Raw genomic sequence first — 144,179 nt, forward strand, 5'->3', positions numbered from 1 at the left:
TTGTTACATTGGCATTGTTGCTACATTGGCATTGTTGCTACATTGGCATTGTTGCTACATTGTTGGCTACATTGTTGCTACATTGGCATTGTTGTTACATTGGCATTGTTGCTGCATTGGCATTGTTGTTACATTGGCATTGTTGCTGCATTGGCATTGTTGATACATTGGCATTGTTGCTACATTGGCATTGTTGCTGCATTGGCATTGTTGCTACATTGGTATTGTTGCTACATTGTTGGCTACATTGGCATTGTTGCTACATTGGCATTGTTGTTACATTGGCGTTGTTGCTGCATTGGCATTGTTGTTACATTGGCATTGTTGCTGCATTGGCATTGTTTGATACATTGGCATTGTTGTTACATTGGCATTGTTGCTGCATTGGCATTGTTGTTACATTGGCATTGTTGCTGCATTGGCATTGTTGTTACATTGGCATTGTTGCTGCATTGGCATTGTTGTTACATTGGCATTGTTGCTACATTGGCATTGTTGCTACATTGGCATTGTTGCTACATTGTTGGCTACATTGTTGCTACATTGGCATTGTTGTTACATTGGCATTGTTGCTGCATTGGCATTGTTGTTACATTGGCATTGTTGCTGCATTGGCATTGTTGATACATTGGCATTGTTGCTACATTGGCATTGTTGCTGCATTGGCATTGTTGCTACATTGGTATTGTTGCTACATTGTTGGCTACATTGGCATTGTTGCTACATTGGCATTGTTGTTACATTGGCGTTGTTGCTGCATTGGCATTGTTGTTACATTGGCATTGTTGCTACATTGGCATTGTTGCTGCATTGGCATTGTTGCTACATTGGCATTGTTGCTGCATTGGCATTGTTGTTACATTGGCATTGTTACTGCATTGGCATTATTACATTGGCATTGTTGTTACATTGCCATTGTTGCTACATTGGCATTGTTGCTACATTGGCATTGTTGCTACATTGTTGGCTACATTGGCATTGTTGCTACATTGGCATTGTTGCTGCATTGGCATTGTTGTTACATTGGCATTGTTGCTGCATTAGCATTGTTGTTACATTGGCATTGTTGCTACATTGGCATTGTTGCTACATTGGCATTGTTGCTACATTGTTGGCTACATTGGCATTGTTGCTACATTGGCATTGTTGTTACATTGGCATTGTTGCTGCATTGGCATTGTTGTTACATTGGCATTGTTGCTGCATTGGCATTGTTGATACATTGGCATTGTTGCTACATTGGCATTGTTGCTGCATTGGCATTGTTGCTACATTGGCATTGTTGCTACATTGTTGGCTACATTGGCATTGTTGCTACATTGGCATTGTTGTTACATTGGCGTTGTTGCTGCATTGGCATTGTTGTTACATTGGCATTGTTGCTACATTGGCATTGTTGCTGCATTGGCATTGTTGCTACATTGGCATTGTTGCTGCATTGGCATTGTTGTTACATTGGCATTGTTACTGCATTGGCATTGTTGTTACATTGGCATTGTTGTTACATTGGCATTGTTGCTACATTGGCATTGTTGCTACATTGGCATTGTTGCTACATTGTTGGCTACATTGGCATTGTTGCTACATTGGCATTGTTGCTGCATTGGCATTGTTGTTACATTGGCATTGTTGCTGCATTAGCATTGTTGTTACATTGGCATTGTTGCTACATTGGCATTGTTGCTGCATTGGCATTGTTGCTACATTGGCATTGTTGCTACATTGTTAGCTACATTGGCATTGTTGCTACATTGGCATTGTTGCTACATTGGCATTGTTGCTACATCGTTGCTACATTGTTGCTACATTGGCACTCGTGCACCGCCCGTGCTTCTGGTGTGCTACACTTGGGCTATGCCCCCCATCCCCAAACCTTCACAAACACTTTGCCTTTAGAGGCTGACCCCTTTGCCTGATGATGACCGCTTTGTGTCGCAATCGAAACGTCGTGGTTTAATTTATATTTAACCTTTATTTTTATTTTCTTTACCTACGTGACTTTACCGAAAGAGCCAGAGTGTGTGGATCCTTTGCAGTCACGACAACTTCCAATCTAGAATGAGTGCGCTTCGCTTGCAATCCGGCTTGATCTCCCTGGGCGCTGCGGTTTCAACAATGCCCACGACGTAACGCACTTTTGTCTCTCGCTCCAAAAGATCATTGTTGCTCTCCAGCAACGTTTCACGCGGCAAGCCGCTTCGTAGAGCTGCCGTCTGTGGCCAGTTCGCCGCTCTAAAAGAAGCTCATCGTTCAATGGGCCTTACCTGCTGAGATAAAAAAAAATTGGTTTTCATTTATTTTTATTTTATTGATTTTTTTACCTACGTGACTTTACCGAAAAAAACAAAGAGTAAGATCAAAATGGTTTAGTTTTTTTTTGTTTATATTTTTTTATTCATTTTTTTAACCTTTCCTATACTTTGCACTCCTATTGTGGTGTTCTTGTATTGTTTGCTGTTGTGACGTCTGACATGGCCTTCTTACCGGTGGAGAAATGTTAACGGCCTCACCTGGCATACAGGAGGTCGTGGATTCCATGCCGACTCTGACGCCTGCTGTATATTTGGAGCTTGCGTGTTCTCCACGTGGTCGCGTGGATTTTTCTCCAGGTCCTCCGATTGTTCCCTACACATTTAAAAACGTGGCTTTTTAGAGTATTTGGCTGCTATACATTTCCACGTGATAAGCCACTTGGTTGAGCTATCATTTGTGGCCAGGTCACTTCTGAACGAGAGCTATACAGCTCAGTGGGCCTTACCTGGGAAAATAAAAAAAATAGTTAATAGTACCGGACATCTGTGAAAAACAGCTTCATAGCTCATCGGATTCCTCCAATATAAATACATCTTCTCATTCTGGATAAATGGGTGTGCCATTTAATCGATCGGCTGGTTGTGTGTGGTGGGGTCAAGTTGCGGTTACTCCCACCATCTTCCAAGACGTCGTGGACAGCGCCGCTCACCCTCTGTAGAACTCCTTCCAAGACGTCGTGGACAGTGGTCACCCTCTGTAGAACTCCTTCCAAGACGTTGTTGACAGCGGTCACCCTCTGTAGAACTCCTTCCAAGACGTTGTTGACAGCGGTCACCCTCTGTAGAACTCCTTCCAAGACGTCGTGGACAGCGCTCACCCTCTGTAGAACTCCTTCCACGACGTCGTGGACAGTGGTCACTCTCTGTAGAACTCCTTCCAAGACGTCATGGACAGCGCCGCTCACCCTCTGTAGAACTCCTTCCAAGACGTCGTGGACAGCGGTCACCCTCTGTAGAACTCCTTCTGCCTGCAGTGTGGCATGAGTCAGCAATTGCAGCTCTGCGCCGTCACTTCTATTGTCCACTTATCTCATTGCATTGCTTCTAGGCGGTCGCTCTCATTCCCAGTCCGCGTATAGCAGCGTCAATGCCAGTCACCCGATTGGTCACCCACCCATTCAAGCCAACAATTTTGACCGATCTTTAAATGGGCCCACCCTTGTCAGATCACAGACACTAAGCAGGGTTTAGCCGGTGCAATACTTGCATGGGAGACTGCCGGGGACTACCAGGCTTGGCCTACGAGGTGGTCAGGAGATGGCAGCGTAGCCATGGATTCTTGAATCTATCAGTGTGGAGCTTTTGAGTGCTCCCCCCCCCCCCCCACCTTTTATGTAAATGCTGTTTAATGTTTACAATAATATTGTGTTCATGTCACATGTTTGGTGCCCTCGTTTTCACGCTTCTACATTCTTGTTTTTGTGGCATGGAGACTCCCATCAGCCGTAATCATTCCACTTTCCGGACGGAGGCCTCCCCGCGCAATCGCCACATCTCTCGCGATCCTGCAGATCTATAATGATCCAGACTTAGCGCCTGTGCACGCGGGGCACAATTCATCGCTCCATCTCCTCGGTTGGCGCCGCCTCGGTCGAGTATCTTCCGTTGGATGCCACTCCGGTCCGTTTTTTCCTTGACCATCGTCCCCATCGTCCCTCTCCTGCCCAAGGTGGCTTCTCTCGACAGTTTGAACGACGTCACGAAACACCCGTGTGTATTATCTGACCCTCGTGTTGTCCGTGCAGTACGTGTGTTGAACTTCTTTGGCACCACCGTGCGTAGCCACGAACCCTGTGTACATTATCTGACCCTCGTGTTGTCTGTACATACGTACGTACGTGCGTGTGTGTGTACGTGTTGAACTTCTTTGGCACCACCGTGCGTAGCCACGAACCCTGTGTGCATTATCTGTCCCTCGTGTTGTACGTGCGTGCGTGTGTACGTGTTGAACTACTTTCGCACCACCGTGCGTAGCCACGAACCCTGTGTACATTATCTGTCCCTCGTGTTGTCTGTGCGTGTGTGTGTACGTGCGTGCGTGCTTGTGTATGTGCGTAGCCAACCGTGCTAATCGAAGGTGCGGGCGGATGGACGACGAAAACGTTGTTCCTTTCACCATCTCTCAGTGTAATCCCAAGGGAGCATCTCGCCGTACTTCTTTGTGAGCGCCTCTGCGTTTGCATCCCGCATCTTTGTGACTGTTGACGATGCCGGTATTGTTGTGGCGTCTTCGATGTGTTCATTTGTGACAGGCGAGCGAGATCTCAAGAAAAGCTGCGTCGACAAGAAAGGTCAAACGAGGGAGGATAATCTCTGCGTTACCTCCCAGCAAGCGTCCTGCAATAGAGTGGGGCAACATCTTTGACTGGTTTGAGGATCCAGATGTCTACGCTTTTGAACCTGAGGATTAATAAATAATAAGTGTTTTTTTGAGCGACGTTGTTTTAACGTTGTTTTAACGTTGTTTTAACGTTGTTTTAACGTTGTGTTTTAACGCTATGTTTTGCGTTCAATGTTCTTGGTGAAATGGTGGCCAGGGTGGAGACTTTTAGCCACCGCGGTTAAAATATTTTGGGTGTTCAGTTTTAAGTAAGTGTTTTTGTTTTGATTTAAAGCTTTCGTGACTGCAGGGATTCATATTCTTGGTTCTTTCGGTAAAGTCACCACGTAGAAGGGAAACAATAAAATAATAAAAATATAAAACAATAAAATTATCACGGCGTTTTGACCGCAACACAAGCAATCATCGTCAGGTGTGAAAACCACAGCAAGAAAATTTGAAAAAAGTGGCGTTTTTTTACGTTAGCACCACGGAGAGCGATTTGGCAGTTTGTTTGGATGGACTCGTCTGAATAACTGCCAAATCGCTCTCCGTTGTGCGGAAACATGACTGATGACTCATCCATCTGAACAACCGCCAAATCGCTCTCCGTGGTGCTGACGTTAAGGAAAAACCGCCACTTTTTTCAAATTTTCTTGCTGTGGGTTTCACACCTGACAATGATTGCTTTGTGTTGCAGTCGAAACGTCGTGAGAATTTTATTGTTTTATATTTTTATTATTTTATTGTTTCCCTTCTACATGGTGGTGACTTTACCGAAAGAACCAAGAATAATAAAAGTGTCTTTCACCAATTTTCAGAGAGGAGGGGGGGACACTTTCGCCGATAAGTTTGAGTTGGGCGGCCACACATTTGAAACCACAGCTGGGGTTGACAGCATCATGATGATGATGGGGGGGGTGTTTTCACATTTGTGTATTGTCGGGGGTGGGGCGCACGTCAGAGGGCCGCGCTAAAGGCCCATCAGTGGCCGCTAGTGGCCTGCGGGCCTTGCAATGAAGAGCGAACTCTGTGTAGGTCGACGTTTGAAGGCTACGCCAGTCAAGTGGTGAAACAACAAGCTGGGTCATTCGGAATAGGCAACACATGGTTCACGTCAGTAGCAATGAACTGGCCATAAACTGTTTAATAAACACGCTTGACAGAACAGGAGCAGTATTACATCACTGGCGGGTGTGGACTTTCGTGGTATTATATACGTTGCGATTGTAAAGTAAATGTTAATTTTGTTCTGTTCGTTGCTGTAATATCGGTTCATCGAGTGCCGTCTCGTAAGGGCGACGTCAAGTGTACGCTCGAAATTAAAGCGCTTAAAATCTGCGAGTAATTCCGTGCCCTTTTTTTGCTTGTTCGACGTAAGGAAATACATTGGGAAAGGTCGCGAGTTCGTGAAACCCCGTCGCGAGTGTCAACTCGGCCCTTCGCAACTTTTGGAGTTGTTGACATCACCGGTTTCGATGAGGTCGGAGCTGCACGTGGCTGAGCTCCGGAAAATCGATCCCTTAGGTCGCCTTCAGCCTCGAGTGAAGGACCGGGGGGGGCGGTGCGTGAACAAACATTTTAAATTTCGATTTAAAGCTTTCGTGACTGCAAGGATTCATCTTCTTTGGTTCATTCGGTAAAGTCACGGAGAATGAGCGCCCTCCAGACAGTCTCGTCCCTTCACCCGATGAAGGCCACTTGTGTTGTGGCCGAAACGTCGTGAGAATATTATTGTGTTATTTTATTTTATCAATTTATTATTTTATTCTCATTCTACGTGACTTTACCGAAAGCAAAGAAGATGAAACATTTTAAACTCGACGCGACGACCTGACCCCCCCCTTCTTAAACGGGCGCGAAAAAAAAGCGGCGTTTAGAGTCGAGGTGACGTTCGCGAACATCGTGGTACAAGGGGCGCGCGCTGTGACCGCGATACTGAGAAACGTTTATTTTTTTTATTTTACCGGGTACACATGTATATAACAAAAATAGAGAAGTGATAACTCAACGCGTGGAACACTTACAGCAGCAGCTAAATGCTCACGAAAAATAAACATGCCGTAGAGACGTTGTTTCTAAATGCGGAGCGGGGGAAAACACCGGAGCACATGAGAAAACTCGCACTGCCATGGGGAGACGCGCAAACTCCAAATATACAGGAGCAGCAGCAGGAGGCCGTGTCAGGGTCTGGAGTGAACCCACAACCTCCTGCGTACCAGGAGGTCGTGGGTTCATCTCCTAGCCACCGTGACTAGCAGTCTCTGCCTACCCCGCAAGGGTGAGAGCACGGTGGTACGGCATTACGGTACGGGATTGCTCTGCTGCTTGTGCGGTACATCATGTGGACCGTACGATGTGTTGTTGTTCCGTGACGAGTGTCACGGTGGTGTCATTCCTCACCAGCGCAAGTGATCAATCAAGCTAAGGTTCTTAATTTATAATAATTAAACTACGCCCTTGATAATCAAACGACGCTATTGTCCTCAAGGGCGGATTAAAAACAGAACTGAAACATCAACATCAGCAGCAGGACGTGAGGTGGGTGTGGTGGTAGTGGTGGGTGTGGTGATAGTGGTGGTAGTGGTGGGTGTGGTGGTAGTGGTGGTAGTGGTGATAGTGGTGGTAGTGGTGGTAGTAGTGGTAATAGTGATGGTAGTGGTAGTAGTGGTAGTAGTAGTGGTAGTAGTTGTGATAGTGGTAGTAGTGGTGGTAGTGGTGGGTGTGGTGGTAATAGTGGTAGTAGTGGTGGTAGTGGTAGTAGTGGTTGTAGTGGTGGGTGTGGTGGTAGTGGTGGGTGTGGTGGTAGTGGTGGGTGTGGTGGTAGTGGTAGGTGTGGTGGTAGTGGTGGTAGTGGTGATAGTGATGGTAGTAGTAGTGGTAGTAGTGGTGGTAGTGGTAGTAGTAGTGGTGAGTGTAGTGGTAGTAGTGGTAGTAGTGGTGGTAGTAGTAGTGGTGAGTGTAGTTGTAGTGGTAGTAGTGGTGGTAGTAGTAGTGGTGAGTGTAATAGTAGTGGTAGTGGTAGTAGTGGTGATAGTGGTAGTAGTGGTGATAGTGGTGGTAGTGGTAGTAGTAGTGGTGAGTGTAGTTGTAGTGGTAGTAGTGGTAGTTGCAGTGGTAGTAGTGAGTGTAGTAGTAGTGGTGATAGTGGTAGTAGTGGATGTTCTCAGTCTGAGTCGCCAGCGTACAAGTCCGCCAGCTTGTGGAAGTCCGACAGATTGTGGAAGAAGTTCGGCCCCCACGTGTCCAGGACCCCGTGGCTGTGGTCGGCGTCCCACGGTGAGGAGCCGCTCAGTGAGGAGCTCAGTGAGGAGCTCAGTGAGCTCAGTGAGCTAAGTGAGCCGGCCTCGGAGCCGGAGCCCTCGTACGCGAAGACGGCCAGCGAGTCGTACGGAGGTGACATCTCATCGGCATCGGCCGCACGCAAACTCTGCAGGTGCAGCGGTGGTGGTTCAAGTAAGTGGTGTGTGATGGTGGTGATGGTGGTGATGTTCAAGTGAGTGGTGTGTGATGGTGATGGTGTTCAAGTGAGTGGTGTGTGATGGTGGTGATGGTGGTGATGTTCAAGTGAGTGGTGTGTGATGGTGATGGTGTTCAAGTGAGTGGTGTGTGATGGTGGTGATGGTGGTGATGTTCAAGTGAGTGGTGTGTGATGGTGTTCAAGTGAGTGTTGTGATGGTGGTGATGGTGATGGTTCAAGTGAGTGGTGTGTGATGGTGGTTCAAGTGAATGGTGTGTGATGGTGGTGATGGTGTTCAAGTGAGTGGTGTGTGATGGTGGTGATGGTGGTGATGATGTTCAAGTGAGTGGTGTGTGACGGTGGTGATGGTGTTCAAGTGAGTGGTGTGTAATGGTGGTGATGGTGTTCAAGTGAGTGGTGTGTGATGGTGATGATGTTCAAGTGAGTGTTGTGATGGTGATGTTCCAAGTGAGTGGTGTGATGATGGTGATGGTGTTCAACCCCCTACCTCCTCGCGGTGCCGGACGGGCAACTCTGTCGTGGACAGTGCTGTGGGGGGAGGGCTAATTCCGATTGGTTCATCCCCTCATGGCGTCTGTGACCACCACAGGGGCTAAACGGGGGCTCTGGATGGGTAGAGGGGCTGGTAACCCCTCCACCTTCAAAAAATTACCGCGAAACTACGACTTAAACTTAAATATGTGTAGAGGTGTTAACTACGCGCTGTTGCGTAACCTGCATTTCCACCAGGGCAGTGCAGCATTACCCCTGGGTACAACGGTTGGGGTCAGTCGAGGTGAAACGGATCGTAGCCAGGGTTTAGTACGAACCAATCAGACGGTTCTACGTGGGAATGTATGATTGGTTCTACCTGGCCACGAAGGAGTATAAGACGGGTGACCCAACGGACCTCAGGGAGTTCTCTCCCTGCACGAAGACAGAAGACTAGGCTGAAGCCTAGCTAGGACCCTGGACCAGCCTCCCAGCCCTTCTAAGAGCTAAGGCTCGGCATACCCAGTGGTCAGGACCCACCGGGCCAGCGGTGGGTCAGATAGCCTCCCCTAGGTCCTAGCCGGAGGACTAGGATAGCGGTAGACGTGTGAGTCCCGCCAAGTCCGGAGGTTGTACCTCCTTAGGTATCAAGGAGGTTAGCGGTAGACGTGTGAGTCCCGCCAAGTCCGGAGGCTGTACCTCCTTAGGTATAAAGGAGGTTAGCAGTAGACGTGTGAGTCCCGCCAAGTCCGGAGGCTGTACCTCCCTAGGGTATCGGGTGAGGGGACCGAATATCCCTCTGTGTGTGTTAAGCATTGTATAAGGAAATAATACAATAAACAGAGTGTGCCTCCTTAAGAAGTCTGCTCGTCCTTACAACACTACAACTGGTGTCAGGAGTGGTTGGAAATGGAAACCAGAAGTTCAGCCCACGCGCGGAGCCAGAACGAAGATAACGCTGTCTCACCTGCAAGCACCGCCAGCTCCACTGAAAATGCTGCCGCGTTGACGGCCGCCCAGCCACCGGTTGAGCAGCCGGTCGCTCCCCCTGCCATGGGGGACGGACTCAGGGCAGCACACGGCCGTCTCGCTCAACTCCTACATGCCGCGGCCTCCATTCTCGAGGAGATCAACTTGGAGGTCGCGGGCAGGCCGAGTCAACCGCCGGCAGACGTTCCAGCTATCGGCCGGGGCGGACATTTTGATTTTCCCGCCGGAGAACCACGTGATCCCGCCGGAAGCGGAAGCCAGGGGCATCCTGGGAACGCGGGGGGCCAATGAAAACCCGCAACGTCATCAGCACGCGACGCTGCGAATTCAAGTTCCTCAGCGGACGCCGCGTCATCACTGTACCGACATGGTACAGTAGACTCTATCGGCCGGGAAATCGCCGATCTCCGGCTCGAGACGGTGCAAGCTGAGGGGGAGATGACGTCCGCCCTCCAACAACGCCTGCCCATCTTCCGGGAATTCACATCTGAAGGGGGCGACTGGGCGGTGTTCCAGCGTCGCTTCCTGAGCCACCAAGAGATGGTGGGCTGGTCGGACGCACAGGCGCTCCGAGCGCTACCGGCCACTCTGGACGACGACGCTCTCGCCTCGCTCCTCACCATCCCCAGGCACAAAAGGGCGACTCTTCAATCGGCCCTCCGACGGATGTCCGACGTCTACGGGCCTCCATCCGACGTCCACAGCCGATTTTACGACAGGCGACGCCGCCCTAAAGAGTCTCCGTTGGCATTCCGGACCGCTCTACTGGCGATGGCAAGAGCGGGTTACCCTCGCATGGACGACGAGGCCATCGACGCCATCATTCTCCAGAAGATGCTGGAGCTGGCGCGCGAGCTGCGCATCGTCATCCAAGCGGTGGATGACGACAGTATGTGCTCGCTACGAGCCGCTCGGTGCATCCACGCACATCTGCTGCTCCACACGGAATTGACCATCGCCGCCTTGGCTTCGACGTCGGAGCCTACCAGCAGGGACGCCGAGTTCTCCCCCGACCGGGCCTTCATGGCGACCAGGTCAACGGGCTGTGCGATCGTCCGACCACGCTGGTCGTCGCAACGACCAGCAGCGGGGACGGCCTTCTCCACGCGGCGACGTGACGTGCTTCAACTGTGGCCGACGAGGCCACATCTTTTCTGACTGCCGTGCGCCTCGACAACGCCACTCCGCATCCCGGGGCCAGAACTACAGGACGTCCACGGCATCGCGGCAAAACCAGGCAAGTCGCGACGCCTCTCACGCTCGGCCCTCATTCACACCATACACACCGCAACGCACAATAAAAAGGGCTCGCGATTCGGCGTGTGATGGGGGGTATTCTGGTGTTTGTTCGCGGCCACTCGGACCTGGGCAGTGGTCTGAGTTGGCCCATAGGGTAGTCGCGGCGACGGCAGGTTGGTCCGTGGTTGTCGGATCAATCGAGGGTGTGGAATTTCACGTGTTAGTCGATACTGGCGCGTCAGCTATGATCATTTCGGATTTGATTTACAATATACTGCCCGTACGATGCCGCCCCTTGAAACGGGTTTCTATCCCGTGTTTCGCCGCTAATGGCAGTTCGCTGGGCATTATCGGGCAAATTCGGGCGCAAATTTCGATTGGAGACATTAAATTGGCAGGGCCTATTTTGGTCTCTTCTTCCCTTGCCGTGTTTGTTAGGCACTGATTTTCTCGCGAAAATGCCTATTAAGATTCTTGTAGATCAAGGCTGCATCGAACTCCCGTCGGGTCGGCGGATGGCGTTCTTGTCCACACCCTCACATCCGCGCATGGCTAGTGCCTCGGTGCAGGCGTTTGTTGCGAGCACAGTCCGCATTCCGCCAGGGACACAAATGCTCGTGCCCTTGCAACTTAAAAAACCGCTAGCCCCGGAGGCCTCGGCACATGGCATTTTGCTGGGGCCTTCAAACGCAGCTGCTAAGGGGTTAGATTTGGTGGCTGCACAGACCCTCGTAGCAGCCGACAGGGAGCCGTTCTTGCAGGTTTTGAATGTCGGATTGTCCACAACCGTCATTCCGCAAGGACCCCGGTGCCATTGGGGACCGGAGTCGTGGGACACGTGCATGACACGCCGCAGATCCCACCTCCTTCCGAATCGGATGAGAGATGGTTGGACGCGCTTTGCACAGACACGGGTAATCTGTCTCATTCGCAGCGAATTAAATTGCGCGCTCTTCTGCGAGAATGCCCGATGTCTTTAATAAATCTAAATTTGATATTGGCTGTACCAAGCTGCTGCGTCACCACATTGATACTGGTGATGCTGCCCCGATTCGACAAAACCCGTTTCGGCTTAGCCCGGCGGAGAAACAGCATGTTAAATCGGCTGTGGATGACATGCTGGAGGCCGATATAATTTCTCCCTCCACTAGTCCCTGGGGTGCTCCAATAGTGCTGGTCAAAAAGCATGATGGCAGTCTCCGTTTTTGCGTTGATTTTCGGCGCCTAAATAAAATCTCGGTAGCGGACGCCTACCCTCTCCCTCGTATGGACGAGTCATTGGATGCCTTGGCAGGGGCGCACTATTTCTCCACCTTGGACCTTCTGTCGGGGTTTTGGCAACTCCCCCTCGACGAAGCGTCAAAACCTAAGACTGCTTTTCGGACACCACAGGGGCTTTTCGAGTTTAATAGATTGCCCATGGGTCTCGTCTCGGCCCCAGGACGTTCCAGAGGCTCATGGAGCTGGTCCTCGCTGGGCTCCAGTGGGACTCATGTCTCATTTATCTTGACGTCATCGTCTTTAGCCGCACGTTCGGCGAACACATCGAACGGTTGCGTGCTGTCTTCTTGAAAATGCGGGCCGCTAACTTGAAATCCAAGCCGCAGAAGTGTCATCTTCTGCGTGAGTCTGTGCGCTACCTGGGCCACATAGTTAGCCGCTTGGGCATCTCTACCGACCCTGAAAAAAACAAATGTGTTCGACATTGGCCGACCCCTACATCTGCGGGCAATGTTCATAGTTTTATTGGTTTTGCGTCGTACTACCGCCGGTTTGTTGCTGGCTTCGCGACGATTGCCAAGCCGCTCCACGCCCTTACGTCAAAAGGGGTGGCGTTTCATTGGGGGGACACAGAACAGGCCGCGTTCGACTCCTTGCGGAACGCGCTCGTGGCGGCACCGTCCCTTGCGTACCCCGATTTTTCCGTGCCATTCGTGTTGGACACCGACACTAGCAATACGGGGATTGGGGGTGTTCTGTCCCAAAAAGTTGATGGCATTGAAAGGGTTGTTGCCTATGGTAGCAGAGTCTTGTCTCTTGCTGAACAAAGATACTGTGTGACCAGACGTGAGCTGCTGGCCATTGTTTTTTTGATTCAACAATACAGGCCGTACCTGTATGGTCAGCATTTTACCGTGCGATTTGATCATTCGGCTTTACAGTACGCTCTGCGGGTTGACCAACCGTCCGGGCTGCTTTCTCGGTGGCTCGATGTCCTTCAGGAGTACGATTTCAATGTCACTTACCGTAGGGGTGCACAACACACAAATGCCGATGCGTTGTCTCGCCTCCCGCTGGCTCAAAAATGTGCATGTTTTTTGGGCTCGGGCCGTTGTAAGCCGCCACTGCCTGCGCAGGTCACGCCTCTCACAACGGTGTCAGCCACGCTTCCCGCCGCCTCAGCGCCGATATCGGATCATGCAGATCCAATGGCCAGTGACGATTTGCTGGGGCTAACTTTGGCCGAATGGAGTCGGCACCAGAGTGATGACATGTCGTTACTGAGGTTGCGTCGCCACGCGAATAATGCGGCTCCAAGACAGGGCAAATTTAATTCATTCGTCATGAAGCACGGCTTGTTGATGCATTGGGATGCTGACTCGTGTCAACATAAAATCGTCGTGCCGTCCGCCTTGCGATGCAAAGCCGTATGGGCGGCGCATGAGCGTTTATTGCATCTGGGTGTTCATAAGACCATTGGGTTGTTGCGGTTGCAACTTTTCTGGCCGAGCATGCTGCGCGACATCACTGACATTTTGCTGGGATGCACCCATTGCGCGCAACGTAAACCGCCGGCTAAACCGGCATGTCCACCCCTGCAACCCATTTCGGTCTCTCGTATAAATGAGTTGGTGGCTCTCGATATTTTGGGCCCTTTTCCTACTACGCCACGGGGTAATAAGTACCTTCTGGTTGGGGTAGAGTATTTTATGCGGTGGCCTATGGCCTGGGCCCTCCCCAACCAGTCGGCGGCGGCCGTTGTGGACGCCTTTGTTCAGGGCTACGTCCTGGACAAGGGCGCATCAGAACGGTTGCTGACCGATCAGGGAAGAAATTTTTCGGGAGCCTTGCTGAATGATGTGTGCCGCCTGTTGGACACTAAGAAAGTGCGCACTTCGCCCTACCATCCCCAGACCGACGGCATGGTGGAGCGCCTTCATAGAACTCTCACCGCTATGTTATGCCATCAGGTCGATGAATCCCACCTCGATTGGGACTTGCAGGTTCCGGGGGTCCTCGCCGCATACCGTATGGCACCTCACGCGGCGACGGGATTTTCCCCGTTCTTTCTAATGTATGGCAGGGATGCCTTTCCTCCCGCCGACGTTCGGCTGGAAATCGAACAGCCACCGCAAAAGTCAAAGCTCGTTGACCACTTGCGATTCAGCCTCCGTAAGTTGGCCGAGGCACGGGAGGCCGCCATTGAAAATTCTGCTTCCCGCCAATGGGCGAATTTGCGACTGCGTGACCCTCGGACGTACACGCATCCGTGGGCACCGGGAGACAGGGCATGGCTCCACTGCCCCCAGGTGCCGGTGTCCACGTCGGCCAAACTCCTCAGACCATGGCGAGGCCCGGTTGAGGTAGTGGAAGTCCTGCGTCCCCAATGTGTTAAAATTCGCTGGGGACGGCGTCGCTGGTGCGTTCACCCCTCTCGGTTGAAACCCTTCGTCACGCCACGCGTCCCTCCACAACACACACGACACGGGGGCCGAGTGTGCGACGCGTTCGACGAGGCAGATGTTGCCCCATTGGTGCCTAATCCACAGCGCAGGCGTGTCATTCCTCCTGCATATGACGCGGGAGTGACGGCTCCAGGCAGGCCACGTTCAACCTCAATGGACCGTGGAGCAGCAGGTGTCCGTGTGGAGATGCCTAAAGGCCCACCGGATGCTCTTGCTCATCCTCCTCCTTCCCTTGTGCCGCCGACAAAGCCTGCCATCCCCTACGATGGTCCCGCGAAACACACGCGCGCGAAATCTCGCCGGTTGTTATCATGTTCTTTGGCATGTCTAGTGCCTTGTACATACGTTATGTTGTTAAGGGGGGTATTTATAGGGGTTTTATTGTTCTTGTTCTTGTTGTTCGTGAGGCACACTCACAATTCTTCTACCATTGGTAATTTCGGAGTTTCCCATTGTTGCAGCCAGGACGGCTGGAGCTTCCGAAGGAGGGGGTGATGTAGAGGTGTTAACTACGCGCTGTTGCGTAACCTGCATTGCCACCAGGGCAGTGCAGCATTACCCCTGGGTACAACGGTTGGGGTCAGTCAAGGTGAAACGGATCGTAGCCAGGGTTTAGTACGAACCAATCAGACGGTTCCATGTGGGAATGTATGATTGGTTCTACCTGGCCACGAAGGAGTATAAGACGGGTGACCCAACGGACCTCGGGGAGTTCTTTCCCTGCACGAAGACTGGGCTGAAGCCTAGCTAGGACCCTGGACCAGCCTCCCAGCCCTTCTAAGGGCTAAGGCTCGGCATACCCAGTGGTCAGGACCCACCGGGCCAGCGGTGGGTCAGATAGCCTCCCCTAGGTCCTAGCCGGAGGACTAGGATAGCGGTAGACGTGTGAGTCCCGCCAAGTCCGGAGGTTGTACCTCCTTAGGTATCAAGGAGGTTAGCGGTAGACGTGTGAGTCCCGCCAAGTCCGGAGGCTGTACCTCCTTAGGTATCAAGGAGGTTAGCGGTAGAAGTGTGAGTCCCGCCAAGTCCGGAGGCTGTACCTCCCTAGGGTATCGGGTGAGGGGACCGAATATCCCTCTGTATGTGTTAAGCATTGTATAAGGAAATAATACAATAAACAGAGTGTGCTCCTAAAGAAGTCTGCTCATCCTTACAACACTACATATGTAACAAATAAGCTTGTGCCGGAGGCCCCGGGGGGACAGGCGTCTATGACGTTTCCTGGCCAAACCCCAATTGGCGGAGCCAGGAGATTGAATCTCAAACCTCGGGGCTCCTCCAGAAACAACGAAAAGCCACTACGGATGGCCACGTGGAATATTTGAATGCTCACTGCGGAGGAGAGGCTACCACTCCTCTGTCGGGAGCTGGACCGGTACCGCCTGGATCTCTGTGGCATTTAGGAGGTCCGGTGTACCGGTTCTGGCTCCTGCCACCATGAGGGGTGGACAGTTCTCTACTCGGGGCAGGAGACTGCCAAACAGGGTGTGGCTCTTATTTTGAACAAAAAAATGAAGGGGGCGTGGGAGCGTGGCGGTGAGGTGTGGGAAGCTGTAAACCCCAGGCTACTTTGGGCTCGCCTTCCCATCAATCGGAGGCGAGGATTGGTGGTCGTGGTTACTTATGCCCCCACCGAAGACGAACATCCGTGGAGGGATGCAGGCAAAGCCGATGAGTCAGATGCCTTCTATGGCCTCCTGTCACAGGTGCTGGCCAAAGTGGCCCCTCGGGATAGAGTCATCTTGTTGGGTGACTTCAATGCCCGAGTTGGTCATGATGGTGTCACCTGGCCTGGAGTGATTGGAGGGCATGGGCCGGGTCAGCTTAATAACAACGGTAGGAGGCTGCTAGATTTTTGTGCAGCCCATGGACTTGTAATTACCAACACGCTGTTCCAGCATCGGCGCATCCACACAACATCATGGATGCATGCCGGGTCCAAGCAAGAACATCTGCTGGACTACATAGTGCCGGACCAGCGGATGCGAGCCCATGTCCTTGACACCAGGAACTACCGTGGAGCTGATCTGCCCTCTGACCATCGACTTGTCATCTGTAAGATGCGCCGCCCATTCTTCCGCTCCGGTGGTGGGTGTACATCCAGGACCCCATTCCAACCAAAAGTGGCCTGGTCTCGGTTATCTGATGAAAGTTGCAAGTGAGAATTTCATCATTGCCTGCGGCTGGGGTTGGCATCGTCCCGCACTCCTCCTGATGTCGAGGGTAAATAGGCGAGGTTTAGAACTGTGACTCATGTGGCTGCAATGTCTGCTTTGGGTACGTGGTCAGGACCTCCCCAGAGACCCTGGCTGACAGAGGAGGTGTTCAGGATGGTTGAGAAAAAACGACAGGCCCACTGTCATCGGCTACAGAATCCCACGTCAGAGAATGAGGCTTACGCAACCTTCACTTGGAGGTTCGGAGAGCCGTGAGGCGCTGCAAGGATGAGTGGTGGTCGCGGGTTGCTGAGGAGATGGAGTCTGCCTCAGTGGCCCGCGATCACAAATCTCTATTTAACTCCATCAAAAAAGTAACCTGCAGTGCCACACCTCTTACCATCATTACGGGAAAAAACGGTGATCCAATCTCTGACCCCCAGGAACAGGTTTGCAGATTTGCTGAGCATTTCTGTGAGGTCCTGGGGGAGGGAAAATCCCTCAGCCAGGAAAACATCGTGGCACAAAGTGAGGATGACCCTGCTGAGGCTGCGGTGCCTCAAATATTGGAAGTCACCCCCTGTGAGTGGCTGGCTGAAGTGCCATCTGTTCAGGAAGTACTGAGGGCGATCCGGAGTCTGAGACCAGGAAAGGCAACGGGCAAAGATGATCTCTCAAGCGAAATGCTGAGGGAAGGTGGAGTTTGTGCACAGACTGCCCTATATGACATCAAAACAACAGTCTGGACCACTGGATGGGTTCCGCAGGATTGGAAGGATGCCCTGGTGGTCCCCCTCTTTAAGAAGGGGGACCGCACAGACTGTAACAACTACAGGGGCATCTCACTCCTCAGTGTGCTGGGAAAGGTCCTGGCAAGGATTATTCAACATCGCCTTGCCAGGTACGCTGAGGAGAGGCTTGCGGAGCCCCAATGCGGTTTCAGGAAAGGGCGGTCCTGCACAGATGCCATATTCTCTGTCCGTCTGCTACAGCAGAGGTGTAGGGAATTCCAGCAAGACCTACATCTCTGCTTTATTGACCTGGTCAAGGCCTATGATACCATCAATAGGCCTGGGCTCTGGGTTGTTCTTCGTGCTTTTGGAGTACCTGACCCTCTGCTCACAATCATTAAGGACGTTCATGATGGTGAGCGGGCCCGGGTAAAACTACGTGGCCGGGAGTCCGAGCCTTTCCCTGTACACCTTGGGGTGCGACAGGGATGTCCTCTGGCTCCCACATTATTTAACATCTATTTCGACCACGTAGTTCGTGAAGCCTTCAATAGCTGTACTGGGGGAATCTCCATATGGTACAGATATAATGGGAGGCTGATCGATGCCCGGGTGCGGTCAAGGGATGGCTCCCTATTGCTCAACCACGTTATGTATGCTGATGATTTGGTAATAGCTGCTCATTCAGAGGAGGAGTTGGAGACGCTGCTGCTGAGACTAGAGCGTGCCACTAAGAGATGGGGCCTTACCATCAGCCCCACCAAAACTAAGCACCTGCCTGGGTATTTTGTACCATCAGACACTCCACCCCCACAACTCCCAATCGGTGACGGGGCAGTTGTGGAGAGAGTGGAGAGTTTCCCATACCTGGGAAGTGTGCTTATGACCGGCTCCAGTTTAACAGCAGAGGTCTCACTCCGAATCAGTCGAGCAGCTATCTATTCATCGGTTGCGTAACGCTGTGTGGACGCTACCTGGTCTGTCGCTCCGCACTAAGCTTCAGGTCTTCTCGGCCACGGTCATTCCCTCCCTTCTCTACGCTTGCGAAACGTGGACCCCCCTAATGGGACATCTTCGCCGGTTAGAAACATTTAGGCTGGCCTGCCTACGATCCATCCTGGGTTTAACCAGACTGGATTGTGTGAGGAGCTCACAAATCCTTGAAAGATCTGGGCAAGGTCCCATCGGTGAGCTCCTCCGGCGGGCAAGGCTGCGATGGCTGGGTCATGTAGCCCGCATGCCCAGCCACCGCATGCCGAAACAGCTTTTGTTCGGCCGGATCGAGGGGGCTAAACGGGCGCGGCACAGGCTAGAGAAGAGATGGAGTGATGTGGTACAGAAGGACGTGAAGCTGAGTGGACTTGCCGATGACTGGTACCAGCGGTGTCAAGATCGGCCTCTGTGGAGGAGGCTCGTGAAGGACGCTACTGGGCAGTTGGAGGTAGTCGCCCTCCAACAACAACGGAGGGCAGAGGAGCGACGCTCACAACAACGAGCGGAGCGCCGGGTGGCTAAAGCACAGCAGGTTGGCACAGTAGGAGGCACAGGTGGTGCATCAGCCAGTCATCTCAGTCAGTCGACCCGTGGCACCTGGGTCTGCCCCGTGACCTCCTGCCAGCGGGCGTTCGACACTCCACGTGGCCTCAAGGTGCTCATGTTCTGGCACAAGCGTCGTGGTGATGTCACCGCCACTTAGTGGCGAATGGCGGTTGTTGTTGTTGTGTGATGGTGGTGGTGGTGGTTCAAGTGAGTGTTGTGTGATGGTGATGGTGGTGATGATGTTCAAGTGAGTGGTGTGTGATGATGTTCAAGTGAGCGGTGTGTGATGGTGGTGATGTTGTTCAAGTGAGTGTTGTTGTGATGGTGGCGGTGGCACCGACCTTGCCGATGAAGGCTGCCATGTCTCTGGACAGCACGGTCTCTTCCAGGCGGAGTGATCCGGGACAATCGCCGCACGGCGGTGACAGCGGTGACGGCGGTGACGGCGGTGGTTCAAAGCGCAGCAACGTCGCATCGTAGTCCTGCAGTGCAGACACCGCAGCCTCACCACAGTCTCACCACAGCCTCACCACAGTCTCACCACGGCCTCACCACAGCCTCACCGCAGTCTCACCACAGTCTCACCACAGCCTCACCACAGTCTCACTGCAGCCTCACCACAGCCTCACCACAGCCTCATCACAATCTCAGCGCACGCCATCTCATTACACCGCATCGTCCGTGTCACTGTGGGTGGTGTCACTGTGTCACAGTTGTGCGGCAATATCTTTTCATCGGTTGCGTAACGCTGTGTGGAAGCTACCTGGTCTGTCGCTCCGCACTAAGCCTCAGGTCTTCTCGGCCACGGTCATTCCCTTCCTTCTCTACGCTTGCGAAACGTGGACCCCCCTAATGGAACATCTTCGCCGGTTAGAAACATTTAGGCTAGCCTGCCTACGATCCATCCTGGGTTTAACCAGGCTGGTTTGTGTGAGGAGCTCAAAAATCCTTGAAATGCGATGGCTGGGTCATGTAGCCCGCATGCCCAGCCACCGCATGCCGAAACAGCTTTTGTTCGGCCGGATCGAGGGGGTTAAACGGGTGCGGCACGGGCTAGAGAAGGGATGGAGTGATGTGGTACAGGAGGACGTGGAGATGAGTGGACTTGCCGATGACTGGTACCAGCGGTGTCAAGATTGGCCTCTGTGGAGGCTTGTGAAGGACGCTGCTACTGGGCAGTTGGAGGCATTCGCCCTCCAACAACAACGGAGGGCGGAGGAGCGACACTCACAACAATGAGCGGAGCGCTGGGTGGCTAAAGCATAGCAAGTTGGCACAGTCAGTCGACCCGTGGCACCTGGGTCTGCCCCGTGACATCCTGCCCACTGGCGTTCGACACTTCACGCGGCCTCAGGGTGCACATAGCCTGGCACAAGCGTCGTGGTGATGTCACCGCCACTTAGTGGTGAATGGCGGTTGTTGTTGTTGGTGTCACTGTGGGTGGTGTCACTGTGGGTGATGTCACTGTGGGTGGTGTCACTGTGGGTGGTGTCACTGTGGGTGATGTCACTGTGGGTGGTGTCACTGTGGGTGATGTCACTGTGGGTGGTGTCACCGTGGGTGGTGTCACCGTGGGTGGTGTCACCGTGGGTGGTATCACTGTGGGTGATGTCACTGTGGGTGGTGTCACTGTGGGTGGTGTCACTGTGGGTGGTGTCACTGTGGGTGATGTCACTGTGGGTGGTGTCACCGTGGGTGGTGTCACCGTGGGTGGTATCACTGTGGGTGGTGTCACTGTGGGTGGTGTCACTGTGGGTAGTGTCACTGTGGGTGGTGTCACAGTGGGTGATGTCACTGTGGGTGATGTCACCACCTCACCCGATCCTCCTCCCCCCCACCCTGCTCCGTGTAGTCGGTGGCCGCATTTACGAGCGGCTCCGCGAGGCTCCACCTGCCCACTTTGTCTCCATGGCGACGCCGTTTCAACGCCAACGCCAAGAGAAGGGAGCCTAGAACGCCTGTGCGGGGGTCACGGGGTCACGAGGTCGGAGCGGGGGTCGTGGGTCAGGATGAGGTGTGGGGGCAGGGCGGGGTCACGGGGTCGGAGCGGGGTCGTGGGTCAAGATGAGGTGCCGGGGTCACGGGGTCGGAGCGGGGGTGGTGGGTCAGGATGAGGTGCGGGAGGAGGGCGGATGAGGAGAGGGAGGAGGGGGAGGGAGGAGAAGGAGGAGTGAGTGAGTGAGGAGTGAGTGAGTGAAGGAGAAGGAGGAGTGAGTGAGTGAGGAGTGAGTGAGGGAGGAGGAGGAGGAGGAGAAGGAGGAGTGAGTGAGTGAGGAGTGAGTGAGTGAAGGAGAAGGAGGAGTGAGTGAGTGAGTGAGGAGTGAGTGAGGGAGGAGGAGGAGGAGAAGGAGTGAGTGAGTAGTAGGAGTGAGTGAGGAGCTGACCCAGTAAGATCACCAACACGACGATGGCCGAGACGGCGCTGGCGGCTCCGCTGGCGGCGCTGGCGTGGAGGCAGCGGCCGCGGCGGTCGCACGCGGCGCAGAGCGCCACCTGCAGCTGCCGCACGGCGCTCAGTGGCGGCGTGCCCGAGTCCCCGACGAGCAGCGCCACCCAGTGAAGCCCCTCCGCCAACGACGACTTGGCCAGCAGCTGCGAGCTGTTGCCTGCGCCGCCGCCGCCGCCGGGGGGACGCAGCACGTGGACAGACGCGGGGCCGTCGGAGGTGCCGGGGGGAGGGGCGAGGAAGTAAACAACAACAACATTATTCTTGGTTCTATTCGGTAAAGTCACCACGTAGGTAAAAAATAAAACAACAAAAATCACGACGTTTTGGCCACAACACAAGTGGCCTTCATCAGGTGAAGGGACCGCACTCCAACGCTGTCCTCATGACAGCACGGTCCCTTCACCTGATGAAGGCCACTTGTGTTGTGGCCGAATCCTCGTGATTTTTGTTCTTTTAATTTTACCTACGTGACTTTACCGAATAGAACCAAAGAGCATGGATCTTTGCAGTCACAAAAGCTTCAAATCTAGAAACAATATTCTTGGTTCTTTCGGTAAAGTCACCACGTAGAAAGGGAAACAATAAAATAATTAAAAAATAAAATGATGAAATTCTCACGACGTTTCGACTGCAGCACAAGCAATCATCAAGTGTGGAAACCACAGCAAGAAAAACCACAGCAAGAAAATTTCGAATGTTCTCGCTGTGTTTTTCACACCTGACGATGATTGCTTGTGTTGCAGTCGAAACGTCGTGATAATTTTATTGTTTTATATTTTTATTATTTTATTGTTTCCCTTCTACGTGGTGGTGACTTTACCGAGAGAAGCAAGAATTTGAATCCCTGCAGTCAGGAAAGATTTAAATCAAAACAACAATGGCAAGCGTCACAGAAATTAGTTTGTCAATGTAAATGACGACAATGACAACGACGACGACGATGATTTAAATTTTGATTTAAAGCTTTCGTGACTGCAAGGATTCATCTTCTTTGGTTCTTTCGGTAAAGTCACGTAGAATGAGAATAAAATAATAAAATAACACAATGAAATTCTCACGACGTTTCGGCCATAACGCAAGCGGCCGTCTTCAGGTGAAAGGTACAGAACTGTCGGGACGACAGAGCTTCAATGAACGATGTTAAGATTCGTAGCGACTTTTAAGCTGGTTGGGAGAATTGAGGCACCTTGACAAAGGTGTTTACATATCAAATAGCTGAGGGATTAGCTTGTGACTGGTCACAGGAATGGCTATGTTAAAGTCAAAACCTACACATCCACAGAGGCAACTAGTAATATAGCATTGAAATAGCTAAGGGATTAGCTTGTGACTGGTCACAGAAATAGATGTTAAAGTAAAGGCCTACACATCCACAGAGCTTCTATGAACGCTGTTGAGATTCATAGCGACTTTAAGTTGGTTGGGAGAGGTGAGGCACCTTGACAAAGGGGTTAGCTTGTGCAAATAGCTGAGGGATTAGCTTGTGACTGGTCACAGGAATGGCTATGTTAAAGTCAAAACCTACACTACCAAAGAGGCAACTAGTAATTTAGCATTGAAATAGCTAAGTGATTATCTTGTGACTGGTCACAGAAATAGATGTTAAAGTCAAAGCCTACACATCCAGAGAGGCACCTCGTACATGGACGCAAAAGGGGGCTGCAACAAATCAACTGTCATACAGTAAACCGATGCGAAAAACCTAATTCTAAATGACATCAATATAATAAATGTACTGAATATATTCTTCAATAAGCTGAGCTATTAACATTAACTGGGTATACACTACACTATATAATGAATACCATATAGTAAACCAATAAAAAAAATATATAAACTACCTCAATGATATATCACAATGTTATATGGTGAAAAAACGGGTGGATTCTTACCTTCCACTTCAGCACCACGGACAGCTACGAGCCCCGTTCTTCCATAAGGTCGGGCGTAGAGTGGCAGTCTGGATGGCGTCAGTTTCGAATTTTTCCATGAATACGTTGGCTACAACCGGAGATAGGGGGGAGCCCATTGGGGTGCCCTCAGTTTGTTTGTAGAAAGTTCCATTCCAGGTGAAGTATGTGTTGGTTAAGCAATGTCTCACCAGGGGGGGTACATCAGTGTGCAGTCCTTGATGAACCAGGTCTTCAATGATAGCAATGGTGTCAGGTACCGGAACTTTGGTGAACAAGGACACCACATCAAAACTGACAAGCAGGTCGTCTGGGGACAGGGAAATGCCTTTGATAATCGATACCAAGTGAGTGGAATTTAGTACCGCAGAGGTGTTTTTTCCAGTGAAAGGTCGTAGTATATCAGAAAGAAAACGTGCCAGTTTATAGGTGGGGGAGTTGATAGTAGAGACGATGGGACGAAGGGGTGTATCTTTCGATTTAAAGCTTTCGTGACTGCAAGGATTCATCTTCTTTGGTTCTTTCGGTAAAGTCACGTAGAATGAGAATAAAATAATAAATTGATCAAATAAAATAACACAATAATATTCTCACGAAGTTTCGGCCACAACACAAGCGGCCTTCATCAGGTGAAGGGACGAGACTGTCTGGAGGACAGCGCTGGAGTGAAAAAAGCCACGCTCAGATCGTGACCTTTAAGCTGTGTGAGAAGAAACAAAGCGCCTTGACAAAAGAATTAGCATAGAATTTAGCATTGAAATGGCTGAGTGATTAGCTTGTGACTGGTCACAGAAATGGCTATGTTAAAGTTAAAGCATACACATCCGCAGAGACACCCCTTGACAAAGGAATTAGCATAGAATTTAGCATTGAAATAGCTAAGTTAAAGCATACACATCCGCAGAGGCACCCCTTGACAAAGGAATTAGCATAGAATTTAGCATTGAAATAGCTGAGTGATTAGCTTGTAAGAGGTCACAGAAATAGCTATGTTAAAGTCAGAGCATACACATTCACAGAGGCACCTAGTACAAATCAAACAGGAGAATTTAGCATTTAAATAACTAGGCGAATTTAACATTGAAATAACTGAGTGATTAGCTTGTGACTGGTCACAGAAATGGCTATGTTGAAGTCAAGGCCTACACATCTGAGCTATTCACAGTAACTGGGTATACACTACAATATATAATGAATACTACATAGTGAACCAATAAAAAACTAAAATATAAATTACCTCAATGTTATCAATAAACTCTATATATTCTCCAATCAGCTAAGCTACCAACAAAAAGTCGTTATATATCACAATGCTATATGGCGAAAAAAATGGGTGGATTCTTACCCTCAACTTTAGCAACACGGATAGCTACGGGCCCCGTTCAGACGGACGAGTTCATCCATGGTCGGAACAGAGGAGGGGGAGAGAGACAGCTGCGAGGCGCTGTTATACTCCATGTTGTAAACCATACCATTAACCGTGGTGTGAGAGGTATTAAAAGTCAATGTCAGCGAAAGAGCTGCGGTCTGTAGGTCATCGTAAAATACAATTAATTAAGAATGGAAATGGTTTAAAACATCTTTCCAATGGTTACTAAGCCAGAATCCATCTTCTCGGTTGAAATTGTCTCTGTGCTTGTATATGTGAATGGCCTCATCAACGAATCTCTCATGGTAGCCGGTTGGTTTGCAAAGAACCTCCGTCTTGGAGCAGTCAATGTCATGTGAGCCCACTGAATTATAACAATGATCTGTCACGGCAGAGGAGTTCGTTCTACCGTGTTTCAAGTCTGCTTTATGTTCGCGGATGCGGTCCGAGATATGTTGTTTGGTTTCTCCAATGTAGCTACTACCACAGAGGCACTTTAGTTTGTAAACGCCCGGGTACTGTATGTCTGGAACAGCATCTTTTACAGATGGAACTAGATCACGGATTTTATGTAATGTGTTGAATCGGACCTGGATCTTGTGTTTATTCAGGATTTTGGAGATCTTTTTAGTGACCCCTGCAATGTAGGGTAAGGTGATGGTTTTGAGTGCCTCCACAAGAGGATCCTTCTTCATGACTGGAGTGATGGCTTTGCGGATTGTGTAGTCGGAGTAACCATTAGCCCTGAGAGCCTGGTGTACGTGCTTGAGTTCACTGGTAATGTGTTCCTGGTCGGAAATGCATTGGGCTCTATGGTATAGAGTCTTGATGATGGAGTTCTTCTGGGATGGATGGTGGTGGCAATCCGGTTTCAAGTAAGCATCTGTATGGGTAGCTTTCCTGTAGACAGAGTGGCTCATTGAACCATCATGTCTCCTTTTAATTAAGACATCCAAAAAGGGTAGTTTGCCATTTTTTTCGACCTCCATGGTAAATCTGATGGCTGGGTGTATGGAATTGATGTGGTCGCGGAATTGGTCTAGAGCAGGCTGGCCATGTGGCCAGATGACAAAGGTGCCATCCACGTACCTCTTCCATAAGGTCGGGCGTAGAGTGGCAGTCTAGATGGCGTCAGTTTCAAATTTTTCCATGAATACGTTGGCTACAACCGGAGATAGGGGGGACCACATCAATTCCATACACCCAGCCATCAGATTTACCATGGAGGTCGAAAAAGATGGCAAACCACCCTTTTTGGATGTCTTATTTAAAAGGAGACATGATGGTTCAATGAGCCACTCTGTCTACAGGAAAGCTACCCATACAGATGCTTACTTGAAACCGGATTGCCACCACCATCCATCCCAGAAGAACTCCCTCATCAAGACTCTATACCATAGAGCCCAATGCATTTCCGACCAGGAACACATTACCAGTGAACTCAAGCACGTACACCAGGCTCTCAGGGCTAATGGTTACTCCGACTACACAATCCGCAAAGCCATCACTCCAGTCATGAAGAAGGATCCTCTTGTGGAGTCACTCAAAACCATCACCTTACCCTACATTGCAGAGGTCACTAAAAAGATCTCCAAAATCCTGAATAAACACAAGATCCAGGTCCGATTCAACACAGTACATAAAATCCGTGATCTAGTTCCATCTGTAAAAGATGCTGTTCCAGACATACAGTACCCGGGCGTTTACAAACTAAAGTGCCTCTGTGGTAGTAGCTACATTGGAGAAACCAAACAACATATCTCGGACCGCATCCGCGAACATAAAGCAGACTTGAAACACGGTAGAACGAACTCCTCTGCCATGACAGATCATTGTTATAATTCAGTGGGCTCACATGACATTGACTGCTCCAAGACGGAGGTTCTTTGCAAACCAACCGGCTACCATGAGAGATTCGTTGATGAGGCCATTCACATATGCAAGCACAGAGACAATTTCAACCGAGAAGATGGATTCTGGCTTAGAAACCATTGGAAAGATGTTTTAAACCATTTCCGTTCTTAATTAATTGTATTTTACGATGACCTTCAGACCGCAGCTCTTTCGCTGACATTGACTCTTAATACCTCTCACACCACGGTTAATGGTATGGTTTACAACATGGAGTATAACAGCGCCTCGCAGCTGTCTCTCTCCCCCTCCTCTGTTCCGACCATAGATGAACTCGTCCGTCTGAACGGGGCCCGTAGCTATCCGTGTTGCTAAAGTTGAGGGTAAGAATCCACCCATTTTTTCGCCATATAGCATTGTGATATATAACGACTTATTGTTGGGAGCTTAGCTGATTGGAGAATATATAGAGTTTATTGATAACATTGAGGTAATATATATTTTAGTTTTTTTTATTGGTTCACTATATATTATTCATTATATATTGTAGTGTATACCCAGTTACTGTGAATAGCTCAGATGTGTAGGCCTTGACTTCAACATAGCCATTTCTGTGACCAGTCACAAGCTAATCACTCAGTTATTTCAATGCTAAATTCGCCTAGTTATTTCAATGCTAAATTCTCCTGTTTGATTTGTACTAGGTGCCTCTGTGAATGTGTATGCTCTGACTTTAACATAGCTATTTCTGTGACCAGTTACAAGCTAATCACTCAGCTATTTCAATGCTAAATTCTATGCTAATTCCTTTGTCAAGGGGTGCCTCTGCGGATGTGTATGCTTTAACTTAGCTATTTCAATGCTAAATTCTATGCTAATTCCTTTGTCAAGAGGTGCCTCTGCGGATGTGTATGCTTTAACTTTAACATAGCCATTTCTGTGACCAGTCACAAGCTAATCACTCAGCCATTTCAATGCTAAATTCTATGCTAATTCTTTTGTCAAGGTGCTTTGTTTCGTCTCACACAGCTTAAAGGTTGCGATCTGAGCGTGGCTTTTTTCACTCCAGCGCTGTCCTCCAGACAGTCTCGTCCCTTCACCTGATGAAGGCCGCTTGTGTTGTGGCCGAAACGTCGTGAGAATATTATTGTGTTATTTTATTTTATCAATTTATTATTTTATTCTCATTCTACGTGACTTTACCGAAAGAACCAAAGAAGAAGGGGTGTATCTTCTTTGTGTATCTTTGGGAGGCCATATAATCTTGGTGGTCTGGCAGCAGAGGGTTTCAATGAGAACTGTTTGGTCTGATCAATTAATGCTGTTGACTTTAACATAGCCATTTCCGTGACCAGTCACAAGCTACACACACGTACACACACACACGCACAAGCTAATCCCTCAGCTATTTGATATGTAAACCCCTTTGTCAAGGTGCCTCACTTCTCCCAACCAGCTTAAAGTCGCTACGAATCTTAACAGCGTTCATTGAAGCTCTGTGGATGTGTAGGCCTTTACTTTAACATCTATTTCTGTGACCAGTCACAAGCTAATCCCTTAGCTATTTCAATGCTAAATTACTAGTTGCTTCTGTGGATGTGTAGGTTTTGACTTTAACATAGCCATTCCTGTGACCAGTCACAAGCTAATCCCTCAGCTATTTAATATGTAAACACCTTTGTCAAGGTGCCTCACTTCTCCCAACCAGCTTAAAGTCGCTACAAATCTTAACATCGTTCATTGAAGCTCTGTCGTCCCGACAGGTCTGTACCTTTCACCTGTGGCCGAAATGTCATGAGAATTTTATTGTGTTATTTTATTATTTTATTCTCATTCTACGTGAACTTACCGAAAGAACAAAAGAAGACGACAATGATGACGACGTTGATGATGACGACGATGACGACAATGATGACAATGATGATGACGACGATGACGACGACGTTCATAATGACGATGATGACGGCGATGACGACGACAACAATGACGACGATGACGACGTCGATAATGACAATGACGATGACGTTGATGATGACGACGATGACGACAATGATGATGACAATGACGACGACGGCGAGCGCCATCTCCCGAGCGGTGCGTTCCTCCCCACCCCCGGCCGCGCTCACCGTCGACCTGGCGGAGCGTCCAGTCGTCGTCGCCGCCGCCACCGGGCGCCAGCCGGAAGCGGAAGGGGCGGCCGTTGGGGTCCTCGTCGGCGTCCGAGGCGACGACGGCGACGCCGGTGCGGGGGCACGCGGCGGCCCCACGCGGCCAGACGGCGGCCGTGGGGGCGTTGTCGTTGACGTCGCTCAGCAGCAACTCCAGCGTGGCGGTACCGCTCGCGACGGGGGAGCCTGCTCACACACACGCACACATACACACGTACACACACACGTACACACACACACACACACGTACACACACGTACACACACACATGTACACACACAACAACAACCGCCATTCGCCACTAAGTGGCGGTGACGTCACCACGACGCTTGTGCCAGGCTATGTGCACCCTGAGGCCACGTGAAGTGTCGAACGCCCGCTGGCAGGAGGTCACGGGGCAGACCCAGGTGCCACGGGTCGACTGACTGAGATGACTGGCTGATGCACCACCTGTGCCCCCTACTGTGCCAACCTGCTGTGCTTTAGCCACCCGGCGCTCCGCTCGTTGTTCTGAGCGTCGCTCCTCCGTCCTCCGTTGTTGTTGGAGGGCGACTGCCTCCAACTGCCCAGTAGCATCCTTCACGAGCCTCCTCCACAGAGGCCGATCTTGACACCGCTGGTACCAGTCATCGGCAAGTCCACTCAGCTCCACGTCCTCCTGTACCACATCACTCCATCTCTTCTCTAGCCCGTGCCGCGCCCGCTTAGCCCCCTCAATCCGGCCAAACAAAAGCTGTTTCGGCATGCGGTGGCTGGGCATGCGGGCTACATGACCCAGCCATCGCAGCCTTGCCTGCCGGAGCTCACCGATGGGACCCTGCCCAGATCTTTCAAGGATTTGTGAGCTCCTCACACAATCCAGTCTGGTTAAACCCAGGATGGATCGTAGGCAGGCCAGCCTAAATGTTTCTAACCGGCGAAGATGTTCCATTAGGGGGGTCCACGTTTCGCAAGCGTAGAGAAGGGAGGGAATGACCGTGGCCGAGAAGACCTGAAGCTTAGTGCGGAGCGACAGACCAGGTAGCTTCCACACAGCGTTACGCAACCGATGAAAAGATATTGCCACTCGACTGATTCGGAGTGAGACCTCTGCTGTTAAACTGGAGCCAGTCATAAGCACACTGCCCAGGTATGGGAAACTCTCCACTCTCTCCACAACTGCCCCATCACCGATTGGGAGTTGTGGGGGTGGAGTGTCCGATGGTACAAAATACCCAGGCAGGTGCTTAGTTTTGGTGGGGCTGATGGTAAGGCCCCACCTCTTATTGGCACGCTCCAGTCTCAGCAGCAGCGTCTCCAACTCCTCCTCTGACTGAGCAGCTATTACCAAATCATCAGCATACATAACGTGGTTGAGCAATAGGGAGCCATCCCTTGACCGCACCCGGGCATCGATTAGCCTCCCATTATATCTGTACCATATGGAGATTCCCCCGGTACAGCTATTGAAGGCTTCACGAACTACGTGGTCAAAATAGATGTTAAACAATGTGGGAGCCAGAGGACATCCCTGTCGCACCCCAAGGTGTACAGGGAATGGCTCTGACTCCCGGCCACGTAGTTTTCCCCGGGCCCGCTCACCATCATGAAGGTCCTTAATGATCGTGAGCAGAGGGTCAGGTACTCCAAAAGCACGAAGAACGACCCAGAGCCCAGGCCTACTGATGGTATCATAGGCCTTGACCAGGTCAATAAAGCAGAGATGTAGGTCTTGTTGGAATTCCCTACACCTCTGCTGTAGCAGACGGACAGAAAATATGGCATCTGTGCAGGACCGCCCTTTCCTGAAACCGCATTGGGGCTCCGCAAGCCTCTCCTCAGCGTGCCTGGCAAGGCGATGCTGAATAATCCTTGCCAGGACCTTTCCCGGCACACTGAGGAGTGAGATGCCCCTGTAGTTGTTACAGTCTGTGCGGTCCCCCTTCTTAAAAAGGGGGACCACCAGGGCATCCTTCCAATCCTGCGGAACCCGTCCAGTGGTCCAGACTGTTGTTATGATGTCATATAGGGCAGTCTGTGCACAAACGCCACCCTCCCTCAGCATTTCGCTTGGGAGATCATCTCTGCCCGCTGCCTTTCCTGGTCTCAGACTCCGGATCGCCTTCAATACTTCCTCAGCAGATGGTACCTCAGCCAGCCACTCACAGGGGGTGACTTCTTCCAATATTTGAGGCACCGCAGCCTCAGCAGGGTCATCCTCACTTTGTGCCACGATGTTTTCCTGGCTGAGGGATTTTCCCTCCCCCAGGACCTCACAGAAATGCTCAGCAAATCTGCGAACCTGTTCCTGGGGGTCGGAGATTGGATCACCGTTTTTTCCCCTAATGATGGCAATAGGTGTGGCGCTGCAGGTTACTTTTTTGATGGAGTTAAATAGAGATTTGTGATCACGGGCCACTGAGGCAGACTCCATCTCCTCAGCAACCCGCGACCACCACCCATCCTTGCAGCGCCTCACGGCTCTCCGAACCTCCGAGCGAAGGCTGTGGTAAGCCTCCTCATTCTCTAACGTGGGATTCTGTAGCCGATGACAGTGGGCCTGTCGCTTTTTCTCAACCATCCTGAACACCTCCTCTGTCAGCCAGGGTCTCTGGGGAGGTCTGGACCGCGTACCCAAAGCAGCCATTGCAGCTGCATGAGTCACAGTCCTAAACCTCGCCCATTTACCCTCGACATCAGGAGGAGTCGGGGACGATGCCAATCCCAGCCGCAAGCGATGATGAAATTCTCGCTTGCAACTTTCATCAGATAACTGAGACCAGGCCACTTTATGTTGGAATGGGGTCCTGGGTGTACACCCACCACCGGAGTGGAAGAATGGCAGGCGCATCTTACAGATGACTAGTCGATGGTCAGAGGGCAGATCAGCTCCACGGTAGGTCCTGGTGTCAAGGACATGGGCTCGCATTCGCTGGTCCGTCACTATGTAGTCCAGCAGATGTTCTTGCTTGGACCCGGCATGCATCCATGATGTTGTGTGGATGCGCCGATGCCGGAACAGCGTGTTGGTAATTACAAGCCCATGGGCTGCACAAAAATCTAGCAGCCTCCTACCGTTGTTATTGAGCTGATCTGGCCCATGCCCTCCAATCACTCCAGACCAGGTGCCAGTATCATGACCAACTCGGGCATTGAAGTCACCCAACATGATGACTCTATCCCGAGGGGCCACTTTAGCCAGCACCTGTGACAGGAGGTCATAGAAGGCATCTGACTCATCGGCTTTGCCTGCATCCCTCCACGGATGTTCATCTTCGGTGGGGGCATAAGTAACCACGACCACCATTCCTCGCCTCCGGTTGATGGGAAGGCGAGCCCAAAGTAGCCTGGGGCTTACAGCTTCCCACACCTCACCGCCACGCTCCCACGCCCCCTTCATTCTTTTGTTCAAAAGAAGACCCACACCCTGTTGTTTGGCAGTCTGCTGCCCCGAGTAGAGCACTGTCCACCCCTCATGGTGGCAGGAGCCAGAGCCGGTCCACCGGACCTCCTGAATGCCGCATAGATCCAGGCGGTACCGGTCCAGCTCCCGAGAGAGGAGTGGCAGCCTCTCCTCTGCAGTGAGCGTTCGAACATTCCACGTGGCCACCCGTAGTGGCTTTTCGTTGTTTCTGGAGTAGCCCCGAGGGTAGGCATTCAATCTCCTGGCTCCGCCAATTGGGGTTTGGCCAGGAGACGTCATAGACGCCTGGCCACTGTGGTGGACACATATGCCATGAGGGGAGGAGCCAATCAAAATTGGATCTCCCCCCACAGCGCTGTCCACGACAGAGTTGCCCGTCCGGCACCGCGAGGAGGTAGGGGGTTGTTTTGCGTGTGTACACACACACACACACACGTACACACACACACACACATGTACACACACACATATACACACACACGCACACGTACACACACACGTACACACACACAAGTACACACACACACACGTACACACACGTACACACACGCACGCACACAAACACACGTACACACACACGTACACGCGGCCACACGGCGGCCGTGGGGGCGTTGTCGTTGACATCGCTCAGCATCAACTCCAGCGTGGCGGTGCCGCTCGCGACGGGAGAGCCTGCTCCACCGTCGCGACGTGCGCACGCACGCACACACACACACGTACACACACGCACGCACACACACACACACGTACGCACACACGTACACACACACGTACACACACACACGCACGCACACACACACGTACACACACACACGTACACACACGTACACACACGCACGCACACACACACATGTACACACACACGCGCACACACGTACACATACGTATACACACACACGCACGTACACACACGTACACACACGTACACACACACACGTACGTACACACACACGCACGTACACACACACACACGCACACACAACACACGTACACATGCACACACCACACACGTACGTACACACACACGCACGCACACACAGGCACACACGTACACACGCCACACACGTACGTACACACATACGCACGCACACACACGTACACACACACGTACACACATAAAATGTAGTGAAGGTGGGTCACTAGGGGGCGTAGCGTTGGTTACAGAGAGGGGAATTGTGGGTGCAGTAGCCCTCTCTGCCAGCAGGGCATGCAATGTCATGGAACGGGACCTAGGGGGCGTAGTGCTGGTGGCTGTCAGAGGACGTAGCAGCCCGGCTGGCTTGCAGGGCACGTGATAGGCCAAAGGTGACAGATGGGACACGTGGGGCACGGCCCAGACACCTTCTGGTAGGTTTCAGAAGGGGGCGTGGCCGAGGGCGTGCCCAGGCCACGCCGGGGGCCATAAAAGGGAGGTCCCGAGGCCAGGTCGGGGCCGTCTGCTGGAGTGGAGTCCTCGCTGCCGCGCCTTCCCCTGGATCCTCGCTCTTCACGCTCGGCATTGTGGGTCAGGCAGCATGCCGAGCGTCCTGACCCATCTGCAGTGATCCCATGTGTGAACAGAGTGTCTCCTACTACCAGCGTCTCAGAAGTGAACCTCTACACACGTACACACACACGTACACACAAACACACGCAGCGACGGCGAGCGTGGCTGTGAGCGTGGGCGTGGCCGCGGGCCCCGCTCCCCTGTAACCCCGCACCGTCGTCAGTCGCCAGGAACGTGGCTGTGTAGACGTTGCGCTGCACGAGAGGCGACTCGCGGTCGAGCTCCGCCGCCGTGCTCACCGCGCCGTCGGCCGCGTCAATGTCAAGCCAGTCGCCCAGCACCCGCAGCTTGCGGTAGCTGCACGCACGCACAAAGATCCCCCAGGTAGCCTCGACGGACTGTCGCGGCGAGTGCTGTTAGTGGCGAGTAGGCAGACACCTACACACAGACGAAGATTCCCCACCGTGTAGCCTCAACAGGATGTAGGGGCAAGTGCTGTTAGCGAGTATAGTGTAGTGTATAGTGTAGTGTATAGTAGTGTAGTGTATAGTAGTGTATAGTGTATAGTAGTGTATAGTGTCGTGTATAGTAGTGTAGTGTATAGTGTAGTGTGAAGTGTAGTGTGTAGTGTATAGTATTGTATAGTGTTGTCTAGTGTCACGCCATCAACAGACTGTGGTAACTTACCTGCAGTAGCAGACATACATCAGCAGGGGGTGGTATGTGGGCTGCTAGGGTTCCCCAGACCCCAAGAGGGGGTGGGCTGGGGGAATATTCCAGGATCCCCCAGAACATTCTGGAAGGGAGGCGTGGCCAGGGGCGGAGAGACCCTGGAGGGTTATAAAAGCCGGACCCTTGAACGGGTTCGGCAGTCGTCCCCAAGCCGAAGACTGAAGACCGCCGGGCTTAGAGTAGGACCCTGGGAACCCCCAGACCCGACGTCCTTGTGAGGGCAGGGACTTAGTGGGACAGTGGTCGGACCCTGGGAACCCCCAGACCCTACGTCCTTGTAAGGGCCGGGACTTAGTAGGACAGTGGTCGGACCCTGGGTACCCCCAGACCCAACGTCCTTGTGAGGGCAGGGACTTAGTGGGACAGTGGTCGGACCCTGGGTACCCCCAGACCCGACGTCCTTGTGAGGGCAGGGACTTAGTGGGACAGTGGTCGGACCCTGGGTACCCCCAGACCCGACGTCCTTGTGAGGGCAGGGACTTAGTGGGACAGTGGTCGGACCCTGGGTACCCCCAGACCCGACGTCCTTGTGAGGGCAGGGACTTAGTGGGACAGTGGTCGGACCCTGGGTACCCCCAGACCCGACGTCCTTGTGAGGGCAGGGACTTAGTGGGACCGTGGTCGGACCCTAGGTACCCCCAGACCCGCTGTCCTTTTTAGGTTGTTGTGGTTGTTGTTGTTGTGGTTGTTGGGGTTGTTTTGCTTGTTGTTTTGGTTGTTGTGGTTGTTGTTGTGGTTGTTGTGGTTGTTGTTGTGGTTGTTGTTTTGGTTGTTATCCGCTTGGCGGGGAGTTGTCCTCACCGCAGGCTCTGCTTCTGTGCGGTGTCCGGGTCCCGTGCCACCAGGGTGGTGATGGCACTGCCCAGGGCGAGGCCTTCGGCCAGCATCACCTGCTGTAGCCGCGGCTCAAACAGCGGAGCCTCGTTCTCATCCTCAACACTCACCTGCCGGGGAGAGACACGGCGCACGGGGAGACAAGCTGTGGGGGGGAGAGACACGGCGCACGGGGAGAGACACGGGGAAAAACATAGAGATAGGTACGGGGAGAGACACGGGGAAAAACATGGAGATAGGTACGGGGAGAGACACGGGGAAAAACATGGAGATAGGTACGGGGAGAGACACGGGGAGAGATGCGGGGAGAGATGCGGGGAGAGACGCGCACGGGGAGAGACACGGGGAAAAACATGGAGATAGGAACGGGGAGAGACACGGGGAAAAACATGGAGATAGGTACGGGGAGAGACGCGGGGAAAAACATGGAGATAGGTACGGGGAGAGACACGGGGAAAAACATGGAGATAGGCACGGGGAGAGACACAGGGAAAAACATGGAGATAGGTACGGGGAGAGACACGGGGAAAAACATGGAGATAGGCACGGGGAGAGACACAGGGAAAACATGGAGATAGGTACGGGGAGAGACACGGGGAGAGATGCGGGGAGAGATGCGGGGAGAGATGCGGGGAGAGACGCGCACGGGGAGAGACACAGGGAAAACATGGAGATAGGTACGGGGAGAGACACAGGTAAAAACATGGAGATAGGTACGGGGAGAGACATGGGTAAAAACATGGAGATAGGTACGAGGAAATACGCGGGTAAAAACATGGAGATAGGTACGGGGAGAGACACGGGGAGAGATGCGGGGAGAGATGCGGGGAGAGATGCGGGGAGAGACACGGGGAGAGGTCGGGGGTGGCGGCTTTTCCGCAGGAATCTTTGTTCGTGGCGGGAGAATCCCAGCAGCTGTGAAGCTCTTGAGCAGCTCGCAGGTGTCCAGAGCCGGGTGCGGGTGGCACGGGAAGACCGTGGGGGGGCCGTGCGTGGGCCATGTGGGGGCCGTGGGGGTCACTCACCGTGACGGTGGCGGTACTCTCTGGAGGGGGCCGCATGGTTTTCACGAGCGGCTCCTCGTTATCCACGAAGACGATGAGTTGGTATGACGATGACGTCTCAAAGTCTAAGGGCTGCGGCGTACACGCACACACACACGTACACACACACACGTACACACGCACACGTACACACACACGTACACACGTACACACGTACACACACACGTACACACGTACACACGTACACACACGTACACACGTACACACACACACGTACACACACACGTACACACACGTACACACACATGTACACACGCACACGTACACACACACGTACACACGCACACGTACACACACACGTACACACACACACGTACGTACACACGTACACACACACGTACACACGCACGTACACACGCACACGTACACACACACGTACACACACGTACACACGCGCACGTACACACACACGTACAAATGTACACACACGTACACACACACGTACACACACGTACACACGTACACACGTACACACGCACACACACACGTACACACACGCACACACGTACACACACGGACACACGTACACACGCACGTACACACGGACACACGTTCACACACACGCACGCACACGTACAAAAGGCAAAGATCCCCCGTATAGCCTTAGCAGACCGTTTGGCCAAGTGTTGTTAGCGAGCACCTATGAAGACTGGAATGGCACACGTGGGGGTGGGGAGCCAGCACCACGCCCGTCCGCCTTTGTCTCCCCAGTGCTCGCGACGTTGACGTTCGGACCCCGTGCCCCCCCCCTCACCCCCCACTGGACGTCTGTGAAAAAATACCTCCCTAGCTGCCTCCATCTTCTCCCTCCCCATCCTCCCCTCCCTCCCCTCCTTCCCCTTCCTTCCCTCCCCCACTTCCTTCCATCCCCCTCTCCCCTCCCCATCCTCCCCTCCCTCCCCCACCTCCTTCCATCCCCCCCTCCCCTCCCCTCCTTGCATCCCTCCCCTCCCTCCCTCCCCACCCTCGCCATCCTCCCTCCCCTCCCCATCCTCCCCTCCCTCCCCCACCTCCTTCCATCCCCCCCTCCCCTCCCCTCCCTCCCTTCCCTCCCTCCCTCCCCCCCTCCATCCCTCCCCTCCTTCCATCCCTCCCCTCCCTCCCTCCCTCCCCTCCTTTCCCCCCCTCCCCTTCCATCCCTCCCCTCCCTCCCCTCCCTCCCCTCCCCTCCCTCCTTTGACCCCCTCCCCTCCCTCCCACGCATTACCTTGACAACGACGATCCTGCCATTGTTGGTGCCGGGGTCGGTCTCCACGACAAACAGGTCGCCGGGGTCTCCCGCCCCCCACTCCCCCCCCCCTGCCCCCCCCCCGCGGAGGGAATAGCGGACACGCCAAGCCGCCGTGCCGGCCTCGTCCGAGTCGATCACTGAGAGGGGCGGCATCGTCACCGGCACCCCCACGGCGTTCTCACGGACCGTGCCGAACCACTACGGCGATGAAGATGCCGAGAGAAGGGGGCGGACAGGGGGGGTGACGTTGTTGTTGTATACCGCCTATGGTGCAGTGTTGAGTCTATGGTGCAGTGTTGAGTCTATGGTGCAGTGTTGAGTCTATGGTGTAGTGTTGAGTCTATGGAGCAGTGTTGAGTCTATGGTGCAGTGTTGAGTCTATGGTGCAGTGTTGAGTCTATGGTGCAATGTTGAGTCTATGGTGCAGTGTTGAGTCTATGGTGCAGTGTTGAGTCTATGGGCAGTGTTGAGTCTATGGTGTAGTGTTGAGTCTATGGGGCAGTGTTGAGTCTAAGGGCAGTGTTGAGTCTATGGGCAGTGTTGAGTCTATGGTGCAGTGTTGAGTCTATTGTGCATTGTTGAGTCTAAGGGCAGTGTTGAGTCTATGGTGCAGTGTTGAGTCTATGGTGCAGTGTTTAGTCTATGGAGCAGTGCTGAGTCTATGGTGCAGTGTTGAGTCTATGGAGCAGTGTTGAGTCTATGGTGCAGTGTTGAGTCTATGGTGCAGTGTTGAGTCTATGGGCAGTGTTGAGTCTATGGTGCAGTGTTGAGTCTATTGTGCAGTGTTGAGTCTAAGCGCAGTGTTGAGTCTATGGTGCAGTGTTGAGTCTATGGTGCAGTGTTGAGTCTATGGCGCAGTGTTGAGTCTATGGTGCAGTGTTGAGTCTATGGTGCAGTGTTGAGTCTATGGCGCAGTGTTGAGTCTATGGTGCAGTGTTGAGTCTATGGGCAGTGTTGAGTCTATGGTGCAGTGTTGAGTCTATGGTGCAGTGTGGAGTCTATGGTGCAGTGTTGAGTCTATGGTGCAGTGTTGAGTCTATGGTGCAGTGCTGAGTCTATGTTGCAGTGTTGAGTCTATGGTGCAGTGTTGAGTCTATGTTGCAGTGTTGAGTCTATGGTGCAGTGTTGAGTCTTTGGTGCAGTGTTGAGTCTATGGTGCAGTGTTGAGTCTATATTGCAGTGTTGAGTCTATGGTGCAGTGTTGAGTCTATGGGCAGTGTTGAGTCTATGGTGCAGTGTTGAGTCTATTGTGCAGTGTGGAGTCTATGGTGCAGTGTTGAGTCTATGGTGCAGTGTTGAGTCTATGGTGCAGTGCTGAGTCTATGTTGCAGTGTTGAGTCTATGGGCAGTGTTGAGTCTATGGTGCAGTGTTGAGTCTATCGTGCAGTGTTGAGTCTAAGGGCAGTGTTGAGTCTATGGTGCAGTGCTGAGTCTATGGTGCAGTGGTGAGTCTATGGTGCAGTGTTGAGTCTATGGCGCAGTGTTGAGTCTATGGTGCAGTGTTGAGTCTATGGTGCAGTGTTGAGTCTATGGTGCAGTGTTGAGTCTATGGTGCAGTGTTGAGTCTATATTGCAGTGTTGAGTCTATGGTGCAGTGTTGAGTCTATGGGCAGTGTTGAGTCTATGGTGCAGTGTTGAGTCTATGGTGCAGTGTTGAGTCTATGGTGCAGTGTTGAGTCTATGGTGCAGTGTTGAGTCTATGGTGCAGTGTTGAGTCTATGGTGCAGTGTTGAGTCTATATTGCAGTGTTGAGTCTATGGTGCAGTGTTGAGTCTATGGGCAGTGTTGAGTCTATGGTGCAGTGTTGAGTCTATGGTGCAGTGTGGAGTCTATGGTGCAGTGTTGAGTCTATGGTGCAGTGTTGAGTCTATGGTGCAGTGCTGAGTCTATGTTGCAGTGTTGAGTCTATGGTGCAGTGTTGAGTCTATGTTGCAGTGTTGAGTCTATGGTGCAGTGTTGAGTCTTTGGTGCAGTGTTGAGTCTATGGTGCAGTGTTGAGTCTATATTGCAGTGTTGAGTCTATGGTGCAGTGTTGAGTCTATGGGCAGTGTTGAGTCTATGGTGCAGTGTTGAGTCTATGGTGCAGTGTGGAGTCTATGGTGCAGTGTTGAGTCTATGGTGCAGTGTTGAGTCTATGGTGCAGTGCTGAGTCTATGTTGCAGTGTTGAGTCTATGGGCAGTGTTGAGTCTATGGTGCAGTGTTGAGTCTATCGTGCAGTGTTGAGTCTAAGGGCAGTGTTGAGTCTATGGTGCAGTGCTGAGTCTATGGTGCAGTGGTGAGTCTATGGTGCAGTGTTGAGTCTATGGTACAGTGTTTGGTCTATGGTGCAGTGTTGAGTCTATGGTGCAGTGTTGAGTCTATGGTGCAGTGTTGAGTCTATAGTGCAGTGTTGAGTCTAAGGGCAATGTTGAGTCTATGGTGCAGTGTTGAGTCTATGGTGCAGTGTTGAGTCTATGGAGCAGTGCTGAGTCTATGGTGCAGTGTTGAGTCTATGGAGCAGTGTTGAGTCTATGGTGCAGTGTTGAGTCTATGGTGCAGTGTTGAGTCTATGGGCAGTGTTGAGTCTATGGTGCAGTGTTGAGTCTTTGGTGCAGTGTTGAGTCTATGGTGCAGTGTTGAGTCTATGGTACAGTATTTGGTCTATGGCGCAGTGTTGAGTCTATGGTGCAGTGTTGAGTCTATGGTGCAGTGTTGAGTCTATAGTGCAGTGTTGAGTCTATCGTGCAGTGTTGAGTCTAAGGGCAGTGTTGAGTCTATGGTGCAGTGCTGAGTCTATGGTGCAGTGGTGAGTCTATGGTGCAGTGTTGAGTCTATGGTACAGTGTTTGGTCTATGGTGCAGTGTTGAGTCTATGGTGCAGTGTTGAGTCTATGGTGCAGTGTTGAGTCTATAGTGCAGTGTTGAGTCTAAGGGCAATGTTGAGTCTATGGTGCAGTGTTGAGTCTATGGTGCAGTGTTGAGTCTATGGAGCAGTGCTGAGTCTATGGTGCAGTGTTGAGTCTATGGAGCAGTGTTGAGTCTATGGTGCAGTGTTGAGTCTATGGTGCAGTGTTGAGTCTATGGGCAGTGTTGAGTCTATGGTGCAGTGTTGAGTCTTTGGTGCAGTGTTGAGTCTATGGTGCAGTGTTGAGTCTATGGTACAGTATTTGGTCTATGGCGCAGTGTTGAGTCTATGGTGCAGTGTTGAGTCTATAGTGCAGTGTTGAGTCTATGGGCAGTGTTGAGTCTATGATGCAGTGTTGAGTCTATGGTGCAGTGTTGGGTCTATGGTGCAGTGTTGAGTCTATGGTGCAGTGTTGAGTCTATGGTGCAGTGCTGAGTCTATGGTGCAGTGTTGATTCTATGGGCAGTGTTGAGTCTATGGTGCAGTGTTGAGTCTATCGTGCAGTGTTGAGTCTAAGGGCAGTGTTGAGTCTATGGTGCAGTGTTGAGTCTATGGTGCAGTGTTGAGTCTATGGTGCAGTGTTGGGTCTATGGTACAGTGTTTGGTCTATCGTGCAGTGTTGAGTCTATGGTGGAGTGTTGAGTCTATGGTGCAGTGTTGAGTCTATGGTGCAGTGCTGAGTCTATAGTGCAGTGTTGAGTCTAAGGGCAATGTTGAGTCTATGGTGCAGTGTTGAGTCTATGGTGCAGTGTTGAGTCTATGGAGCAGTGCTGAGTCTATGGTGCAGTGTTGAGTCTATGGAGCAGTGTTGAGTCTATGGTGCAGTGTTGAGTCTATGGTGCAGTGTTGAGTCTATGGTGCAGTGTTGGGTCTATGGTGCAGTGTTGAGTCTATGGTGCAGTGTTGAGTCTATGGTGCAGTGCTGAGTCTATGGTGCAGTGTTGAGTCTATGGGCAGTGTTGAGTCTATGGTGCAGTGTTGAGTCTATCGTGCAGTGTTGAGTCTAAGGGCAGTGTTGAGTCTATGGTGCAGTGTTGAGTCTATAGTGCAGTGTTGAGTCTATGGTACAGTATTTGGTCTATGGCGTAGTGTTGAGTCTATGGTGCAGTGTTGAGTCTATGGTGGAGTGTTGAGTCTATGGTGCAGTGTTGAGTCTATGGTGCAGTGCTGAGTCTATAGTGCAGTGTTGAGTCTAAGGGCAATGTTGAGTCTATGGTGCAGTGTTGAGTCTATGGTGCAGTGTTGAGTCTATGGAGCAGTGCTGAGTCTATGGTGCAGTGTTGAGTCTATGGAGCAGTGTTGAGTTTATGGTGCAGTGTTGAGTCTATGGTGCAGTGTTGAGTCTATGGGCAGTGTTGAGTCTATGGTGCAGTGTTGAGTCTATTGTGCAGTGTTGAGTCTATGGTGCAGTGTTGAGTCTATGGTGCAGTGTTGAGTCTATGGTGCAGTGTTGAGTCTATGGTGCAGTGTTGAGTCTATGGTGCAGTGTTGAGTCTTTGGTGCAGTGTTGAGTCTATGGTGCAGTGTTGAGTCTATAGTGCAGTGTTGAGTCTATGGTACAGTATTTGGTCTATGGCGCAGTGTTGAGTCTATGGTGCAGTGTTGAGTCTATGGTGCAGTGTTGAGTCTATAGTGCAGTGTTGAGTCTATGGTGCAGTGTTGAGTCTATGGGCAGTGTTGAGTCTATGATGCAGTGTTGAGTCTATGGTGCAGTGTTGGGTCTATGGTGCAGTGTTGAGTCTATGGTGCAGTGTTGAGTCTATGGTGCAGTGCTGAGTCTATGGTGCAGTGTTGAGTCTATGGGCAGTGTTGAGTCTATGGTGCAGTGTTGAGTCTATCGTGCAGTGTTGAGTCTAAGGGCAGTGTTGAGTCTATGGTGCAGTGTTGAGTCTATGGTGCAGTGTTGAGTCTATGGTGCAGTGTTGGGTCTATGGTACAGTGTTTGGTCTATCGTGCAGTGTTGAGTCTATGGTGGAGTGTTGAGTCTATGGTGCAGTGTTGAGTCTATGGTGCAGTGCTGAGTCTATAGTGCAGTGTTGAGTCTAAGGGCAATGTTGAGTCTATGGTGCAGTGTTGAGTCTATGGTGCAGTGTTGAGTCTATGGAGCAGTGCTGAGTCTATGGTGCAGTGTTGAGTCTATGGAGCAGTGTTGAGTCTATGGTGCAGTGTTGAGTCTATGGTGCAGTGTTGAGTCTATGGTGCAGTGTTGGGTCTATGGTGCAGTGTTGAGTCTATGGTGCAGTGTTGAGTCTATGGTGCAGTGCTGAGTCTATGGTGCAGTGTTGAGTCTATGGGCAGTGTTGAGTCTATGGTGCAGTGTTGAGTCTATCGTGCAGTGTTGAGTCTAAGGGCAGTGTTGAGTCTATGGTGCAGTGTTGAGTCTATAGTGCAGTGTTGAGTCTATGGTACAGTATTTGGTCTATGGCGTAGTGTTGAGTCTATGGTGCAGTGTTGAGTCTATGGTGCAGTGCTGAGTCTATAGTGCAGTGTTGAGTCTAAGGGCAATGTTGAGTCTATGGTGCAGTGTTGAGTCTATGGTGCAGTGTTGAGTCTATGGAGCAGTGCTGAGTCTATGGTGCAGTGTTGAGTCTATGGAGCAGTGTTGAGTCTATGGTGCAGTGTTGAGTCTATGGTGCAGTGTTGAGTCTATGGGCAGTGTTGAGTCTATGGTGCAGTGTTGAGTCTATTGTGCAGTGTTGAGTCTATGGTGCAGTGTTGAGTCTATGGTGCAGTGTTGAGTCTATGGTGCAGTGTTGAGTCTATGGTGCAGTGTTGAGTCTATGGTGCAGTGTTGAGTCTTTGGTGCAGTGTTGAGTCTATGGTGCAGTGTTGAGTCTATAGTGCAGTGTTGAGTCTATGGTACAGTATTTGGTCTATGGCGCAGTGTTGAGTCTATGGTGCAGTGTTGAGTCTATGGTGCAGTGTTGAGTCTATAGTGCAGTGTTGAGTCTATGGTGCAGTGTTGAGTCTATGGGCAGTGTTGAGTCTATGATGCAGTGTTGAGTCTATGGTGCAGTGTTGGGTCTATGGTGCAGTGTTGAGTCTATGGTGCAGTGTTGAGTCTATGGTGCAGTGCTGAGTCTATGGTGCAGTGTTGAGTCTATGGGCAGTGTTGAGTCTATGGTGCAGTGTTGAGTCTATCGTGCAGTGTTGAGTCTAAGGGCAGTGTTGAGTCTATGGTGCAGTGTTGAGTCTATAGTGCAGTGTTGAGTCTATGGTACAGTATTTGGTCTATGGCGTAGTGTTGAGTCTATGGTGCAGTGTTGAGTCTATGGTGGAGTGTTGAGTCTATGGTGCAGTGTTGAGTCTATGGTGCAGTGCTGAGTCTATAGTGCAGTGTTGAGTCTATGGTGCAGTGTTGGGTCTATGGTACAGTGTTTGGTCTATCGTGCAGTGTTGAGTCTATGGTGGAGTGTTGAGTCTATGGTGCAGTGTTGAGTCTATGGTGCAGTGCTGAGTCTATAGTGCAGTGTTGAGTCTAAGGGCAATGTTGAGTCTATGGTGCAGTGTTGAGTCTATGGTGCAGTGTTGAGTCTATGGAGCAGTGCTGAGTCTATGGTGCAGTGTTGAGTCTATGGAGCAGTGTTGAGTCTATGGTGCAGTGTTGAGTCTATGGTGCAGTGTTGAGTCTATGGTGCAGTGTTGGGTCTATGGTGCAGTGTTGAGTCTATGGTGCAGTGTTGAGTCTATGGTGCAGTGCTGAGTCTATGGTGCAGTGTTGAGTCTATGGGCAGTGTTGAGTCTATGGTGCAGTGTTGAGTCTATCGTGCAGTGTTGAGTCTAAGGGCAGTGTTGAGTCTATGGTGCAGTGTTGAGTCTATAGTGCAGTGTTGAGTCTATGGTACAGTATTTGGTCTATGGCGTAGTGTTGAGTCTATGGTGCAGTGTTGAGTCTATGGTGCAGTGCTGAGTCTATAGTGCAGTGTTGAGTCTAAGGGCAATGTTGAGTCTATGGTGCAGTGTTGAGTCTATGGTGCAGTGTTGAGTCTATGGAGCAGTGCTGAGTCTATGGTGCAGTGTTGAGTCTATGGAGCAGTGTTGAGTCTATGGTGCAGTGTTGAGTCTATGGTGCAGTGTTGAGTCTATGGGCAGTGTTGAGTCTATGGTGCAGTGTTGAGTCTATTGTGCAGTGTTGAGTCTATGGTGCAGTGTTGAGTCTATGGTGCAGTGTTGAGTCTATGGTGCAGTGTTGAGTCTATGGTGCAGTGTTGAGTCTATGGTGCAGTGTTGAGTCTTTGGTGCAGTGTTGAGTCTATGGTGCAGTGTTGAGTCTATAGTGCAGTGTTGAGTCTATGGTACAGTATTTGGTCTATGGCGCAGTGTTGAGTCTATGGTGCAGTGTTGAGTCTATGGTGCAGTGTTGAGTCTATAGTGCAGTGTTGAGTCTATGGTGCAGTGTTGAGTCTATGGGCAGTGTTGAGTCTATGATGCAGTGTTGAGTCTATGGTGCAGTGTTGGGTCTATGGTGCAGTGTTGAGTCTATGGTGCAGTGTTGAGTCTATGGTGCAGTGCTGAGTCTATGGTGCAGTGTTGAGTCTATGGGCAGTGTTGAGTCTATGGTGCAGTGTTGAGTCTATCGTGCAGTGTTGAGTCTAAGGGCAGTGTTGAGTCTATGGTGCAGTGTTGAGTCTATAGTGCAGTGTTGAGTCTATGGTACAGTATTTGGTCTATGGCGTAGTGTTGAGTCTATGGTGCAGTGTTGAGTCTATGGTGGAGTGTTGAGTCTATGGTGCAGTGTTGAGTCTATGGTGCAGTGCTGAGTCTATAGTGCAGTGTTGAGTCTAAGGGCAATGTTGAGTCTATGGTGCAGTGTTGAGTCTATGGTGCAGTGTTGAGTCTATGGAGCAGTGCTGAGTCTATGGTGCAGTGTTGAGTCTATGGAGCAGTGTTGAGTTTATGGTGCAGTGTTGAGTCTATGGTGCAGTGTTGAGTCTATGGGCAGTGTTGAGTCTATGGTGCAGTGTTGAGTCTATTGTGCAGTGTTGAGTCTATGGTGCAGTGTTGAGTCTATGGTGCAGTGTTGAGTCTATGGTGCAGTGTTGAGTCTATGGTGCAGTGTTGAGTCTATGGTGCAGTGTTGAGTCTTTGGTGCAGTGTTGAGTCTATGGTGCAGTGTTGAGTCTATAGTGCAGTGTTGAGTCTATGGTACAGTATTTGGTCTATGGCGCAGTGTTGAGTCTATGGTGCAGTGTTGAGTCTATGGTGCAGTGTTGAGTCTATAGTGCAGTGTTGAGTCTATGGTGCAGTGTTGAGTCTATGGGCAGTGTTGAGTCTATGATGCAGTGTTGAGTCTATGGTGCAGTGTTGGGTCTATGGTGCAGTGTTGAGTCTATGGTGCAGTGTTGAGTCTATGGTGCAGTGCTGAGTCTATGGTGCAGTGTTGAGTCTATGGGCAGTGTTGAGTCTATGGTGCAGTGTTGAGTCTATCGTGCAGTGTTGAGTCTAAGGGCAGTGTTGAGTCTATGGTGCAGTGTTGAGTCTATGGTGCAGTGTTGAGTCTATGGTGCAGTGTTGGGTCTATGGTACAGTGTTTGGTCTATCGTGCAGTGTTGAGTCTATGGTGGAGTGTTGAGTCTATGGTGCAGTGTTGAGTCTATGGTGCAGTGCTGAGTCTATAGTGCAGTGTTGAGTCTAAGGGCAATGTTGAGTCTATGGTGCAGTGTTGAGTCTATGGTGCAGTGTTGAGTCTATGGAGCAGTGCTGAGTCTATGGTGCAGTGTTGAGTCTATGGAGCAGTGTTGAGTCTATGGTGCAGTGTTGAGTCTATGGTGCAGTGTTGAGTCTATGGTGCAGTGTTGGGTCTATGGTGCAGTGTTGAGTCTATGGTGCAGTGTTGAGTCTATGGTGCAGTGCTGAGTCTATGGTGCAGTGTTGAGTCTATGGGCAGTGTTGAGTCTATGGTGCAGTGTTGAGTCTATCGTGCAGTGTTGAGTCTAAGGGCAGTGTTGAGTCTATGGTGCAGTGTTGAGTCTATAGTGCAGTGTTGAGTCTATGGTACAGTATTTGGTCTATGGCGTAGTGTTGAGTCTATGGTGCAGTGTTGAGTCTATGGTGCAGTGCTGAGTCTATAGTGCAGTGTTGAGTCTAAGGGCAATGTTGAGTCTATGGTGCAGTGTTGAGTCTATGGTGCAGTGTTGAGTCTATGGAGCAGTGCTGAGTCTATGGTGCAGTGTTGAGTCTATGGAGCAGTGTTGAGTCTATGGTGCAGTGTTGAGTCTATGGTGCAGTGTTGAGTCTATGGGCAGTGTTGAGTCTATGGTGCAGTGTTGAGTCTATTGTGCAGTGTTGAGTCTATGGTGCAGTGTTGAGTCTATGGTGCAGTGTTGAGTCTATGGTGCAGTGTTGAGTCTATGGTGCAGTGTTGAGTCTATGGTGCAGTGTTGAGTCTTTGGTGCAGTGTTGAGTCTATGGTGCAGTGTTGAGTCTATAGTGCAGTGTTGAGTCTATGGTACAGTATTTGGTCTATGGCGCAGTGTTGAGTCTATGGTGCAGTGTTGAGTCTATGGTGCAGTGTTGAGTCTATAGTGCAGTGTTGAGTCTATGGTGCAGTGTTGAGTCTATGGGCAGTGTTGAGTCTATGATGCAGTGTTGAGTCTATGGTGCAGTGTTGGGTCTATGGTGCAGTGTTGAGTCTATGGTGCAGTGTTGAGTCTATGGTGCAGTGCTGAGTCTATGGTGCAGTGTTGAGTCTATGGGCAGTGTTGAGTCTATGGTGCAGTGTTGAGTCTATCGTGCAGTGTTGAGTCTAAGGGCAGTGTTGAGTCTATGGTGCAGTGTTGAGTCTATGGTGCAGTGTTGAGTCTATGGTGCAGTGTTGGGTCTATGGTACAGTGTTTGGTCTATCGTGCAGTGTTGAGTCTATGGTGGAGTGTTGAGTCTATGGTGCAGTGTTGAGTCTATGGTGCAGTGCTGAGTCTATAGTGCAGTGTTGAGTCTAAGGGCAATGTTGAGTCTATGGTGCAGTGTTGAGTCTATGGTGCAGTGTTGAGTCTATGGAGCAGTGCTGAGTCTATGGTGCAGTGTTGAGTCTATGGAGCAGTGTTGAGTCGATGGTGCAGTGTTGGGTCTATGGTGCAGTGTTGAGTCTATGGTGCAGTGTTGAGTCTATGGTGCAGTGCTGAGTCTATGGTGCAGTGTTGAGTCTATGGTGCAGTGTTGAGTCTATGGAGCAGTGCTGAGTCTATGGTGCAGTGTTGAGTCTATGGTGCAGTGTTGAGTCTATGGTGCAGTGTTGGGTCTATGGTGCAGTGTTGAGTCTATGGTGCAGTGTTGAGTCTATGGTGCAGTGCTGAGTCTATGGTGCAGTGTTGAGTCTATGGGCAGTGTTGAGTCTATGGTGCAGTGTTGAGTCTATCGTGCAGTGTTGAGTCTAAGGGCAGTGTTGAGTCTATGGTGCAGTGTTGAGTCTATAGTGCAGTGTTGAGTCTATGGTACAGTATTTGGTCTATGGCGTAGTGTTGAGTCTATGGTGCAGTGTTGAGTCTATGGTGGAGTGTTGAGTCTATGGTGCAGTGTTGAGTCTATGGTGCAGTGCTGAGTCTATAGTGCAGTGTTGAGTCTAAGGGCAATGTTGAGTCTATGGTGCAGTGTTGAGTCTATGGTGCAGTGTTGAGTCTATGGAGCAGTGCTGAGTCTATGGTGCAGTGTTGAGTCTATGGAGCAGTGTTGAGTCTATGGTGCAGTGTTGAGTCTATGGTGCAGTGTTGAGTCTATGGGCAGTGTTGAGTCTATGGTGCAGTGTTGAGTCTATTGTGCAGTGTTGAGTCTATGGTGCAGTGTTGAGTCTATGGTGCAGTGTTGAGTCTATGGTGCAGTGTTGAGTCTATGGTGCAGTGTTGAGTCTATGGTGCAGTGTTGAGTCTTTGGTGCAGTGTTGAGTCTATGGTGCAGTGTTGAGTCTATAGTGCAGTGTTGAGTCTATGGTACAGTATTTGGTCTATGGCGCAGTGTTGAGTCTATGGTGCAGTGTTGAGTCTATGGTGCAGTGTTGAGTCTATAGTGCAGTGTTGAGTCTATGGTGCAGTGTTGAGTCTATGGGCAGTGTTGAGTCTATGATGCAGTGTTGAGTCTATGGTGCAGTGTTGGGTCTATGGTGCAGTGTTGAGTCTATGGTGCAGTGTTGAGTCTATGGTGCAGTGCTGAGTCTATGGTGCAGTGTTGAGTCTATGGGCAGTGTTGAGTCTATGGTGCAGTGTTGAGTCTATCGTGCAGTGTTGAGTCTAAGGGCAGTGTTGAGTCTATGGTGCAGTGTTGAGTCTATGGTGCAGTGTTGAGTCTATGGTGCAGTGTTGGGTCTATGGTACAGTGTTTGGTCTATCGTGCAGTGTTGAGTCTATGGTGGAGTGTTGAGTCTATGGTGCAGTGTTGAGTCTATGGTGCAGTGCTGAGTCTATAGTGCAGTGTTGAGTCTAAGGGCAATGTTGAGTCTATGGTGCAGTGTTGAATCTATGGTGCAGTGTTGAGTCTATGGTGCAGTGTTGAGTCTATGGTACAGTGTTTAGTCTATGGTGCAGTGTTGAGTCTATGGTGCAGTGTTGAGTCTATGGTGCAGTGTTGAGTCTATGGTGCAGTGTTGAGGTTGGGTGGTGGTGACGGTGTGAGTGTGGGTGGTGTGTGGTGGTGGCGGTGGTGGTGCCGGCGTGCCGTACGGTTCTACTCGTGAACTCGGGGGCGTGGTCATTGATGTCGGTGATGGTGACGATGGCGGTGGCCGTGGTCGAGAGTCCGATGTTGGCGTCTCCCTCAATGTCCGAAGCCATCACCACCAGCGAAAAGTGCGCCACTCTCTACACAGAGCGGACACTCCCACACCGTCACCCCCCGGCACACGCACGGAGTGGGTTTGTAGTGCAGAGCGGTAACCGCTATACATGGCGTGCACAGAGAGACAGAGACACACACACACAGACACACACACAGACACACACAGACACACACACAGACACACACAGACACACACCTTACACAGACAAACACACAGACACACACAGACACACACCTCACACAGACAAACACACACTAGAGACAAACACACACACACAGACACACACACAGACACACACAGACACACACCTCACACAGACAAACACACAGTAGAGGCAAACACACAGACACACACACACAGACACACACCTCAGACAGACAAACACACACTAGAGACAAACACACACACAGACACACACATAGACACAGACACACACAGACACACACACAGACACACACACAGACATAGACACACACAGACAAACACCTCACAGAGACACACACACACAATAGAGACAAACACACACACACACAGACACACACGAGACAAACACACAGACACACACACACAGAGACACACACAGACACACACACAGTAGAGACAAACACACACACATACACAGACACAAAGACACACACCTCACACAGACACACACAGTAGAGACAAACACACAGACACACACACACAGACACACACAGACACACACCTCACAGAGACACACACACAGTAGAGACAAACACACAGACACACACAGACACACACCTCACACAGACACACACACACACAGACACACACAGACAAACACCTCACAGAGACACACACAGTAGAGACAAACACACAGACACACACACACACAGACACACACAGACACACACACACAGACACACACAGTAGAGACATACACACAGACACACACACAGACACACACACAGACACACACACACAGACACACACAGACACACACAGACACACACCTCACACAGACACACACACACAGTAGAGACAAACACACAGACACACACATAGACACAAACACACAGACACACACATAGACACAGACAAAGACAAAGATCCCCCATATAGCCTTAACAGACTGTAGGGGCAAGTGCTGTTAGCGAGCACCTATGAAGGCTGGAACGGTACACGAGGGGGTGGGTGGCCAGCACCACGCACGACCGCCTTTGTCTCCCTAGTGGCAATGTTTACACACCGCACCAGGTACTCATTTGAGGCCGAGTCGACCTAGGGGGGCCCGGGACCAGTTCAGACAATCGTCACACGAACGTTGTGTCCGTGATGTGCGGCAGAAGCCAGATTAAACGATGCGGAAAACTGCATCAGTGCACAAAATGTACCGTATTTGTTTTGCTTTACAGATACAACAACAGTCAGATGTTCTAGACACAGACACACACAGACACACACAGACACACACCTCACACAGACACACACACACAGTAGAGACAAACACACAGACACACAGCCACACACAGACACACACACACAGACACACACACAGTAGAGACAAACACACAGACACACACACAGACACACACAGACACACACACAGACACACACACACAGTAGAGACAAACACACAGACACACACATAGACACACACACAGACACACACCTCACAGAGACACACACAGTAGAGACAAACACACACACAACAACAACAACCGCCATTCGCCACTAAGTGGCGGTGACGTCACCACGAGGCTTGTGCCAGGCTATGTGCACCCTGAGGCTACGTGAAGTGTCGAACGCCCGCTGGCAGGAGGTCACGAGGCAGACCCAGGTGCCACGGGTCGACTGACTGAGATGACTGGCTGATGCACCACCTGTGCCCCCTACTGTGCCAACCTGCTGTGCTTTAGCCACCCGGCGCTCCGCTCGTTGTTCTGAGCGTCGCTCCTCCGCCCTCCGTTGTTTTGGAGGGCGACTACCTCCAACTGCCCAGTAGCGTCCTTCACGAGCCTCCTCCACAGAGGCCGATCTTAACACCGCTGGTACCAGTCATCGGCAAGTCAACTCAGCTCCACGTCCTCCTGTACCACATCACTCCATCTCTTCTCTAGCCCGTGCCGCGCTAGCTTAGCCCCCTCGATCCGGCCGAACAAAAGCTGTTTCGGCATGGGGTGGCTGGGCATGCGGGCTACATGACCCAGCCATCGCAGCCTTCCCCGCCGGAGGAGCTCACCGATGGGACCTTGCCCAGATCTCTCAAGGATTTGTGAGCTCCTCACACAATCCAGTCTGGTTAAACCCAGGATGGATCGTAGGCAGGCCAGCCTAAATGTTTCTAACCGGCGAAGATGTTCCATTAGGGGTGTCCACGTTTCGCAAGCGTAGAGAAGGAAGGGAATGACCGTGGCCGAGAAGACCTGAAGCTTAGTGCGGAGCGACAGATCAGGTAGCTTGCACACGTTATGCAACCGATGAAAAGATATTGCCGCTCGACTGATTCGGAGTGAGACCTCTGCTGTTAAACTGGAGCCAGTCATAAGCACACTGCCCAGGTATGGGAAACTCTCCACTCTCTCCACAACTGCCCCATCACCGATTGGGAGTTGTGGGGGTGGAGTGTCCGATGGTACAAAATATGCAGACAGGTGCTTAGTTTTGGTGGGGCTGATGGTAGGCCCCACCTCTTAGTGGCATGCTCCAGTCTCAGCAGCAGCGTCTCCACCTCCTCCTCTGAATGAGCAGCTATTACCAAATCATCAGCATACATAACGTGGTTGAACATTCGGGAGCCATCCCTTGACCGCACCCGAGCGTCGATCAGCCTCCCATTATATCTGTACCATATGGAGATTCCTCCGGTACAGCTATTGAAGGCTTCACGAACTACGTGGTCAAAATAGATGTTAAATAATGTGGGAGCCAGAGGACATCCCTGTCGCACCCCAAGGTTAACAGGGAATGGCTCTGACTCCCGGCCACGTAGTTTTACCCGGGCCCGCTCACCATCATGAAGGTCCTTAATGATCGTGAGCAGAGGGTCAGGTACTCCAAAAGCACGAAGAACAACCCAGAGCCCAGGCCTACTGATGGTATCATAGGCCTTGACCAGGTCAATAAAGCAGAGATGTAGGTCTTTTTGGAATTCCCTACACCTCTGCTGTAGCAGACGGACAGAAAATATGGCATCTGTGCAGAACCGCCCTTTCCTGAAACCGCATTGGGGCTCTGCAAGCCTCTCCTCAGCGTGCCTGGCAAGGCGATGTTGAATAATCCTTGCCAGGACCTTTCCTGGCACACTGAAGAGTGAGAACCCGTTCAGTGGTCCAGACTGTTGTTATGATGTCATATAGGGCAGTCTGTGCACAAACGCCACCCTCCCTCAGCATTTCGCTTGGGAGATCATCTCTGCCCGTTGCCCTTCCTGGTCTCAGACTCCGGATCGCCCTCAGTACTTCCTCAACAGATGGCACCTCAGGCAGCCACTCACAGGGGGTGACCTCTTCCAAAATTTGAGGCACCGCAGCCTCAGCAGGGTCATCCTCACTTTGTGCCACGATGTTTTCCTGGCTGAGGGATTTTCCCTCCCCCAGGACATCACAGAAATGCTCAGCAAATCTGCAAACCTGTTCCTGGGGGTTGGTGATTGGGTCACCGTTTTTTCCCCTAATGATGGTAATAGGTGTGGCGCTGCAGATTACTTTTTTGTAGTTAAATAGACACACACGCACAGACACACACACAGACACACACACACAGTAGAGACAAACACACAGACACACACACAGACAAACACACAGTAGAGACAAACACACAGACACACACATAGACACAGACTCACACAGACACACACCTCACAGAGACACACAGACACACACAGTAGAGACAAACACACAGACACACACATAGACACACACACAGACACACACACACACACAGACACACACAGACACACACCTCACACAGACAAACACACACTAGAGACAAACACACAGACACACACATAGACACAGACACACACACACAGACACACACAGACAAACACACACTAGAGACAAACACACACACACAGACACACACATAGACATAGACACACACACACACAGACACACACACAGACACACACACAGACACACACAGACGTGATACCCACCTCTCGGTCCAGCCGGACAGTATTGGTGATGATGCCTGTGACTCTGTCGATGGTGAACACGCGGTAGACACAGACACACACACACACAGACACACACACACAGACACACACACACAGACAAACACACACTAGAGACAAACACACACACACACACACAGACACACACAGACACACACACACAGACACACACAGACACACACACAGACATACACACAGACACACACACAGACACACACAGACGTGATACCCACCTCTCGGTCCAGCCGGACAGTATTGGTGATGATGCCTGTGAATCTGTCGATGGTGAACACGCGGTGTGCAGTCACCATGGGAACCTGCAACACTATATGGTAGCGAATCGCTCCGTTGAGCGTCAAGGGGTCATCCATGTCACTCGCCACCACCCTCATCACGAAAGTGCCTGACATGGCCGGAGGGAGAGGGAGGGGAAGGAGTGAGTGTGTGTGAATGTATCTGTGTGTATGTGTGTGTGTGTCTGTGTGTGTGTGTGTCTGTGTGTGTTTGAGTGTGTGAGTGAGTGAGTGTGTGAGTGAGTGTGTATGTGTGAGTGTGTGTATGTGTGTATGTGTGAGTGTGTGAGTGTGTGAGTGTGTATGTGTGTGTATGTGAGTGAGTGTGTATGTGTGAGTGTGTCTGTGTATGTGTGTATGTGTGAGTGTGTGAGTGTGTGTGTGAGTGTGAGTGTGTGAGTGTGTATGTGTGAGTGTGTGAGTGTGTGAGTGTGTATGTGTGAGTGTGTGAGTGTGTGAGTGTGAGTGTGTGTATCTGTGTGTATGTGTGAGTGTATGTGAGTGTGTGAGTGAGTGTGAGTGAGTGTGTAAGTGTGTATGTGTGAGTGTGCATGTGTGAGTGTTTGAGTGTGTATGTGTGTGTGTGAGTGTTTGAGTGTGTATGTGTGAGTGTGTATGTGTGTGAGTGTGTGAGTGAGTGTGTGAGTGTGTGTGTGAGTGAGTGTGTATGTGTGAGTTTGTGTATCTGTGTGTATGTGTGAGTGTATGTGAGTGTGTGAGTGTGAGTGTGTAAGTGTGTATGTGTGAGTGTGTATGTGTGTGTGAGTGTTTGAGTGTGTATGTGTGAGTGTGTGAGTGTGTATGTGTGAATGAGTGTGTGAGTGTGTATGTGTGAGTGTGTATGTGTGTGAGTGTGTGAGTGAGTGTGTGAGTATGTGTGTGTATGTGAGTGAGTGTGTATGTGTGAGTTTGTGTATCTGTGTGTATGTGTGAGTGTATGTGAGTGTGTGAGTGTGTAAGTGTGTATGTGTGTATGTGTGAGTGTGTATGTGTGTGTGAGTGTTTGAGTGTGTATGTGTGAGTGTGTGAGTGTGTATGTGTGAATGAGTGTGTGAGTGTGTATGTGTGAGTGTGTATGTGTGTGTGTGTATGTGTGTATGTGCCGGACGGGCAACTCTGTCGTGGACAGTGCTGTGGGGGGAGGTCCAATTTCGATTGGCTCCTCCCCTCATGGCGTCTGTGTCCACCACAGGGGCTAAACGGGGGCTCTGGACGGGTGCGAGGGGCTGGTAACCCCTCCACCTTCAATTAATTACCACTAAACTACAACTGAAATATATAACTAATAAGCTTGTGCCGGAGGCCCCGGGGGGCCAGGCGTCTATGACGTCTCCTGGCCAAACCCCAATTGGCGGAGCCAGGAGTGACCACGTGGAATGTTCGAACGCTCACTGCGGAGGAGAGGCTGCCACTCCTCTGTCGGGAGCTGGGCCGGTACCGCCTGGATCTATGTGGCATTCAGGAGGTCCGGTGGACCGGTTCTGCCACCATGAGGGTTGGACAGTCCTCTACTCCGGGCAGCAGACTGCCAAACAACAGGGTGTGGCTATTCTTTTGAACAAAAGAATGAAGGGGGCGTGGGAACGTGGCGGTGAGGTGTGGGAAGCTGTAAGCCCCAGGCTAGTTTGGGCTCGCCTTCCCATCAACCGGAGGCGAGGAATGGTGGTCCTGGTTACTTATGCCCCCACCGAAGATGAACATCCGTGGAGGGATGCAGGCAAAGCCGATGAGTCAGATGCCTTCTATGACCTCCTGTCACAGGTGCTGGCTAAAGTGGCCCCTCGGGATAGAGTCATCATGTTGGGTGACTTCAATGCCCGAGTTGGTCATGATGCTGGCACCTGGTCTGGAGTGATTGGAGGGCATGGGCCAGATCAGCTCAATAACATCGGTAGGAGGCTGCTAGATTTTTGTGCAGCCCATGGGCTTGTAATTACCAACACGCTGTTCTGGCATCGGCGCATCCACACAACATCATGGATGCATGCCGGGTCCAAGCAAGAACATCTGCTGGACTACATAGTGACGGACCAGCGGATGCGAGCCCATGTCCTTGACACCAGGACCTACAGTGGAGCTGATCTGCCCTCTGACCATCGACTAGTCATCTGTAAGATGCGCCTGCCATTCTTCCACTCCGGTGGTGGGTGTACACCCAGGACCCCATTCCAACCTAAAGTGGCCTGGTCTCAGTTATCTGATGAAAGTTGCAAGCGAGAATTTCATCATCGCTTGCGGCTGGGATTGGCATCGTCCCCGACTCCTCCTGATGTCGAGGGTAAATGGGCGAGGTTTAGGACTGTGACTCATGCAGCTGCAGCGCCACACCTATTACCATCATTAGGGGAAAAAACGGTGATCCAATCTCTGACCCCCAGGAACAGGTTTGCAGATTTGCTGAGCATTTCTGTGAGGTCCTGGGGGAGGGAAAATCCCTCAGCCAGAAAAACATCGTGGCACAAAGTAAGGATGACCCTGCTGAGGCTGCGGTGCCTCAAATATTGGAAGAAGTCACCCCCTGTGAGTGGCTGCCTGAGGTGCCATCTGTTGAGGAAGTACTGAGGGCGATCCGGAGTCTGAGACCAGGAAGGGCAACGGGCAGAGATGATCTCCCAAGCGAAATGCTGAGGGAGGGGAGCGTTTGTGCACAGACTGCCCTATATGACATCATAACAACAGTCTGGACCACTGGACGGGTTCCGCAGGATTGGAAGGATGCCCTGGTGGTCCCCCTTTTTAAGAAGGGGGACTGCACAGACTGTAACAACTACAGGGGCATTTCACTCCTCAGTGTGCCGGGAAAGGTCCTGGCAAGGATTATTCAGCATCGCCTTGCCAGGCACGCTGAGGAGAGGCTTGCGGAGCCCAAATGCGGTTTCAGGAAAGGGCGGTCCTGCACAGATGCCATATTTTCTGTCCGTCTGCTACAGCAGAGGTGTAGGGAATTCCAAAAAGACCTACATCTCTGCTTTATTGACCTGGTCAAGGCCTATGATACCATCAGTAGGCCTGGGCTCTCGGTTGTTCTTCGTGCTTTTGGAGTACCTGACCCTCTGCTCACAATCATTAAGGACCTTCATGATGGTGAGCGGGCCCGGGTAAAACTACATGGCCGGGAGTCAGAGCCATTCCCTGTACACCTTGGGGTGCGACAGGGATGTCCTCTGGCTCCCACATTATTTAACATCTATTTTGACCACGTAGTTCGTGAAGCCTTCAATAGCTGTACCGGGGGAATCTCCATATGGTACAGATATAATGGGAGGCTGATCGATGCCCGGGTGCGGTCAAGGGATGGCTCCCTATTGCTCAACCACGTTATGTATGCTGATGATTTGGTAATAGCTGCTCATTCAGAGGAGGAGTTGGAGACGCTGCTGCTGAGACTGGAGCGTGCCACTAAGAGGTGGGGCCTTACCATCAGCCCCACCATAACTAAGCACCTGCCTGGGTATTTTGTACCATCGGACACTACACCCCCACAACTCCCAATCGGTGATGGGGCAGTTGTGGAGCGAGTGGAGAGTTTCCCATACCTGGGCAGTGTGCTTATGACCGGCTCCAGTTTAACAGCAGAGGTCTCACTCAATCAGTCGAGCGGCAATATCTTTTCATCGGTTGCGTAACGCTGTGTGGAAGCTACCTGGTCTGTTGCTCCGCACTAAGCTTCAGGTCTTCTCGGCCACGGTCATTCCCTCCCTTCTCTACGCTTGCGAAACGTGGACCCCCTATTGAAACATCTTCGCCGGTTAGAAACATTTAGGATAGCCTGTCTACGATCCATCCTGGGTTTAACCAGGCTGGATTGTGTGAGGAGCTCACAAATCCTTGAAAGATCTGGGCAAGGTCCCATCGGTGAGCTCCTCCGGCGGGCACGATGGCTGGGTCATTTAGCCCGCATGCCCAGCCACCGCATGCCGAAACAGCTTTTGTTTGGCCGGATTGAGGGGGTTAAGCGGACGCGGCATGGGCTAGAGAAGAGATGGAGTGATGTGGTACAGGAGGACGTGGAGCTGAGTGGACTTGCCGATGACTGGTACCAGCGGTGTCAAGATAGGCCTCTGTGGAGGAGGCTCGTGAAGGATGCTATTGGGCAGTTGGAGGTAGTTGCCCTCCAACAACAACGGAGGGCGGAGGAGCGACACTCACAACAACGAGCAGAGCGCCGGGTGGCTAAAGCACAGCAGGTTGGCACAGTAGGGGGCACAGGTGGTGCATCAGCCAGTCATCTCAGTCAGTCGACCTGTGACATCTAGGTCTGCCCCGTGACCTCCTGCCAGCGGGCGTTCGACACTTCACATGGCCTCAGGGTGCACATAGCCTGGCACAAGCGTCGTGGTGACGTCACCGCCACTTAGTGGCGAATGGCGGTTGTTGTGTGAGTGAGTGTGTCTGTGTGTGTGTACCTGTGAGTGTGTGAGTGAGTGTATGAGTGTATGAGTGAGTGTGTTTGAGTGTATGAGTGAGTGAGTATATGAGTGAGTGAGTGCATGAGTGAGTGTGTGAGTGAGTGAGTGTATGAGTGAGTGTGTGAGTGTATGAGTGAGTGTATGAGTGAGTGTATGAGTGAGTGTATGAGTTAGTGAGTGTATGAGTGAGTGTATGAGTGAGTGTGTGAGTGTATGAGTGAGTGTATGAGTGAGTGTATGAGCAAGTGTGTGAGTGAGTGTGTGAGTGAGTGTATGAGTGAGTGAGTGTATGAGTGAGTGTATGAGTGAGTGTATGAGTAAGTGAGTGTATGAGTGAGTGAGTGTGTGAGTGAGTGTATGAGTGAGTGAGTGTGTGAGTGAGTGTATGAGTTAGTGAGTGTATGAGTGAGTGTATGAGTGAGTGTATGAGTTAGTGAGTGTATGTGTGAGTGAGTGCATGAGTGAGTGTGTGAGTGAGTGGTTGCCATGGCGACATCATCGTCATCATCCTCGCCATCGTCGTCGTCATCATCATCGTCATCATCATCGTCGCCATCGTCATAATCATCATCATCGTCATCATCATCGTCGTCATCGTTATCATCGTCATCATCGTCATCATCATCGTCATCATCATCATCATCGTCGCCATCGTCATCATCATCGTCGTCATCATCATCGTTATCATCGTCATCGTCATCATCGTCATCGTCATCATCATCGTCATCATCATCGTCATCATCGTCATCATCGTCATCGTCATGATCGTCGTCATCATCGTCATCACCATCATCGTCATCATCATCATCATCGTCATCATCGTCATCGTCATGATCGTCGTCATCGTCATCATCGTCATCATCATCATCAACATCATCGTCATCATCATCATCATCGTCATCATCATCATCATCGTCATCATCGTCATCATCGTCAGCGCACCTCGCGGGGATCCTTCGACGACGCTGCTGTGAAAGACTTCCTTGGCGAACGTGGGACGGTTGTCGTTGACGTCAATGACATCAACGACGAGGTCCACTGGCTTCTCCAGATGACGCCCACTCGTGTCCACAGCGTAGCACTTGAGCTGCAGTCACAACACTGTGGTGTAGTAGTGTATAGTGTAGTAGTGTATAGTGTAGTAGTGTATAGTGTAGTAGTGTATAGTGTAGTAGTGTATAGTGTAGTAGTGTATAGTGTAGTATAGTGTAGTGTAGTAGTGTATAGTATAGTAGTGTATAGTGTAGTAGTGTATAGTGTAGTAGTGTATAGTAGTGTAGTGTATAGTGTAGTGTATATAGTGTAGTGTATATAGTGTAGTGTATAGTGTAGAAGTGTATAGTGTAGTAGTGTATAGTGTAGTAGTGTATAGTGTAGTAGTGTATAGTGTAGTAGTGTATAGTGTAGTAGTGTATAGTGTAGTAGTGTATAGTGTAGTAGTGTATAGTGTAGTAGTGTATAGTGTAGTAGTGTATAGTGTAGTAGTGTATAGTGTAGTATAGTGTAGTGTAGTAGTGTATAGTATAGTAGTGTATAGTGTAGTAGTGTATAGTGTAGTCGTGTATATAGTGTAGTAGTGTATAGTGTAGTAGTGTATAGTGTAGTAGTGTATAGTGTAGTGGTGTATAGTGTAGTAGTGTATAGTGTAGTGTATAGTGTAGTAGTGTATAGTGTAGTAGTGTATAGTGTAGTGTATAGTGTAGTAGTGTATAGTGTAGTAGTGTATAGTGTAGTGTATAGTGTAGTGTATAGTGTAGTGCATAGTCTAGTAGTGTATAGTGTAGTAGTGTATAGTGTAGTAGTGTATAGTGTAGTGTAGTAGTGTATAGTGTAGTAGTGTAGTGTATAGTGTAGTGTAGTGTATAGTGTAGTAGTGTATAGTGTAGTGTATAGTGTAGTAGTGTATAGTGTAGTGTATAGTGTAGTGTATAGTGTAGTGTATAGTGTAGTGTAGTGTATAGTGTAGTAGTGTATAGTGTAGTGTATAGTGTAGTGTATAGTGTAGTGTATGGTGTAGTGTATAGTGTAGCATAGTAGTGTAGTGTATAGTGTAATGTATAGTAGTGTAGTGTATAGTGTAGTGTATGGTGTAGTGTATAGTGTAGTGTATAGTGTAGTAGTGTAGTGTATGGTGTAGTGTATAGTGTAGTGTATAGTGTAGTGTATAGTGTAGTAGTGTAGTGTATGGTGTAGTAGTGTAGTGTATAGTATATGGTGTAGCAGTGCATAGTGTAGTGTAGCGTGAGTGGTCCGTACCCGATACTGAGCGATCACCTCCCGGTCCAGGCTCCTGGTGACTGAGACTCTCCCCGTCACGGTGTCCATGACGAACAACCCCACGGGATGCTGGTCGGCGCCGTCCCCCAGCAAGGCATAGCGGATGTCCACCCCGGCGGTGTCGGACTTCACCTGTTGGGGTGCCGTGACGAACGTGGGGGCGGCGATGATGCTGTGACGGCTGCTCCTACGCTGGACTTCTTCCAGCGCTCTCACGCTCACCTCACCCTCGACTCTCGACAATGCCCCACAGACCTCCCACGGCGGCGTGCGGATGTCTCGGCTGTCCGCGTCTCGTCGATTCGTTGACCTTTCCCTGGACTCTGCGCCACCGCCAGAAGCGTTTCTGTCACCCCCCACCGTGCCCCCTACTGAGCGTGGCAGAAAAGAGCTTCCCGGCTCTACGGATTCCTCCCCCTCCTCCTCCTCTACCTCCTCCTCCTCGTCTCTCTGGTCCAGCTCCACCACCTCCACCTTCTCCACGCGTCCTAACCTTAGGCTAGGGTTAGTTTAGGGCTAGTTAAGGGCTAGTTAAGGGCTAGTTCAGGGTTAGTTTAGGGTTAGTTTATGGTTAGGTTAGGGTTAGTTGAGGGTTAGTTTAGGGTTAAGTTAGGGTTAGGTTAGTTAATGGTTAGGTTAGGGTTAGTTTAGGGTTAGTTTAGGGTTAGTTAAGGGTTAGGTTAGGGTTAGTATAGAGTTAGTTCATGGTTAGTTTAGGGTTAGTTTAGGGTTAGGTTAGGGTTAGTATAGAGTTAGTTCATGGTTAGGTTAGGGTTAGTTTAGGGTTAGTTGAGGGCTAGTTTAGAGTTAGTTAATGGTTAGGTTAGGGCTAGTTGAGGGTTATGTTAGGGGTAGGTTAGGGTTAGGTTAGGGTTAGTTTAGGGTTAGTTTAAGAGTTAGTTCATGGTTAGGTTAGGGTTAGTTGAGGGTTAGTTTAGGGTTAAGTTAGGGTTAGGTTAGAGTTAGTTAATGGTTAGGTTAGGGTTAGTTGAGGGTCATGTTAGGGTTAGTTTAGGGCTAGTTGAGGGCTAGTTTAGAGTTAGTTAATGGTTAGGTTAGGGCTAGTTGAGGGTTATGTTAGGGGTAGGTTAGGGCTAGGATGAGGTTATACGACAATAAGAATGAGAACGCGCCACGTCCATCACACAGCGCACCTGCACCAGCAGCTTGGGGAAGGGCCCGCGGTCATTCTCGGGCACGGACACCTTGGGGATGAGCCAGGCCCGTCTCCAGCGACGACGACTCGCACCTTGGCCTGGCTGCTGGAACCTCACCACCACCTCCTCCACCTCCTTCTCCACCTCCACCACCTCCACCTCCTTCTCCACCTCCTTCACCTCCTCCTCGTCTCTCTCTTCCTCCACCTCCTTCTCCACCTCCTCCTCATTTCTCTCCTCCAGCTCCACCACCTCCACCTCCTTCTCCACCTCCTTCACCTCCTCCTCATCTCTCTCTTCCTCCACCTCCTCCTCCACCTCCTTCTCCACCTCCTTCTCCACCTCCTCCTCCTCATTTCTCTCCTCCAGCTCCACCACCTCCACCTCCTTCACCTCCTCCTCGTCTCTCTCCTCCTCCACCTCCTCCTCCACCTCCTCCTCGTCTCTCTCCTCCTCCACCTCCTCCACCTCCTTCTCCACCTCCTCGTCTCTCTCCTCCTCCTCCTCCTCCTCCTCCACCTCCTCTACCTCCTCCTCCACCTCCTTCTCAACCTCCTCCTCCACCTCCTCCACCTCCTTCTCCACCTCCTCCTCGTCTCTCTCCTCCAGCTGCACCACCTCCACCACCTCCACGCGTCTCTCCCCGCGCTCTCCCTGTGCGGGGTGCGGTGAAGACGACACCAAACGTCATCGTGAGCGAGGCCACTTCATTCCTTTTGTCGGCTGGTGGAGGGATTCTTAACGACACGGAATTTGGCCAGATAGTGACGCGTGTGTGTACGTGTGTGTGTATGTGTGTAAGTGTGTGTGTACGTGTGTGTGTGTCTCTGTGTGTACGTGTGTGTGTATGCGTGTAAGTGTGTGTGTACGTGTGTGCCGGACGGGCAACGCTGTCGTGGGCAGTGCCGTGGGGGGAGGGCGAATTCCGATTGGCTTTTTGTCCCATGTAACCACCACAGCAGCTAATTGGGGGCTCTGGATGGGTGCGAGGGGCTGGTAACCCCTCCACCTTCAATTAATTACCACTAAACCACGTTTAAAATATCTAATTAATAAGCTTGTACACGAGGCCTCGGGGGGATAAGCATCTATGACGTCTCCTGGCGAAAACTCCATTTGGCAGAGCCAGGAGACTGAATCCTTACCCTCGGGGCTCCTCAAGAAACAACAAAAAACCACTGTGTGGCCACGTGGAATGTTCGAACGCTCACTGCGGAGGAGAGGCTGCCACTCCTCTGTCGGGAGCTGGACCGGTAGCGCCTGGATCTCTGTGGTATTCAGGAGGTCCGATGGACCGGCTCTGGCTCCTGCCACCATGAGAGGTGGACAGTCCTCTCCTCGGGGCAGCAGACTGCCAAACAACAGGGTGTGTCTCTTCTTCTGAATAAAAGAATGAATGAGGCGTGGGAGCGTGGCGGTGAGGTGTGGGAAGCTGTAAGCCCCAGGCTACTCTGGGCTCGCCTTCCCATCAACCAGAGGCGAAGAATGGTGGTAGTGGTTACTTATGCCCCCACTGAAAACGAACATCCATGGAGGGATGCAGGCAAGGCCGATGAGTCAGCTGCCTTCTATGACCTCCTGTCACAGGCGCTAGCTAAAGTGACCCCTCGGGATAGTCATCTTGGTCATGATGCGGGCACCTGGTCTGGAGTAATTAGAAGGCATGGACCAGATCAGCTCAATAACAACGGCAGGAGGCTGCTAGATTTTTGTGTAGCCCATGGGCTTGTAATTACCAAATGTGTTTCCATCATCGGCGCATCCACACTACATCATGGATGCATGCCAGGTCTAAGCAAGAACATCTGCTGGACTACAGTGACGGAACAGCGGATGCGGGCCCATGTCCTTGACACCAGGACCTACCATGGAGCTGATCTGCCCACTGACCATCGACTTGTCATCTGTAAGATGCACCTGCCATTCTTCCACTCCGGCGGTGGGTGTACACCCAGGAACCCATTCAAACCCACAGTGGCCTGGTCTCAGCTAGCTGATGAAAGTTGCAAGCGAGAATTTCATCATCGCTTGCGGCTGGGGTTGGCATCGTCCCTGACTCCTCCTGATGTCGAGGGGAAATGGACGAGGTTTAGGACTGTGGCTCATGCAGCTGCAATGGCCGCTTTGGGTACACAGTCCAGACCTTCCCAGAGACCCTGGCTGACAGAGGAGGTGTTCAAGCTGGCTGAGAAAAAGTGACAGGCCCCCTCTCATCGGCTACAGCATCCCATGTCGGATAATGAGGAGGCTTACCGCAGCCTTCGCTCGGACGTTCGGAGAGCCGTGAGGCGCTGCAAGGATGGGTGGTGGCCGCGGGTTGCTGAGGAGATGGAGTCTGCATCAGCGGCCCGCGATCACAAATCGCTCTTTAATTACATCATAAAAGTAACCTGCAGCCCCACACCTATTACCATTTTAGGGGAAAGAACGGTGATCCAATCTCCGACCCCCAGCAACAGGTTTTCAGATTTGTTGAGCATTTCTGTGAGGTCCTGGGGGAGGGGAAATCCCTCACCCAGGAAAACAACATGGGACAAAGTGGTGATGACCCTACCGAGGCTGCGTTGCCTCAAATATTGGAGGAAGAAGTCACCCCCTGTGAGTGGCTGGCTGAGGTGCCATCTGTTGAGGAAGTACTGAAGGCGATCCAGAGTCTGAGACCAGGAAAGGCACCGGGCAGAGATGATCTCCTAAGCGAAATGCTGAGGGAGGGTGGCGTTTGTGCACAGACTGCCCTATATGACATCATAACAACAGTCTGGACCACTGGACGGGTACCGCAGGATTGGAAGGATGCCCTGGTGGTCCCCTTCTTTAAGAAGGGGGACCGCACAGACTGTAACAACTACAGGGGCACCTCACTCCTCAGTGTGCCGGGAAAGGTCCTGGCAAGGATTATTCAGCATCGCCTTGCCAGGCACGCTGAGGAGAGGCTTGCGGAGCCCCAACGCGGTTTCAGGAAAGGGCGGTCCTGCACAGATGCCATATTTTCTGTCCGTCTGCTACAGCAGAGATGTAGGGAATTCCAACAGGACCTACATTTCTGCTTTATTGACCTGGTCAAGACCTATGATACCATCAGTAGGCCTGGGCTCTGGGTTGTTCTTCGTACTTTTGGAGTCCCTGACCCTCTGCTCAAGATCATTAAGGACCTTCATGATGGTGAGCGGGCCCGGGTAAAACTACGTGGCAGGGAGTCAGAGCCATTCCCTGTACACCTTGGGGTGCGACAGGGACAAGTGCTGTTAAGTGCTGTTAGCGAGTAGCAGCACCTATGAAGGCTACCGACACTGTGGCACACGAGGGGGCGGGTGGCCAGCACCAGGCCCGGCCGCCTTTGTCTCCCCCAGTGCTAGCGATGTTCACCGCTCTACTACACCGCCACACCGGCTACTTATTTGCGGCTGAGTCGGACTGGGGGAGGCCCAGGACCGGTTCAGATAACGGCCGTCACTGGGTGTGGGTTGAGCCGCGAGCGGGAGATAAACTCCCCAAACACCACCAACACCGAGAGAGAGGGGGGGCACAGGGGGGTGAATGAGAGGGGACCCCAGGGGGTGAATGAGAGGGGGACACAGGGGGGTGAATGAGAGGGGACCCCAGGGGGGTGAATGAGAGGGGACTCCAGGGGGTGAATGAGAGGGGACCCCAGGGGGTGAATGAGAGGGGACCCCAGGGGGTGAATGAGAGGGGACCCCAGGGGGTGAATGAGAGGGGACCCCAGGGGGGTGAATGAGAGGGGACCCCAGGGGGTGAATGAGAAGGGACCCCAGGGGGTGAATGAGAGGGGACCCCAGGGGGTGAATGAGAGGGGGTGGGGACCCCAGGGGGTGAATGAGAGGGGACCCTGGGGGGTGAATGAGAGGGGGCCCCAGAGGGGTGAATGAGAGGGGGCCCCAGAGGGGTGAATGAGAGGGGGGGGGACCCCCGTTACCTGAGACTGTTGCTCTGTGATCACCGCCACCGCCGCCACCGCCAGCAGCAGCAGCATCACGCGGCGCTCCATCAGCCTCACCCACGGGGTTATCTCTTCAGTGCCACACTCACTGATGCTGCTGCTCATGGCGACATTAAGCGGGAAGTGACATCATCAGGTGACATTTAAAGGGAAGTGACATCATCAGGTGATATTAACAGGGAAGTGACATCATCAGGCGACATTAAGAGGGAAGTGACATCATCAGGCGACATTAAAAAGGAAGTGACATCATCAGGCGACATTAAAAGGGAAGTGACATCATCAGGCGATATTAACAGGGAAGTGCCATCATCAGGCGACATTAAGAGGAAAGTGACATCATCAGGCGACATTAAGGGGGAAGTGACATCATCAGGCGACATTAAGAGGGAAGTGACATCATCAGGCGACATTAAGAGGGAAGTGACATCATCAGGCGACATTAAGAGGGAAGTGACATCATCAGGCTATATTAACATGTACGTGACTACGAGATTACGAGTTAAATGTTCTTGCTGTGGTTTTCACACCTGACGGTGATTGCTTGTGTTGCGGTCGAAACGTCGTAAGAATTTTATTGTTTTATATTTTTTTATTATTTTATTGTTTCCCTTCTACGTGGTGACTTTACCGAAAGAACAAAGAATATGAATCGCTGCAGTCACGAAAGATTTAAATAATTAATTAAAGCCTCAAGAGATTGTGCCGCGTGCAAAAGAGCGTCGCGTAACCGATCACTCAGGAGTGGGACCTGCGCCTTTAGTGGCACCCCGACGTGAAACGAGCACACGGCACCAACTGTCCCCACTTCCTGAAACGGAACGGGGTTTTACAATCGATGCACGTACAACTAGTCTCAATGATTGTTGCGCAACAGGAGTGCTTCAGGAGAGCATCAGCGAGGTTTTACTGTTCCTCCTCCACTGGAGGGGCGCAGGCTACAGCACAGCGGTTTACCACCAGGCACTCCGTAGTTTGGGTTGTGTGGACACAACATCGCAGGGCTGTGAGACTTCTTGAAGGAGGAGATGTGGCACATCAGCCTGTTGATGTTTTGATTTAAAGCTTTCGTTACTGCAGTAATTCATATTCTTAGCTCTTTCGGTAAAGTCACGTTGAAGGGAAACAATAAAATAATAAAATATATATTGTGTTTTATATATATTTTATTGTTTTATTGTTTCCCTTCAACGTGACTTTACCGAAAGAGCTAAGAATATGAATTACTGCAGTCACGAAAGCTTTAAATCAAGAGTCCATCTATGTTCTGAAAAGAGGAGGGGGGAGACGAAAAATTAATTTATGCTGTCTGAAAGCCACCGTAAGCGTGAACAATCAATTAAGACCTGAAGTGGTTTATCAAATCCTTCCAATGATTGCTAAGCCAGAGTCCATTTTCTCGGTTGAAATTGTCTCTGTGTTTGTATATGTGGATAGCCTCATGAACAAATCTCTCATGGTAGCCAGATGGATTGCAAAGAACCTCTGTCTTGGAGAAGTCAATGTCATGTGAGCCTACTGAATTATAACAGTGATCTGCCATGGCCGAGGTGTTGGTCCTACCGTGTTTAAGGTCTGCTTTGTGTTCACGAATGCGGTCCGAGACATGGCGTTTGGTTTCTCCAATGTAACTACTACCACAGAGGCAACTTAGTTTGTAGACACCAGGGTACTGTATGTCGTGATAGCGAACTAATGCGTATAATGCTCCCACATTTATAATGAACTTACGTGGGTGACTACTATTGATTCCCATGTCACAGGGCTATACCTAATACATGAAAACTTGAAATGAAACTTGAAATAACAGACTGTTGAGGCAATTGCTGTTGGCGAGTAACAGCGTCTATGAAGGCTGGCACAGCACACGAGCAGTGGGTGGCCAACAGCAGGCCCGGCCACCAGAGACCCACAGAGACCCACAGGGACACATAGAGACTGACAGAGACACACAGAGACCCACAGAGACTCAGAGAGACCGACAGAGACACACAGAGACCCAGAGACACCCACAGAGACACACTGAGATACACAGAGACCAACAGACACAGAGACTCATAGAGACCCACAGGGACACACAGAGACCCGTAGAGACCCGTAGAGACTCATAGAGACCCATATAGACCCAGAGTGACTGAGACTCGTAGACACCCATAGAGGCTCAGGGACTCACAGAGACCCATAGAGACACCATCACCACCACCATCACAACCATGATCATCACCACCATCACAACCACCACCACGATCACACTGCACCAGGTACTCATTTAAAGCCATGCCGACCCATGGAAAGCGGTTAAAATATTCGGCACCATTATTGGTCGAGAGTGGGGAGGAATTGAACTCTGTTCACTGGGTTCGCAACACAGCGTTGCAAGCCACCACACTGCCGCTCCCCATTAGGACGACGCACACGGCATTGACAACCTTGATGCTTCCGGTTGCTTGCGATGAAGTGACCAGTTGGCTCAGCCTGTCAAGAGCACCGAGCTGTACTGCTGAGACCATGAGTTTGAAATTCAGGCAACTTGCTTGTGATTTTAAACCAGGTTTCTCAAGCGTATTGCATTTGGCTAAATTCCAGCTGAGAATGAAAATATCAGTTTCACTCTCGTACGTGAAACATTTTTCTCGGTGGCAGGGCGTGTGGGGAGGTGCTGCTCATGACTGTTTGGGGGGGGGGGGGTGGTGGTGACACGTGGCCCCCCAATGATCCGATCAAAATCCCTCATTTCGATCGGATCATTGGGGTTTACAGTGAGGGAAAAAAAGTATTTGATCCCCTGCTGATTTTGTACGTTTGCCCACTGACAAAGAAATATAATTTTAAGAAATATAATTTTAATGGTAGGTTTATTTGAACAGTGAGAGATAGAATAACAACAACAAAATCCAGAAAAATGCATGTCAAAAATGCTATAAATTGATTTGCATTTTAATGAGGGAAATAAGTATTTGACCCCCTCTCAATCAGAAAGATTTCTGGCTCCCAGGTGTCTTTTATACAGGTAACGAGCTGAGATTAGGAGCACACTCTTAAAGGGAGTGCTCCTAATCTCAGCTCGTTACCTGTATAAAAGACACCTGTCCACAGAAGCAATCAATCAATCAATCAGATCCCAAAGTCTCCACCAGTCAACGCCCTACCTGGTTGATTGACGTTGAGAGACCACGCCCACACACGTGATCGTCTAACGTGGTCGATTCCCACGTCTACACAGTCGGAATCGATTAATGAAGGCTCATTTTAGACCACTGTTGATTCCCATGTTATCCCAATGCAAATCGATTTTATTAGCCTAAGCCACAAATAAATCGATTCTCATGTTATCCCAATGGAAATCGACTCATACATTCGTAACTCTACTATAATCGATTCCTAATGTTATCCCATTAGGAATCGGCGCGAGTATAGTTAATCGAAATTTAAATCGATTTTCTCTGCAGGTGACTTGGCGCAGCAACCACGGTGAGCCGAGCCGATCGATACATCATCGGGTGCCAGGTTGTGGTGGAAGTGGGGAGCGGTGGTGCAGTGGTTAGCGCACTGTGTGTGTGTGGGGAGCGGTGGTGCGGTGGTTAGCGCACTGTGTGTGTGTGGGGGAGCGGTGGTGCAGTGGTTAGCGCACTGTGTGTGTGTGGGGAGCGGTGGTGCAGTGGTTAGCGCACTGTGTGTGTGTGGGGAGCGGTGGTGCAGTGGTTAGCGCACTGTGTGTGTAGTGGGGAGCGGTGGTGCAGTGGTTAGCGCACTGCATGTGTGGGGAGCGGTGGTGCAGTGGTTAGCACACTGTGTGTTGAGTTTGTGTGCGTTGGGGTGGTAGCTGTGAACACAGTGGGTACTGTGTGGTTAGTAGTGACAAGTACATTATTATACAGCAGTGCCTTAAACTTGTTATTAGATTCAAGTATAACGTTGCAATGACTATTGTTTGCTAAACATAACTTAACATTTTTAATGACTGAGTTGAGTTTATGCGTGCGTTGGGGTGGTAGCTGTGAACACAGTGGGGACTGTCTGTGTACTCAGTAGTGAGTAGTTCATTATTATAAAGCAGTGCATCTCATACACACACACATCTCATACACACACACACACGCATCTCATACACACACACATCTCATCCACACACACATCTCATACACACCCACGCATCTCATACACACACACCTCATACACACATGTATCTGATACACACACATCTCATACACACACACATCTCATACACACACACACATCTCATACACACACACACATCTCATACACACACGCATCTCATACACACACACAAAGACAAAGACCCCCGTATAGCCTTAACAGACTCGGGGCAATGGCTGGGAGCCAACACCTATGAAGGCCGGCCCAGCACACGATGGGGTGGGTGGCCAAACACCACGCCCGGCCGCATTTGTCTCCCAAGTGGCGATGTTCACAGCCTGCACCAAGTACTCATTTAAGGCTGAGTTGACTTCAAAGACAGAAACAGAAATACTTCTTCACAATTATGGCAAATCGCCTGATGAAGCTGGTTGTAATAATCAGTGAAACGTCATACTCTAATGGTAAATGTTCTGGGTTTACTATCCAATACACCAGTGTGCTGAAGAAGTAACTAATTGGCACGTTTTGTTTACGTGAAATATGCTCTGACTTTAACATAGCTATTTCTGTGACCAGTTACAAGCTAATCACTCAGCTATTTCAATGCTAACTTCTATGCTAATTCCTTTGTCAAGGGGTACCTCTGCGGATGTGTATACTTTAACTTAGCTATTTCAATGAGCCATTTCAATGCTAAATTATATGCTAATTCCTTTGTCAAGACACTTGGTCTTTTTCTTCTCACACAGCTTAAAGGTCGTGATCTAAGCGTGGCTTCTCTCACTCCAGCGCTGTCCTCCAGACAGTCTCGTCCCTTCACCTGATGAAGGCCGCTTGTGTTGTGACCGAAACGTCGTGATTTTTTGTTATTTTATTTTCACCTACGTGACTTTACCCAATAGAACCAAAGAGTATATTTTATACTTTTTGCATTGTTTACAGTCTGGAAGCTACCCACATGGCAAATTTCAAGTTTGTTGCATGTCGGGAAGTATGCTAAACATTTCGAACAGACACACATATTCACAAATTTCGCTTTTATATATACAGACGAAGGGGTGGGTGACAGCACCACGCCCGGCCGCCTTTGTGTCCCCAGTGGCGATGTTCACACACCACAGCAATTACTCGTTTGAGGCTGAGTCGATCTAGGGGAGGCCCAGGAGCGGTTGAAATAATCGTCACCGGTGGTGGCCGTGAGCGGGAATTGAACTCGGGTTGCCGGGTTCGTAGCGCAGTGCGCTAACCACTACACTACAATGCGTTAAGCTTCCACATGCGTGGGTCACGTGACAGATTTGACGTCACAGCTCACTTGCCGTGCAAAAAAAGTGCATTATTGAGCTCCCCCCCTCCTCCTCCCAGAATAAAACACAAAAGTGTATTTTAATAATTTTTGCGTGGTGTACAGTCTGGAAAGTACCCACATGGCAAATTTCAAGTTTGTTGCATGTCGGGAAGTACGCTAAACATTTTGAACAGACACACATAATCACAACTTTGCCTTTTACATTTGTATGGAGATAATTTCGGCCAGGGCTGCTCTGTGTCAGCGACTCTGAAAAATCTGCTGACACCCGGCACACCACGTCCAGTGTGTACCTTTCGCTATCGCCGTGGCTACCGGGGCTGTGCTGCCCACTCCACTCCGCACCAGCGACCCAGAAAATATTCAGTGACAGATTAAGCCCTGATTATTATTCACACAATTACACATCCAGTGGAATTTGAACACGTGATTTCGTGCTTACGGGACAAGGTGTTTACTCGGTGGGCCATAGCTGCAGCTCCCCAATGCTGCATAAACCCACGGTTCTTGTTATAATTCCAGTTACAGTAATGCTACTTTATCAGGCACTGGCTGTATTTCCACTGAAATACACAAGGAGAATTCTCTGTTATTACGAATCTTATATCTGACATGTTTAAGTGGTGCTTTTCTGTTCGGTGAAATGTGTTGCTATTAAATGTGATGCGAGCAAAGAGACTTGTTTATTGATCGCTGATCGATCGATTGACTTCATGGCCGAGCGGTAGCGCGTTGCAGATGTTTGTGGTACGAGCCCCACGACCACCCCGGTTAATACTGTGGGTGTATGAACTGTAAATATTGCGCACTGTCTGCTTCACAGTCGGATGCTCAAGATCTCGGAGATGTAATTTAAATAAGTAGTATGCCACGTGTGTCTGCACAACTTTGTAAATGCGAAAACTACTGTGGACTGTCCGTGAAGCGTAGCGCCTCCAGGGTGTAGCCTCGTGTGTATGCTGAGCTTGTTTCGCACCGTACGTAGCCAACCATGCTCATCGGAGGCGCCTCGCGCTGCACGAATGGAGCGGACGCCAACGTGCACTCGCAAAACCCCAAAAAGCTTTTTGATTGCCCTCGTTTTGTCCGTTGAAGACGATGCAAGCCGCGCCGCAGGACGATGGCCACGAGCACCAGAAGCCGTGCCTCAGCGAGTCCCGCGCGGCGGAGCTGGTGGAGCGCCTCTACGGGGTGAGCGTGGCGGGGGTGAGCCCGCTGGCGAGCTACGTCGACCAGAACTACCGCGTGCTGGCGCGCGACGGTCGCCAGTTCGTGCTCAAGGTCACCAACACGCGGGACAGCCAGCGGCCGCAGATGCTCGAGGTGCAGATGGCCATGATGAGGTTCCTGCGGGAGAGGGGCTTCCCCATGCAGGAGGTGGTGGACAACGTCAGCGGGAAGATCATGTCGCTCGAGAGCATCGGTGAGCTGCGCCTGCGGGGGTCCCGGGAGCAGAGACATTGGAGAAGAGATGTACATAATACTAAATCTTGTTCTATTTGATGTGCTTCTCCATCTCTCTTTGTCTCCCCCTACATGCTAAGGCCTCGGCACAGAGACCCTATCTCTCTGTGCTCCGTACGTTGTGTCTCTCTTTGTGTCTGTGTGTGAACTCCCTCCACTTAGGTGTCTGTATATATCTCTGCGGTTCTGTGTTTCCTCTCTCTTAAATTTAGCTCTTCTATGCCTGATGATGATTGCTTGCGTTGCAATCGAAACGTCGTATGCTATTATGTAATTTTATTTTTTCTTATTTCTACGTGACTTTACCGAAAAAACCAAAGAGTAATTCCTGCAGTCACGAAAGCGACAAATCAAGTTTAATAGATGTACAGTGCAGTACAATTGATTTTGCTCCAACTGAACTCTGGCCCCCACAACATAGCACCACGCAGCAGCCTGTGATGCCTGTTTAATGCACGATTGTCACCCATAGAAGCCCTAATCCAGGCTCAACCTGCTTTGCTTTCAGATCTTACGATAGGGCACATTCCAGGTGATTTAGTCATAGGCTGATAGTAATCATACGAATACAGCATTGGTTTATACTTGCAAAGACAACGATCAATATCCGAGCATGAGGCGGTGGTACGATACTGGGTCGCACTCCACTGACGATAAGTGATGTAAAAGGATCATACTTTTTAGTTTTTGTGAGGTTGGTGGATGTAACGCACTGCTTGTTGGTACTGGCCCAAGGTCCACATTGTGATATTTTGTAAATTCTTCATATATATAAAAAAACAATGTTTGGTGTGTGGGATGAAACTGGAATGACTGCTCACAGCAAAGCCACACGGACGAGACGATAACATCTGTGGTGAGAGATCAGAAGCACACTTGCTGTTTTCTCATCTACTGACCTGCAGGTTGGTAGATATAATGTTTGTACAGTTCACCGCCGCCGCCATTCGCCAACTGCACAGTGTGTTCCACCTCCCCACACCTCCGATGAGCACGGTTGGCCACGTACGTATGGTGCGAAAGAATTTCAACATACTTACAAAACCTAAATCGTAATTTTTGTTTCTGCTTATCTTCCCACGAGACCCTGAGACGTTTTAATGGCACAGAGAAGCAAACGTCAAACTCTTTGCATCGAGTTCCGGATTGGCTGACAAGGGGAACACGTCAAACCAAAACCATGTATTACATGAACAAGCATAAACGGGAGAGAGATGTCACAAGCGATATATTGTAGAGATATGAGAGAGATTTATTCATGATAAAGGTTTTTGGGTGAGATCGCGTTATTTATAAATGTGTCATAACCCTCCACCACCCGACACAGCCAAACAGTAAAAAATGAGTCACGTTGACAACAGACAAAATAGTTCACTACTTTAGCCCACCGGTGTGATGAAGAGTGAATCCACAACATTTACAATATTTGAGTGCGACGTTTCGCTGGTAATTACATCCAGCATCATCGGGCAATTCACCAGAATGGTGAAGCCCTCACTTGCTCCTGGTCTTAAATAGAGCAGCAGGGTGATGTCATCATTTAATTCATTCATAGAGAGAGATTTAATCAGAAATATGATATTTATATGGAAGAGATAGGAGAAAGATATATCCGCAAGAGGAGAGATTTAGAGAAATGCAAACATGTCGATACAGAGCTTATCTCTCCCCCACACCCACTCCGACCTCCTGCATCGCATCACTTCTATTAATATTATTATTGTAATCATCATCGTTACACTTGTTTTCACAGCAGAGCCTCACTGAGTATCGGGAGGGTCTTGTCAAACTTTTCAGTTGGGGGGCGGGCGTGGGAGCGACGGTTGTCGTGTGTAATTTAAAGTGAGTATTGCTGACTGAGACATGTACTTAATTAGTTCTTGTAAGGCGTGGCGGGATAGTTGTCCTGTAGACCAGAATGAATTAATTTTGGTGGTTCGGGCTTGGCCCACGGGCTGTAGTTGGGACAACCCTGGGCTGCTAAACATTTGTAAAGCAAAGTGCTTCATAGCTCATCGGATTCCTCCAGTAAAAGTACATATTCTGATTATAATGCCTGGGCTAGCAGCGCTCCTTTAAACCCAGGCTCGGGGTTCATCGCGTGAGCTGACATCACCGCCCAACGCCGTGTTTGGAATGCGAAGATCACGGAAAGCCGCTGACCCTTATATTTACGTGATGGAACGAGCGATAAAAGTCGCCTCCTGATGCAGATGGGCCCCCATTCACCCTGCTCCTAAGTAATTTGCTCAAGCTGAACCCAGGGAATTCAGCTAGACTCGTGTGCTGACGTATCCATTCTGGCCCGAATCTGGGTGAATTGCCCCCGGTTCCGGTCAGCGTGCGCTAAGGCACGAGGGTTGCGTGCCACGTTGCAACTTTGGCGGATGCCTTACGCATGGGTGTGGCGAGGTATTATTCCTCTCAAATGCTTTATTTAGCTATAGCGGTTTAGACAACAAGGCCATATAGGAATGCGAATTTCGGAATGCGTTCGTGTTATTAATTTCTGCGTTAATAGTACCGTGAAAGAAAGTCATGAGGAAAAAATCACTCCAATTTACTATTTTTTGGGGGGGGGGAACAGAAATACTCGATTCAAGTTGCTTGAGAGATTGGCGTTTTAAAGACTACACGAATTTTACGTGCGTTATATATCCGACTTGGCACGTTCATTATTGTTATTAACCATTTAATGCTGAGCAGCAAATTGTCGCTTAATTTTCTAAAAAAAGAATAGTAGCCTTGGCTATCAGTTGAGCAATTCATAAGAGACCCTGTGTAGTATAGCACGTGGGTAATGAACACAGGGCGCAAAGTGGTGAGTTGACACTTTGGCCAGACCTTGGAGGTTCCGATATCAGCTTCCGAACAGCTTTTTATGTTCCAGCAAAAGGAAGCGACGGTGAGATTTCACTAACCGTGGTGACCTCTTGACCTCGGTGGCGACTCCTGCTGTGAATTCTCAGACTGCGGCGAAGGAGAGAAGGAGTTCAACGTGCGGCTGCTCACGTACCTGCCCGGCGTGCCGCTGTCCAGGGTGCTGGCGGATGGCAGCCTGTACTACCAGGTGGGCAAGCTGGCAGCAAGCATCCACCAAGCCCTGCAGCAGGTACGAGAGCACGAGCGCCTCTTGACAGGTGACGTGAGACTGCAGGGATTCATATTCTTGTTGCTTTCGGTAAAGTCACCACGTAGAGGGGGAAACAATAAAATAATAAAAAATATAAAACAATAAAATTATCACGACGTTTCAACTGCAACACAAGCAATCGTCATCAGGTGTGAAAACCACAACAAGGAAATTTGAAAAAAAAAATATTGCTGTGGTTTTCACACCTGATGATGATTGCTTGTGTTGCAGTCGAAACGTCGTGAAAATTCTATTGTTTTATATTTTTATTATTTTATTGTTTCCCTTCTACATGACTTTACCGAAAGAAACAAGAATATGAGAATATTCGCCAAAGTAAAAAGCCAAAAAATAAATAACTCGCAAATTACTTCATTGGGAAATGCGGAGCGATAGTTTCCTCAACCCCTTACTGCGACAATCTTAAAAAAAAAACTCTTGAGTCTCGGCGAGCCTTTTCTCTCGGTAAGCAAGTGTAATGTGACGTAACGAGCCCACTCGCTCGGAACGTACGCAGCTGTTCATAATTAGCAACGTGAGAGTCCTTCCAAGTGATCGAATGGCTGGTTTTCAAGCAGCGTATGTTTGGTTTAACATGTAGGCTTTCGCGACCAATATTATTCATAATAAAGGTTTTTGGGTTAGATCGCGTTTATTTATAAATGTGTCGTAACCCTCCACCACCCGACACGGCCAATCAGCAAAAAAAGTGTCACGTTGACAAAAAGACAAATAATTCACTACTTTAGCCCACCGGTGTGTTGAAGAGTGAATCCACATTTACAGTTTGAGTACGACGTTTCACTGGTAATTACATCCAGCATCATCGGGCAATTCGCCAGAATGGTAAAGCCCTCGCTTGCTCCCGGTTTTATATAGAGCAGCAGGGTGACGTCATCACTTAACTCATATCAGGTTCAGTGATTAGAGGCGGAGGGGGGGGGTATTGTAATTATATAATCGATTAGTAATCAGTCATTGTTTATGATTATTAATGAGTTGTAGATTAGTAATTCTTTAAATCAAAATGTAATGTGTATTATTTAATAATATGCTTCCAGGCCTCACTAAGCCTGTAGCTGTCAGAGCGATTAAAGTTATTCTTGTTCCTCTCAATTTCAATGGATTCTCTAATTAGTCTTTGCCAGTAATAATTAGTTTTACACACCACTGCAACATTGTCAAAATCAATTGAGTGTCCTTGTTGACAAGCATGTTCTGCCACTGCCGACAGTTGTGTTTGAGATAATTTAATATTTCTCTGATGTTCTTTTAGTCTTACGCTGATGTTACGTCCCGTCTGTCCAATGTAGCAGCTGCCACATAAACAATTAATCCAATATACACCTTCTGTTGATAATTTAGGTAATGCGTCTTTAGTCCCAGACACTAGTTTTTTAATTTTGTGTACTGTACCAAATATTACTGTAATGTTTTGCTTTTGCAAAACACGGGCTAATTTGTCAGTTACTCCCGAGATATATGGAATTTTTATTGTTTTAACAATCTGGTCGCTTTCAGCAGTATTGCTTTGCAATCGTGATTTGGCATTCAGTGCTCTGTTAATTTGAGCATTATTGTAGCCATTCTGTCGTAGTGCGTCTTTAACGTGGTTAACCTCTCTCACTAGACTCTCACCATCTAACACTGTTTTAGCCCGATGTATGAGCGTCTTGATAAGAGAGGATTTCTGAGCTGGATGATGATGTGATTCTGCATTCAGATAGGTATCAGTGTGCGTTTGCTTTCTGTAAACGCTGTGTGTTATTTTACCGTTTAGGCCATGTCCAAGCAAAATATCTAGGAATGGGAGTGTGTTATTCACCTCCATTTCCATGGTGAACTGGATGGCCGGGTTTTGTGCATTGAGATGATTTAGAAAATCATTCAGTGTATCTTTACCATGTGGCCAGACAACCAAAGTGTCATCCACATATCTAAACCAAAAGGATGGTTTTAATGTGCTCGAGGCAAGTGCTCTTATTTCAAAGTTTTCCACGTACAAATTTGCTGTAGCAGGGGATAAAGAAGAACCCATTGCTGCTCATTCCTTTTGTTTAAAGAAATCCCCTCTCCATAAGAAGTAAGTGTTATTTAAACAATGGCCAGCAAGTTTCGGAATATATTTTGGTAAACCGGTATTCTTTACTAGTGTATCAAGTAATTTAAGCGATTCGTCCACTGGAACCTTAGTGAATAGAGAAATCACATCAAAACTTACCAGAATATCATCAGGAGTAAGTTTAATATCTTTAAGCACATTCACAAGATGTTCTGAATTTTTTTTTTATGAATGAAGATGTCCTACCGATGTAGGGCTGTATTTGTTGGGTTATATATTTTGCTAATTGATATGTGGCAGAGCCAATTGTACTGACTATGGGTCGTAATGGGATGCCGATTTTATGAATCTTTGGTAGCCCATAGAGTCTAGGTGGTTTTGAGGCCCTTGGCTTAATTTGGTATTGCTCATTTTTAGGGATTAATGAATTTGCAATTATTGCAGTGGTCTTACGTTCTAAAGTATTAGTTGGATCTCGTTTAATTTTAATGTAGGTGCTTTCCTCTAGTAAATTTCTAATTTTATTATCATAATCGGCTCGTGACATCACTACAGTAGTGCGGCCTTTATCAGCTGCTAGGATTTGGATATCCTTGTTTACACGCAGCTCTCTTAAGGCTTTTGCCTCGTTAGAGCTAATATTTACTTTTGGAACTTTGCTATTCTCAATTATTTTAGCAACCTCATGTCTAGTCATCTCTGCCTCATTATGTGGAAGGAGTCTAACTGCTGATTCTACCTCAGCAATGATCTCATCCACTGGAATTGTGCGTGGGGTAACGGCAAAGTTAAGGCCTTTAGAAAGGATAGAGACCATGTCACCGGTTAATACAGTGTTAGTCAAGTTCAGTACGGTTTTGTTTTTAAATTTTTGGTTTTCAGTAGGGATTTGTTTATTATGTAGTCTAGAAAATTTATTAATTTGGTTAGTTTTTGTTAGTTTAAACACATTATGAGCCGATTGTTGCGTTATGTTATCGATTATATTCCAATAATGCATAGATACACTATTGCTTATATCTAAGTGTAACTGCTTTAGCGATTCCGAAATGTAAGATAGTTCACTCCTATTGTGCTGTATTCTCTCTATTAATAATAATTTGCTAGCTCTGTGTAGTATTTGGTTAGCTTTAGAAGACTTTATGTGATGTGTTATTTTAACTGCGTTTGGTATTACCTTTGAATCTCTGCACCTTTTGAGGAACGCCAGTGAAGATATCAATTTCATCCGCTTAATGCGGAGCTTCTCCAATTTTCTGGTTTTAAGAAAAGTATCCTCCCCATAGAAGTTAGTCAGTTTAACATGTAGGCTTTCGCGACCAATATTATTCATAATAAAGGTTTTTGGGTTATATCGCGTTTATTTATAAATGTGTCGTAACCCTCCACCACCCGACACGGCCAATCAGCAAAAAAAGTGTCACGTTTACAAAAAGACAAATAATTCACTACTTTAGCCCACCGGTGTGTTGAAGAGTGAATCCACATTTACAGTTTGAGTACGACGTTTCGCTGGTAAATACATCCAGCATCATCGGGCAATTCGCCAGAATGGTAAAGCCCTCGCTTGCTCCCGGTTTTATATAGAGCAGCAGGGTGACGTCATCACTTAACTCATATCAGGTGCAGTGATTAGAGGCGGAGGGGGGGTATTGTAATTATATAATCGATTAGTAATCAGTCATTGGTTATGATTAGTAATGAGTTGTAGATTAGTAATTCTTTAAATCAAAATGTAATGTGTATTATTTAATAACACGCTTCCAGGCCGCACTAAGCCTGTAGCTGTCAGAGCGATTAAAGTTATTCTTGTTCCTCTCAATTTCAATGGATTCTCTAATTAGTCTTTGCCAGTAATAATTAGTTTTACACACCACTGCAACATTGTCAAAATCAATTGAGTGTCCTTGTTGACAAGCATGTTCTGCCACTGCCGACAGTTGTGTTTGAGATAATTTAATATTTCTCTGATGTTCTTTTAGTCTTACACTGATGTTACGTCCCATCTGTCCAATGTAGCAGCTGCCACATAAACAATTAATCCGATATACACCTTCAGTTGATAATTTAGGTAATGCGTCTTTAGTGCAAGATACTAGTTTTGGAATTTTGTGTACTGTACCAAATCTTACTGTAATGTTTTGCTTTTGCAAAACACGGGCTAATTTGTCAGTTACTCCTGAGATATATGGAATTTTTATTGTTTTAACAATCTGGTCGCTTTCAGCAGTATTGCTTTGCGATCGTGATTTGGCATTCAGTGCTCTGTTAATTTGAGCATTATTGTAGCCATTCTGTCGTAGTGCGTCTTTAACGTGTTTAATCTCTCTCACTAGACTTTCACCATCTGACACTGTTTTAGCCCGATGTATAAAATAACACAGCGTTTACAGAAATCAAATGCACACTGATGCCTATCTAAATGCAGAATCACATCATCATCCAGCTCAGAAATCCTCTCTTATCAAGATGCTCATACATCGGGCTAAAACAGTGTCAGATGGTGAGAGTCTAGTGAGAGAGATTAAACACGTTAAAGACGCACTACGACAGAATGGCTACAATAATGCTCAAATTAACAGAGCACTAAATGCCAAATCACGATCGCAAAGCAATACTGCTGAAAGCGACCAGATTGTTAAAACAATAAAAATTCCATATATCTCAGGAGTAACTGACAAATTAGCCCGTGTTTTGCAAAATCAAAACATTACAGTAAGATTTGGTACAGTACACAAAATTCAAAAACTAGTATCTTGCACTAAAGACGCATTACCTAACTATCAACAGAAGGTGTATATCGGATTAATTGTTTATGTGGCAGCTGCTACATTGGGCAGACGGGACGTAACATCAGCGTAAGACTAAAAGAACATCAGAGAAATATTAAATTATCTCAAACACAACTGTCGGCAGTGGCAGAACATGCTTGTCAACAAGGACACTCAATTGATTTTGACAATGTTGCAGTGGTGTGTAAAATTAATTATTACTGGCAAAGACTAATTAGATAATCCATTGAAATTGAGAGGAACAAGAATAACTTTAATCGCTCTGACAGCTACAGGCTTAGTGCGGCCTGGAAGCGTATTATTAAATAATACACGTTACATTTTGATTTAATGAATTACTAATCTACAACTCATTACTAATCATAACCAATGACTGATTACTAATCGATTATATAATTACAATACCCCCTCCCCTCCGCCTCTAATCACTGCACCTGATATGAGTTAAGTGATGACGTCACCCTGCTGCTCTATATAAAACCGGGAGCAAGCGAGGGCTTTACCATTCTGGCGAATTGCCCGATGATGCTGGATGTATTTACCAGCGAAACGTCGTACTCAAACTGTAAATGTGGATTCACTCTTCAACACACCGGTGGGCTAAAGTAGTGAATTATTGGTCTTTTTGTCAACGTGACACTTTTTTTTGCTGATTGGCCGTGTCGGGTGGTGGAGGGTTACAACACATTTATAAATAAACGCGATCTAACCCAAAAACCTTTATTATGAACAACGTATTTTTGTTGTTTCACCCCCCCCCCCCAAATTTTATTCCAAGCGTCGGGGTGGAGCGGTGGCGCAGTTGTGCGCACACTGCGCTACGAACCCGGCCACCTGAGTTTTATTTCCGGCCACGGCTAACATTCGTGGCAAGTGATATCTGAACCAGTCCTGCCCCCCCCCACCCCCCCCTTGTCCTCTATCCTTCACCAACCTACACTGACCAGTTTGGCGAAGTATGGTCAAACACCCTACATGACCAACACTGAATACGGCAGTGCCTTGATAAGGGCTGTATGAGTTGTGCTAATTGGTGCCATGTCATGAGATGGAAAAAAACATCTCATTCTGTGCATCACCTCTGGTTAGAGAATGGCCCACAGAAGGTGATCTCACAAAACTACTTCTCAGATCCATTCAAGTGTCCTGTTATTGACAAATACCAATCAAACATTTGCCAGCCGCACGCAGGACTTGGGCAGCCCCACCCTCAGCTGCATAATAAGTCTAGATTTTTAGCTTTCGTGACTGCAAGGATTCATACTCTTTGGTTTTTTCGGTAAAGTCACATAGGTAAAACTATAAAATGATAGAATGAAAAAAAATGTAGTTGTTTTTTCATTTATTCTTTTATTTTATAGTTTTACCTACGTGACTTTACCGAAAAAAACCAAAGAGAAAATAATAAGTCAAGGAGAACATCTTTTCTGAAACGAAGACTATCCTTTGCTAAGCTTGACGTTTTGCTGCCTTTAACTTACATGTGTACTCAACTGGCCAATGCGATGTTAATCTCGTATTGCATTTTTTGTCATCTTACCGCCTTCGTTTTTAAACATCTGCATAGTTTGAGCACCCGTTCCTGCACTCCCTGCAACGAGACGATTTCATCTGGAACCTGTCAAACACCCACCTGCTCGAGTCCTACCTCTTCACTCTGGATGGCGACCCCAACCAGGGTCTGGTCAGGGAGGTCATCGCCAAGTTCCGCGAGGAGATCCAACCCAACCTGCACAAGTTTACCAGATGTACGCTCGCCTCGCAGCTTCACCCGGGACGTAGCTCCATGCCTCAGGGGGCCACCGACGAGGCCTTGAAGCCACGACGGGTGCCACGTACGTGTGTACGTTGAACTTCTTTCGCACCGTACGTAGCCAACCGTGCTAATCGGAGGTGCGGGGGAAGGACAACAAACTAAACACAAAAAAATCAGTTCAAAAATAAATTAGTGTTCAATCTAGGTTTAAAAGTGCATAGCTCCAGTGCCTTCCTAATATCGGAAAGAAGAGCTTTTCAGACGGCCGCAGAAGTGCATCTGAAAGCGCGCGATGCGGTGACCGTCTTTCTTTGTTCGATGGTTAGCCAAAAGCCGCTGCGAGGATCACCCGAATTCGCGTGATGGTTTATGCTGCTTGACGAGATCAGCAAGGTATTGTGTTTCATTTGTGGCAAGCATTTTCTTTGCAATGTGCTTCACGTGATTACTTTTACCCAGCATACACAGATGCATTACAAGGCATGCATGTAATGGGGGACACTCGCACAGACACTGATCACAGGTGAAATCAAATGACAGGGTTATTACATTCAGACGCTACTGTATATAAATCATAATTGTAATTTCTACCAAATCATTTTTCAATGGATGCTAAATTGTGTTCAACAGTTTTTGTTACACATATACTCATAATAATAATAATGTACAGCCCTTTGTCAATGCACTATCTGGACGAAGGCATTCCCAGGCTGTGTAGGGTCATGGGGGTTGTTTTGCCTCCTTCACCATGCTGGTCGGTGAGGAGGTAGGTAGGATCCCAGGACTGGTTCAGATATCAGTGATGTTCTCCATGGCCGGGAATCAAGGGCTCGTGATGCGGTGTGCATACCACTACACACCGCTCCATATCTCGCCCCTGTACAGGGTTGTACGACGCTGGTGGGTTATTGTAATTCTGTGCCTTTGAAGGCAGGAGAAGTCGGTGATTCACTGAGACTCTGCGGGGGCCGTTCTTAGACTCGCACACGCGGCTTGCGCAACACCAATCGTGCGGCCGGAATAAAAACGGCACGGGCACGAACGATGACGACGGCGACGAGGGGAGGACGGTCAACAATAAAAGACAACGGACGAAATCAAATTCGACGTTTCCCCCTCGCCGCAGGCATAATCCACGGTGACTTCAATGACGACAACATCCTGGTGCAGGAGGTGGCCGCGGGAAGCGAGCAGCAGCAGCAGCAGCAGGGGCCCAAGTCGGCGGAGGGAGCGCCGCGGCACCACGTCTCCGGCATTGTGGACCTCAACTCGATGATGTTCGGCTACCACGTGTACGACCTGGCCATGGCCATCATGTACATGATGGTGGAGAGCGGAGAGGCGATGGAGGCCGGGGGTCACGTCCTGGCCGGCTACGAGAGCGTGCAGGCCCTCACCGAGGACGAGAGGAGGGCCGTTTACTTCCTGGTGGCGTGCAGGTGAGAGCGGAGGTGGGGAGGGGGGCCGGGGCAGGTCGGGTCGGGTCTGCCCGGATCGCCGTTGGCCGCATCGGGAAACGTTGGCTTCAAAAACCTGTGGCGGTTACGTAACGAGAATTAATCCAGGTCTGGCGAGAATCCGATAAACTCGATGATTGTGCGGCAAAAAAAGTGCTTTATTATTTATTTAAAGCTCTTCATCAGACCAATGATGAAGGTCTTGCCAATGCCATGTCGATCGTCGCGGTGGTTGACCATACTTCACCATGCTGGTTAATGTGTATTGGTGAACGGGGGGGATCAGTAACAGTTAAGACATAATAATGCTGATTACCATGATGTTGCTAACAGCACTTCTACGGATGCTGCTGATGACGGTGATGATGATTATAGAAAAGACACTCATAGCGATGTTGTTTACGATCATGTTGCTGATCACGCTGCTGCTGCTGCTGCTGGAGACGAGGAAGATGAAGACGGAGACTTTCCTTCTGCTGGCACTTCTGCTGCTGACCACGAGACTTGATCCAACTATGGCTGCGATTCCTGGACGCTAAAATCCCAGCCGATCAACAAGTCGGCAGCAAAAACCCTCTTGAATAACAAACGATATTAACCGTCACGACAGCAACGGCGACAACAACAACATGGTCTACTTTTCCCCGCAGGTTCTGCCAGTCGCTGGTCATGGCCCGCTACACGATCCTGCGATACCCGCAGAACGCCGACTACCTGCTGATAACGGCACGCACCGGCTGGGTGAAGCTACGCGAGCTCTGGACCAGGGGCCTGGAGGACATGCAGAGGCTGTGGTCCGATGTTGCGGCACGGTACAGAAACTAGAACCGCGGTGGAGATCGAGACGGACGGCGAGGAGAGAGAAGGGGGAGTTTGGGGTGGGGGGGGCCCACCGTGAGACACGTCCTCCCACTCGCCCCACCGGTACCTCCCGAGGCTTCGCAAGGAACCGGTTTCAACTTGAACGTGGCGCCGTTGGTTTTGGACACATGCGAATACGGAATCTGAAAAATGTGAATTGCTCATGCCAGGCACTTAATGCATAGGAGAGGTTTTTCGTGGCTTCAGGTTGAGGAGGCCACAAGTGCCACCTCGGGTTTTCCAGTCTCAGGCGATGGCGCGCGCGTCCGGTGGATTCGTTGAGTAACTGGAATGCGACGGCATTGGCTTCATCGGCAATACGATCCAAGCGCATTGAGAGACCGTCTAAATCCGCATCGCTGGGAATCGCCCAAAAACAGGAAAGTATTTATTCATTTTCTTCTTTGAAACATTTCGGAGACTTGAGATGATCGTAGACAAGAAGGACGAGGAAAGATTTTGGTCTGGACTTGAACAGGGGGTAGTAAGATGGGAGATCTTAGTTGCTGGTGTGCAGATCATATTATAGGCGATTAGAGGGGGGGGGGGGAGAGGTAGGAGGGTTGAGAGCCCATGGAAGATCTTGAAGACATTGAAGGCGTCTTCAAGATCCTCCATCTTGCAGTTGAGTCTGAATTAGGTTGAGAGCACAGTGGAGGGATCGGAGTACCGTGTTGATGCGTTCTCATTGATGGGTGCAAGTTTGAAGGTTGGACGATCACTTGCACTTAGGAAGGTGGGAGATTTGTGGAGTCCACAGAGAGGGCTCCCTCCATGATTAATCAAGGAGCATGATGAAGTCACGAATAAGATTCGGAGCAGTAGTTACATCGGCGCTTTCTCCAACCGGACAGGGGCACATATCTTCCCGGGATAAACTGCTCCGTATAATTGGTCCCTAGCAAAGGAGCTTCATCATCATCATCATCAGACTTTTTTTTCACGTTCCAGTTCTCAATGAATCCACCTGTACGCGCCAAGTGATGGGCGGGGAAAGCACAGGGCCGTCACAGACAATCCATTGTCGTATTGTGCTTCTATGCTCCCGTGTCCATTCTTGGCCGCCTTTAACCCGCACTGACCGGCACGGTGAATTGTGGTCACGTTACCCCAACGGAGCAGCACGACGTGGGGTGGGGGTCGTCCTCATACAGCAGTGGATTGACACGAGGCCTGTACGCGTGCCTCTCAATCTCACGTCACCGGAGGTTGAACAAACCTGAAGTGGAAGCTGTTGTTTCCTCAACCTGGAGGCACTGGTCACCCACTGCCTTGTTGCATATGTACATACACGGATTTATACATATTTCCATACACATGTACATTTGCTTTCCATAGGTTACGTGTGTATGCATGGATGTATACATGCATGTGTACATTCATACCTACACACATGCATTCATATGTACAGATATAAATATATAAGTCCACTAATAATTTACATAGGAATATGTTGGCAGATCTATACATTTGTAAATACATTTACAAACATATACCAATGTATGTGTACGCAACACATGCATGGGTATATGTCTGTATGGCGCGTACATTGATACGTATTTCCATACACATACATTTTTTTCCCATAGGTCATGTGTGTATGCATGCATGTATGCATGTGTACATTCATACATAGACACATGCATTCATATGTACAGATATATACATGTAAGTCCACTAATAATAAACGTACGAACATGTTTGCAGATATATACATCTGTAAATACACGTACAAACATATACCCATGTATGTGTACGCAACACATGCATGGGTATATGTTTATATGGGGCGTACATTGACATTGCTTACTTAGGCCCATATAATTATATTCGTATGTATAGCATATTGTCCTGTACAGGGTGTGTTGTCCTTGAATGTACCCATAATTAAATAATCGTAATTATACATCTAATTGAACTGTGCGGTTCAAGTTTCAAGTTTGCTATGTTCATGCAGGTGAGAACCCAAGAGACCAGGATGGTCTCATGTGAAGACTGACCTGGGGCATTCGGATGGGCAGTAGGGAGAGTGATGAACACCATGTATCCAATCGAGATAATTAGCGGTGTAATTTTCGCCAAACGTGGACCCTGACGCCAGCGCACAGTGGTCCCACTCTTGCGAACTACGCCAAGGGATCTTTAACGTGTCCCCCTGGCTGAAATATTGGCAGCAAAAATAATCCTTACCGTGCTTGCATTTAACGATTGCGAAAACCTCGAGCGAATCCGTGTCGGCAGCACGCACAGAGGCGCGTGCCGAGTGCACAAAAATGTCTCCGCCTTGGTCATTGTGCAAAATCACCAATTCCTAAATAACTGCATCCGTTGGTCATCCATATTTCTAGAGTGGTCGCCGATAGCAGCACACGAGAAAAGCACGTGATGTTGGCAAGCACCTGGGACTTTAAAATCTCGATATGATGAGTGTCAACGCGATGGTCGACATGTGGCGGTCGAGAGGAGGGCATGAGACACAGATGATGAAATCTTCACATTACCAAGTGTGTATGGGTTATGTGATTTCATAAACATAGCTAGGACTGAAGTCTACTGTAATCCATTTTCTTCAGTGATTGGTGGACACCCCTGTAACAGGTACATTCACAATCTTATGCAGTAAACGTGTACATTGAGACATTAAATGCATGCTGTTAGAATTATGATGTATATGTATTACTATTAGGGATGTTCCAGATTTTCAGATAAATCTGAAAAATCTTGCAATCCAGGCTGAGACGTAAAATTTGGGCCAAAATAAATAAATATTCTTTATATTGATCTGAAAAAGTGATGTCACAAACAGGTGGCATCACCTTCACGCCAAGAGTGGTGTCACTTGACAGGAGGTAATTGCCACATGACATCACTTGTTAAAACCCCAAAACGCATAAAAATTAGGACATCGTGTAAGTTGTCAAAAATCCATAAGAAGATCCATAATTGTTGTTACAAATGCAAGCAAGTAATTTTTTTAAATCAGAAAATCACCCATAGTATTTTACATGCATAAGCGTATCTGTACACACAAGTATGGGTGTGCATACACAAATACTAGGCGTGTAGCGATGCATAGACCGTAAACAAACGATTCCTACACCCACAAACGTTCGCATCTAATCGTGCATTTGGGAATTTGTTATTTACAATTGATCCAAACGACGTCCGAGCGACACGGTACGCATCGCAGTCGGGCCAAGTTGAGTGAACGAAAACCGTAGAGACGAGAACGAAAAAACGTGTGAAACAATTCAAATGCGAGTTTCATCATCGATGGTGACCCACTGCAGGACCTGTGTTTTTATCGGTCGTAGTAACGACGCAGCGGATCAGAATCCTCGATCGACGGCGATTCCGTATGCTCGCAACACGTGTGGCAAATAGCGAACGTTAGAATCGCCCAGTAAACCGTTTGGCCAACGTTGGCCGAACGTTCACCCCTTGCGCTGGTCTAGATGTTCCACTTTTACTGGGAAACCACTTGCATTCCATCCGTGCAATCCACCTAATTGATCCGGTCACCTAATCCACCGCAGGCACTCGAGGTGCCGCGTTCACCACATTTGGTAATTAAAACCAAATTGTTTAATCTTTAATCTATCGCAGCGCCCGAGTGATGACGATACGTCGAACTGCTGGGTGGTGGGGGGGGGTAGTCTTATTCGTACATGCCTAGTATTTACCTACATGCATAACCTGCGCGCACAGGATAGTACTGGCGTAACGCGTGTAGCCAGTTTTCCGCCTTCAAAAGTGCCTTTATTTTTTAACAAAACAGGAGAGACGCGAGCGGCCCAGCTGCGGAGAGCTATCCTCCGGAAACGATGCTTGCGTTCCTCTGCACGGCTACCTCCTGGGGCGACAACCTGTGGTTAATCCCAACATTGCTCCCTGCCGTAGCTGCTCGTGCGTTAGGAACGTATTGTTGCTGCATCCAGCGCTGTTGACAAAACGGCGTTCACAGTTCACATGTAGTTCACATGTAGTTCACATGTAGTTCACATGTAGTTCATGCAGAGTTTCAGTGCAGCGTGCAACGTGTGCCTAGCTTTGAACTATTGTGTCGTGTTGTTTTAGTTTCCTGCCCCCCCCCCGCCCCCCTCCCCGAATATATTTCACGTTAAGTGTATTTTTTTTTCGGCGCAGGTGAGAAGCAAAATAAAAATTGGCGCAAAAACAACTTTCGGCACGTAAAATATAAAAATCGAAAAAATAAAAATATAAATGAATGTTAAAGAAGATATTCCCTATGGCGCTTGTCGATGTGATTTCCAATTATGCTGTCAATGTCGCGCGTATCCATTTGAAAATCCTGCATAGCAGCGCACCACCCTGTGTGCCACGCACTAACAAAAATAAATCCCCCGAAAATTCAGTTATTGAAAAACGCGACATGTTTCGAATGCCAACCCCCTTCAAAGCACCGTCTATACGTACACACGCAAACCTGAACAGGCTTAGGCTGAAATTAAGCAACAATGCGGATGCCGAATTTTTTTAATTCTGTCATGTTTGGATTTGACATCCTTCAACACTTCCAGACAATACTTTCGCAGGACCCAAGCTTGCAAACGACAAACACACACACACAAGTTTTAGCCCACGGAATTTTTAAGAGGGCAAATCGCAGTTTTCGGATTTTAAAATCTGATGTCATGTTTGGAATGTGTCACCCTTCAGCATCTCCAGATGCAAACTTGATTAAGTCTGAGTTTGTGAAAAAATAAGACGCCCAAGTCTAAAATGTTTTGGTCTTACATTTGAGGGGCCTGTCATTAAAATGGCGGTTTTTCAATTTTTCCAACTCGTAAATGTCGAGACTCCGCTCTCGTTCTTTAAATTTTAAGCTCTCCAAACGCTTTAGAACATCATTATAATTGACATCGCTCGCTCGGTGAACTTACTCGCCACTGTAATTAGATTGGGGAGGCAGGAATGGTTATGTTAAGTCGCTTATTATTACTGGAATCTTTAGATGTTAATAATGATTTAGTTGCGGTTGATGATCAAATGTGACGGTGCTGTCGTAGGGTCTCTAGCAATTGCACCACAATCGAGGGGTGTCCCAGAATAACCTGGTAACCCACACTTATTATTGTTCTCTCTAACCCCACGTGTGACTTCTTTGAAGCGCTTGACAATACAACTTTCCCCGTACAGATGTTCCGCACAGTGGCCTTAAAACATTCGCTCTCATCATCTCTTCCATCCCCTTACTCTCTTTTACAAAGCCCTACCTCTCACGAAGGTGTCCTGCTTGTGTGGGTTATCAAGTTTTCCTAACACGCCCGCCAGTTGCAGTAGAATCTGGATATAAGCACACCCTTTACAGAGCAAGGCCACCAGTGTAACGTAAGAATGTGTTGCCATATAAGAACTGTGCTTATAGCAGGTGTGCTTATATCCAGCTACTTATCTGTTTTATTTGCCAATGATTATTGCCCAGGGTCCACAGCATGGCGACTAGTCGCTCGTGACGCCGACGTGCAGTGTTGTCAACGCAAACCACAATGACATGCGATTTGTGTTCTAGAAGTGTCTGCATGCGACCCCTAATGGCCTGCGGCCTAACCGCGCACCAATCTCGTCTGAGCAAGTTTTGATCCTGGATACTGCTCGGATGGGCGACCACCTTGCACAAAATACAGGTGCAGTAGTCGTGGGCATTCCGGGCAGTGCAGCTAAATCCATTTTGTGTCTGTACTCCCCCTGACCTTTATCAAGACACACTGACGTGTGGTCAGATAACCCCTCACTACCGACTGCTGGGTGGCGTGAGCCCTTATCCAGCAGTGGATTGACAAACGGGGGATGTATACACGCACACGTATGGCTGTGTAGCCAAGACGAAAGATAATCCGGTTGATCTCTTCGAAACAATGGCATTGTATCGAACAAATTGTTCAGTCATTTTCACAAGTGAGGGGGAGAGAAAGAAGGGGGGGGGGTGGACCTTTTCCAACTCTGACCTCTTTTTAGCTCGCTGGTTGCCCCCAGTGGTCCGGCAGAGGCCGTGGTTTTATACCGGGGGTTTGTGCAGTGCACGGAATTTATAGCGGTCCGCATCCAGTTGGGCGAACCACCACACCCCCCGTACATTCCACGTACAACCAGAGGACCAGAGCCCCCCGCAGTCCATTCAGTCTTCACGCGTGGCGCGCCCGCACACGAGGAGGCCTTAAATTTCTCATGGAATATTTTCTGGGTCGCTGGTAGACCGGAGGAGGCACACGTGATTTTTTTTGTTTGTTTAGCCACGGCCGTAGTGTGAGAAGTGCGTACTGGACGTGGTGTGCCGTGTGTGGGATGTGGTTGAAATTAAAGCCCCGCTCCTCACATGCGCACCCGTGGGTGATAATAATAATACTGTCAGAATCTTTTTTTTCCCGTTCATTTACTCAGGAAATCCTGACTGTTTCTGAGATTTTGTATTCATGAAGTTCCAGCGTTCAGATGTTCGACCAATTCTTTTGTAACTTGTTTGGCTCGTGAGAGGAAACCGGAGTAACTCGGAGATTACCTGTGCATACGACATCTGTTGGCCAACTTGCAGCGCAAGGCCTAAAACTTCTGCTTTTCCCAGACAGTCTTCAAATTAAGCACTAAACCCAGGCTCTTCCCCGGTTGAGCTTCAAAGATCTGACGAGATTTGGTGCATTCTGGGTTAATTTTGTTATTTTGTGAGTTGCGGTTGCATTCAGATATTTTTTTAATCTAAACTACAGTTGACCTTAGAACCCTCAGACACGGGCGTGGGGAGTCCTGGCCTCGTGAAAGATCAGTGGACTTTCTTGCGTTGCCATGACCTTCCACTCGGCGGACTTTGGGAACGGTAGTGTGGTGGGGGTGGTGGGTGTTTGATGATTTTGCTGTAAAGGTTTCCTCTACAAAAGTGGGACACTCCTGGGTTTTGCCACCAAGTACTAAGTCATGTTATGCAGAGGGGTCAAATACTTATTTCCCTCATTAAAATGCAAATCAATTTATAACATTTTTGACATGCGTTTTTCTGGATTTTTGTTGTTGTTATTCTGTCTCTCACTGTTCAAATAAACCTACCATGAAAATTATAGACTGATCATTTCTTTGTCAGTGGGCAAACGTACAAAATCAGCAGAGGATCAAATACTTTTTTCCCTCACTGTAAGTTCGATTACAGGGAATGACTATAACATGAATTGGAAGTGATATCTGGACCCCTTCAAACAAACCGCATTGGCCAGTGTGGTGCAGTATGGTCAAGCAACCCATATAATATGGGGAAAGGCATCATCCAGCAGTGGATTAATCTGAGGCTGTGAAAATTGGCTAAGCCTCGAACGCAGATGCACCACGTATACACTGCCGCCTCCTGTCTTATGCCATTGCCGACGAGAATGTTGCGCTCTCATACAAAATTAAAACTTTTTTATTTTACCAGGGCCCACTGAGCTGTAAAGCTCTTTTTTTTAGAAGCGACCTGGCCACAAATGATAGCTCAACGAAGTGGCTTATCGCGTGAAAATTTCTAGCAGCCAAATACTCCAAACGCATGCTTCTGAATGGGGAGGGAAAAACCGGAGGACTCGGAGAAAAAGCCACACGATCAAGGGGAGAACATCCAAATATACAGCAGCAGGCGTCAGGGTCGAGATTGAACCAACGACCTCCTGTATACCAGGCGAGGTAGTTAACATCTAGCCTCTGTGCTTGCAGCCCATCTTACCCGAGTGAATGTGAGCTTGCATTCTGTGCTCTGGTAACCCGTAATTGTACACAAGCGAGAGTGAGAAAGTACACCACCAGCTTTTCAGGTCGCCCTATCCGATGAGAGCGATCAAACACGATGTGCGATTCTCAGAGACAGCAATAATATAATCCCATTCCTCTAGAATTACTGTCAGCTGTGCCCCTATGATAGGAAAGATTATGCCACTCTTCAGAGGTGTAGAGGAGTAGAATGGGGAAGTGGCATCACTTGTGCTGTCCAGGGCGATGACGTGACGTCATGCGCTCGGGGCAGCAGAGTGACGTCACGGCTCCTGAAGGATAAAAAGGGGACCCCGGGACATAAGAGGGGTCGTAGCTGGAGAGTAGGGTCTGAGAAGGGTGAAACGGGGAGCCAGGGGCAAGAGGGTAGGGATAGGGGAGAGCACAGTGCCAGGCTAGACGTGGCTGTGCTCTTCGCTCGGCCGTGTTGGTTGATCCCACGGCCGGGGCAGAGGAGACAGCACAGGGCAGCCGGCTGTGTCGGGACCTAGCCCGGGACCCCTAACCCCTGGGGAGTTGTTCACCCCTGTGTATTGTTAAAGATTTGTAATAAAACCTTGGCAGAAGCCCCTACCTTACCTTAGCCTCCGAGTGAGTTGTCGGGAACTCCTTTACAACTGGTGTCAGGAGTGGTTACGCTGCCGTCGCTATGCCTAAATCGGGCGGGCGGCGTAAGAATCCACCAGCGAGACGCCGGGAGAGTGCTGATGATGTCGGGGAGGCTCCGGCTGCGACCCGGGGGCAGTCCGTCGCCATGGAGATGGACTCGGCGGGGCAGGTGGTGTCGGCGGTTGGGGGTCCCAGCGCACCACCGCCGGTGGCGGGGGGCGATGCCGAGGAGCAGTCGCAGCTGCTCCTGCGGGCGATCGAGCAGCTCACCGCCGCCCTTACAGAGGTGGGAGCGCGGACGCACCCACCCGGCCAACACTCCGCGTGGCACCGGCGGATTCCCGCCGCTTTGCCGCCCGCCAATTTGGAAGTTGGCGCCATTTTTCATGCGCCGCCGGAAGTGGCGGCCATGTTGGTGGGGGAGCCGCAAGCGGACGTCATTTCCGCTGCGACGCCGGAAGCGGCTGCCATTGTTGCGGCTGTGGCGGCCGCGGATGCGGCTGCGGATGCCGCCGCGGCTCCGCGCCTCGCCGTGTCTGCGAGCTTGCCCTCGGAGGCCGCAGCGCCGCCGGCCCTCTTCGCGGGCGGGGCCGCTGGGCTGGCCGTTGGCGATGCCGCGGGCCCACACCTCGTCGCGCCTTCAAGGTGGGTCACGGGCGCTAGTGCGCCTCCGCATTCCGCCGCGCCGGCGGGGTTGGCGGCGGCCGCTGCTGCACCTCTGCACCTCGCCGCGTCTACGGCGTGGCCCGGGGGGGCCGCAATGCGGCCGCTGCTCGCCGCGTCTCCGGCGTGGCCCACGGGGGCCGCAACGCTGCCGCACCACGCCGCGTCGCGGGAGGATGCCGCGGATGCGGAGGCCGCCGCAGGCACGCACGCCGGCACCGCGGCTCCGTACGGCGCCGCGGACAGGTGGGTCGCGGGTGCTGTGGCGCCTCCACACCTCGCCGCGTCTACGGCGTGGCCCGGGGAGGCCGCAACGCCGCCGCCCCTCGCCGCATCGCGGGAGGTTGCTGTGGCTGCGGCTGCAGATCGATCCGTCGCCGCGCCTGCGGGGTGGCCCACAGGGGCCACCGCGGGGCCGTGTTATACCACCGCGTCTCCGGCGTGGCCTACGGGGGCCGCAGCGCCACCGCACCTTGATGGATGAGATGGATGAGAAGGAGATGCAGGTCTTCAAGTCTATTCCCCCGGCCGATAAGGCTACGCTTCCGACAGTGTACCTCCGGATGGCCGATGTACTCGAGCCACCGTCCAGGACACGCCAGAAGTTTTCACTACGGCGACAGGAGGAGGGGGAATCTCCATTGGTTTTCCGCTGCACGCTCCTGGCCTTGGCACAGGCCACATACCCTGATATACAGGGCAGGGCGCTGGACTCGATGGTCCTGGAATGGCTACTCGACCTGGCACGTGAGCTGGGGATCGCTTTATCTATAAATAGCGATCACCAGATCACGTCGTTGGCGGTGGCCGAAAACATCCAGGTGCACCTCTCCCTCCGCCAACAGCCCCGGATGGCGGTGTGCGCGGGGATCCCGGCACCAGAAGAGGAGGCCGCCTCTCAGGGGGTGGACACCCTCGCGGCCCTGGCGATGCCCGGTCGTCGCGGGAGGGGGGCGGGTGGTCGCCGTCCGGAGCAGCGGGGGCAACCGGGACCTTCCCGCCCGCAGGACACTGCCACGGTGACCTGCTTCCGCTGTGGTCAGCAGGGCCACATTGAGCAGGGGTGTAGGAATGCCCCGGGGGCCTTCAGCAAAGGGGCTCCAACTCCTCCCGGACCTTCATCGGCATCGAGCCCAGGGCCCCAGGCGAGTCGCGACGCATCACCCGCGCGGCCGCCCCCCTCACCTCATGCATCTAGCGGGGCTAGGGTTCATCGTCAGGTGGGTGTCCTCAAGGGGTCGGGTGCACCACCATTGTCACCCACTGGATGGCCCAGGCTGACCCGCCACTGGAACACGCTGGCACATCGGATGGTGGCGGCAGCTGCTGGCTCCTCAGCGTTGGCGGGTTGCATGCAGGGGGTGCGAGTTCGCCTCTTGGTGGATACGGGGGCGTCTGCCACCATTATTTCAGAGGCCATTTTCAAGCTCCTACCCCACAGCGTCGGTCCGTTAGGGCCGGTTCGTGGGGCTTGTGTCGCCGCGAACGGCAGCAGTTTGGGCATATTGGGCCAAGTTATAGCATACCCCTTAGGTTGTGCAGACCGCTCAAAGGGGGCTCCACGGAGACAGGTATCCTCCTGTCTCCGTCGAGTTACTTTTCAAGGACGATGGAATTGGTGGGCGCCTTAACGGCCGTGTCGGGGGGCCAGGACCTTTTTCTACAGGTCCTCAATTCGGAGCCCACGCCGATCATAATCCCGGCCAGTGCCGTCCTGGCGCACGCGACCCCGGCTCCCCCACCCGAGAGCGCTGCCCCGGATGGAGGAGTCGTGGCAGGCGTGATGCGTGCGGGGGACTCTGACGCATCGTGGATCGCCACGTTGTGCGACGAGAATGCCTCGTTGTCCACCGGGGAGCGTCAGCAACTCCGCGAACTCATCGAGAGGTTCACCGATGTGTTTAGCCAAAGTAAGTTTGATCTGGGTCGCACTACTCTTTTGGAACACCACATAGATACGGGCGACTCAGCCCCTATTCGGCTTAATTCCCACCGCTTTAGCCCTGCGGAAAAGGAGCATGTCCGCTCGGCTGTCGACGAAATGTTGGCGGCGGACATCGTCTCCCCTTCCACTAGCCCTTGGGGTGTCCCCATTGTGCTAGTCAAGAAACGGGACGGGAGTCTCCGGTTCTGTGTTGATTTCCGTAAATTGAACAAGATCTCGGTGGCTGACGCATATCCATTGCCTCGCATGGATGATTCCCTGGACGCCCTCTCGGGCGCGCGGTTCTTTTCGACTCTAGATTTGCTCTCCGGCTTCTGGCAATTGCCGCTGGACGAAGCCTCTAGACCCAAGACAGCGTTCCGCACGCCCCAGGGGCTGTTCGAGTTCAATCAGCTTCCTATGGGTTTTCATTCGGCCCCAGCCACCTTCCAGCGTCTCATGGAGATGGTTTTGGCGGGGCTGCAGTGGGAGTCTTGTTTAATCTACTTGGACGACGTTATTGTTTTTGGGCGTCCGTTTGACGAGCACTTGCAACGCCTCGAGGCTGTGTTCGCCAAAGTGTGCGCTGCGGGCTTGAAATTTAAACCCCAGAAATGCCATTTGCTACAACCATCGGTGAAATATTTGGGACACTATGTTAGTGCGTCAGGTGTCGCCACGGACCCGGAGAAAACGGCTTGTGTCCGGACGTGGCCGACTCCCACATCTGTCGCGGAGGTGCGTAGCTTCGTCGGCTTCGCATCGTACTATCGCCGGTTTGTCCGCGATTTTGCGACGATTGCGAAGCCGCTGCACGCCCTCTCTGCCAAAGGCCAAAGGTTTTACTGGGGCGCGGAGGAGGAGGCTGCTTTTGCGACGCTTCGCACGGCCTTGGCGGATGCGCCGCCCTTGGGGTACCCTGATTTCTCGAAGCCCTTTCTGCTTGACACCGATGCCAGCGACATGGGCATTGCGGCAGTCCTGGCCCAGGTGGTCGACGGGGTGGAGAGGGTGGTAGCCTACGGCAGTCGGGTTCTGTCTCCGACGGAACAGCGATAATGCGTGACTCGGAGGGAGCTTTTGGCCATAGCTTTTTTTGTTCAATTGTATAGGCCCTACTTGTACGGTAGGCGGTTTACAGTCCGAACCGACCACGCGGCCCTGAAATATTCGCTGAGGATTGGTCAGCCCTCGGGTCAGCTGTCCCGCTGGCTCGAGGTGCTCCAGGATTACCCCTTTGACGTAATCCACAGAAAGGGGGCACTGCATGGAAATGCGGACGGTTTGTCCAGATTGCCGGCAGGCGGCGGGTGTGCTTGCGCCCTGGGCTCTAGCCATTGCAAGGCCCCAGGGGACGTCGCGGCCCAGTTGGTCGCGTCGGAATTTCTCATCTAAGCTGCCCAAGGAGGTGTGTGACCTCCTTGGCACCAAGAAAATCCGCACCTCGCCCTACCACCCCCAATCGGACGGGATGGTAGAGCGCTTGAACCGCACCCTCACTTCCATGCTGTGCCACCATGTGAACACGTCTCAATCGGACTGGGACCTGTTCGTCCCGGGGGTCTTGGCAGCGTATCGGTTGGCTCCTCATGCCTCAACGGGATTTTCGCCTTCTTATTTAATGTACGGGAGGGAGCCGGAGCCCCCGGTGCACGTCCGACTGGACGTGGGATCCTTCAGGAAGGGGTCGGCTGTGCCGGTCCCTTTGAAAGTTGCGCTTGACCGGCTGCGCGAGGCACGGCAGGCCGCTGTCGAGAATTCCGCCGGCCGGCAGGCGGCTAATGAGCGGCTGCCCAAACACCAGGCAGCGGGCCTCCCGTGGGTAGCGGGCCAGAAAGCGTGGCTGCATTGTCCCCAGGTCCCGGTTGGCACATCTGCCAAATTGCACCGCCCTTGGCAGGGTCCCGTTGAGGTCGTGGAAGTCCCCCGGCCGCAGTGTGTCCGGATTCGGTTCGGACGCCGGCGGTGGATAGTGCACCCGTCCCAGCTCAAACGCTATATTCCATCTACCCTGGGGGATCCACTTCCAACTCCGGGGCGGCCGGCGGGTGATGCGTCCGTCGTGCCTGTCCGGCCGGGTCCTGTTGACAGGGGCGGCGTTCGCCCTGTTTGTGTGCCCCCAGGGCCCTTCCAAGTAGCGGCGGCGGGGACCCCCCGGCCACCGGAGGCTACGGCGGTGGGCCTGTTGCCTGCGAACAGCCCACCTGCACCGGCGGCGGACGCCACACGGGGAAGCGGGCCAGCAGCGCATACCCGTTCAAGGGGGATGCGGTTCCAGTGATGGCCTGGGCGGCCATTCGTCGGACCCAGCCCCGGCGCCCGCTCGGCACTGCCGGCCGGAAGAAGCTGTCTTACTTTTTTTTTCCCGTTCATTTGGTTGTTGTTATTGTGATGCCTGGGATGCTGTGCTGTCCTAAGGTTGGGGTTTTCTTGCAGCCGGGTCGGCTGTTTTTTTCACAGGGGGGGGGTAATGTAGAGGAGTAGAATGGGGAAGTGGCATCACTTGTGCTGTCCAGGGCGATGACGTGACGTCATGCGCTCGGGGCAGCAGAGTGACGTCACGGCTCCTGAAGGATAAAAAGGGGACCCCGGGACGTAAGAGGGGTCGTAGCTGGAGAGTAGGGTCTGAGAAGGTTGAAACGGGGAGCCAGGGGCAAAAGGGTAGGGATAGGGGAGAGCACAGTGCCAGGCTAGACGTGGCTGTGTTCCTCGCTCGGCCGTGTTGGTTGATCCCACGGCCGGGGCAGAGGAGACAGCACAGGGCAGCCGGCTGTGTCAGGACCTAGCCCGGGACCCCTAACCCCTGGGGAGTTGTTCACCCCTGTGTATTGTTAAAGATTTGTAATAAAACCTTGGCAGAAGCCCCTACCTTACCTTAGCCTCCGAGTGAGTCGTCGGGAACTCCTTTACAGAGGTATGGGGTGCTCTCCTTTCCTTCTCACCTCATCTATGCCAACCGTGTCACGATGTGTTTATTTCAATTGTGCCTCTCGTTCGCCAGTCTGATTCTTCAGCTTGTGTACGTCTTGTATCGAGTAATTATCGAATCAAGAAGGCGTCCTGTTCTTACGCGGTGCTAAATGGATCGCTACATCCCAGGACCATGAGAGATGCCAACGGTTTTGGGAGTGGATTATGGCTGATGAAAATGATGAACATACACATGAACCCAGAAATCTGAGTTGAATTCGCAGCCGTGACTCACATCAGTGGAGAGTTACATATTTATTCATCGTCGCTGGGACTTCCCCCATTTACCATCCCACACTGACCAGCGTGGTGAAGTATGGTCAAATAACCTTAATGACCGACATGCATGGGGATGCCTTCATCCAGCACTGGATTGACAAAGGGATTCAAATGATCATTGTTATTATATATATAAAAAAACATGTTTCAAATTCTGTTTTTTGTTTTGTGTGTAGCCCTCTGCTATCCACCGTGCTACAATGGAGGTACCCGCTTGAACAGTAACCGGTGTGCTTGTTCCAAGGGATACATGGGTGCGCGATGCACCATCGGTATGTATTTCCTTTATCTTACCATTCAGCGACACGTGTGCGCATTTCATAATTTTTTTGGGGAGTTTGTGCCATCTGCATTTCATAAAAAACCCATCAATGTTTAGTTTTACATACTGCGTCGTTCATGCAAATTACGCCTCACAATCGCCGTGGAACTACAGACGAGCTGGAAGAGACAGCAGCCTGCGCGAGGTGAGCGGGCGCATTCATAAATTGCCCAAGCTCTGCTGATCTCAATATATTAAGATTTTTCAACCAAATAATGAGCGATTATATGTGGCAGATTAAGAGGTCTGCAGGTGTGTGTGTGTGTTTAGCAATGGAAAGTGATAACAAGGTCAATAAGGCAAGATCCTTTGCATGTGACAACCACCTATGGCTCATTGCTGGAAACCCTTATTCTTAAAAAGTGTGTTCACGCTGTGTTCACGTGAAAGTGTTTCTACTCCATTGTCGATCAACACTGCAGTGTGTGCTGCACATCCTTTAACATGGTTCTACGTGTAATGACGTTTAACACTTAGTATGTAATTTGTTCATGGTCTGCCAAATGAGGAAAAACGGGATTGCAGTAAACAAAATATATAACTCTGACCGTCAGTACATCAATTCCATTTGTCGTGTCTTCACATGAAGAAGGTAAGCCTACCGTCAACGTATTTGAATCACAAGGGGATATTTCAGACTGGTGGCTAGAAACCCACCATCATTAACAGCGGTCTCTCATACAGCGTTGTTGGGATAAGCACTGTTAGCAATAACATTGCCCATTAAGGTTGGCATGGCTACATGAGTAGGTGGTGTGGCCAACACCACGCCAAAGGGGCCGTCCATAAATGACGTCACGCACCTGGGGGGGGGGGGTCAGACATTTGTGACGATGCGTGACGAGGGGGGGGGTGATAAATGTGACGTCACATCAAAATGCGCAACTTTAAATAAATATAGACAACACGTTCCACTTAATTAAATAGACTTGTTAATAAATGTTTTCTCCTACAACATCAGAGTGCAGCGGCACAATAAATACGCACTACAATGACAATAGTTTTAAGCGATTTGAAGCATGTTTTATCTTTTTTTTGGGGGGGGGTCAGACATTTGTGACAATGACGAGGGGGGGTGTCAAAAATCGTCCAAAATCGCGTGACGTCATTTATGGACGGCCCCAAAGCCGCTTTTGTCGCCCCAATGCTGACGTTGTATCCACAGCACACCAGGTACTCATTTAAATCTGCACCGACATGATTGAGGCCCAGGAAGTCACCGTTGTGACCACATACACACGCACGAACATTCGCCAATGCGTCATCATCGCCACTCCGATCACTTGGCGGCCGACGACAACGACGACGACGATGTCTGGGGCCGCTCTACCCGATGCAAGGATTCTGCCGACGGCTAAAGGCTCCTCCTCCCGTGCGCCTCTGGCGATGCCCCCCGAACAGCGCTGTGCCGAGATGGCTGCGTCAACGGCGGGCGCTGCGCGGCTCCCTGGCGTGTGCACCTGCAGGGACGGCTACTCGGGGCTTCGCTGCCACAAGCGTACGGCCACCATCTGCTGCTGCTGCTGCCGCCTCTCAAATCCCCGCCGTCAACTCTTCGTAGAGAGAGATTGGGGGGGTATCCGATTGGGATTCCTTGGCATTTTTCCCTCTAGTCCTCTGCATTCTCAAACTGAAGTTTGTGGGCCAGTCTTCCACGGTCCATTCGCATCTCCCATTAGTCGCCATTGAAGTGTAAATTGGACCGTATCGCTGCATTGTATTGCAGGCTGCTGATTTTGTGGGAGTTGAAAAGTGGGCCGCAGAAAGGTGTATCTACTGGCTTTACGAAACACCTGTTGTAGCCTATAGTTACCTGTGTACTAGAGGACATCGAAAGAACTGGTTAACTCCTTGGCAGGTCGGTAAGCTGTACAATGTGGTTATTTATATAAGCATCGTGTCTATCTGTTGATTTGAGAGCTGGAATCGAGACATTCTTCCATATAAGCTGGTATGCTTGATTTGTCACATCGTGTTCCCTGAGATATCACAAATAGTGGCATCATATGACTGCATCTCACAGAGAAATCCATTTTGATTTAAAGCTTTCGTGACTGGAGTAATTCATATTCTTAGTTCTTTCGGTAAAGTCACGTTGAAGAGAAACAATAAAATAATAAAATATATATAAAACAATAAAAATTCTCACGACGTTTCGACCATAACACAAACGGTCGTCATCAGGTGTGTCGGTTTGCATAAATTTATTTATTTTTAAACAGTGTATTTATTTATTTATAAAAACGTTAGCGCCGCGCGCAGCGATTTGGCAGTTTATTTAGAAGGACTAGTCCATCTATGTTCTGAAAAGAGGAGGGGGGAGACGAAAAATTTTAATGTATGCTGTTTGAAAGCCACTGTAAGCGTGAACAATCAATTAAGACCTGAAATGGTTTATCAAATCTTTCCAATGATTGCTAAGCCAGAATCCATCTTCTCGGTTGAAATTGTCTCTGTGCTTGTATATGTGGATAGCCTCATGAACGAATCTCTCATGGTAGCCAGATGGCTTACAAAGAACCTCTGTCTTGGAAAAGTCAATGTCATGTGAGCCTACTGAATTATAACAATGATCTGCCACGGCCGAGGTGTTGGTCCTACCGTGTTAAAGGTCTGCTTTGTGTTCACGAATGCGGTCCGAGACATGGCGTTTGGTTTCTCCAATGTAACTACTACCACAGAGGCAACTTAGTTTGTAGACACCAGGGTATTGTATGTCCGGAATCACATCTTTTACAGATGGAACCAGATCACGGATTTTATATGTGTTGAAACGGACCTGGATCTTGTGTTTATTCAAGATTTTTGACATCTTTTTTGTGATACCCGCAATGTAGGGTAAAGTGATGGTTTTGAAAGGCTCCTCAAGAGGGTCCTTCTTCATGGTTTGAGTGATAGCTTTGCGGATTGTATAGTCGGAGTAACCATTAGCGTTAAGAGCTTGGTGTACGTGCTTGAGTTCACTGCCTATGTGTTCCTGGTCGGATATGCATTGGGCTCTATGATACAGAGTCTTGATGAGATAATTCTTCTGTGATGGATGGTGGTGGGAATCCGGTTTCAGATAAGCATCCGTATGGGTAGCTTTCCTGTAGACAGAGTGGCTCATTGAACCATCAGGTCTCTTTTTAATTAGGACATCCAAAAAAGGTAGCTTGCCATCTTTTTCGACTTCCATGGTAAATCTGATGGCTGGGTGTATGGAATTAATGTGGTCGAAGAATTGGTCTAGAGCAGGCCGGCCATGTGGCCAGATGACAAAAGTGTCATCCCCGTACCTCTTCCATAAGGTTGGGCGCAGAGTGGCAGTCTGGATGGCGTCTCAAATTTCTCCATGAAAATGTTAGCTATAACCGGAGATAGGGGGGAGCCCATTGGGGTGCCCTCAGTTTGTTTGTAGAAAGTTCCATTCCAAGTGAAGTATGTATTGGTTAAACAGTGTCTCACCAGGGGGGGTACCTCAGTGTTTAGTCCTTGATGAACCAAGTCTTCAATGATTGCGATGGTGTCAGGTACAGGAACCTTGGTGAATAAGGAAACTACATCAAAACTGACAAGCAGGTCGTCTGGGGACAGGGAAATACCCTTGATTGTCGATACCAGGTGAGTAGAATTTTGTACCGCAGAGGTGGTTTTTCCAGTGAAAGGATGCAGGATTTCAGACAAAAAAAGATCTGAAATCGCTGCAACCTTCAAAAACGCTAAGATGACAGCTAGCAACCTCAGCAAAGATGAGCGTTTTGAATTATATAAATTAAAAAAGAGGGATGATATTGTAGTCCTCTCAGCTGACAAGGGCAATGCTACTGTCATCATGGATAAAATAGAATACAACAACAAAATTAAAGAATTACTCGACGATGGTAGTTATACAAAAATAAAAAGAGATCCCACCAACAGCCTCGTCACACAAACCAACAAAATAATTTCTGATTCAACTGCATTAATTGATCAATCTAAACAGTTTTCGTTGAAACCTTCTGCTGCCAGGCCACTAAGATTATACGGCTTACCAAAAATACATAAAGTAGATACACCCCTTCGTCCCATCGTCTCTACTATCAACTCCCCCACCTACAAACTGGCTCGTTTTTGTCTGAAATCCTGCATCCTTTCACTGGAAAAACCACCTCTGCGGTACAAAATTCTACTCACCTGGTATCGACAATCAAGGATATTTCCCTGTCCCCAGACGACCTGCTTGTCAGTTTTGATGTAGTTTCCTTATTCACCAAGGTTTCTGTACCTGACACCATCGCAATAATTGAAGACTTGGTTCATCAAGGACTAAACACTGAGGTACCCCCCCTGGTGAGACACTGTTTAACCAATACATACTTCACTTGGAATGGAACTTTCTACAAACAAACTGAGGGCACCCCAATGGACTCCCCCCTATCTCCGGTTATAGCTAACATTTTCATGGAGAAATTTGAGACTGACGCCATCCAGACTGCCACTCTGCGCCCAACCTTATGGAAGAGGTACGTGGATGACACTTTTGTCATCTGGCCACATGGCCGGGCTGCTCTAGACCAATTCTTCGACCACATCAATTGCATACACCCAGCCATCAGATTTACCATGGAAGTCGAAAAAGATGGCAAGCTACCTTTTTTGGATGTCCTAATTAAAAAGAGACCTGATGGTTCAATGAGCCACTCTGTCTACAGGAAAGCTACCCATACGGATGCTTATCTGAAACCGGATTCCCACCACCATCCATCACAGAAGAATTCTCTCATCAAGACTCTGTATCATAGAGCCCAATGCATATCCGACCAGGAACACATAGACAGTGAACTCAAGCACGTACACCAAGCTCTTAAGGCTAATGGTTACTCCGACTATACAATCCGCATAGCTATCACTCAAACCATGAAGAAGGACCCTCTTGAGGAGCCTTTCAAAACCATCACTTTACCCTACATTGCGGGTATCACAAAAAAGATGTCAAAAATCTTGAATAAACACAAGATCCAGGTCCATTTCAACACATTACATAAAATCCGTGATCTGGTTCCGTCTGTAAAAGATGTGATTCCGGACATACAATACCCTGGTGTCTACAAACTAAGTTGCCTCTGTGGTAGTAGTTACATTGGAGAAACCAAACGCCATGTCTCGGACCGCATTCGTGAACACAAAGCAGACCTTAAACACGGTAGGACCAACACCTCGGCCGTGGCAGATCATTGTTATAATTCAGTAGGCTCACATGACATTGACTTTTCCAAGACAGAGGTTCTTTGTAAGCCATCTGGCTACCATGAGAGATTCGTTCATGAGGCTATCCACATATACAAGCACAGAGACAATTTCAACCGAGAAGATGGATTCTGGCTTAGCAATCATTGGAAAGATTTGATAAACCATTTCAGGTCTTAATTGATTGTTCACGCTTACAGTGGCTTTCAGACAGCATACATTAACATTTTTCGTCTCCCCCCTCCTCTTTTCAGAACATAGATGGACTAGTCCTTCTAAATAAACTGCCAAATCACTGCGCGTGGTGCTAACGTTTTTATAAATAATTAAATACACCGTTTAAAAAAAAATAAGTGTATGCAAACCGACACACCTGATGACGACCGTTTGTGTTATGGTCGAAACGTCGTGAGAATTTTTATTGTTTTATATATTTGATTATTTTATTGTTTCCCTTCAACGTGACTTTACCGAAAGAACTAAGAAAAGAGAAATCCATGTTTAGAAGTCTGTCTCCTTCCTGTTTTATTTCCTCGTAATGATGAATATTTCATATTTTCAGATTCTGGTTAATGTATCAAGATGCGTTAAAATTGTGGGAAAGATATGTGACCGTTAGTCATTATACCCTGGTCAATGCAGGTTGGTGAGAAAACTCACCCGACGTGGATAACCACACACCACTTGCACTCAGATGACCCCAACCACTCGGGACTCAAGCAGGTACACGGATAGCACCGGGAGGTCTTCATCCAGCTGTGGATTGATCGTGGTCAATGATGACATTCAATGTTTAAGGTGTAGTAGCGGTGCAATTGTTAGCGCAATGCACTATGAACCCAGCAGCGACTCAAGTTTGATTACTGATCACGGATGACATCACTAGCGAGTGATATCTGAACTAATTCTGGGCACCTACCTGTCCACCAATCCACACTGACCAATGTGGTGAATGATGGTCAAACAACCCTCATGGCAGAAACATCGTGGTAGAGGAATTTATCCAGCAGTGGATCAACAAAGGTCTTCAGATTTAAATAAAATGTTTAGTGCCAAGTGATTGGACTACACATTTTAATTCTAGATTTAAAGCTTTCGTGACTGCTAGGATCCATACTCTTTGGTTCTATTGGGTAAAGTCAGCGCTGTCCTCCAGACAGTCTCGTCCCTTCACCTGATGAAGGCCGCTTGTGTTGTGGCCGAAACGTCGTGATTTTTTGTTATGTTATTTTCACCTACGTGACTTTACCCAATAGAACCAAAGAGTACTACACATTTTACCCAGCAGAATGGCGGTGATTGTCGCACGCGCAAAACGAAATCGTCTCGCAAGTTCACAGTGTCATATTGTGCGTCTTCATTCTTTGTGCCGTCTGCCTTTTGCTCAGGCCAAGCGCGACATCCCGTGTAGTCACGGTGCTGTCACTGATCACCAATCGATTATATAATTACTGCACCTGATGAGTTAAATGAAGACGTCACCCTACTGCTGCTCTATTTAAGACCGGGAGCAAGTGAGGGCTTTACCATTCTGGCGAATTGCCCGATGATGCTGGATGTAATTACCAGCGAAACGTCGTATTCAAACTGTAAATGTTGTGGATTCACCCTTCAACACAGCGGTGTGTAGTTTTTGTCAACGTGACACTTTTTTGCTGATTGGCCGTGTCGGGTGGTGGAGGGTTACGACACATTTATAACTAACGTGATCTAACCCAAAAACCTTTATTATGAATCACAACACTAATTACACCATAACTAGCTACGTGTCCACCAGGCTAACTACACTAATTACAACGTAACTAGCTACATAACCACCAGGCTAACTACACTAATTACACCGTACCTAGCTACGTAACCACCAAGCTAACTACAATAATTACACCGTAACTAGCTACGTGACCACCAGGCTAACTACACTAATTACACCGTAACTAGCTACATAACCACCAGGCTAACTACACTAATTACACCGTAACTAGCTACGTGACCACCAGGCTAACGACACTAATTACACCGTAACTAGCTACATAACCACCAGGCTAACTACACTAATTACACCGTAACTAGCGACGTGACCACCAGGCTAACTACACTAATTACACCGTAACTACACTGGGAGTAGCTACAACGGACAGGACCCCAGCTTGGGTCCAGGTCCACGTGTTGGTAACTCTTCACGGACGTCGAATGTAGATCTTCAGGATGACAACAGCAATTCTGGGGACCCAGCTTATATCCTCCGTGGTCGTGGCTGGCCGCACCCTTGGCCACGACCACCTTCTAGAATCCTCGAGCAGGATCTCGCCCCGACACGTGACCACCCCTAGCCCCCCACTCGGGGACCCTGTGTAGACTTTACCAGTCACGTGTTCTCCAGGGTCAACCAGAGTGCCATGGCCTAAAGTAACCCGATTCCATGGCTGACACTCTCACACCCCATCCTGTAGGGGTCGGCAATGCACACCTGAGCGTGGTGTCACTCAGCGCTATGACTCAGCGCTCACAGAGCCCCTCTAGGGCCAGCACGACACCCGCATACAAGTGGTGTCCGCGATGTGAGTACATCGCACGCCGTGCCTCTCTAGGGCCGGCATTACACAGTGACATCCACGATGTCACTATATACGTGGTGTCCACGATGTGAGTACATCGCACACCGTGCCCCTCTAGCGCCGGCATTACACAGCGACGTCTGCGATGTCAGTACATCTGCATTCCTCTTTCCATCCCAGAGTAACTCTCAGCATGCACCACTCCACACTTTTTTCCTAAATACTTTTCAGCTTTTGTTCCATGTTCTTGTTTGATAATTCTTATTTATCACCGGTGCTATGGTATAAGCCATGGTCCTTGTGTATTCTGTGCAACGGCATGGACCATAAATAGCTCGGCACACACCCGGCTTGTTGATGTCCAATTGAACGATGCAATGCGGTGGCACTGGAACCTTAAAGCAGGATCCAAAATCCTGGCTTCTCGAGTTGCCACGCATCACTTCCCCGACCATTTGCCTCAATACTGCAACTGTCCGGGAAGCACAACAAATCGTGGAAAAACGAACGTCTCCCCATTCATTCGGATCTCAATACAGTCCCTCGCCAGCACTCGAGTCGCGCAAGCCTTTTTGGATCCACGCGCTTAACCTTCAACAATGTAACTTCAAACGTGATATTCTTGGGTCTTTCGGTAAAGTCACGTAGATAGGTTCAAAGAAAATAACAAAAAAAACTAAAAAAACTGCAACGTTTCGATCACAACACAAGCAATCGTCATCAGGAGAGCAATCTTATTATCTCTGAGATCAGGGCTAGGCCAGCCCTGAACAAGATCCGTCGACTCGATCAAGTCACTCACATTTCTGAAGAGATGCCGCGACACTAAGGTAATACCGATCGCCTTCACACTGACATCTGCTGTTGTCACTTCTCCCAATGGTAAACGGATCTTGTTCAGGGCTGGCCTAGCCCTGATCTCAGGGATAATAAGATTGCTCTCCTGATGACGATTGCTTGTGCTGTGATCGAAACGTCGTAGTTTTTTGTTGTTATTTTATTTGAACCTATCTACGTGACTTTACCGAAAGACCCAAGAATGTGAATTCCTGCAGTCACGAAAGCTTTAAGGCAACATTCAAACGTGATTCTTGGAAATCCGAATGAAGTCCACAAGACACAAATACCTCATGAAAGACCCGATGTAAAAGGTACCTGGCTTCAATCTTCCGTAAAGCTTACGGGCTACCCTAAACAACATTCGGTCGATGCACAAAAAAGGAAAATAAAAAAAAAACTCTCCAGTGTGTGACTGGGGTCACCCAGAACCATGGAACATATAACAATTCAATGCCCGATTCACAAACATAATGGAGGCATTACAGTGATACAATCTGCTACAGCTGACGCAGTCATCCGGCTCTACCATCTCAAAGAAACATTATTGTAGTTGCTACACGTCTGCACATACGAATAAGAAGTTTGTGAAACTTGAATCGATGTGGTCATGCTATATAAAGCTGCTGCACTGGCTGAAATTGTCAGTTTGTATTTATGCATGGTGTTGTTGCAACGCGTTTTCTCAGTGGTCCGTGAACAGTACACGTCGTGTTGAGTGACCAGAACGACACGTACTGCCCCTTCGAGCTTAGTTGTTCCCCTAACTGATAAATGGAGGCTAATGAAAACACTGTTCGTACAGACGTGTCTAATGCCAGACAAGACATTGTTGTATGGCACCAGTTACCGCAAATGCGAGCTGTTACCTGAGCAAAATGTAACCAAGCAAAAAGTACATTTAAAATGAATAAATCCAACACTCAGTTCAGCAGAAAATACTGAACGTATGATCACCAAAAATAGAATGCGACTTCTAGATTTGAAGCTTTCGTGACTGCAAGGATGAAATTGTCAGTTTGTATTTATGCATGTTGTTGTTGTTGCAACGCAACAACAACAACAACAACATGCATAGTGGTATTCCAAACTCCCAGGGTGGTGTATTATCATCTTGTGCTAATTCCAAGCTTTGTCAGTGGTGCGTTTCATGCTAATTTCCTTTGTCAGAGCGTTTGCTGTTTGCCCCCTCACAGCTTAAAGGGAGGCGACCAGCGCTTGGCTTTCTTCACTCCAACGCTGCCCGCTGGACAGGTTGGTCCCTTCACCTGATGAAGGCCGCTTGTGTTGTGGCCGAAACGTCGTGATTTTTGTTGTTTTAATTTTTTTACCTACGTGACTTTACCGAATAGAACCAAAGAGTAAGAATGCCACTTATAATAATACACATTAAACAGGATGTAATTGAATGGAGTGGTGGCACTAGGAAACTGACGAAACAACCAGTTAAATTCCCAGCCACAGTTAACATCAGTGGGTGAAGAATGACCGACATGGTGTGGTGAGGCCTTCGTTTAAGCAGTGGGTTGACAAAACGCTGTAAATGATGAACAGTGAACACATTACAATTCTCCAGTGAACTGTTTATCAACACATGGTAAACATGCCTTTAAAAGTGGCAAGGCTCCAAAATACAACTTGTTAAAATGTTGTTGTTGGGTGTCAATTTAAATTTGACATATCCACATATCTGTAACATTCCCAGAGTAAAGAACATGACAACTTAAACTGGACATATTTCCAGGTACATTCATGTTTTTTCAACTTTTAAATACACAGCAAAATAGATTCAAAGCTTTCGTGACTGCAGGAATGACTCTTTGGTTCTTTCGGGTAAAGTCGTGTAGTAATTTCTTTCGACGAGACTTTACCGAAAAAAAGTGTAACACTGCAAAATGTCATAAATGAAAATATTAACATTATCAAAAACAATTTTAATGAAAAAAATGTGGAATAAGTGGTGCAGAGCTAAAAGCAGCTTTTTTTCTTATATCCAAATACTGATTTCTAGAAGAGATCAGATAACGGTAATATATTTACCACATGAAAAGGGTTTATATTGCCATTTATAATGCAAATCAATTTAGAAAACACGTAATATACAAGAATGGTTCATTTTGCAATTCCAATCATCTGCTGACAATTCATTGTAAAAGGGCCTTACAAAACATTTATATTACATCCAAAACAGTATTATCTGTAATGGAAAAAGATAAAAAGGTCAAACATTGGGGCACTATAAAGCATTTCTAGCTTCAAGTTTATATTTTTGTATTACAATTGTAGCAAAAAAATTTAATTTAACCAATTAACATTTTTCATCTCTGAATATGCAAAAAAACTCGTGGGAAGAACCCAAAACTGTCTTGCATGCAATCACACTTTTTCAAAACACACACTTTTTACAAAGACCATATTATTATTTCTGCAATTATATATATTTTTTGGCAGTTACAGTATATCCATTTTCCAATAAACATTTACATTTGGCGCAAAGTGTTTTCAATTTCGGAAGTCATACAAGGCAACAATTTGAAGAGTACATTATCGGTAACTGCCTGATACATTTCAGAGGTCAATTAGTCCACCGCACTGCACTGGCTGCACTCTGCTAAGCTTTTTTGTCACACTCACTTATGACAGCATAGACTTGCTGCAGATTAGAACCCCAATCAGATTTCAATGCTTTAACTCTCACCATGACAACAAATAACTTCCCCGAATCACCTAATCAGTTTTTAATTGAATAGGTAGAGTGCAATGTACCATATACATCTTTAGCATCAAATATATATAAGGACGAAACTAAAATATTAAACAAATAACAAAATAAATAGACTGCTTACAACACTGGCTATCCTTAATTTTGCATGTATTATCCAACTTGTTTTGTACGTTTAACACGTAAAAAAACCTCCAACATTCTCGTCGTTTGCATTTGTTCATATCCCAACACATTGCATTAGATTGTAATATTCTTCAAATCGACTCAAATCCATGACACTGCTCATTTGTTGTACTTTCATATTATATCCTGCAGCTTTGAATATTATTTAAATCTGTGCTTCCAAATCTATGTGTGTAATCCTTCAAAGCTTATGCAATTTTATGTACAATTTAATTTTAAGTGAGAGGTTACGTAAAACAGCGCTGATGCAAAAATTATGGTCCTTCCAATCACGTAAAACTCTGGGTTGACATGATGCTACGAGTTGGTAATAGATGAAATTCATAATAAAAACAAATCATTACAATATAATACGAAACAAAACTTAGAAAACAGCACATCTTGTTTCCGTGAATACAAACTACTAAATTGATGGACATAAGATTTACTTTTGTTGTAAGTCAAAAATCTTTGGGTCATACATGAAAGCCCATACAAGCAAAAAAGTGAAATGTTATCAACTGCGTAACATGGCCAAATTGATGCTGTGCCTTGCCTTTTCTTACACCGAGCACTCCATCCATGCTTTGTTATACGCAGGATACACGACTGCAATATTATCTTTGTCAGTCTTCAAACTCGGCAATCATAGTACGCCTGTTCTAGTCAATGCATAAGCTGTCTGTGCAATGAAAAATCAATCTGAAAAGTTTACCTCTTGAATTAAGGCCTTATATGGCTTGGCACATTCTTATCTTTCAGAACTGGTTGTTCCCTATACCACTATCTGTAACCTTGAGTACACAGACACTGGACGAATACTCATCCTTCATGTTAAGGTAGACATTGCAGGGTTTTAGACCATTCTGTTTTTGCTTAACTAAACAATTGAACCAAATTGTCCTACCACCTAGGGACAATCACATCGAACGTTTTATTTTACACTCTCTCAATTGGGATATGTCGTGGTGTTTATTAGGTTGTAGTTTTCCATTTTTTCTACATATGTACTTGTTTATAGAGTTGTAGATGTATAGATGTAGCACTATATTACATGGTAAAGTTAATTTGGCCACCTTTTTGTGAAAGTAAACATATTTGCTTAAATTAACATTATTTTCAAAGCAGAGGAAAGTTGGTAGTCTGATGCAAAGTCTTCACGGTTGTTTGCATGGAGGCCACAGGTAAATAACCGCACCGTGCAGCCCAAGTTTTCCTGGTCATAGATGTTCTTTGCCTGCCACCGTTAAGTCTGTTTGAGACGCTTGCATGGAGGTCCCAGCTGTGGAGACTGGGCCGTGGCCAAGGCACGGAAAGCATCCGCAACCAGGTGAGGGCGAGACAGAACCATGGACTTTCAGCCCGCCGTCTCCATTACGTCCATCGCATGACTGAAGTACAAGTCAGGGTTAAGCGAGCTCCTAATAAGCAGTGTCTGTAAGGATTGGGGCAAACGGTTAGTCTCCATTAAAAGGGACTGTAATGCAAATTGCCAGGTAACATCATCAATGTTACGCAGCTCAGTGACAGTCACACTCTCACTAGACTTGCCTGTTTATTATGAAGTCAATGGCCCGGGCCTTCAACTGCTCTGCACTGTGCAAATCGGCCAAGATCAAAGTCTCTGCAACATTTTCCACCGACAAGTTTGTGCATAGTGCCTCCTCGCACATCACCTTCAACCTCTCTAATGCATACTTGAGAAAAGTAAAAACAAAGTGCAATTTCAGTATTAAGAACACTATTTTCTCTACCTATTTCGCTTGCATAACATTCCCTCACCCCATGAACTACTTTATAAACGCAGTATACAGCAGTCAAATGTTTGAGAATTTTCTTAAAACATGGCATCAACCTTTCAGCATATTTATGTTTTAAGTCATGTATTTATTGATCTCTACTATAATTAGGGGTCCTTGTCCTAAACTTTATTATATTGGTTACAAAGTCATGCAAATTACAAAGGAGGTGAGATGTTGTTTTCCAAGAGCTTAAAGAGTTTGGTTGTTAAGCTGATAAACAATGCAACTGCAAGCCACCATATTTCAACTCTAGCAGAATATTAAACTTTAATGAACAAAGCTTGAACATGCGACTTTATACGATTTGTATTCTTATTTCATTACAATCGCTTTAGGAACTATTGAATATGATGTTCCAGAAGGGAGAGTAATGACTCTTAACTGATTATCTGGCAGATCTTCAGGAACAGCAGGATATCCGTTTCCTTAATAAAAGTATATTTGTTCCAATTTATTTCTATACAGCCATGCCACATCAAACAATCTTTTAAACCACTTCCCTTTATTTTATTACTAATTGTATCAATTGTTAATGTGATTAACAAAAAACCCTCAAAACAAGAACACACAGCCAAATGGTTGCACTTAGGATAAAAATGCTGCATGTGAATGCACTTCAATGCACACGTACTAGCCTCTAGCATGGACTAATACCAGTTTGACATTCAATTCAATTGTGAAATTGCATGACAATTTATATTTTTTGTTGAAAATTCAATCATCTCCCAGGACATCAATTCCAAAACCTGAAAGCACGAATGTGAACGTCTACATCATATACATTTGCTATTCATATTATTTGTGACACGGGCTTTAGAAAATACCTAAATGCTGTTTTAATTTCACTTGCGACCTACAACTGCATACCGATACATCACAAGGTGGTGCGATCTCATGTTAATATTTTAAGCGTGTAACCTTGTCAGCAGCGGCCAGCAGCTCATCAGCCATCTTCTCCAGGTTTGGAGCCCTTCCCGTATAGACAAAACTCATCATTTCCTTGAACACGTCAGGCTCCACATCATTAATCTCCACTCGATTCTGCAAGGTAGCAACACAATATATTCAAATTAACTTCGGCATATATTGAGAGACGAAAATATAGCATTAAATTAAATAAAATAAACATCCTTTATATCTACACAACACATGTAAAGTGGCTCCATTCAAGTTGTATTCAACTTGCCGATGACTATTTATTGCGCGTAATAAATCCATTCTTGACACACATGCAATGGCCTTCTGTGAAATGTTGAATAAAAAATAGCTATAAAATACAATCTAACATTCCCTCGTAATGAATACTTTTTGATAATAAATGTGCAATGCGCCAAAAGAGTTACTAGGGTAATAGTTCAACATTTGACAGCACTCTCAAGAGATACTTATCAACCGATCCATTGTGACAAATGCACCTTGGAAATGTATGATCACAGTATTAATGTGCTGTATTAAGATTGCATTTAAAGATACCTTTTTGCTCTCTTCCATTTCATGTTCAAACATAGCCTTAAAAACAAGTGACCGACCTGAAAAAGGTAAAGCAACTGTTAACAAATACAGTAAAACCTTGGATTGCGAGAATAATTTGTTCCGGAAACGTGTTTGTAATCCAAAGCACTCGTATATCAAAGTTGTATATCAGTTGTGATCACGTGACGCTCGGCAGACAAAGCGTATACGTACTACTCGTATTGCAAAACCTCACTCGTTTATCAAATTAATATTTATTTAAAAAATTTGCTCGTCTTGCAAAACACTTGCAGACCAAGTTACTCGCAATTCAAGGTTTTACTGTACAGTGAATTGGAAAAACACCGGAATGTGGTACAGACACATTTAGATGTCATATCTAGAGATCAAATAATCTAGATACAAAAGAGGTAAAATCCAGATCCATATTTTATTTCATATGGCATATCCATTACAGATTTGTCAAACATGGACGCAAATAAATGTCCAAATTAGAGGCTCAAAACCTACACCATAACTGCATTGTGAAAAATGAATTCCTGCACAACAACGATATAGTGAAGTAAATAAAAGCGGAATAAAAACTTTAGCAACAGCCTAATTAAATATGTTTATCTCTCACACAATACAATATTACATTTATATATGTAGTGACATCGCGAATGTCACTGTGTAATGCCGGCTATAGAGAGGCACGGCGTGCGATGTTTTAACATCGCGGGCACCACGTGGATGTGGGTGCAGTACCGGCCCGAGAGGGGCATGGTGAGCGCTGTCTGACAGTGCTGAGTGGCACCACGCTCTGCGTGGGGTGCCGACCCCTACAGGATAGGGTGTGAGAGTGCTGGCCATGGGAATGGGGTTACCAAGGGCCATGGCACTTGACCACGAAGGACACGTGACCGGTAAAGTGTACACAGGGCCCCCAGGTGGGGGCTAGGGGTGGTCACGTGTCAGGGCCGGGAACCCGCTAGAGGATTCCAGAAGGTGGTCGTGGCCAAGGGCGGAGCCACCCCCGCCACAGAGGATAAAAGCCGGGTCCCTGAGAGGGACCGGCTGCTGTTGTTCATCCTGAAGAATCTACGTCCTACAAGAGTCACCAACACGTGGACCCGGACCCCGGCCAGGGTCCGGTCCGTCGTAGCTAATTCCTGTGTAATTAATGTAGATAGCCTGGTGGTCCACCAACATAGGTTGTTCATGTGTTACGGGGTAGTACCCCGTGTGTCGGTTGAAGAAGTGCGTCTGTGACTCAGTTGAATTCATTACACATATTTACTGATGTATCCTTTAACAAAAAGCATTACAAATTGACGTAAGCATTTGCCAGTGTTAGTTAATAAAATTCAGTGTAAAACAGGAAATGGCTGTAGTTGATTACCCCAAACTAATTACAGTATCATTAATTATATGGTTCTATTGTACACTAAACGACGCATGTGTTGCTTGTTGTGGCACAGACCTGCCAATACGGCCTTGTGTGCTTTAAACTCCTGGCCACCAACACGAAGCAGGCAGTCAGTGAAGCGGGAATTGTCCCAGATCTCCCCGAAGTCAACTGCCAGCCGGCAATCTGGCACTTTCAATGTACTCATGCTGGATTGACCAGAAATGTTCACGGAATCCTGCACCACACTAACCTGCATAGACATCAACCAGCTTTGAGAAGGCATTTGATGATTTTTCTTTACAAATCCTCACTTAACTACACATTTTGCATGAAGATGTAGGCTTTGGTTCAATCAAGCAAGCAAATCTGCACAGACATCCTATATCAGAACAAGTGTTGTGAATAATGCCAAAATAGAGGTCCGTGAAATGTTTTTCATATTAATCAATTTTCATTCTATATTTTTGTCAAGTTATTTTACACTGTATAAACAGTTTAAACAGGTAGTGAGGCCCCTAATTATGGGTTCTGCACAACAACAGAGGAAGTGAACAGCCCTTCTTGTTGTGCTTCCTTTCATTATCAAGATGCTTGTATTTTGTAAAGTATTTTAAAGGTAAAAAATATAAATCTGGCCGATTAAAAGGACCCCCCTAAGGACAAGAAACATTTACATCAAACTGGCTGATGTCCGAGAATAGGAAAAGGAATTCATGTGGCGACATTTAAACAAAACACTTTATGTAATACCTGACATTCTAGTTTATAAAAACGTCAAGGTTTAAATATAAACACTATCCAGAGGGAGAAAACCTAAAAAAAATTACGCTTGCTTATTTAATTGTTGTGCTATGTTAACTCTAGCACCAGTGGAGGAAAAACGTGCTTGTAAAACTCATGTTAACAATTTCCTTGTATGGAACAGGGAAAGTAATTATTACAATCTTCAATTAAGTAGAATATTGACTCCAACTGTGCAATTGTAATGACTAAAATAGAAAATTACACATTAGCTGCAGCATGTCATACTTACTTCACCAAAGAGTGTCAGTTTGTTATCTGGAAGCAAGCTATTAGATTCATCAAGCAAAAAATCTCTTCGAATGAATTTTTTAAATCCCCAGTCTTTTCCTTGGAAAAAGCGGTATGCTCGCGGCTCTCTGTAAAAAAATAGATTTCAAACAATACTCACCAGTTCTTACAATAAACGGTGGTAATTTCATGTAATGGGAAAAAAAACCTTAATTCTATTTTCAAAGTGTAAAGACAGCAATGTATTCTAAAGCCCTGCGCCACGGTGGCAGTCAACTACCTCGCCTGGTATATAGGTCATGGGTTCGATCTCAACCCTGATGCCTGTATATTTGGAATCTGCATGTTCTCCTTGTGGTTGCATGTATTTTTATCCAGATCTTCCGGTTTTTCCCTCCATATTTATAAAAATCCAGAGTATTTGGCTGCTATACATTTCCACACAATAAGCCATCTCGTTAAGCTATCGTTTGTGGCCGGGGCACTTCTGAAAAAGAGCTATGTACAGTGAGGGAAAAAAGTATTTGATTCCCTGCTGATTTTGTACGTTTGCCCACTGACAAAGAAATGATCAGTCTATCATTTTAATGGTAGGTTTATTTGAACAGTGAGAGACAGAAAAACAACAAAATTCAGAAAAACGCATGTCAAAAATGTTATAAATTGATTGGCATTTTAATGAGGGAAATAAGTATTTGACCCCTCTGCAAAACATGACCTAGTACTTGGTGGCAAAACCCTTGTTGGCAATCACAGAGGTCAGACGTTTCTTGTAGTTGGCCACCTGGTTTGCACACATCTCAGGAGGAATTTTGTCCCACTCCTCTTTGCAGATCTTCTCCAAGTCATTAAGGTTTCGAGGCTGATGTTTGGCAACTCGAACCTTCAGCTCCCTCCACATATTTTCTATGGGATTAAGGTCTGGAGACTGGCTAGGCCACTCCAGGACCTTAATGTGCTTTTTCTTGAGCCACTCCTTTGTTGCCTTGGCCGTGTGTTTTGGGTTATTGTCATGCTGGGATACCCATACAGGACCCATTTTCAATGCCCTGGCTGAGGGAAGGAAGTTCTCACCCAAGATTTGACGGTACATGGCCCCGTCCATTTTCCCTTTGATGCGGTGAAGTTGTCCCGTCCCCTTAGCAGAAAAACACCCCCAAAGCATAATGTTTACACCTCCATGTTTGACAGTGGGGATGGTGTTCTTGGGGTCATAGGCAGCATTCCTCCTCCTCCAAACACGGCGAGTTGAGTTGATGCCAAAGAGGTCCATTTTGGTCTCATCTGACCACAACACTTTCACCCAGTTGTCCTCTGCATCACTCAGATGTTCATTGGCAAGCTTCAGACAGGCATTTATATGTACTTTGTTTTGCAGGGGGACCTTGCGGGTGCTGCAGGATTTCAGTCCTTCACGGCGTAGTGTGTTACCAATTGTTTTCTTGGTGACTATGGTCCCAGCTGCCTTGAGATCATTGACAAGATCCTCCCGTGTAGTTCTGGGCTGATTCCTCACCGTTCTCATGATCATTGCAACCCCACGAGGTGAGATCTTGCATGGGGCCCAAGACCGAGGGAGATTGACAGTTCTTTTGTGTTTCTTCCATTTGCGAATAATCGCACCAACTGTTGTCACCTTCTCACCAAGCTGCTTGGCAATGGTCTTGTAGCCCATTCCAGCCTTGTGTAGGTCTACAATCTTGTCCCTGACATCCTTGGAGAGCTCTTTGGTCTTGGCCATGGTGGAGAGTTTGGAATCTGATTGATTGCTTCTGTGGAAAGGTGTCTGTTATACAGGTAAGCTGAGATTAGGAGCACTCCCTTTAAGAGTGTGCTCCTAATCTCAGCTCGTTACCTGTATAAACGACACCTGGGAGCCAGAAATCTTTCTGATTGAGAGGGAGTCAAATACTTATTTCCCTCATTAAAATGCCAACCAATTTATACAATTTTTGACATGCGTTTTTCTGGATTTTGTTGTTGTTATTCTGTCTCTCACTGTTGAAATAAACCTACCATTAAAATTATAGACTGATCATTTCTTTGTTAGTGGGCAAACGTACAAAATCAGCAGGGCATCCAATACTTTTTTCCCACACTGTAGCTCAGTGGGCCTTGCCTGGTAAAATAAAAATAGTTCAGTTTAGCTTTTAACTTCAAGGTAGATGAAAATCAGACCTGGATTTAAGTGTATGAAGATATAGTTCATATGGATTAGTTGAATGTGTTTGTGTATTAATAATGCTTGTCTTTGTAAACATGGTTGTGTGACGTGAGTTACATGTTAACATTACCATAGCAAATATGAATTAGTGCAGTCACGAAAGCTTTAAATCAAGAGTCCATCTATGTTCTGAAAAGAGGAGGGGGGAGACGAAAAATTAATTTATGCTGTCTGAAAGCCACCGTAAGTGTGAACAATCAATTAAGACCTGAAATGGTGTATCAAATCCTTCCAATGATTGCTGGGCCAGAGTCCATCTTCTCGGTTGAAATTGTCTCTGTGTTTGTATATGTGGATAGCCTCATGAACAAATATCTCATGGTAGCCAGATGGATTGCAAAGAACCTCTGTCTTGGAGAAGTCAATGTCATGTGAGCCTACTGAATTATAACAGTGATCTGCCATGGCCGATGTGTTGGTCCTACCGTGTTTAAGGTCTGCTTTGTGTTCACGAATGCGGTCCGAGACATGGCGTTTGGTTTCTCCAATGTAACTACTACCACAGAGGCAACTTAGTTTGTAGACACCAGGGTACTGTATGTCGTGATAGCGAACTAATGCGTATAACGCTCCCACGTTTATAATAAACTTAGGTGGGTGACCACTATTGATTCCCATGTCACAGGGCTATACCTAATACATGAAAACTTGAAATGAAACTTGAAATAACAGACTGTTGAGGCAATTGCTGTTGGCGAGTAGCAGCGTCTATGAAGGCTGGCACAGCACACGAGCAGTGGGTGGCCAACAGCAGGCTCGGCCACCAGAGACCCACAGAGACCCACAGGGACACACAGAGACCGACAGAGACACACAGAGACCCACAGAGACTCACAGAGACCGACAGAGACACACAGAGACCCACAGAGACACCCACAGAGACACACAGAGACATACAGAGACCAACAGACACACAGAGACTCACAGAGACCCACAGGGACACACAGAGACCCGTAGAGACCCGTAGAGACTCATAGAGACCCATATAGACCCAGAGTGACTGAGACTCGTAGACACCCATAGAGGCTCAGGGACTCACAGAGACCCATAGAGACACCATCACCACCACCATCATCACAACCATGATCATCACCACCATCACAACCACCACCACGATCACACTGCACCAGGTACTCATTTAAAGCCATGCCGACCCATGGAAAGCGGTTTAAATATTCGGCACCGTTATTGGTCGTGAGTGGGGAGGAATCGAACTCTGTTCACTGGGTTCGCAACACAGCGTTGCAAGCCACCACACTGCCGCTCCCCATTAGGACGACGCGCACGGCATTGACAACCTTGATGCTTCCGGTTGCTTGCGATGAAGTGACCGGTTGGCTCAGCCTGCCAAGAGCACCGAGCTGTACCGCTGAGACCATGGGTTTGAAATTCAGTCAACTTGCTTGTGATTTTAAACCAGGTTTCTCAAGCATATTGCATTTGGCTAAATTCCAGCTGAGAATGAAAATATCAGTTTCACTCTCGTACGTGAAACATTTTTCTCGGTGGCAGGGCGTGTGGGGAGGTGCTGCTCATGACTGTTTGGGGGGGGGGTGGTGGTGGCACGTGGCCCCCCAATGATCCGATCAAAATCCCTCATTTCGATCGGATCATTGGGGTTTACAGTGAGGGAAAAAAAGTATTTGATCCCCTGCTGATTTTGTACGTTTGCCCACTGACAAAGAAATATAATTTTAAGAAATATAATTTTAATGGTAGGTTTATTTGAACAGTGAGAGATAGAATAACAACAACAAAATCCAGAAAAATGCATGTCAAAAATGCTATAAATTGATTTGCATTTTAATGAGGGAAATAAGTATTTGACCCCCTCTCAATGAGAAAGGTTTCTGGCTCCCAGGTGTCTTTTATACAGGTAACGAGCTGAGATTAGGAGCACACTCTTAGAGGGAGTGCTCCTAATCTCAGCTCGTTACCTGTATAAAAGACACTTGTCCACAGAAGCAATCAATCAATCAGATCCCAAACTCTCCACCAGTCAACGCCCTACATGGTTGATTGACGTTGAGAGACCACGCCCACACACGTGATCGTCTAACGTGGTCGATTCCCACGTCTACACAGTAGGAATCGATTAATGAAGGTTCATTTTAGACCACTGTTGATTCCCATGGTATCCCAATGCAAATCGATTTTATTAGCCTAAGCCACAAATAAATCGGTTCCCATGTTATCCCAATTGAAATCGACTCATACATCCGTAACTCTATTATAATCGATTCCTAATGTTATCCCATTAGGAATCGGCGCGAGTATTGGTAATCGAAATTTAAATCGATTTTCCCTGCAGGTGACTTGGCGCAGCAGCCACGGAAAGCCGAGCCGATCGATACATCATCGGGTGCCAGGTTGTGGTGGACGTGGGGAGCGGTGGTGCAGTGGTTAGCGCACTGTGTGTGTGTGGGGAGCGGTGGTGCAGTGGTTAGCGCACTGTGTGTGTGGGGAGCGGTGGTGCAGTGGTTAGCGCACTGTGTGTGTGTGGGGAGCGGTGGTGCAGTGGTTAGCACACTGTGTGTAGTGGGGAGCGGTGGTGCAGTGGTTAGCGCACTGTGTGAGTGTGTGTGCGTTGGGGTGGTAGCTGTGAACACAGTGGGTACTGTGGTTAGTAGTGACAAGTACATTATTATACAGCAGTGCCTTAAACTTGTTATTAGATTCAAGTATAACGTTGCAATGACTATTGTTTGCTAAACATAACTTAACATTTTTAATGACTGAGTTGAGTTTATGCTTGCGTTGGGGTGGTAGCTGTGAACACAGTGTGTACTCAGTAGTGAGTAGTACATTATTATACAGCAGTGCATCTCATGCACACACACACGCATCTCATACACACACAAAGACAAAGATCCCCCATATAGCCTGTAACAGACTGTAGGGGCAAGTGCTGTTAGCGAGCACCTATGAAGGCCAGAACGGTACACGAGGGGGTGGGTGGCCAGCACCACGCCCGACCGCCTTTGTCTCCCTAGTGGCGATGTTTACACACCGCACCAGGTACTCATTTGAGGCTGAGTCGACCTAGGGGAGGCCCGGGACCGGTTCACATAATCGTCACTGGTGTTGGCCGTGAGCGGGAATCGAACCCGGGTCGCCAGGTTCATAGCGCAGCGCGCTAACCGCTACACTATCTCATACACACACACACATCTCATACACACTCACACACATCTCATACACACACACATCTCATACACACACACATCTCATACACACACACACATCTCATACACACACACACATCTCATACACACACACATCTCATACACACACACATCTCATACACACACGCATCTCATACACACACACATCTCATACACACACACATCTCATACATGCACATCTCATACACACACATCTCATACACACACACATCTCATACACACACATCTCATACACACCCATCTCATACACACACACACACGCATCTCATACACACACACACATCTCATACACACACACATCTCATACACACACACATCTCATACACACACACTCGCATGCATCTCATACACACACCTCTCATACACACATGCATCTCATACACACACACATCTCATACACACACACACATCTCATACACACACACACATCTCATACACACACACATCTCATACACACACACACATCTCATACACACACACACATCTCATACACACACACATCTCATACACATACACACATCACATACACACATGCATCTCATACACACACACACACTCGCATGCATCTCATACACACAAAGACAAAGACCCCCGTATAGCCTTAACAGACTCGGGGCAATCGCTGGGAGCCAACACCTATGAAGGCCGGCCCAGCACACGATGGGGTGGGTGGCCAAACACCACTCCCGGCCGCATTTGTCTCCCAAGTGGCGATGTTCACACCCTGCACCAAGTACTCATTTAAGGCTGAGTTGACTTCAAAGATGGAAACAGGAATACTTCTTCACAGTTATGGCAAATCGCCTGATGAAGCTGGTTGTAATAATCAGTGAAACGTCATTCTCTAATGGTAAATGTTCTGGGTTTACTATCCAATACACCAGTGTGCTGAAGCAGTAACTAATTGGCACGTTTTGTTTACGTGAAATATGCTCTGACTTTAACATAGCTATTTCTGTGACGAGTTACAAGCTAACCACTCAGCTATTTCAATGCTAAATTCTATGCTAATTCCTTTGTCAAGGGGTACCTCTGCGGATGTGTATACTTTAACTTAGCTATTTCAATGAGCCATTTCAATGCTAAATTCTATGCTAATTCCTTTGTCAAGGGGTGCCTCTGCGGATGTGTACACTTTAACTTAGCTATTTCAATGAGCCATTTCAATGCTAAATTCTATGCTAATTCCTTTGTCAAGGGGTACCTCTGCGGATGTGTATGCTTTAACTTAGCTATTTAAATGAGCCATTTCAATGCTAAATTATATGATAATTCCTTTGTCAAGGCGCTTTGTGTTTTTCTTCTCACACAGCTTAAAGGTCGTGATCTAAGCGTGGCTTCTCTCACTCCAGCGCTGTCCTCCAGACAGTCTCGTCCCTTCACCTGATGAAGGCCGCTTGTGTTGTGGCCGAAACGTCGTGATTTTTTGTTATTTTATTTTCACCTACGTGACTTTACCCAATAGAACCAAAGAGTATATTTTATACTTTTTGCATTGTTTACACTCTGGAAGCTACCCACATGGCAAATTTCAAGTTTGTTGCATGTCGGGAAGTATGCTAAACATTTCGAACAGACACACATATTCACAAATTTCCCTTTTATCTATACAGATGAAAGGGTGTGGGTGACAGCACCACGCCCGGCCGCCTTTGTGTCCCCAGTGGCGATGTTCACACCACACCAGTTACTCGTTTGAGGCTGAGTCGATCTAGGGGAGGCCCAGGAGCGGTTGAAATAATCGTCACCGGTGGTGGCCGTGAGCGGGAATTGAACTCGGGTTGCCGGGTTCGTAGCGCAGTGCGCTAACCACTACACTACAATGCGTTACGCTTCCACATGCGTGGGTCACGTGACAGATTTGACGTCACAGCTCACTTGCCGTGCAAAAAAATAATGCATTATTGAGCTCCTCCCCCCTCCTCCCCCCCGAAAAAACACAAAAGTGTATTTTAATAATTTTTGTGTGGTGTACAGTCTGGAAAGTACCCACATGGCAAATTTCAAGCTTGTTGCATGTCGGGAAGTACGCTAAACATTTTGAACAGACACACATGATCACAACTTTGCCTTTTACATATATATGGAGATAATTTCGGCCAGGGCTGCCCTGTGTCAGCGACTCCGAAAAATATGCTGACACCCGGCACACCACGTCCCGTGTGTACCTTTCGCTATCGCCGTGGCTACCGGGGCTGTGTTGCCCACTCCACTCCGCACCAGCGACCCGGAAAATATTCAGTGACAGATTAAGCCCTGATTATTATTCACACAATTACACATCCAGTGGAATTTGAACACGTGATTTCGTGCTTACGGGACAAGGTGTTTACTCGGTGGGCCATAGCTGCAGCTCCCCAATGCTGCATAAACCCACGGTTCTTGTTATAATTCCAGTTACAGTAATGCTACTTTATCAGGCACTGGCTGTATTTCCACTGAAATACACAAGGAGAATTCTCTGTTATTACGAATCTTATATCTGACATGTTTAAGTGGTGCTTTTCTGTTCGGTGAAATGTGTTGCTATTAAATGTGATGCGAGCAAAGAGACTTGTTTATTGATCGCTGATCGATCGATTGACTTCATGGCCGAGCGGTAGCGCGTTGCAGATGTTTGTGGTACGAGCCCCACGACCACCCCGGTTAATACTGTGGGTGTATGAACTGTAAATATTGCGCACTGTCTGCTTCACAGTCGGATGCTCAAGATCTCGGAGATGTAATTTAAATAAGTAGTATGCCACGTGTGTCTGCACAACTTTGTAAATGCGAAAACTACTGTGGGCTGTCCGTGAAGCGTAGCGCCTCCAGGGTGTAGCCTCGTGTGTATGCTGAGCTTGTTTCGCACCGTACGTAGCCAACCATGCTCATCGGAGGCGCCTCGCGCTGCACGAATGGAGCGGACGCCAACGTGCACTCGCAAAACCCCAAAAAGCTTTTTGATTGCCCTCGTTTTGTCCGTTGAAGACGATGCAAGCCGCGCCGCAGGACGATGGCCACGAGCACCAGAAGCCGTGCCTCAGCGAGTCCCGCGCGGCGGAGCTGGTGGAGCGCCTCTACGGGGTGAGCGTGGCGGGGGTGAGCCCGCTGGCGAGCTACGTCGACCAGAACTACCGCGTGCTGGCGCGCGCCGGTCGCCAGTTCGTGCTCAAGGTCACCAACACGCGGGACAGCCAGCGGCCGCAGATGCTCGAGGTGCAGATGGCCATGATGAGGTTCCTGCGGGAGAGGGGCTTCCCCATGCAGGAGGTGGTGGACAACGTCAGCGGGAAGATCATGTCGCTCGAGAGCATCGGTGAGCTGCGCCTGCGGGGGTCCCGGGAGCAGAGACATTGGAGAAGAGATGTACATAATACTAAATCTTGTTCTATTTGATGTGCTTCTCCATCTCTCTTTGTCTCCCCCTACATGCTAAGGCCTCGGCACAGAGACCCTATCTCTCTGTGCTGTGTCTCTCTTTGTGTCTGTGTGTGAACTCCCTCCACTTAGGTGTCTGTATATATCTCTGCGGTTCTGTGTTTCCTCTCTCTCTCTTAAATTTAGCTCTTCTATGCCTGATGATGATTGCTTGCGTTGCAATCGAAACGTCGTATGCTATTATGTAATTTTATTTTTTCTTATTTCTACGTGACTTTACCGAAAAAACCAAAGAGTAATTCCTGCAGTCACGAAAGCGACAAATCAAGTTTAATAGATGTACAGTGCAGTACAATTGATTTTGCTCCAACTGAACTCTGGCCCCCACAACATAGCACCACGCAGCAGCCTGTGATGCCTGTTTAATGCACGATTGTCACCCATAGAAGCCCTAATCCAGGCTCAACCTGCTTAGCTTTCAGATCTTACGATAGGGCACATTCCAGGTGATTTAGTCATAGGCTGATAGTAATCATACGAATACAGCATTGGTTTATACTTGCAAAGACAACGATCAATATCCGAGCATGAGGCGGTGGTACGATACTGGGTCGCACTCCACTGACGATAAGTGATGTAAAAGGATCATACTTTTTAGTTTTTGTGAGGTTGGTGGATGTAACGCACTGCTTGTTGGTACTGGCCCAAGGTCCACATTGTGATATTTTGTAAATTCTTCATATATATAAAAAAACAATGTTTGGTGTGTGGGATGAAACTGGAATGACTGCTCACAGCAAAGCCACACGGACGAGACGATAACATCTGTGGTGAGAGATCATAAGCACACTTGCTGTTTTCTCATCTACTGACCTGCAGGTTGGTAGATATAATGTTTTTACAGTTCACCGACGCCGCCATTCGCCAACTGCACAGTGTGTTCCACCTCCCCACACCTCCGATGAGCACGGTTGGCTACGTACGTATGGTGCGAAAGAATTTCAACATACTTACAAAACCTAAATCGTAATTTTTGTTTCTGCTTATCTTCCCACGAGACCCTGAGACGTTTTAATGGCACAGAGAAGCAAACGTCAAACTCTTTGCATCGAGTTCCGGATTGGCTGACAAGGGGAACACGTCAAACCAAAACCATGTATTACATGAACAAGCATAGACGGGAGAGAGATGTCACAAGCGATATATTGTAGAGATATGAGAGAGATTTATTCATGATAAAGGTTTTTTGGGTGAGATCGCGTTATTTATAAATGTGTCATAACCCTCCACCACCCGACACAGCCAAACAGTAAAAAATGAGTCACGTTGACAACAGACAAAATAGTTCACTACTTTAGCCCACCGGTGTGATGAAGAGTGAATCCACAACATTTACAATATTTGAGTACGATGTTTCGCTGGTAATTACATCCAGCATCATCGGGCAATTCACCAGAATGGTGAAGCCCTCACTTGCTCCTGGTCTTAAATAGAGCAGCAGGGTGATGTCATCATTTAACTCATTCATAGAGAGAGATTTAATCAGAAATATGATATTTATATGGAAGAGATAGGAGAAAGATCTATCCGCAAGAGGAGAGATTTAGAGAAATGCAAACATGTCGATACAGAGCTTATCTCTCCCCCACACCCACTCCGACCTCCTGCATCGCATCACTTCTATTAATATTATTATTATTGTAATCATCATCGTTACACTTGTTTTCACAGCAGAGCCTCACTGAGTATCGGGAGGGTCTTGTCAAACTTTTCAGTTGGGGGGCGGGCGTGGGAGCGACGGTTGTCGTGTGTAATTTCAAGTGAGTATTGCTGACTGAGACATGTACTTAATTAGTTCTTGTAAGGCGTGGCGGGATAGTTGTCCTGTAGACCAGAATGAATTAATTTTGGTAGTTCGGGCTTGGCCCACGGGCTGTAGTTGGGACAACCCTGGGCTGCTAAACATTTGTAAAGCAAAGTGCTTCATAGCTCATCGGATTCCTCCAGTAAAAGTACATATTCTGATTATAATGCCTGGGCTAGCAGCGCTCCTTTAAACCCAGGCTCGGGGTTCATCGTGTGAGCTGACATCACCGCCCAACGCCGTGTTTGGAATGCGAAGATCACGGAAAGCCGCTGACCCTTATATTTACGTGATGGAACGAGCGATAAAAGTCGCCTCCTGATGCAGATGGGCCCCCATTCACCCTGCTCCTAAGTAATTTGCTCAAGCTGAACCCAGGGAATTCAGCTAGACTCGTGTGCTGACGTATCCATTCTGGCCCGAATCTGGGTGAATTGCCCCCGGTTCCGGTCAGCGTGCGCTAAGGCACGAGGGTTGCGTGCCACGTTGCAACTTTGGCGGATGCCTTACGCATGGGTGTGGCGAGGTATTATTCCTCTCAAATGCTTTATTTAGCTATAGCGGTTTAGACAACAAGGCCATATAGGAATGCGAATTTCGGAATGCGTTCGTGTTATTAATTTCTGCGTTAATAGTACCGTGAAAGAAAGTCATGATGAAAAAATCACTCCAATTTACTATTTTGGGGGGGAGGGGGGGAACAGAAATACTCGATTCAAGTTGCTTGAGAGATTGGCGTTTTAAAGACTACACGAATTTTACGTGTGTTATATATCGGACTTGGCACGTTCATTATTGTTATTAACCATTTAATGCTGAGCAGCAAATTGTCGCTTAATTTCCTAAAAAAAGAATAGTAGCCTTGGCTATCAGTTGAGCAATTCATAAGAGACCCTGTGTAGTATAGCACGTGGGTAATGAACACAGGGCGCAAAGTGGTGAGTTGACACTTTGGCCAGACCTTGGAGGTTCCGATATCAGCTTCCGAACAGCTTTTTATGTTCCAGCAAAAGGAAGCGACGGTGAGATTTCACTAACCGTGGTGACCTCTTGACCTCGGTGGCGACTCCTGCTGTGAATTCTCAGACTGCGGCGAAGGAGAGAAGGAGTTCAACGTGCGGCTGCTCACGTACCTGCCCGGCGTGCCGCTGTCCAGGGTGCTGGCGGATGGCAGCCTGTACTACCAGGTGGGCAAGCTGGCAGCAAGCATCCACCAAGCCCTGCAGCAGGTACGAGAGCACGAGCGCCTCTTGACAGGTGACGTGAGACTGCAGGGATTCATATTCTTGTTGCTTTCGGTAAAGTCACCACGTAGAGGGGGAAACAATAAAATAATAAAAAATATAAAACAATAAAATTCTCACGACGTTTTGACTGCAACACAAGCAATCGTCATCAGGTGTGAAAACCACAACAAGGAAATTTGAAAAAAAAAATATTGCTGTGGTTTTCACACCTGATGATGATTGCTTGTGTTGCAGTCGAAACGTCGTGAAAATTCTATTGTTTTATATTTTTATTATTTTATTGTTTTCCTTCTACATGACTTTACCGAAAGAAACAAGAATATGAGAATATTCGCCAAAGTAAAAAGCCAAAAAATAAATAACTCGCAAATTACTTCATTGGGAAATGCGGAGCGATAGTTTCCCCAACCCCTTACTGCGACAATCTTAAAAAAAAAACTCTTGAGTCTCGGCGAGCCTTTTCTCTCGGTAAGCAAGTGTAATGTGACGTAACGAGCCCACTCGCTCGGAACGTACGCAGCTGTTCATAATTAGCAACGTGAGAGTCCTTCCAAGTGATCGAATGGCTGGTTTTCAAGCAGCGTATTTTTGGTTTAACATGTAGGCTTTCGCGACCAATATTATTCATAATAAAGGTTTTTGGGTTAGATCGCGTTTATTTATAAATGTGTCGTAACCCTCCACCACCCGACACGGCCAATCAGCAAAAAAAGTGTCACGTTGACAAAAAGACAAATAATTCACTACTTTAGCCCACCGGTGTGTTGAAGAGTGAATCCACATTTACAGTTTGAGTACGACGTTTCACTGGTAATTACATCCAGCATCATCGGGCAATTCGCCAGAATGGTAAAGCCCTCGCTTGCTCCTGGTTTTATATAGAGCAGCAGGGTGACGTCATCACTTAACTCATATCAGGTGCAGTGATTAGAGGCGGAGGGGAGGGGGTATTGTAATTATATAATCGATTAGTAATCAGTCATTGTTTATGATTATTAATGAGTTGTAGATTAGTAATTCTTTAAATCAAAATGTAATGTGTATTATTTAATAATATGCTTCCAGGCCTCACTAAGCCTGTAGCTGTCAGAGTGATTAAAGTTATTCTTGTTCCTCTCAATTTCAATGGATTCTCTAATTAGTCTTTGCCAGTAATAATTAGTTTTACACACCACTGCAACATTGTCAAAATCAATTGAGTGTCCTTGTTGACAAGCATGTTCTGCCACTGCCGACAGTTGTGTTTGAGATAATTTAATATTTCTCTGATGTTCTTTTAGTCTTACGCTGATGTTACGTCCCGTCTGTCCAATGTAGCAGCTGCCACATAAACAATTAATCCAATATACACCTTCTGTTGATAATTTAGGTAATGCGTCTTTAGTCCCAGACACTAGTTTTTTTAATTTTGTGTACTGTACCAAATCTTACTGTAATGTTTTGCTTTTGCAAAACACGGGCTAATTTGTCAGTTACTCCCGAGATATATGGATGTTTTATTGTTTTAACAATCTGGTCGCTTTCAGCAGTATTGCTTTGCAATCGTGATTTGGCATTCAGTGCTCTGTTAATTTGAGCATTATTGTAGCCATTCTGTCGTAGTGCGTCTTTAACGTGTTTGATCTCTCTCACTAGACTTTCACCATCTGACACTGTTTTAGCCCGATGTATGAGCGTCTTGATAAGAGAGGATTTCTGAGCTAGATGATGATGTGATTCTGCATTCAGATAGGTATCAGTGTGCGTTTGCTTTCTGTAAACGCTGTGTGTTATTTTACCGTTTAGGCCATGTCCAAGCAAAATATCTAGGAATGGGAGTGTGTTATTCACCTCCATTTCCATGGTGAACTGGATGGCCGGGTTTTGTGCATTGAGATGATTTAGAAAATCATTCAGTGTATCTTTACCATGTGGCCAGACAACCAAAGTGTCATCCACATATCTAAACCAAAAGGATGGTTTTAATGTGCTCGAGGCAAGTGCTCTTATTTCAAAGTTTTCCACGTACAAATTTGCTGTAGCAGGGGATAAAGAAGAACCCATTGCTGTTCATTCCTTTTGTTGAAAGAAATCCCCTCTCCATAAGAAGTAAGTGTTATTTAAACAATGGCCAGCAAGTTTCGGAATATATTTTGGTAAACCGGTATTCTTTACTAGTGTATCAAGTAATTTAAGCGATTCGTCCACTGGAACCTTAGTGAATAGAGAAATCACATCAAAACTTACCAGAATATCATCAGGAGTAAGTTTAATATCTTTAAGCACATTCACAAGATGTTCTGAATTTTTTTTTTTATGAATGAAGATGTCCTACCGATGTAGGGCTGTATTTGTTGGGTTATATATTTTGCTAATTGATATGTGGCAGAGCCAATTGTACTGACTATGGGTCGTAATGGGATGCCGATTTTATGAATCTTTGGTAGCCCATAGAGTCTAGGTGGTTTTGAGGCCCTTGGCTTAATTTGGTATTGCTCATTTTTAGGGATTAATGAATTTGCAATTATTGCAGTGGTCTTACGTTCTAAAGTATTAGTTGGATCTCGTTTAATTTTAATGTAGGTGCTTTCCTCTAGTAAATTTCTAATTTTATTATCATAATCGGCTCGTGACATCACTACAGTAGTGTGGCCTTTATCAGCTGCTAGGATTTGGATATCCTTGTTTACACGCAGCTCTCTTAAGGCTTTTGCCTCGTTAGAGCTAATATTTACTTTTGGAATTTTGCTATTCTCAATTATTTTAGCAACCTCATGTCTAGTCATCTCTGCCTCATTATGTGGAAGGAGTCTAACTGCTGATTCTACCTCAGCAATGATCTCATCCACTGGAATTGTGCGTGGGGTAACGGCAAAGTTAAGGCCTTTAGAAAGGATAGAGACCATGTCACCGGTTAATACAGTGTTAGTCAATTCAGTACGGTTTTGTTTTTAAATTTTTGGTTTTCAGTAGGGATTTGTTTATTATGTAGTCTAGAAAATTTATTAATTTGGTTAGTTTTTGTTAGTTTAAACACATTATGAGCCGATTGTTGTGTTATGTTATCGATTATATTCCAATAATGCATAGATACACTATTGCTTATATCTAAGTGTAACTGCTTTAGCGATTCCGAAATGTAAGATAGTTCACTCCTATTGTGCTGTATTCTCTCTATTAATAATAATTCGCTAGCTCTGTGTAGTATTTGGTTAGCTTTAGAAGACTTTATGTGATGTGTTATTTTAACTGCGTTTGGTATTACCTTTGAATCTCTGCACCTTTTGAGGAACGCCAGTGAAGATATCAATTTCATCCGCTTAATGCGGAGCTTCTCCAATTTTCTGGTTTTAAGAAAAGTATCCTCCCCATAGAAGTTAGGCAGTTTAACATGTAGGCTTTCGCGACCAATATTATTCATAATAAAGGTTTTTGGGTTAGATCGCGTTTATTTATAAATGTGTCGTAACCCTCCACCACCCGACACGGCCAATCAGCAAAAAAAGTGTCACGTTGACAAAAAGACAAATAATTCACTACTTTAGCCCACCGGTGTGTTGAAGAGTGAATCCACATTTACAGTTTGAGTACGACGTTTCGCTGGTAAATACATCCAGCATCATCGGGCAATTCGCCAGAATGGTAAAGCCCTCGCTTGCTCCCGGTTTTATATAGAGCAGCAGGGTGACGTCATCACTTAACTCATATCAGGTGCAGTGATTAGAGGCGGAGGGGGGGTATTGTAATTATATAATCGATTAGTAATCAGTCATTGGTTATGATTAGTAATGAGTTGTAGATTAGTAATTCTTTAAATCAAAATGTAATGTGTATTATTTAATAATACGCTTCCAGGCCGCACTAAGCCTGTAGCTGTCAGAGCGATTAAAGTTATTCTTGTTCCTCTCAATTTCAATGGATTCTCTAATTAGTCTTTGCCAGTAATAATTAGTTTTACACACCACTGCAACATTGTCAAAATCAATTGAGTGTCCTTGTTGACAAGCATGTTCTGCCACTGCCGACAGTTGTGTTTGAGATAATTTAATATTTCTCTGATGTTCTTTTAGTCTTACGCTGATGTTACGTCCCATCTGTCCAATGTAGCAGCTGCCACATAAACAATTAATCCGATATACACCTTCAGTTGATAATTTAGGTAATGCATCTTTAGTGCAAGATACTAGTTTTGGAATTTTGTGTACTGTACCAAATCTTACTGTAATGTTTTGCTTTTGCAAAACACGGACTAATTTGTCAGTTACTCCTGAGATATATGGAATTTTTATTGTTTTAACAATCTGGTCGCTTTCAGCAGTATTGCTTTGCGATCGTGATTTGGCATTCAGTGCTCTGTTAATTTGAGCATTATTGTAGCCATTCTGTCGTAGTGCGTCTTTAACGTGTTTAATCTCTCTCACTAGACTCTCACCATCTGACACTGTTTTAGCCCGATGTATAAAATAACACAGCGTTTACAGAAATCAAATGCACACTGATGCCTATCTGAATGCAGAATCACATCATCATCCAGCTCAGAAATCCTCTCTTATCAAGATGCTCATACATAATCCATTGAAATTGAGAGGAACAAGAATAACTTTAATCGCTCTGACAGCTACAGGCTTAGTGCGGCCTGGAAGCGTATTATTAAATAATACACATTACATTTTGATTTAAAGAATTACTAATCTACAACTCATTACTAATCATAACCAATGACTGATTACTAATCGATTATATAATTACAATACCCCCTCCCCTCCGCCTCTAATCACTGCATCTGATATGAGTTAAGTGATGACGTCACCCTGCTGCTCTATATAAAACCGGGAGCAAGCGAGGGCTTTACCATTCTGGCGAATTGCCCGATGATGCTGGATGTATTTACCAGCGAAACGTCGTACTCAAACTGTAAATGTGGATTCACTCTTCAACACACCGGTGGGCTAAAGTAGTGAATTATTTGTCTTTTTGTCAACGTGACACTTTTTTTGCTGATTGGCCGTGTCGGGTGGTGGAGGGTTACAACACATTTATAAATAAACGCGATCTAACCCAAAAACCTTTATTATGAACAACGTATTTTTGTTGTTTCCCCCCCCCCCCCCAAATTTTATTCCAAGCGTCGGGGTGGAGCGGTGGCGCAGTTGTGCGCACACTGCGCTACGAACCCGGCCACCTGAGTTTTATTTCCGGCCACGGCTAACATTCGTGGCAAGTGATATCTGAACCAGTCCTGCCCCCCCACCCCCCCCCTTGTCCTCTATCCTTCACCAACCTACACTGACCAGTTTGGCGAAGTATGGTCAAACACCCTACATGACCAACACTGAATACGGCAGTGCCTTGATAAGGGCTGTATGAGTTGTGCTAATTGGTGCCATGTCATGAGATGGAAAAAAACATCTCATTCTGTGCATCACCTCTGGTTAGAGAATGGCCCACAGAAGGTGATCTCACAAAACTACTTCTCAGATCCATTCAAGTGTCCTGTTATTCACAAATACCAATCAAACATTTGCCAGCCGCACGCAGGACTTGGGCAGCCCCACCCTCAGCTGCATAATAAGTCTAGATTTTTAGCTTTCGTGACTGCAAGGATTCATACTCTTTGGCTTTTTCGGTAAAGTCACGTAGGTAAAACTATAAAATGATAGAATGAAAAAAATGTAGTTGTTTTTTCATTTATTCTTTTATTTTATAGTTTTACCTACGTGACTTTACCGAAAAAAACCAAAGAGAAAATAATAAGTCAAGGAGAACATCTTTTCTGAAACGAAGACTATCCTTTGCTAAGCTTGACGTTTTGCTGCCTTTAACTTACATGTGTACTCAACTGGCCAATGCGATGTTAATCTCGTATTGCATTTTTTGTCATCTTACCGCCTTCGTTTTTAAACATCTGCATAGTTTGAGCACCCGTTCCTGCACTCCCTGCAACGAGACGATTTCATCTGGAACCTGTCAAACACCCACCTGCTCGAGTCCTACCTCTTCACTCTGGACGGCGACCCCAACCAGGGTCTGGTCAGGGAGGTCATCGCCAAGTTCCGCGAGGAGATCCAACCCAACCTGCACAAGTTTACCAGATGTACGCTCGCCTCGCAGCTTCACCCGGGACGTAGCTCCATGCCTCAGGGGGCGAGGGGCGCTTCAGGCCACCGACGAGGCCTTGAAGCCACGATGGGTGCCACGTACGTGTGTACGTTGAACTTCTTTCGCACCGTACGTAGCCAACCGTGCTAATCGGAGGTGCGGGGGAAGGACAACAAACTAAACACAAAAAAATCAGTTCAAAAATAAATTAGTGCTCAATCTAGGTTTAAAAGTGCATAGCTCCAGTGCCTTCCTAATATCGGAAAGAAGAGCTTTTCAGACGGCCGCAGAAGTGCATCTGAAAGCGCGCGATGCGGTGACCGTCTTTCTTTGTTCGATGGTTAGCCAAAAGCCGCTGCGAGGATCACCCGAATTCGCGTGATGGTTTATGCTGCTTGACGAGATCAGCAAGGTATTGTGATTCATTTGTGGCAAGCATTTTCTTTGCAATGTGCTTCACGTGATTACTTTTACCCAGCATACACAGATGCATTACAAGGCATGCATGTAATGGGGGACACTCGCACAGACACTGATCACAGGTGAAATCAAATGACAGGGTTATTACATTCAGACGCTACTGTATATAAATCATAATTGTAATTTCTACCAAATCATTTTTCAATGGATGCTAAATTGTGTTCAACAGTTTTTGTTACACATATACTCATAATAATAATAATGTACAGCCCTTTGTCATGCACTATCTGGACGAAGGCATTCCCAGGCTGTGTAGGGTCATGGGGGTTGTTTTGCCTCCTTCACCATGCTGGTCGGTGAGGAGGTAGGTAGGATCCCAGGACTGGTTCAGATATCAGTGATGTTCTCCATGGCCGGGAATCAAGGGCTCGTGATGCGGTGTGCATACCACTACACACCGCTCCATATCTCGCCCCTGTACAGGGTTGTACGACGCTGGTGGGTTATTGTAATTCTGTGCCTTTGAAGGCAGGAGAAGTCGGTGATTCACTGAGACTCTGCGGGGGCCGTTCTTAGACTCGCACACGCGGCTTGCGCAACACCAATCGTGCGGCCGGAATAAAAACGGCACGGGCACGAACGATGACGACGGCGACGAGGGGAGGACGGTCAACAATAAAAGACAACGGACGAAATCAAATTCGACGTTTCCCCCTCGCCGCAGGCATAATCCACGGTGACTTCAATGACGACAACATCCTGGTGCAGGAGGTGGCCGCGGGAAGCGAGCAGCAGCAGCAGCAGCAGGGGCCCAAGTCGGCGGAGGGAGCGCCGCGGCACCGCGTCTCCGGCATTGTGGACCTCAACTCGATGATGTTCGGCTACCACGTGTACGACCTGGCCATGGCCATCATGTACATGATGGTGGAGAGCGGAGAGGCGATGGAGGCCGGGGGTAACGTCCTGGCCGGCTACGAGAGCGTGCAGGCCCTCACCGAGGACGAGAGGAGGGCCGTTTACTTCCTGGTGGCGTGCAGGTGAGAGCGGAGGTGGGGACGGGGGCCGGGGCAGGTCGGGTCGGGTCTGCCCGGATCGCCGTTGGCCGCGTCGGGAAACGTTGGCTTCAAAAACCTGTGGCGGTTACGTAACGAGAATTAATCCAGGTCTGGCGAGAATCCGATAAACTCGATGATTGTGCGGCAAAAAAAGTGCTTTATTATTTATTTAAAGCTCTTCATCAGACCAATGATGAAGGTCTTGCCAATGCCATGTCGATCGTCGCGGTGGTTGACCATACTTCACCATGCTGGTTAATGTGTATTGGTGAACGGGGGGGATCAGTAACAGTTAAGACATAATAATGCTGATTACCATGATGTTGCTAACAGCACTTCTACGGATGCTGCTGATGACGGTGATGATGATTATAGAAAAGACACTCATAGCGATGTTGTTTACGATCATGTTGCTGATCACGCTGCTGCTGCTGCTGCTGCTGGAGACGAGGAAGATGAAGACGGCGACTTTCCTTCTGCTGGCACTTCTGCTGCTGACCACGAGACTTGATCCAACTATGGCTGCGATTCCTGGACGCTAAAATCCCAGCCGATCAACAAGTCGGCAGCAAAAACCCTCTTGAATAACAAACGATATTAACCGTCATGACAGCAACGGCGACAACAACAACATGGTCTACTTTTCCCCGCAGGTTCTGCCAGTCGCTGGTCATGGCCCGCTACACGATCCTGCGATACCCGCAGAACGCCGACTACCTGCTGATAACGGCGGGCACCGGCTGGGTGAAGCTACGCGAGCTCTGGACCAGGGGCCTGGAGGACATGCAGAGGCTGTGGTCCGATGTTGCGGCACGGTACAGAAACTAGAACCGCGGTGGAGATCGAGCGGACGGTGAGGAGAGAGAAGGGGGAGTTTGGGGTGGGAGGGGGCCCACCGTGAGACACGTCCTCCCACTCGCCCCACCGGTACCTCCCGAGGCTTCGCATGGAACCGGTTTCAACTTGAACGTGGCGCCGTTGGTTTTGGACACGTGCGATCTTTGAATACGGAATCTGAAAAATGTGAATTGCTCATGCCAGGCACTTAATGCATAGGGGAGGTTTTTCGTGGCTTCAGGTTAGGAACGTATTGTTGCTGCATCCAGCGCTGTTGACAAAACGGTGTTCATATGCGCATCCGTGGGTGATAATAATAATACTGTCAGAATATTTTTTTCCCGTTCATTTACTCAGGAAATCCTGACTTGTTTCTGAGATTTTGTATTCATGAAGTTCCAGCGTTCAGATGTTCGACCAATTCCTTTGTAGCTTGTTTGGCTCGTGAGAGGAAACCGGAGTAACTCGGAGATTACCTGTGCATACGAAAGGTGGTGGGGGGGGGTAACACTCGACAACTGCATAGATGTTTTATATTTTTATTATTTTATTGTTTCCCTGCTACGTGACTTTACCGAAAGAACCAAGAATATAAAAAGCGTCACCGTACACCGACATCTGTTGGCCAACTTGCAGCGCAAGGCCTAAAACGTCTGCTTTTCCCAGACAGTCTTCAAATTAAGCACTAAACCCAGGCTCTTCCCCGGCTGAGCTTCAAAGATCTGACGAGATTTGGTGCATTCTGGGTTAATTTTGTTATTTTGTGAGTTGTGGTTGCATTCAGATATTTTTGTTAATCTAAACTACAGTTGACCTTAGAACCCTCAGACACGGGCGTGGGGAGTCCTGGCCTCGTGAAAGATCAGTCGACTTTCTTGCGTTGCCATGACCTTCCACTCGGCGGACTTTGGGAACGGTAGTGGGGTGGGGGTGGTGGGTGTTTGATGATTTTGCTGTAAAGGTTTCCTCTACAAAAGTGGGACACTCCTGGGTTTTGCCACCAAGTACTAAGTCATGTTTTGCAGAGGGGTCAAATACTTATTTCCCTCATTAAAATGCAAATCAATTTATAAAATTTTTGACATGCGTTTTTCTGGATTTTTGTTGTTGTTATTCTGTCTCTCACTGTTCAAATAAACCTACCATGAAAATTATAGACTGATCATTTCTTTGTCAGTGGGCAAACGTACAAAATCAGCAGGGGATCAAATACTTTTTTCCCTCACTGTAAGTTCGATTACAGGGAATGACTATAACATGAATTGAAAGTGATATCTGGACCCCTTCAAACAAACCGCATTGACCAGTGTGGTGCAGTATGGTCAAGTAACCCATATAATATGGGGAAAGGCATCATCCAGCAGTGGATTGATCTGAGGCTGTGAAAATTGGCTAAGCCTCGAACGCAGATGCACCACGTATACACTGCCGCCTCCTGTCTTATGCCATTACCGACGAGAATGTTGCCCTCTCATACTAAATTAAAACTTTTTTATTTTACCAGGGCCCACTGAGCTGTAAAGCTCTTTTTTTTAGAAGCGACCTGGCCACAAATGATAGCTCAACGAAGTGGCTTATTGTGTGAAAATTTCTAGCAGCCAAATACTCCAAACGCATGCTTCTGAATTGGGAGGGAAAAACCGGAGGACTCGGAGAAAAAGCCACACGACCAAGGGGAGAACATCCAAATATACAGTAGCAGGCGTCAGGGTCGAGATCGAACCAACGACTTCCTGTATACTAGGCGAGGTAGTTAACATCTGGCCACTGTGCTTGCAGCCCATCTTACCCGAGTGAATGTGAGCTTGCATTCTGTGCTCTGGTAACCCGTAATTGTACACAAGCGAGAGTGAGAAAGTACACCGCCAGTGTTTCAGGTCGCCCTATCCGATGAGAGCGATCAAACACGAAGTACGATTCTCAGAGACAGCAATAATATAATCCCATTCCTCTAGAATTACTGTCAGCTGTGCCCCTATGATGGGAAAGGTTATACCACTCTTCAGAGGTATGGGGTGCTCTCCTTTCCTTCTCACCTCATCTATGCCAACCGTGTCACGATGTATTTATTTCAATTGTGCCTCTCGTTCGCCAGTCTGATTCTTCAGCTTGTGTACGTCTTGTATCGAGTAGGTGGTGTGGCCAACACCACGCCAAAGGGGCCATCCATAAATGACGTCACGCACCTGGGGGGGGGGGTCAGACATTTGTGACGATGTGTGACGAGGGGGGGTGAGAAATGTGACGTCACATCAAAATGCGCAACTTTAAATAAATATAGACAACACGTTCCACTTAATTAAATAGACTTGTTAATAAATGTTTTCTCCTACAACATCAGATTGCAGCGGCACAATAAATACGCACTACAATGACAATCGTTTAAAGCGATTTGAAGCATGTTTTATCTTTTTTTTTGGGGGGGGGGGGGGGTCAGACATTTGTGACAATGACGAGGGGGGGGGGGTCAAAAATCGTCCAAAATCGCGTGACGTCATTTATGGACGGCCCCAAAGCCGCTTTTGTCGCCCCAATGCTGACGTATCCACAGCACACCAGGTACTCATTTAAGTCTGAGCCGACATAATTGAGGCCCAGGAAGTCACCGTTGTGACCACATACACACGCACGAACATTCGCCAATGCGTCATCATCGCCACTCCGATCACTTAGCGGCCGACGACAACGACGACGATGTCTGGGGCCGCTCTACCCGATGCAAGGATTCTGCCTACGGCTAAAGGCTCCTCCTCCCGTGCGCCTCTGGCGATGCCCCCCGAACAGCGCTGTGCCGAGATGGCTGCGTCAACGGCGGGCGCTGCGCGGCTCCCTGGCGTGTGCACCTGCAGGGACGGCTACTCGGGGCTTCGCTGCCACAAGCGTACGGCCACCATCTGCTGCTGCTGCTGCCGCCTCTCAAATCCCCGCCGTCAACTCTTCGTAGAGAGAGATTGGGGGGGGGGGTATCCGATCGGGATTTCCTTGGCATTTTTCACTCCAGTCCTCTGCATTCTCAAACTGAAGTTTGTGGGCCAGTCTTCCACGGTCCATTCGCATCTCCCATTAGTCGCCATTGAAGTGTAAATTGGACCGTATCGCTGCATTGTATTGCAGGCTGCTGATTTTGTGGGAAGTGAAAAGTGGGCCGCAGAAAGGTGTATCTACTGGCTTTACGAAACACCTGTTGTAGCCTATAGTTACCTGTGTACTAGAAGACAGCGAAAGAACGCGTCAACTCCTTGGTAGGTCGGTAAGCTGTACAATGTGGTTATTTATATAAGCATCGTGTCTATCTGTTGATTTGAGAGCTGGAATCGAGACATTCTTCCATATAGTGGCATCAAATGACTGCATCTAACAGAGAAATCCATGTTTAGAAGTCTGTCTCCTTCCTGTTTTATTTCCTCGTAATGATGAATATTTCAAATTTTCAGATTCAGGTTAATGTATCAAGATGCGTTAAAATTGTGGGGAAGATACGTGACCGTTAGTCATTATACCCTGGTCAATGCAGGTTGGTGAGGAAACTCACCCGACGTGGATAACCACACACCACTTGCACTCAGATGACCCCAACCACTCGGGACTCAAGCAGGTACACGGATAGCACCGGGAGGTCTTCATCCAGCTGTGGATTGATCGTGGTCAATGATGACATTCAATGTTTAAGGTGTAATAGCGGTGCAATTGTTAGCGCAATGCACTATGAACCCAGCAGCGAGTCAAGTTTGATTACTGATCACGGATGACATCAGTAGCGAGTGATATCTGAACTAATTCCGGGCACCTACCTGTCCTTCACCAATCCACACTGACCAATGTGGTGAATGATGGTCAAACAACCCCCATGGCAGAAACATCGTGGTGGAGGAATTTATCCAGCAGTGGATCGACAAATGTCTTCACATTTAAATAAAATGTTTAGTGCCAAGCGATTGGACTACACATTTTAATTCTAGATTTAAAGCTTTCGTGACTGCTAGGATCCATACTCTTTGGTTCTATTGGGTAAAGTCAGCGCTGTCCTCCAGACAGTCTCGTCCCTTCACCTGATGAAGGCCGCTTGTGTTGTGGCCGAAACGTCGTGATTTTTTGTTATTTTATTTTCACCTACGTGACTTTACCCAATAGAACCAAAGAGTACTACACATTTTACCCAGCAGAATGGCGGTGATTGTTGCACGCGCAAAACGAAATCGTCTCGCAAGTTCACAGTGTCACATTGTGCGTCTTCATTCTTTGTGCCGTCTGCCTTTTGCTCAAGTCAAGCGCGACGTCCCGTGTAGTCACGGTGCTGTCACTGATCACCAATCGATTATATAATCACTGCACCTGAATGAGTTAAATGAAGACGTCACCCTGCTGCTGCTCTATTTAAGACCGGGAGTAAGTGAGGGCTTTACCATTCTGGCGAATTGCCCGATAATGCTGGATGTAATTACCAGCGAAACGTCGTATTCAAACTGTAAATGTTGTGGATTTACTCTTCAACACACCGGTGGGCTGATGTAGTGAAACTCTTTTGTCAATGTGACACTTTTTTTGCTGATTGGCCGTGTCGGGTGGTGGAGGGTTACGACACATTTATAAATAACGCTAGCTCCGTAACCACCAGGCTAACTACACTAATTACACCGTAACTAGCTACGTGACCACCAGGCTAACTACACTAATTACACCGTAACTAGCTACGTGACCACCAGGCTAACTACACTAATTACACCGTAACTAGCTACCTGACCACCAGGCTAACTACACTAATTACACCGTAACTAGCTACGTGACCACCAGGCTAACTACACTAATTACACCGTAACTAGCTACGTGACCACCAGGCTAACTACACTAATTACACTGTAACTAGCTACGTGACCACCAGGCTAACTACACTAATTACACCGTAACTAGCTACGTAACCACCAGGCTAACTACACTAATTACACCGTAACTAGCTACGTCACCACCAGGCTAACTACACTAATTACACCGTAACTAGCTACGTGACCACCAGGCTAACTACACTAATTACACCGTAACTAGCTACCTGACCACCAGGCTAACTACATTAATTACACCGTAACTAGCTACGTGACCATCAGGCTAACTACACTAATTACACCGTAACTAGCTACGTGACCACCAGGCTAACTACACTAATTACACTGTAACTAGCTACGTGACCACCAGGCTAAGTACACTAATTACACCGTAACTAACTACGTAACCACCAGGCTAACTACACTAATTACACCGCAACTAGCTACGTCACCACCAGGCTAACTACACTAATTACACCGTAACTAGCTACGTAACCAGGCTAACTACACTAATTACACTGTAACTAGCTACGTCACCACCAGGCTAACTACACTAATTACACTGTAACTAGCTACGTAACCACCAGGCTAACTACACTAATTACACCGTAACTAGCTACGTGACCACCAGGCTAACTACACTAATTACACCGTAACTAGCTACATGACCACCAGGCTAACTACACTAATTACACCGTAACTAGCTACCTGACCACCAGGCTAACTACACTAATTACACCGTAACTAGCTACGTGACCACCAGGCTAACTACACTAATTACACCGTAACTAGCTACGTGACCACCAGGCTAACTACACTAATTACACTGTAACTAGCTACGTGACCACCAGGCTAACTACACTAATTACACCGTAACTAGTTACGTAACCACCAGGCTAACTACACTAATTACACCGTAACTAGCTACGTCACCACCAGGCTAACTACACTAGTTACACCGTAACTAGCTACGTGACCACCAGGCTAACTACACTAATTACACCGTAACTAGCTACCTGACCACCAGGCTAACTACATTAATTACACCGTAACTAGCTACGTGACCACCAGGCTAACTACACTAATTACACCGTAACTAGCTACGTGACCACCAGGCTAACTACACTAATTACACTGTAACTAGCTACGTGACCACCAGGCTAACTACACTAATTACACCGTAACTAACTACGTAACCACCAGGCTAACTACACTAATTACACCGTAACTAGCTACGTCACCACCAGGCTAACTACACTAATTACACCGTAACTAGCTACGTAACCAGGCTAACTACACTAATTACACTGTAACTAGCTACGTCACCACCAGGCTAACTACACTAATTACACTGTAACTAGCTACGTAACCACCAGGCTAACTACACTAATTACACCGTAACTAGCTACGTGACCACCAGGCTAACTACACTAACTACACCGTAACTAGCTACGTCACCACCAGGCTAACTACACTAATTACACCGTAACTAGCTACGTAACCACCAGGCTAACTACACTAATTACACCGTAACTAGCTACGTGACCACCAGGCTAACTACACTAACTACACTGGGAGTAGCTAAAACGGACAGAACCCCAGCTTGGGTCCAGGTCCACGTGTTGGTGACTCTTCACGGACGTCGAATGTAGATCTTCAGGATGACAACAGCAACTCTGGGGACCCAGCTTATATCCTCCGTGGTCGTGGCTGGCCTCACCCTTGGCCACGACCACCTTCTAGAATCCCCAAGCAGGATCTCGCCCCGAAACGTGACCACCCCTAGCCCCCCACTTGGGGACCCTGTGTAGACTTTACCAGTCACGTGTTCTCTGGGGTCAACCAGAGTGCCATGGCCTATAGTAACCCGATTCCATGGCTGACACTCTCACACCCCATCCTGTAGGAGTCGGCAATGCACACCTGAGCGTGGTGTCACTCAGCACTATGACTCAGCGCTCACAGAGCCCCTCTAGGGCCAGCACGACACCCGCATACAAGTGGTGTCCGCGATGTGAGCACATCGCACTCCGTGCCTCTCTAGGGCCGGCATTACACAGTGACATCCACGATGTCACTATATACGTGGTGTCCACGATGTGAGTACATCGCACACCGTGCACCTCTAGCGCCGGCATTAAACAGCGACGTCTGCGATGTCAGTACATCTGCATTCCTCTTTCCATCCCAGAGTAACTCTCAGCATGCACCGCTCCACGCTTTTTTCCTAAATACTTTTCAGCTTTTGTTCCATGTTCTTGTTTGATAATTCTTATTTATCACCGGTGCTATGGTATAAGCCATTGTCCTTGTGTATTCTGTGCAACGGCATGGACCATAAATAGCTCGGCACACACCCGGCTTGTTGATGTCCAATTGAACGATGCAATGCGGTGGCACTTGAACCTTAAAGCAGGATCCAAAATCCTGGCTTCTCGAGTTGCCACGCATCACTTCCCCATCCATTTGCCTCAATACTGCAACTGTCCAGGAAGCACAGCAAATCGTGGAAAAACGAACGTCTCCCCATCCATTCGGATCTCAATACAGTCCCTCGCCAGCACTCGAGTCGCGCAAGCCTTTTTGGACCCACGCGCTTAACCTTCAACAATGTAACTTCAAACGTGATATTCTTGGGTCTTTCGGTAAAGTCACGTAGATAGGTTAAAAAAAATAACAAAAAATAACAAAAAAAACTGCAACGTTTCGATCACAACACAAGCAATCGTCATCAGGAGAGCAATCTTATTATCTCTGAGATCAGGGCTAGGCCAGCCCTGAACAAGATCCGTCGACTCGATCAAGTCGCTCACATTTCTGAAGAGATGCCGCGACACTAAGGTAATACCGATCGCCTTCACACTGACATCTGCTGTTGTCACTTCTCCCAATGGTAAACGGATCTTGTTCAGGGCTGGCCTAGCCCTGATCTCAGGGATAATAAGATTGCTCTCCTGATGACGATTGCTTGTGCTGTGATCGAAACGTCGTAGTTTTTTTTGTTATTTTATTTAAACCTATCTACGTGACTTTACCGAAAGACCCAAGAATGTGAATTCCTGCAGTCACGAAAGCTTTAAGGCAACATTCAAACGTGATTCTTGGAAATCCGAATGAAGTCCACAAGACACAAACACCTCATGAAAGACCCGATG

The 144,179-nt window shown here is 48.3% G+C and overlaps 4 protein-coding genes across 5 annotated transcripts; 2 read left to right on the top strand and 2 right to left on the bottom strand.

The window, feature by feature from the left end:
- Positions 1–5,756: 5,756 nt before the first annotated feature.
- LOC142913989 (cadherin-2-like) lies at positions 5,757–61,481 on the bottom strand. The gene is made up of 14 exons (XM_076061115.1): positions 61,342–61,481; positions 60,167–60,319; positions 58,853–58,997; positions 53,442–53,611; positions 48,955–49,092; positions 37,399–37,620; positions 36,153–36,263; positions 35,095–35,237; positions 33,776–33,918; positions 28,631–28,858; positions 21,310–21,531; positions 20,744–20,883; positions 19,267–19,407; positions 5,757–8,062 (listed from the first exon to the last, which is right to left on the bottom strand). The coding sequence occupies exons 2-14, from the start codon at positions 60,233–60,235 to the stop codon at positions 7,799–7,801; spliced, it is 2,136 nt and encodes a 711-aa protein (XP_075917230.1). The 5' UTR covers positions 60,236–60,319; positions 61,342–61,481; the 3' UTR covers positions 5,757–7,798.
- A 10,249-nt stretch (positions 61,482–71,730) lies between these two features.
- LOC142913990 (hydroxylysine kinase-like) lies at positions 71,731–91,301 on the top strand. The gene is made up of 5 exons (XM_076061116.1): positions 71,731–72,135; positions 75,146–75,288; positions 81,731–81,911; positions 83,046–83,358; positions 84,027–91,301. Exons 1-5 carry the CDS (start codon positions 71,811–71,813, stop codon positions 84,199–84,201), a joined length of 1,137 nt encoding a protein of 378 aa, XP_075917231.1. The 5' UTR covers positions 71,731–71,810; the 3' UTR covers positions 84,202–91,301.
- A 17,614-nt stretch (positions 91,302–108,915) lies between these two features.
- On the bottom strand, positions 108,916–115,200 carry LOC142913991 (speckle-type POZ protein-like). 2 transcript variants are annotated; one of them, XR_012935000.1, is made up of 4 exons: positions 114,978–115,200; positions 112,961–113,083; positions 111,792–111,937; positions 108,916–111,631 (listed from the first exon to the last, which is right to left on the bottom strand). XR_012935000.1 is itself a non-coding variant. In XM_076061117.1 (4 exons), the coding sequence occupies exons 1-4, from the start codon at positions 113,546–113,548 to the stop codon at positions 111,598–111,600; spliced, it is 336 nt and encodes a 111-aa protein (XP_075917232.1). In that variant the 5' UTR covers positions 113,549–113,564; the 3' UTR covers positions 108,916–111,597. The 2 variants fall into 2 exon arrangements, 1 of the variants encoding a protein (XP_075917232.1); XM_076061117.1 differs by lacking the exon at positions 114,978–115,200 and adding an exon at positions 113,516–113,564.
- Positions 115,201–120,456: 5,256 nt separating this feature from the next.
- On the top strand, positions 120,457–135,356 carry LOC116957684 (hydroxylysine kinase-like). Its single transcript, XM_076061095.1, has 5 exons — positions 120,457–120,530; positions 124,317–124,644; positions 127,657–127,799; positions 133,710–133,890; positions 135,040–135,356. The coding sequence occupies exons 2-5, from the start codon at positions 124,320–124,322 to the stop codon at positions 135,354–135,356; spliced, it is 966 nt and encodes a 321-aa protein (XP_075917210.1). The 5' UTR covers positions 120,457–120,530; positions 124,317–124,319.
- Positions 135,357–144,179: the final 8,823 nt, after the last annotated feature.

Source organism: Petromyzon marinus, unplaced genomic scaffold, assembly GCF_048934315.1.
Source record: "Petromyzon marinus isolate PM22_M1 ecotype Great Lakes invasive population unplaced genomic scaffold, UKy_Petmar_22M1.pri1.0 PM_G_Scaffold_27, whole genome shotgun sequence".
NCBI lineage: Eukaryota > Metazoa > Chordata > Hyperoartia > Petromyzontiformes > Petromyzontidae > Petromyzon > Petromyzon marinus.

What these genes read in the sequence shown, in the direction of transcription:
- LOC142913989 (XM_076061115.1), bottom strand. Translation starts at nt 60,235, where the DNA reads ATGGACACCGTGACGGGGAGAGTCTCAGTCACCAGGAGCCTGGACCGG. An exon ending in GTTCCTGGCGACTGACGACG is followed by an intron (nt 28,859 to 33,775) that starts GTGCGGGGTTAC and finishes GTGTGTGAGCAG; the next exon opens with GCTCCCCCGTCGCGAGCGGT. An exon ending in CGTGTTGGTGATCTTACTGG is followed by an intron (nt 20,884 to 21,309) that starts GTCAGCTCCTCA and finishes ACCCCCGCACAG; the next exon opens with GCGTTCTAGGCTCCCTTCTC.
- LOC142913990 (XM_076061116.1), top strand. Translation starts at nt 71,811, where the DNA reads ATGCAAGCCGCGCCGCAGGACGATGGCCACGAGCACCAGAAGCCGTGC. An exon ending in CCTGCACAAGTTTACCAGAT is followed by an intron (nt 81,912 to 83,045) that starts GTACGCTCGCCT and finishes CCCTCGCCGCAG; the next exon opens with GCATAATCCACGGTGACTTC. An exon ending in TACTTCCTGGTGGCGTGCAG is followed by an intron (nt 83,359 to 84,026) that starts GTGAGAGCGGAG and finishes TTTTCCCCGCAG; the next exon opens with GTTCTGCCAGTCGCTGGTCA.
- LOC142913991 (XM_076061117.1), bottom strand. Translation starts at nt 113,548, where the DNA reads ATGTTTGAACATGAAATGGAAGAGAGCAAAAAG. An exon ending in AAATGGAAGAGAGCAAAAAG is followed by an intron (nt 113,084 to 113,515) that starts GTATCTTTAAAT and finishes GCTACCTTGCAG; the next exon opens with AATCGAGTGGAGATTAATGA. An exon ending in ATTGACTTCATAATAAACAG is followed by an intron (nt 111,632 to 111,791) that starts GCAAGTCTAGTG and finishes CTTGTACTTCAG; the next exon opens with TCATGCGATGGACGTAATGG.
- LOC116957684 (XM_076061095.1), top strand. Translation starts at nt 124,320, where the DNA reads ATGCAAGCCGCGCCGCAGGACGATGGCCACGAGCACCAGAAGCCGTGC. An exon ending in CATGTCGCTCGAGAGCATCG is followed by an intron (nt 124,645 to 127,656) that starts GTGAGCTGCGCC and finishes GTGAATTCTCAG; the next exon opens with ACTGCGGCGAAGGAGAGAAG. An exon ending in TCCACCAAGCCCTGCAGCAG is followed by an intron (nt 127,800 to 133,709) that starts GTACGAGAGCAC and finishes ACATCTGCATAG; the next exon opens with TTTGAGCACCCGTTCCTGCA.